The sequence below is a fragment of the Nelumbo lutea genome, chromosome 1 (genome assembly GCF_056320005.1).
Source record: "Nelumbo lutea isolate HS-2025 chromosome 1, American lotus-T2T, whole genome shotgun sequence".
NCBI lineage: Eukaryota > Viridiplantae > Streptophyta > Magnoliopsida > Proteales > Nelumbonaceae > Nelumbo > Nelumbo lutea.
Genome location: NC_142684.1, coordinates 215,147,265 through 215,291,443, shown reverse-complemented (window position 1 = coordinate 215,291,443; position 144,179 = coordinate 215,147,265). Strand labels below are relative to the sequence as shown.

General features: G+C 38.6%; 5 protein-coding genes and 1 pseudogene across 15 annotated transcripts; 1 reads left to right on the top strand and 5 right to left on the bottom strand.

The window, feature by feature from the left end:
- Positions 1-7,356: 7,356 nt before the first annotated feature.
- LOC148880930 (putative transcription factor KAN2) lies at positions 7,357-12,885 on the bottom strand. 4 transcript variants are annotated; one of them, XM_088963026.1, is made up of 6 exons: positions 11,414-12,885; positions 11,223-11,299; positions 9,955-9,997; positions 9,679-9,832; positions 8,398-8,458; positions 7,357-7,774 (listed from the first exon to the last, which is right to left on the bottom strand). In XM_088963026.1, the coding sequence occupies exons 1-6, from the start codon at positions 12,018-12,020 to the stop codon at positions 7,646-7,648; spliced, it is 1,071 nt and encodes a 356-aa protein (XP_088819152.1). In that variant the 5' UTR covers positions 12,021-12,885; the 3' UTR covers positions 7,357-7,645. The 4 variants fall into 4 exon arrangements, with proteins under 4 accessions (XP_088819152.1, XP_088819153.1, XP_088819154.1 ...); XM_088963027.1 differs by having other exon boundaries at positions 8,398-8,455; positions 11,414-12,364; XM_088963028.1 differs by having other exon boundaries at positions 7,357-7,771; positions 11,414-12,363.
- A 23,118-nt stretch (positions 12,886-36,003) lies between these two features.
- On the bottom strand, positions 36,004-47,071 carry LOC148880929 (Transcription factor jumonji (jmj) family protein / zinc finger (C5HC2 type) family protein). Of its 4 annotated transcripts, none has more exons than XM_088963022.1 (11): positions 46,663-47,067; positions 44,789-45,152; positions 43,318-43,474; positions 43,016-43,235; positions 42,564-42,617; positions 42,394-42,473; positions 41,999-42,276; positions 41,482-41,880; positions 40,945-41,345; positions 40,589-40,798; positions 36,004-36,858 (listed from the first exon to the last, which is right to left on the bottom strand). In XM_088963022.1, exons 1-11 carry the CDS (start codon positions 46,663-46,665, stop codon positions 36,451-36,453), a joined length of 2,574 nt encoding a protein of 857 aa, XP_088819148.1. In that variant the 5' UTR covers positions 46,666-47,067; the 3' UTR covers positions 36,004-36,450. The 4 variants fall into 4 exon arrangements, with proteins under 4 accessions (XP_088819148.1, XP_088819150.1, XP_088819149.1 ...); XM_088963024.1 differs by lacking the exon at positions 46,663-47,067 and adding an exon at positions 43,828-44,055 and having other exon boundaries at positions 44,789-44,929; XM_088963023.1 differs by lacking the exon at positions 46,663-47,067 and adding an exon at positions 43,828-44,019 and having other exon boundaries at positions 44,789-44,928.
- A 17,707-nt stretch (positions 47,072-64,778) lies between these two features.
- LOC148880928 (COMPLEX 1 LYR-like protein) lies at positions 64,779-71,255 on the bottom strand. 3 transcript variants are annotated; one of them, XM_088963020.1, is made up of 2 exons: positions 70,813-71,255; positions 64,779-64,844 (listed from the first exon to the last, which is right to left on the bottom strand). In XM_088963020.1, exon 1 carries the CDS (start codon positions 71,093-71,095, stop codon positions 70,823-70,825), a length of 273 nt encoding a protein of 90 aa, XP_088819146.1. In that variant the 5' UTR covers positions 71,096-71,255; the 3' UTR covers positions 64,779-64,844; positions 70,813-70,822. The 3 variants fall into 3 exon arrangements, with proteins under 3 accessions (XP_088819146.1, XP_088819147.1, XP_088819145.1); XM_088963021.1 differs by lacking the exon at positions 64,779-64,844 and adding an exon at positions 65,063-65,173; XM_088963019.1 differs by lacking the exon at positions 64,779-64,844 and adding an exon at positions 65,223-65,465.
- Positions 71,201-72,378, bottom strand: LOC148880927 (putative inorganic phosphate transporter 1-7 pseudogene; annotated as a pseudogene).
- An 8,492-nt stretch (positions 72,379-80,870) lies between these two features.
- On the bottom strand, positions 80,871-86,952 carry LOC148880926 (homeobox-leucine zipper protein ROC3-like). Of its 3 annotated transcripts, XM_088963017.1 has the most exons (13): positions 86,831-86,903; positions 86,672-86,743; positions 86,070-86,311; positions 85,790-85,956; positions 85,487-85,604; positions 84,825-85,013; positions 84,136-84,612; positions 83,764-83,865; positions 83,458-83,670; positions 83,193-83,361; positions 82,740-83,008; positions 82,527-82,622; positions 80,871-82,101 (listed from the first exon to the last, which is right to left on the bottom strand). In XM_088963017.1, exons 3-13 carry the CDS (start codon positions 86,214-86,216, stop codon positions 81,637-81,639), a joined length of 2,412 nt encoding a protein of 803 aa, XP_088819143.1. In that variant the 5' UTR covers positions 86,217-86,311; positions 86,672-86,743; positions 86,831-86,903; the 3' UTR covers positions 80,871-81,636. The 3 variants fall into 3 exon arrangements, with proteins under 3 accessions (XP_088819143.1, XP_088819141.1, XP_088819144.1); XM_088963015.1 differs by lacking the exon at positions 86,672-86,743 and having other exon boundaries at positions 86,831-86,952; XM_088963018.1 differs by lacking the exons at positions 86,070-86,311; positions 86,672-86,743 and having other exon boundaries at positions 86,831-86,945.
- Positions 86,953-88,338: 1,386 nt separating this feature from the next.
- LOC148880925 (uncharacterized protein At4g02000-like) lies at positions 88,339-130,629 on the top strand. The gene is made up of 3 exons (XM_088977578.1): positions 88,339-88,419; positions 88,618-89,020; positions 130,460-130,629. The coding sequence occupies exons 1-3, from the start codon at positions 88,339-88,341 to the stop codon at positions 130,627-130,629; spliced, it is 654 nt and encodes a 217-aa protein (XP_088833704.1).
- The last annotated feature ends 13,550 nt before the right edge of the window (positions 130,630-144,179 follow it).

The following is a 144,179-nucleotide window of genomic DNA, read 5'->3' as shown; positions in this document are numbered from 1 at the left end:
ACTATTTAAAATCTAGTTATGTTAAATATTTTGTTATTTAACTAAATATTTAAAATCTTAATCTACTTATTATAATTGAAATTTAACAAGTAACTATTTAAAATATACTATTAATTGATTCAAAATATTAATTTTAATATTTCATTTTTAATGTTAGATTTTTATTATTTAAATCAAGGTTCAGAATATCAATACGCCCGATACACCGATAAAGGTGTATCGAGTAGTATCGGTAGTTTTTTAATTTTTTAATTTTTTTTCAAATCTAGTTTAGAGGGGCCAGTTTAAGGTCCATCTGCCCCCTAAACTAGTTGAAACCTCGATACACCCTTTGTAGGGGCATATTGGGAATTTCCCGATACCATATGTATTGGTCGATATGGCCCGATACGTGTTAATACTTTGAACCTTGATTTGAATAACATTTAGATTGAATAATCCAAAAAATCATAATTTCTATTGTTTGTACATAATTTCGTTATGAATTTTGTAAATGTATATAATTATTAATAATATGAATATTATTAAATCGGTTATAATTATTTTTTGTATTTTTAATAAATATTTTAAAGTAATTATATACTTTTGTTGGAATATTTAAATAATTCTTAAATTTTTAAATTCAAACTTTCTTTAAATAGATGTAGATAAAAAGTGGGAGAGAAGATAAATAAGAATTATAGATAATTTAAGAGAGAAACTCTCTACTAAATTAGAGATAACTTAGGAGAAAGTTGGGGAGGTCGTTTAGGAGAAATTTTAGGATATTAGATTATTTAGGTTATTGGAACGTGCGTTTGTGTATGTGTGTGTGTGTGTGTGTGTGTGTGTGTGTGTGTGTGTGTGTGTGTGTGGGAGAGAGAGAGAGAGAGAGAGAGAGAGAGAGAGAGAGATTTTAGGAAGATTTTATGGGGAAAAGTAGAGTTTCTAATTGGTAGTTTCAAAAATGATATGGACTAAAAAATTCAAAAATTCATAAAAGGAGAAAATTTTATACTTTTTAATTTTTTAAGAGAGTTAAAAAAGGAAAAAATGGCATAGATTAAGCAATCTGATCGAACTTGACCCAGGTTGGTCAGTTTTTTAGTATTTCTATTGGCTTTGGTTTAGCAACTTTCCAACTTGACTAAGCTAGGTGAATTTCGATTTGTCCATTTGTAGATCGACCAAAACTGAACCAACCCAACCATAGATATATATTAATATTTTATATTTTAAATATATTTTTTAATATGAAAAAGTGAGAAATTTTCCACTAATTTATTAAATTTAAATTTAAAATTTTAAGTTTAAATCTTCTAAAAAAATAAACCAAACCAAAAATATATCCAACTAATACAACTTGAGTTGGTGGGTTTTCACTAATGGTCAATCGTTTCAGGTCACAAACTCTTGATCTAACCAGGTAAATTTGGTTGGCGAAAGAGACTACAATTGAACCAAACCAATCGTTGAACACTCCCAATTTAAGCTAAATTAATAGTCTAATCTCTAATAAATAACAATAGCTTAATCTACAATAATTATAAAAAATTTATAGCAAAATACACAATTATTGAAAATAAATTTATAATGAAAATACAATAGATATCTAATCAAAATATAATAATTACAAAAATATAATAAATACTAAAAATATATTAAATTAGTTAATAAATAGTGTAATCTCAAATAATAGTTTAGCCTCTAATAAATTATAAAAAATACATAATTACTAAAAATAAATTTATAATAAAAATACAATAAATATGATAAATTAAATTTCAAAAGTTAAATACTTGTTGTTTAATCTCCAATAATTATTGACAGTTTACTATTAAATAACAAAACAGAAATAGATTTGTAAATAATTATTGAAAACATATTAAACAAAAAATACAATAACTAATTACTGAAAATAAAATAAATATTAATTTTAGTATATATATAAATATATAATGAATAATGTAAAATTATTACTAATAAATAATTTTTTGAAAGTTATTTTCTACAATTATTAATTGATATAAGTGAATTTAGTTATTAACAATAATTTTTTAGTTATTTAAATAATATTTTTATTTAGATTTTGTAAAATATTAAATTATTATTATTATGAATATTATGAAACTATTATAAATATTTTCTACCTTTAATAATTTTTTAAAATTTATTACATGATTTCATTATTTTAGCTATGTAAAATTTAGTCATGTTAAATATTTTATTATTTAAATATTTAAATAATATGTAAGATATTTAAAATGTTTCATTATTTGAATTTTATTTATTTTAATGTTATTAAATAATATTAAATATTTTGTTATATAATTATTTAGCTATTTTAGTGTATTGATATTTAAGATATTTAGTTATTGAAATATTTAAATAATGTTTTTTTAATTTTTAATTTTTATTATTTGAATAACATTTAAATTTAACAAGTCATAAAATTATAATTTATATTGTTACTACATAATTTCATGATGACTTTTGTAAACATATAGAATTATTAATAATATGACTATTATTAAATCTATTACAATTAATTTTTGTGTTTTGAATGAATATTTTAAAGTTATCATATAATTTTGTTACAATATTTAAATAATTCTGAAAATTTTTATTTGAATTTTTCTTCAGATGGATGTAGATAAAAAATGGGGGAGAGGATAAATAGGAATTAGAGATAGTTTAGGAGGGAATCTCTCCACTAAATTGGAGATAATTTAAGAGATAAATAGGAGTTAGGGATAATTTAAGAGATAAATAGGAATTAGAGACAATTTAGGAGAAAGTGGTGGAAAACGGTGTCACTTGGCTAAACATTAGAAAAGCAAATCCCTCTTTCTTTATGATTGTTAGAAATAGTTAAGCCTATATTATTTTCTTATTGGTTTAATGGGTAATTATATGGAATTAAAAAAATAAAAAATTCAAAAAAAAAGAAAAATTAAGAAGAGGGTTTGGAGCAAGGAGAGACATGGTAACGTGAACTGTCTTGTTATATATATAGATAGATAGATAGATAGATTACAGTTTTATAATAAATAAAAAACAATTAAATGTTGTTGTTTCCTACTTATGAGAAGCTTTTCCTCTTACCCCTAAGAATATAAATTTAATATATTATTTAATTTTGTAAACTTGAGATGAGAAATTATTTGGGTGGATTAAGGAAAGAATTAAGATTGTCTGACTGGGGCATGGGGCAGGGCATAGCTGGAGCTCTCATTCTTAATTAGAAAAAATTTAGGGTTGACAAGAATAGGTGATAAAGTATTATTGTAGGAGCTGAATTGGTCAGTGTACCTTCTGCCCTTACATCCCCTCCGCCCTCCCTATTAAATTAATTATTCTCCATCGCCATAGGGATTTGATTTTGAATTTCTCAGCAAACGAGAAAACAAAACGATAAAATAGGCCACTGGAGATTTTACTCTATTACTGTCGAAAATAAAAGAAAGGAAAAGGAAGGTTATCACGTGAGAATCACGTGTTGTAAATCGAGCATGAGCCGACTTAGAAGAACCAACTCGATCGGCTGAAATTGAATTAGGGGTGGATTCTCTGTCTCTCTCTCTCTCTCTCGCTGTGTATAGATTTATAATAATAATAGCAAAAGTTGATAGGTAGTAATCATGACAGCAATTATTGCTAAAAGGCGAGCAATGCAGACCAAGTTTTCACACCAGGCGTGGCACAAGAAGGCTCAAACTAGGGCCTATTTCCTATTACACACTACACCCCAAAAAGACAAAAATAAACCTCCCCATCACCCCCTACACCATTTCTGCTTCTCTGAAATGCTTTACAGCTCCTTTAGTGTTCATATATCCAGCCTCCTCCTATTCTATGGGGGGGTTTGAATTAGGCCATTAATTAGCAGGAGTAAAAGCTCCAAATGGGTTTTGAACTAGGCCAATAAAGTAGCTGGTAATTAAAGAGGAAAGGCAATAGTCAGAAGGAAAAGTACATGTGCAGAAAAAGGGCTCTGATGAAAGCAATTAAATGGCAATAACAAAGAAGAACATTGGTTGAATGTCCTTGGAGAATCTGATCTCCATTTTGGTTTTTGGAAGTTAAAACTTAAAACCCACAAGTTCAACCACAATCTTCAGGGGTAACACTGAAGTGGATCAAGATTACTGGTTTACTACTATTTAAAGATTAGGTTTAGGCTAATCTAGGCTAGGTATCCGATTGATGAGTATTAAGGTTGGAGAACAAGAGATTACTGTTGTGCATTTAATGCGCTTTTGGAGCTTCTGTTATGGGGAGCATAAACAGATTCAGCTATAGCCAGAACAAGAAATTTGCACAATGTCTTTATGTGGTGTCACATTGTCTTATTTCTCTATAGTTGTTGTGAGGTTTCCTGGTTTTCCTGTGCAACAAAACTCTCTCTCTCTCAACTCTCATGCTGCCCATAGCTGGCAGCTGTGGCACCCTTGTGGTGAAAGGGATAGTTCACTTCGGGTGCTTGCTCATGACAAACAATGTGCCGAGGTCCCCAGTGCTTTGGCCCATTGGATCATCAAAACTAATAACAATCACATTCATGGATAAAAGTCAATGAAGACATATTCTTAGAAATCAATAGAATGCTTCATGGCAAAAAAAAAAGGGATCTACAACTATAATAATAATAATAATAATAATAATAATAATAATAATAATAATATATCACTTTCTTTTAACATCTTTGCAACTCGATCATCTTTCTGCAATTACCTTGCTATAGAGAAAAAGAAATGGTTATCTTTAGTCACAGTCTGGCAGTTTTGATCAGTCAATCCGATCCCAGAATCCAATAATCCTATATAGGAAGTTAGTGCCCTTCACTCCCCACCATCAGGGAAATTTATGAGGGAGGATTAAGGCACAGTTTTAGTCTTACTCCATTTAAATATAACTTAGGGTCCATTTTGGTTCGCAATCAGAATCAGAATCAGAATCAGAATCTTTTGGTATCAGAATCAGAATGGTCTACTCCCATAGTTTGTTTGGTTCATACAAGAATGAGAATGAAAATTAGAATAAGTAGGAATGAGATTTCATTCTCAAGAGAGAAATAGGAAATGGCCATTCCCTCAAATGGGGGAATGTCATTCTAGAAAGAATGGGAATGGGATTCCGATTCTGCCGAACCAAACAGTTAGAATCAAAATAGCCTATTCCAGACCCCTATTCCTGCGAACCAAAAGGGGCCTTAATTGTACCCAACCTGAAAGTGCAGGGTTTTGGTTCATGAACCAGCGATTGAACCGTAGCTTTATCTGCTGATGGGTACCTGGAAACAAATAAGTAGCTGAATTTGGTGCTTCATTGAGGATTTGTAGATTGGCTGGGCCTCAGTACTTGACACGTGTATAGGTCCCAATAAAGATAATGTGAACCAAAAGAAATTTTCAGCCTCTAACAGAACTGTATTTTCTTTCATCCAAATGAATAAATAAAGCAGAAAGAACATCATGGGATCATCTATTCAGATTGGTTTTTGATCTACTTTATCCCTTTGTGCCCATTCAATGGTGTATGCTCATCCTTTTATCATTTGAGAATGCATTCTAAGTTCAATGTAAAAGTGTGTGAAATAATGCAACTAATATTCTTTAATTGTCACTCCTGAACACGAATTCTCAAACATTATTTCCTTCTTTCTGTTGTTTATCATACTTTTCAACACCTCTTCATAATATATTAGTGCCTACAATACATATTGGTAGTCCAATATTATAGTATAGGCACATATTATTCTGATTTGTCATTGTCTATTATAAACATTCACATTCCTATCAATTACTTGTGCCTAAATTTTAGGTCCCATCTAGGTTGCTTTTTTATACAAAACATCCTGGTTGGATAATTTAATAAAGGTATGTTTGAATGATTAACATCAAATGAAAAGCCAATTAAACTGAAATAATTCCTTTCATCTTATCCGACCATAAATTATATATATATATATGTTATAATATATTGGGTTGAGGGGTACGTACCTCAAAAAATTATTCAATTTTTATAAGTATAAAAGGATTCTTCTCTTGTATGGGTAGGCATCAAGTACCAGAAAAGGGACCAAATATTGCAGCTGATATGTGTTGAGAACAAAATGTAACTTCCCAAGTATGAATCAGACCTGTACAAATTAGGACCAGGATAGAAGAAGAGAAAAAAGAAGCAGCATATATAGTAGGGCCAGTGTGGTACTAGGAGCTGGGCAATCCATGTGGTTGAGAATCCTAGTTTCAAGTTTTGATTGATTTTTCAAGTGTGTAGGAAAGGGCCAAAAATCCATCCACAACTCCAAGGTTGTGAGACACACCAGTACTATTTGGGGTACAGATGGTTGACAGGATACCCATACAAGGACCCTTTTTTCTTTGTCCTGTTTGATCTGTTTTTCTAGAAAAAAGAATGGTTGATTTATCCAGTTAGGATAATTAAGGTTCACATGCATTGTATAGGAATCTACAGGAGAGAATATAGAATATAAATGAGCACTAAGCTTAGAATATGATGACAATACTTGCTTACAAGGATGCATACCTTCTCTAGAAGAAGCATAAAAGGATATTAGAAGCTTCATTTTGTCCAGTAGCAATTAATCCCAATTCAGTTTTCATGGTTTAAACTTTAAACACCTTGTCTTAGTGGTTGAGTTTTTGGATCAATTCATTGAGAGGTAGAATAAAGAATAACGATACTATCATATATGGCGATCGATTATTTTGATTCTGCACCAGAAACTGGTCACCAAAAGAGCTTAGACGTAGAAAAAGGCTAATGGGGACAGACAAACAGATACAGCCATTAAAAACATCAGGGTACAGACATTAAATCATGAAGCTTCATGGACTTGATCATTTAATTTGCCCAGAAGCACAATTCATAATCTTCACAGATTCCCCCCCAACAAAAAACACCCATTTTATAACAGCTATTCTGATTCGTGAGGTGTGAGTGTGACTACAAATTAGAGCGAGGTCCCCCCAACCAAATCTAACCCGACTAACACAGACCCATTTAAGAAACCGGACGTGTTTGCAGTCGGTTTGGCGGGTCGGATCCGAGATTGTCGCCCTAATATGGTATTATATACATTTTTTTTTTCAAAATTTTCCTTACTTTTTTTTTTAATGTTTTGCCTTTGTTGGAGTGTAAAGTGGGAGCACGTGCGAACCCCAAAGAATGAAGAAAGACCCTCCACCCAACTCCTTTGGGCTTTGTAGAAACCAAAATTTTCTATGCAAAAGGAAAGGGCCCCATTGCAATTACCAAGGGATCACATTCTACTTTAAGATAGTTAAGCTGTTAAAGACACTCCTCTCTCTCTCTCTCTAAAGTATAAAGTGTGAGAAGGAAGTGCAAACATATAAAAATCATCAATTAGATTTCATATTTACGTAGGAATATAATATGCTTCTGCTTTGGGTCTTACAGCTTGATAGGAAGGACATGCTTCTTTTTCACCCTTCTCCTTTTTTCTGCTTTCTGTCTCTTTTGTCTCCTTGTCTTTCTTTCTTTCTTTTATCTCTCTCTCTTTTTCTTTCTTCTTTCTTTTCTCTGATTTCCAAATGGGTACCTGATTCTCATTACCATCCATCCCTTCAGAGATATAATGATTTCAAAATGAGTACTCCACCAGATGATGAGATCAAAATCAAACTGCCCTGCCCAGGGTGAACTCTAGATTGGGCTTCTTGGGGCTCGTCCCTGTCCCTGCTGTGAGGCTTGATGAGTTCAAATCCGATATTCTTTCATAGTTTAAGCTTTTTGGGCCCATCTCCTTCTGAAACAAAACAAAAAAAGCATTAAGTCTTAAAAAAAAAAGAATGTGTAGGATAGGAAAGTGTAATCATACTCCTATTCTCACTTTTAGGGTAAGATATAAAGAAACTGAAAATGAAGTCTTCTTGACTAAGAATATATATGGAAGAGCAATGACTCTTGTCCTTGTCAAATAGCCTATCATACTCCTATTATTTCATTCATGCATGGGCCCACTAACTCATCTATCTCTCGATCATCCATCAGTAGGTTAGATCATACTCTAACTATTCTAATTTAATCTTCTTTTCTTTTTTTTTTTTTTTTGGGGGGGGGGGATTTGCAAAAGAAAAAGTAAGTTGTCTGTATCCCATGAAACCACTTCTCTCCTTGGACTTCGAAAATGACATAAGTGCCCCTTGACTTTGAAATGACCAAATTACCCTTTGAAAGGTTCTTGTCTTTTTTTTTTTTTTCCTGTTCTCATCCCCTTTTCTCTCTTGCCTCTTGCTTAAGGAAAAAGAGAGGAGAAATAGATATTATTCCTTTTCTCATTCCCATATAGAACATGCATTTTCAATTTCCTGTCAAATTCAGAAGCTCAAGGTTATTCCGAACGAGACATCATGAGTTATAAGTGGGTACCTCAAAAGGTGGTGTGTGTCCAACGGAATCCCTTGGTTTGCCATGCAACCAAGCTTCCCTGCTGCAAATCAGCACAAGCACAAAGAGAGAATATTTCCTATCAGTGGAAGCCATGCATCAAAACATAAAAAAAAAAAAGCAAACTGATAAAAGAAAGCAATATTTTACTATTAACTTGTTTACAACTATCCTTAGCTTTATCATTATTTGTGGTGATTGAAATAAAGTAGAACCCCTCCCCCCATGTGATAGCCCATTATCCATAACAAGAAATAGCAAGGAAGCTTCATGGGGCATAAGCTTTGGCACCAAGGTTTCTACCCCCTTGGTGGGTCCCATTTGGTTGCCTTTAAGTGACCCCACAAAATCCCAAGGAAAGAGATATCTCCATTTCAGGTGGATTTGTCATGGGTGCATGTCTTGGAATGTTAGGAAGAGCTGATGATTCCTTCACTTTCTTTTTCAACTACTGAAAGGGATTATTACCTCATCATGGTTTTTTAGTGTTCAACTATTCTAGACAGACAGAACAAAGCATATATCACCACTTGTGCTTCTTTTTTTGATTAATCGGCCTTTCTGCTTCTGGTTTTTGTGTTTGCACACGCACGCACGCACGCACATACACGCACAAAGAGAGAGAGAGAGAGTCCACGCACATACAGCATTATTCATCCATAAAATGGTTAGGACACTGAGAGAGTATCTGTACCTGAGAACTTGATCAGGTAGCTGTTCTATTAATAGAACTGAACTCATATTTATTCTTCAATGCTGTTAATAGAAACAGCAAGCAGACATGGATACTCATTTAGAATCCATATCTACCTTACCCTTAGTCTTCAGGTTTGTAAAAAGGAAAGATGGAAAGAAAATAAATATAACCAAACAAAAGAAAAGTACTTCACATGTCCCTTTTACATGCTTCTTGGGGCCAAAAAAAGAACTAAAGTCTCCATCCCAAACAATTTCTGCCAATACTCTACAAGTGCAGCATTTTCAGAATGATACTCCATTATATGTGTCAGTGAATTAACATAAATGCACTTATTGTCTAAATTAAATCCAAAAATGCAAGTCAGAAATTACACCATTTTGCTTCTTGAGAATTCACATGGCTATTTAAGTACTCAAACAACTGGCTGGTTCCAAACAAAGCTCAAGATTCAAAACACAGATCGATCCATTTATCTCTCATGAAAACATCAATGAAGCACATTATCATCATCTCATGGGTGATGGTCAAACTCAAAACTCAAGCAGATAGAAAAACAGTCTCACCTGGAGGAATTATTGCTCCAGAGGCCACAGTAATCCTGATCTTGATGCATACTTTGCCTACCCTGTTGCACTGTTAGCTCAGAACCTCGTGATTCATGCATGATATCATCAGAAACCTCTCCTGCTGACCCATTGTCGAATCCATCCGGTTGGCCTGCCATAAGCAACAATAAGTGCCCATCATACAAAATACGACTGTCTCCAGACTCAAGAACCTCACCTAGAACTGAGGGAAAAAAGATCACAAGGTAGACATGTAAGGAACACGGTAATTACCAGATGCTGCAGGTCTATCTGTAGTCTTTACGGTTCGATACATCTGCAACCAAATGCAAATCAAGGATGTAGATGACCACTATTACAATGCTAATTCCTCTAAAGCACATACACATGAAATCAATGTACACAAGTAAATATGGCACGCAGAGATAAGCTTAAACACTACTTCTACCCACAAAAAAAAAAAAAAAAAAAAGCTTAAACACAGGTCTTAGTACGGTGCAAATTAATACATATATGTGAGTGAGACATCAGCATTCATGTATGGGTACATGTATGTATGCATGTCTGATTCTATATATGCACGGAACGGACTTTAAGGGGTTAACCTATGAAAAGGGAAGAAGGAAAAGCTCCTCCCGACGGTAGATAACAAGGCCACGTTGCCCATGTTTGAGAGAATCTTAAACTTACATGAAAACATGAGTTACGAGGCCGTGCTTTTCTACCAGCAGCCGAAGGTCCTAATTCTTACGCTCTTCCTTGGAAGGAAGGACTGAACTCTAAATTCCCCTTAAATAAACACGTTAACCATGATTCTGGGTTGGTTTAGGGTAACCCGGGGAAGAAGAAATCATTGAGAAATGATGGCGTTTCGTACTTGGATTTTGCTGTTTTCTCTGTAAAAGGAAAAACAATTATCTTTTTCCTAATGGGCGTTCTTAATCTATTATATTGTACAATGCAGACCGGAATTACAGGATGTAGATAGTTCTTTAATCTGCAAAACTTAGTTAGGAAATCGGCTCGGCTCGGCTAGGACTGGTTTTGAATTCCTTGGGCTTTGTCTTATTACTCGTCTTCTCAGATGAATATTACTATTTACTATTTTTAAATGTTTCTCTACCTCTGTTTGTTTTTACGAATGGTTTCTTCTTCCAAGCATAAAGCAACCTGTTAACTTGCAGAACCCAGATATTTCGAAGAAAAGAGAGAGAGAGAGAGAGAGAGAGAGAGAGAGAGAGAAGGGTTGAGGGTTTGAGCGACCCTTTGCAGAGAAATCTCGGAGTTTGCAATGTCTGTGATAAACTTTCCAGTAATGTAGGCCGGAAAACGCAACTTTAAGCTTTCAAACACGACGACAACTGTATCAAAGACTACAACTTAAAGGAGTAAAACAAATAAGAAGGAAACAACGGAGGAAAAGGTGGAAACTAAAGAAGATACTCGAAGATTTTCTTCAATTTATAAAAAAAACCATTTGATTTTCAGGCAAAGATCGAAAAACCCAGTTGAGATTTTTAAAGATTATGAGATTATTTTACCTGTAAATGAGATTTTACATGAGCCAGGGTGAGATCCTTCACATCCATCAGCTCAAGAACGGATTTGGGTGTAGCCCCTGAAATCCCATCAAACAAATCAGTACAACATCAATAGACACTATTTCTAGCTCTTGGAGCCCATAAACGAAGGAGATAAATTGCAAAAAGGAAAAAGGAAAAGCAAAGCCTACTTTCGTGGCCACCCAATAACTCAACTGCGTGAACGAAGCGGGCATGGAGGGTGGTAGTCCAGCGCATTCGAGGAGCTCGCATGCTTCGCTTGGCTGGAAACCTCGATAAGAATCTCGATCTCATGAGACTTTGATGAGCAGGGAAGGAAGTTGAAGTGGTAGTGGTAGTAGTAGATGCAGAAGAATCTAGCGTGTGTTGGGGAACGAAAGGGAAGGAAGGAAGGTTATGATAGACGGGAATTCCTCTTATGGGTTTTAAGAATCCAAGCTCTTGCTGAAGTGCTTGTTGTTGATGTAGATATTGATTTTGCTGGTTCTGATGGTGGTGATGATGGTGTTGATTGGCATGGATTAGGTTGCTGTGGCCATGGTGGAGAAGATGGTGAAGATGATTAGAGTTAGTTTCTGAGGTCCTGGGATTCGACAAGGAGAGCTCGAAACCAGTATCGCTTTTTGCCATTGAAGTGATTGTGTTATTGGAGTCTAGGGCTCTCCTCCAGAAACCCAAGTCTAACTCTTCATCTGTTCTTCTCCATCCTGATGTCGGTTTGCTGTTCGGGGGACTAATTTGAAGTGATAAATCGGGTTGGGCCGGAAAAAGCTCCATCACAGGCGAGCAACAACACCTGTAAATCTCTACAGCTATTTTTCCCCCTTTTCTTTCTTCTCCGACTTGTTCTATCAGTGTTCTCTTTGGACGAGGAAAGAAGAGCTTTGGGCAGTTCCGACGGTGTGGATGATGAATTTTAGGATTATAGATTTCAGGGTTTTATTCTGATGGGGTTGATGAATTGGTGGAGTAGTTGCAGAGGTTGGGGAGTTGGGAGAGAGGAGGTGAATAAGAGAGTGTGGGAGAGAGAAAGACAGATGGAGAGAGACACGGACACAGAGAGAAGGGCGAGCGGAGGACAAGGTGTGAAGTGAAATGGTTGTTTCTTGCTTGTTTGTGTGAAGTATATGTGAGAAAATGACACTTAAGGAGGCTAGAGAGAGAGAGAGACTGCTTAACACTTGATTCCCTTTTTACTCCTTTTCCCTTCTTTTTCTTTGAGAGAAAAAAGGAAATTTTAGTGAAAGCTTTAACGTGTGCATTTGTCTCTCAACCACTAAAGCCTACCTCCCCTCTGTTCTCCTCCCTCTCTTGGTGAAAGTTTGGTTGGTGCTTCTTTCCATAAACCCACAATTTCACAATTTTGGAGATTTGACTTGATCAAACCCTAATTCCACATCCTTGGATTTGTTTATTTTCCCTTAATCACCCGCTTCATAATCTTGAACCCCTCTTTCTTACCACCTAAAGTATTTTGCTTTTTAACTTCAAATCCACATAACCAGTTTTTATCTCTCCAAACAAATTGAGGATTTGTTTGGATGGACTAGAACCAAGAAAGGAGCTAGCTATTCATTGGTAGCCTTGCAGGTATGCTAGTCCTATAAAATGGTACATTTTCCCATTTTCTGGTGTACCCCCCCCCCCCCTCCCTCCCTCCCTTCAGCCCCTACTCTACAATTTGCAGATAAGAATAAAAAACCGCCCTTTCTAACAGATACTTTGTTTCCCCTTATTTGGACTAAGAACACACCCATCACATGAGAAAACCTGCATCCAAACATGTCCTTAATGTTCATGCATTTTGGAGGAAAGATGTACAGGAGTTGTGCCGACCCCAACTAGATATATATTGAATGTCAAAACAATAAGCAACATGTATATAGGACATATTGAAAAAGCATGCCAATTGAATGGTCCAACCATTCGATCAACTGTCAACTTTCAGATGGTGGACAATATTATTGTAAGGGCCTGTAATATGTCCTATATATGTTCATATACAGTTAAGATCAATCTATCTAACTTATTCATTGTTCAGTCCTAATCTGATGGCTATCATACCATTATTGATCAATGAGAGTGAAGTGTACATAGGATTTAATTTTGTATATTAATTCTATTTTTCTTTTCTTTTTTGGTGGTGGGGTGGGGTAGAAAGTTGTTTCTAGGTTGTATTCTAACTTCAAATATATATGGGCTTTCTTCCCTTTATCTTATCTTCTCTTAGGTGGGTCAAGAGATGGTAGGGCCAAAGAAATCATACATCTAGGAGCCATTGATTGGGTACATTCACAGTCTTGTGTCCATATCAGTTCTAGGGTCTACCCTCTATACTGTATGTATAGTACTTTTGCCATTTAAGACTTTGCTGCACCTTCTTCTTCTTCTTCTTTACAAAACAAGTGAAACAAAATGAATCACTTGTGCCACGTGGCAAAGTTTTTTATACTGAAACTGCAAGAGCTAAGTGCTGAGATGGGAAACATGTTTACAGTCTTTTGGACCACCTCCATAGCTGCTACATGTAAGATTTCCAGCTTGGTGGGCCAGCACTCAGAAAACCTATTAACATTATTATTTAAGGTACTGTTACAATACGAGTATTGAATACTAGCTAGTACATTTATTTGTACTTAGGGTCTGTTACAATCAAAGGGCAGTGGTGTAACACTGTGGATGGCTTTGTTAGTCAATGAAGACGCACCATATTAAGTGCAGTAAGCACAATGTGGTGACTGCATTTCAGATGCAAATTCCATCCCCACCCCAAATTTCTGAATCAATCCTAGGTCAGCCAGAGTCCCGAAAAGTGGTAGGGTTTCGTCAACCCAAATTCATCACTTAATCCTCTAGCTTAATTAGGTTTCGAGCTTTTTCTTTAAGGAATTTTCATTAAACACCAAACAAAACTGAGATATTGTAGTACTCACTACTTCAAGCCAAATGAACAATTCTAATTACAAACATATTTCTACTAGAAATTACGTGAGACATTTTTTTTCAATGTCTGAATCCAAAATTTTCATAAACTTGCATGGCTTAGTCATCATGATTCATGGTTCCATTGGGTACCTTAAAATTTTTATCATTCAACATCTAGAATGAATGAACTTTTGAACAAAAGATAACTTATTATTAGTGGTTTAGAACTTAAAATCTATTTATTAGATTGAATTTTCTACTTAGGTTATTTTCCACTAAAATGTTTGATTAAATTAATGACAACTTAAATGTTATGTATCGCTTTTAACTTACTAATTCATTCTGTTGGTTTTCATTGCTGATTGAGAAATTTTATTAAAGATTACTAAAACAATTTTTGTGCATCCAACTTTGAAACTTTTAATCTAGATGATCAATTTGATATAGGTCAATCAAGTTTGAGTTGAATTTGTTCCAAACTACATTTTCTCCTTTTATTATTAGGTGGATAAAGGATTAAATCTTGGTTTCAGAAAAAGTTTTAGAACAACTTTTGTTCTAAAATGTTTTAGTAATGGAAAATTTCAAAATAATAATTAATTTGTTAGTAATGAAGCACTTCTTCACTTAAAGTAAATTTAAGGAGAGGGACAGTCAAAGTATATAATAAGAAGCCAACCATTTGAAACAATGGAATATTTGTTAACCCATTGATCTTAGGGTATTTGGTTCGTAGTTGGAATTGGAATTGAAATGGGTCTATTCCTCCCACCTGTTTGGTTCATATGGGAATTGGAATTAGCTGGAATGAATTCTCATTCCCCCAAGGGAGGCGGAGGGAATGTTCATTCCCTCAAATGGGGTTATGCCATTCCACTAGGAAATGGAATGAGATTCCAATTCTGCCTAACCAAACAGTTGGAAACATAATGAACCATTCTAATTCTAATTCCATACCCTTATTCCCACAAACCAAACAGACCCTTATTCTATTTTAGATAACCATATATATTTGGTCAAGTTCTGTTTAGGAGTACACAATATACTCATAGGTGAAAAACTTGAAAGAATAGAATAAAAAAACCTAGGGATAGCTCCAATAGGTGATTAAATGAGAAAATGCTAAGATGATTTCATCATGTGCATAGAAGACAACATAGCACCCATAAAAAGTTATTTGTTGCAAGTTGAAGAGCTAAAAGGCTTAGAAGTACACTAATAAGGACTTGGGTCAAAGTAGTAAGAAATGATTTAAGTGCTTATAACCAAGGATTAAAATATTGATACGATACACTCAATGTGAGGCATATGGTATCAGCATTGGTGGACATGGGTACAAATTATACTATGACTAAGAGTGTATCCTCTTAATCGTGCATAATGGTATGATAAGCCTTGATATTGGGCCATATTGCACCATATAGATGGATACTTCAATACATAGTGATACAGAGGTGTACTAGCCCCTAGTTTTACAACTGATATATAATTTTGAGTCTTTTGATCCCTTTTAGACTTGCCATGTGCGCATGTGGCCATCTCAAAAGCGTATATAATGATAATAGAGTTATTATTCGAAGAAATAATAATGTATTTATGATTTGAAGAAATAGAATTATTATTTATATAAAAGCTTTAAATAAAAAATTTTCCCCCAAAAAAATAATAAAATTGAATAAATAATCTGATATTTAATTTTTTTAGTAATGTTATTGCATGATATGTACACGTTTTAAATTGAATGGTTAAACATGATGATGAGTCTATGGGAGGCACTCTAATTTAGTGTTTTTTCTTTTTTACACTTAAGGCTGCATTTGGAAACAATGCAAATATGTAGAGTGTAAAATGATTCATATAAATTACAAAGTTGGGTTAGTTTTGCATTGACAATTTTACCTTCTTACCAAACAAACTTTTAGCTGTAATGGATACAAACATGAATTTCAATAAAGCATATGCTTTTTTTTTTTTATCAAAAGTCCACTTGAATGCAAATTTACTTCTTTTTTATTAGTGTACTTTTACAACTTATTATCAATATAAATATGCATTGATATGTCATTTGTCAATGCATAAATGTAATGTTGTCAAATACAGACAAAAGTGAACTAAAGTGCAGATTTATTCTGAACCAAAATTTACACTCCATTTGCATCGTTTCCAAATACAGCCTAAGGGAACTGTGCCAAAGAGTAAAGTTAGAAGGGAAGGTCAAGGCTAAATTGTTACTCCAACTTTCACGGGAGATTGTTTCTTATTCATTTTGTTAATTATGAGACGATGGGAAAATTTATAGGTTTATGAGGAAATACACATATAGGTTAATGAGGCAAATTGAACTGATATGTAATTAGTCTTCTTTTTTTTTTTCCTGTATTCCACCAACAAGAAAAAGAAAGTTTAGCCACATATCATGTGATTTGAGGTATAGACTCTCTTTTTGGTTGGGTGTAGACTCCTTAGGGTGGTCTTAAATCACAGAATTTGATTTTAATTCGAAGAAAAAAAAAAAACAAAAAACATTAGTCTGTCCATTTGAGTGGGTCACTGATTTGTGGACGAGATGAGATGAAAGTAGGAACCCCGGTCCCTATTTGAAGTCTAAACTGACCAACTCATTGGTGCAAGTTGCTAGGGAAGAGTGAGTGTATAGGATAGGTTCCTATAGAGCTTTATAACTAGTAAGTAGTAAATTCCAATTTGAATAGGGACCAAAGCAACAGAGAGCTCTACATGATACCACAGTAAATAGATTTATGGTATGCATATAATGAATGTATTTTCTTTCTTTTTTTTTTTTTACCAAAACCATGTTGAATGGTGTACTTTACAAAAATATGAAAATTTTTCTTTAATAAACATGTAATTCATTAAAATTACTGGTTTGTAAAAATTATGAAGTAAAGTAGTGTGGAATATTTTATATTAATACAAATATATTTATAAATATTTATATATTAATAAAAAATAATGGGGCCATTGCTTGGAACGATTGTAAAATCTCATCAGCTGAGAAGGGAGAGAAGGAAGGTTCGAATCTAAGAGTGGCCACTTCATGCAAAAAACTGTCAGAATTTAGGTTTGTTTCCAGTGGAACTCTCCCAACACCCTACATATATACAGTTGGAACCAGCATTTGGTAATGCCTTTTAATGTACTAATTTCTAAAACCATTTTTTATTCCTAAAACTATTTCATAGATGTACCTTTCAATTATAGGGTTTTATCATCGCATTAAGAGTAGTGAAATCTCACATGGGGTTCAACATCTCTAGATGTAGCCTGTAGGTATAAAATTGCTGAACTATGTGGAATCTTGTGTGTTCTATATCTTTATTCTTTCTTTTCCTGATTTTCCTAGTTACTTTTTTTACAGTATAAGTTATTAGAATTAAGCCACTCAAATTTGCAAAGAATACCAACAGAAGGCAAGAATATAGTGATAGTTAAACACAAGTAGTCATCCAATATCATAAGCTAGAATAGCTTATTTTGTCGTGGGGCCCATACAATATTGAACGGTGATGACCTCCTAAAGCTACACAATATGTTACACGTGGGGATTTATGGGCTCCACCTTATTTACAAGCTCTAAAACCACAGGACCCATATGTTCAATCTCAGCCTCTGAGGCCCATACCTGCCCATGTTTCTATTGAAAGGACCAGGCCTGCTGCTGGATGGGTCCCATCTAAACGGGTGCCTACATCAGAAATCAGAACCCCGGTATGATTGAATGAATGAACTTTCACCATCCGATTTACACGTCATCTTCAAAGCTTTGCTCATCTTGGATCAATTTAATGATGGGCCCCAATCCCTGTGCTTTGTCAGATGTAAATTTCTTAGGTGGGTCCACTCAATGACCTAAAACACATAGACACTTGACAGGTGGCAAGATTTTGCACACTATGACCTCCCATTCCATCCCATACCCAACAATATGTCGTCCCATGACATTCACTAGTAAATTCTAATTAACATCTCGAACTGCAGCAAGGAACTTCAATTTCAATACTTCATAAACCATACCAAACTCGACGATCTTTATCTCTGTCCACAGTCCACACTGCAACCTTGGACATTAAGATGGGCTTATCCTAATTTGATAGCTCGCGAGATACAAAATACCTTTCTACATAAAGAAAGATACTTTTGGCTCTTGGAAAGAAGACACATAGCTTTTAATGCCTTTAACATGTCTATAAGCATTGGTAAGCGTTACTTTGCTTTTAGTGCCCCTTTCAGATCATCACCCATATCTATGTATCCACACAAATTGGCAATCCCAGCATTTCATGGGGTCCCTTCCCTCTCCTTTCCTCCTTAACCAACAGTCAACACTCTTTCACATTCACTCTTTCTACCCCAAACCCACTACACTTGCCCTCTTTTTTTTTCTTTTCTTTTCTTTAATTGATAATTAATTTTTTAGGGTTTCAACTTGAAGAGCAGAAGAGTATTCCTTTCCAAGTTCCAACCCATTAATTGTATATTATTTAAGGCATCTCGATTTTCTTTTTCTTTTTTTGTGATAATTAAGAAAACCCATTTGATCCAAGTTTGAGATCCATGCGACTGATATGGGGATCTCCAATAGAAAACGACATTAGAGCTTACCAGAAGAATCCTCATAATCACTTTAATTGGGTCTTCCAAGGGTCTCTGACAGCATTGGAAGGCCTAATAGTAATTTGTGTCTGTTTGTTTATTTAATTAATAATATTACAATGTTAATGACACTAGACAGGGATCAGATATCAAAGACTGACAATTGTTTTTTCTATTGCTAATAGTTTATGAGGATGGATTTTATATCACCAGGGCCAGGGGGGATTGTCAACTCTTCATGGGAAATGAGAATTAGGGTTTTAAATAATCATGTTTAAGAAACTTGTGAGGAATAAAAAAATGGGGCAAGAGCATCTAAGATGTTGGAGAGGAATTCGATGTCATTAATCATGTCTATGCTTCCCTAGGCCATGACTGCTATGTGATTGGGTAGGCATCTTACATTAATACTCAAAGAAATTAATCTAGAATATCATAGTTTTGGTTTATTTTGACTTGAGAACAGCTTGGAGCCTTAGACCATGTGATTTCTTTAATTATTCAAAGAAAGGAATGTGGTGACTGATAAGGATACCTCATAACACTAGCTAGAGTATTTCTATCTTTTTTAGATGTGTCTGATTGGGTTGAATAGGAACCTAGATGAGGACATCCACACTAGAAAACACCACTAACAAAGTGAGACATCAGCCTATATTGTTAGACTTCTTCATTTGTCAATAATCTATTCTTGTTCTTTCTAAGCTCTTCATTCTAGTAGAGTACACCACTCAACCTTAGAATTGAACCACAAGAATTTAATTAAGTTTAGGGAAGCTTTTTTTTTTTTTTCATTTCAAGGATATCTATTACTAGGGTTGTCAATTGCTAACAACCAAACAATTCATCTGAAACATCTCCTCTCCCACTCAAAATTCTATTATTATTATTATTTTTTGCTCTTAACCAATCTCTCCTCAGGTCTTTGTTAGTCAAATCTAACCCATCCAGATGTCCTATCCGTGAACCATGGCAAAAAGGTCTCCTTGGAAAGACACCCCATTTGATAAATCTGGTCTGAAATCGTTTTTGAAGCAAGTTTTATACCCTCGATATAAACATAAACATATTAACAACTTGTGAGGATACCATGTTCATTATCTTGGCTACATATTGACCTATAAGGGGATGAATGAAAAAGGTTAGACTAGATGCATTATTTTCACTTACCCTTATTTTACCAAATAATTGAATCAGCACTTTGAAGTTTGAACAACATCCCATGAATATTGACGATTAGATTCAATGAGGGTATGAACTCTTCTGAGTTTTATCTTCTCAGGTATTGAATTGGGGGTTTGTGATTTTTTTCTCTCTAAAATGAGCAACTTGTGCTTGAGAAGTGGTAAAATCTGTTCTGTTTATTAGAAAATTAATAAAGAGAAATTGCAGGTTTCCCATATAAATCTTGCTTGCCACATGTTGCTTTAGACCCTAAAAGTATAAAAATTCCATCCACTGATATCTGACCCCTAATTGAACTTTGAACTTGAGATCGAGTGTTCTATTTATGTTAAATTGCAAGGAAACCAGCGGGATGCACGCAAATGCACATGCATGAAAAAAAAATTAATGTGTAGATTTGATAGTGAAGCTTGAGCAGCAAAATAAGGTGCTGAAACACTCTGATTGGCTTAGGAAACTTCTTCTCCAGAGCATTTTGGTAATCAAAATCTGAAGATTGGTTGACCCAAAATGGCCCCAGAGATACTCCCTAAACCAATCAGGGTGTCTCAGCACCTTGTTTGCTGCTGAAGCTTCTTCAATAGGGCATGATATTGCCACTCCCTTTTTTGTTCGGGCAGCTCCCCTCCACACTTTTTAAGATTCCATTGGATTAAAATACCCCCCCCCCGTCCTCATTACCCAGGCAAAAACAGCTCATGTTCTCTTAAATGTTTTGGGAAACTTACTAAAACCACTTTGTTTTATTCTTATTCTTATATTCCTTTGCATTTGTATTGCCAGCATCTAACTGAAACTCCAAATCCTAAAAGTAGCTTAAACAGTGGAGGATAAAAAACCGTCGATTAAGTTTATACAAATTTCCTTTTTTAATGCTCAATTTCCTTATTGCTTGTAATGTTGACAAAACTTTAATTTGTTATTGGATTTTACGGAATAGTTTCATGCTAAAACCATGGTTCAAAGCATCGATACGTATATATCACACAGTATCATACGATACATAGCCTGATTGTGAAAACCATGTGTCCAATGGGTGTTCACTAAAACATTATAAATGTGTGAATATCGATTTTTGAAATCACTCGAAACCCTAAAAACAATATCGAAAATATCAATACTTTGAACTCGGCTTCAGTCAGTGCAACACCCATTCGAACAGCCTCTCTGCAGCCTTGCATTGAAATTATCTCCCTACTTCTCTGCTTTATTTTATGGGAAGATATTCCTAATGCAGAGTTGCAAAAGGATGTTCGAACGGTGTAAGCACAGGCTTGCACTGACCGAAGCTGAACTCTACTGCTTTGAACCATGGTAAGACTGAGCTTGTTTCTAGGAAGGTATTGGCGATGTGTTGTTCCTTGCTATGGATTTCAGGCTGGGCTTTGGTTGGAGCCTTGGAGATTTATCCCAGAGGCTGGGCGCCCTAGACATGGTGGTACATTCATTCATGTAAGAATAAGACATGATTTAGATTATAGAGGAGACCAGTTACTCAGATGGCGTCAAGGTGGAGATGTTAGCCATTGTGGAGTTAGGTCGTCCAGCCAAAGATTAGAGTGCTTTTCTACTCTTTAGACAAATGGGTTCTCCCTCACTAAAGCCTTCCTAAAAGGTCCCATTCACTTTTCGATAAGTTATTTACTCGGGTAAATGCAATTACCTGGGTAAGTTTTTTCTGGGAAACATTTACTTGAGTAAGTGCATTTACCCATGTTCTTTTATTTCCCAGGCAAATAAGGTAATGACCATTTTAATTATAAAAATCTATTATTAAAAGGGGCATTTTTGTCCCATTTAAGTGTTAGCAACTTTCTTCAAAGGTGGGAAAGTTATTTATCCACGTAGGAGATGGGTATCACTTACTCAGATAAGTGATACCCAGGAAAATAAACTTTCTCTAATCCCCACAAAAATATGAAAAATGAACATGAGATTCTTGGTCAAAGGGAACCAAAATCTCATTGACCAACTTGTTTCCTCTCAAAATCCAGAAAAAGAATACCCCCAAAGAGGAAAGCTATATTGTATATACCATTTGAGGATTGAAGAGACTGATCCTTCCTCATTTGCCCTCTCGTTTGAGAGCCTTTTACGCAACGGCTTTTGGCTTTGCAAGGTTGGCCTCATAGGAAAAGCTTAAAATTTATTTATTTTTTTGTGAAAAAACTCGAAAATCCAAAATATATATACAAACTCAGCTAATTATTAGACCTTCTAGTTAAACTAATTTTAATAGCTTCAATGTAGCTCAATCAAAACTGAAGCACTCCCAAATGGACTCTCAATGTACATCTACTGGCTTTTATCAACTTAAGTCTTCAATTAGTTAATGCTATTATTAGACCTTCTAGTTAAACTAATTTTAATAGCTTCAATGTAGCTCAATCAAAACTGAAGCACTCCCAAATGGACTCTCAATGTACATCTACTGGCTTTTATCAACTTAAGTCTTCAATTAGTTAATGCATCTCGATGACTTTCTCTAATACCCCACCTAATATCATGTCTGAAGACATTGTCTTTAGAACGTTATTTGTCCTCATTCAGTTCCATTGAGTTTATTGTTGGGTTACAGACAAATCTGTTCCCAGTATACAATAGAGCCTTGAACGAGAATCTACAACCACCAAAGTTGAAGAGTTTAAGAGAAATAAAGTGATTGTTTAACTTTGAATAGTGCCTCTTGATCATACTTGATCGAATCGGGGCCGTTGGAAATATCAACGGTCAGTCTTTCACCAAAAGTCAAAGCCACCCTTCGTAAGCAAAGTGTGCCTCTAAAGCGCCTCATTGCACCACACACGCATGTCCGCACATTGCGTGGTAGCAAACCTCCATACTCTCCTCTTTATTTCTAAAGAGTGTAAATAAACTACTATTCAAAACTCAAAATAAGTCTTGTAATTTTTCAATATGGGACAAGTTAAAAAACTAGTTTTAGTAAGAAAAAAAAAGAACTATTTTTCAAAACATGTAGTTAAATGTATTTTTCATGTAATTGATCAATCAAACTCCGAATTTAATCTCTAATCAAATTAAAATCCAACGGCCAATAAGCAGTTTTTCAAAGCAAAAGTGCAAAGGCATCCACATAAAAAAAAAAAAAAAAAGGAAAACAAGGACAGCCATATAAATTTTTAGAAGGCACGTAATTTGGGTGGGCCTAGGTTGAGCATTTGTTAAATTTTCAAAGGCCCATATGTCCTACACTTTTTTCCTCTACTTTTAATTACATTCAGTTTATGACAAGTGGTCTCCTTGCACACGTGTAATCGATCAAAGTGTAGAAAAAAAGTATAGGAGATCCAGAATCTGATAGAAAAAGATACCTTCCCATCATATAAACAAAATATACTCTGCTTGGTTGGGCCTGTTTCCATGTGATGGGCTTTTTCTTTTTCCTGTATTTTTTTTAGAATTAAAATTTATGAGAATTTATCTACCATACTTTTTCTATAAAAATAAGATAGGTTAGTTGAATGTTATGGGTCAGTACTGTAACACATTTAGGGTGCATAACCACTGAGACAGGATTAAACCCAATTGACATGACTGGTGCTTATCAAACAGAAGTGAGAATTATTATGAACCATTAAGGTCTCTTCTGTTGAGACTTTTCACAACAACAATAATAGGAATAATAATAAAAATAATAATAATAATAATAATAAGATAGGTTTATTATTATTATTATTATTATTATTATTGTTTTATTATTATTATTATTATTATTATTATTATTATTATAAGAAATATAGTATATATCTTTATAAATTCTCTCTCATTAATTTATCATTGACATGTTCATGGGTGCTTCCCTAATTTAGGATTTAATGTGCCAAATCAACCTTACTTTTGTTTATAACCATGCTTTTATCTTATTTCAGTTATCTAATCAATGACTTAGACCAAAACTTGATTCTTTTGTAAGGAATATAATATTATTGATGGACAGGTTATTGTTCATTGATTGGAAAAAAAAAAACAGTAAGGGACATTTATCTTGCTGTCATAGCTTGCAAGGATTAGGTGACTGTTGAGTGTTCACATACTCTGTACAGAGGGCATGAATCAATGAAGAAGCTGGGCTGACGTTACTTGTCTATAGATCTAACACATGTGTGCCCTTTTCACAGTTGAGTGTAACTAGTACTGAATTACTTCAAAGAATCCACTAGGTTTTTTTTTTTTTAATTGCAAAGTAATGGATAATATATGGGTGGGCCCTTCACCAGATGAAGCCAAATTTGCTTTAGGAAATCAGAATGGTTATCAGAAGATATCACAGAAATATAAAATTCCAACATTCTCTCTTGAAAAGTACAAAAATTAAAGAGGAAAAAAAAAAAGAAGAATATAAGAATAACAATGAGGATATAGCATAGGTTATATGGGGAGACAGGTCAGTCTTGGATTGTCTTTTTCTTTCTCGTAGAAGCCAAACCCTAAATATGTTCACCTTTTATTCTTTGAATCTCAAAGTCCCATCGAATAATGGAGGGGTATCTCTCAGGGGACATTTCTCAAAGAGAAAGTGACAACTTTAGAATTTGAATTACCCAAAAGAGAAACAATGGCAAGGAGCTTGTTCCATATATGTACTGATTATATGCTCTCAGTATATATGCTTGATAAACTCTTGATCACTCCACCATCTGGAATTTTTCAATCTAATCTTATCAAGCAAGACTAAAGTAGGAAATGGGCTTTTCTAATTCAGTTCCATCTGTATAGAGGGGGAGAGAGAGAGAGAGAGAGAGAGAGGCAATCTTGGTCGTCTCCACCAAATCTAAGTGAAAAAGATGAAATAGATGATTAATAGCAGATTTGACATATAAAGAGAAATTGGAGAGAAACCAGTGATAGGCCTATATTTTGTTTTGTTTTGTTCTCATTCATTCCTATCTCCGTGCCAGTTTGGTTGGAGCGCAACGAGGAATGATTCCAAAAGTTGATGACTCTACTTCCCAACCCACTTGTTCCAGCCATTTAATGGTATATCAATGATGTCGTACACTGTCTCAAAGTGATGGAAATGGTAATTAATATTTCTATTCGTGTCTTTTTTGTTTTTTTTTGAAAAAAAAATATAAAAAAAATTGTATCTGATAAACATTTTATTAAACCTCTCCTTTACTTTGATCTCTGCTGAAATCTCCCTTCACGTCCGGGGTTATCATAACATAAAACACTGATGTAATATTTAAAATAAAAATTAAAATTCCATTTTTACCCCCAAAAGGGTAATTCAGGCTGGTTTAATATTTCTTAGACCGTCCCGTCTGTTGTGCAAAATGGTTATTTGTCGGGTTTCAAGACTTTTTTTTTTTTGTCTAAGTTTTCTTGTTGATTTAAATTTTGCTTTAAAAAAAAATGCTATCAATCACCTTTTGGGGGGTAATTTAGTAAATGTTCACTTAAAAGATGTTTGTTATAGGCAAAAACTAAATTTTAAAACTTTTTATAAGTATCAAGTCAGCACTTTCCGTTAGCCCAACTTATAAAGGGAAATAGAAAGAAATTTGAAGAACAAGAAAAATCTTATAATGCAATTATACTTTAACATTTAACATTTTTTTAAAATGCTAAAGATTTTTCTGTTTTTTCATTAGAGATGCACCAGGCCCGTGCAATAGTGCAACGCGTGAGGGCCCAGCAGCAAGCTACAATGGTGGGCCTTTCTTCGAGAAAAATTAAATTAATTTCATGTGGGCCGATGGACCTAAAGGATAGGTCCATATCCAATCCACACCTCCCAACCTCCCAAGACCCAAGACAACTGGGACCAATGTTAGGTAACGGCCGTAAGAAGTAGACAACTTTAATTGGAGCTACAAAATAAGAGTGTTGGAATTGTTTATTGAGGCTTTCAAAAAATTAAAAAAAAAAATTGTTTATTGAGGAGATTTACTATAGTACTTGCTTCCACATGGTAATTGTTACCCACAAATTATTCAGTACAGTAAGAACTTTCAGCATGGGGCTCAAATTAGCCACTCGGGATCTGTTATCCACAAATTGTTCTCACATCTCTACTCACAGATATACCACCGTTATATTAAGAACATCTCTCCATAAATGACAAGGAAGATTTTGTTAACACACAGCTGTAATGTCCCGTGGGTAGGGATGTGGGAACAACTCATAGGCAGCAGATCTGAGCACATATTTAATCTTTATTTTGAATTTTTAATCATTTTTATTAAATAATAGCTTTGCCACGTGTATAAAAAGACAAGGTCTTCCATCAAAGGGCATTGTTTTAGTATATACCCTGTCAAAAGGTACCCATGTTGTATAGAAGAGTGATTACATTCAGTTTTATAATAAAAAAAAATTGGTTGTGGATGAGTTTAAATAACCCCATGTTTGATTTTTTTTTAATTTAAAAAAAAACTATAAAATTGTAAACTGTTGGGAAATGGACAACTACATTTTAGAAACATATGCATTAGATGCAAATTTCTGGATCTAACCTGAACCCTAATACATGTGTCATGTGTGTGTGTTTTTATGAAAATACTAGAAAATGAAAATACCATGAAACAAACAAACAGGGAAATATCTTCATTGGTTGTCTCATGAAAAAAAAAATGAATTGACATTCTCTATCCAAGTAGAAGAAAATTAGAACTTTGGCATGACTTAGTAAATCATAGCAAAATTAGGAATGGTAAATCAATGATCTCAGATGGTAGAATTCCCATATGAAAGAATCTATCTTATTTTTATAAATCAAAGCCATTTCCTTTTCAGATTTGGTTAATTGTAAATCATTTCTTTAACTGTGTGTGTGCTTTAATCTACCAGAAATGCAATCTACAATGAATTTATGCTCAGTGCAACTCTATTTACTAATGATGAGACTGATGATACTCCATTAATCTTTCTTAAGTGTCCTTCATATCTGGACCCAAATTTGATATCTTAATTATCTTTCTTTTTCCCTTAAGATTTGGCCAAAATATTTCAATAAAAAGCTCATTCAGCTGTCGTTTAAAAGCTTTACAAACCTGTACTATCACTTTTAGTCTTGAAAACTTGGTCTTCAGACTTTATATGCAAAGCCCCTTAAATATAGTTGAATCCTACAAATTAAGCTGTGTTTTCGTTTTTCTTTTTTAATTCTTTGAGTGAAAATGCAATTGAAACCCATTCATGTTTCATGGAATAAAAAATGATTCAATGGGGATTAAGCCTTCTCCCAAATCTCTTAAACCCCCCCCCCCCAACCATGGGTTTTCAAAACCGGACAGGACCAGAAAAACCAGGAACCGGTCAGGTGACCAGTTCCGTTTTACCCCAGAACCGTTATTTTCTCAAAAACCATTGATTTGGTCAGCAAACTGTTGACCCGGGTGGTCAAGCCGTTCAAACCGTTCAATGGTTTGGCCATTTTTTATTTTTTTTATTTTTTATCAGAATGGGCCATTTATTCAATTCGAACAGTCGGACCGTTTGACCCGGGAACCGGACCCTGACTGGTTCGTTGTCCAGTTCAATTTTAAAAACCTTGCCCCAACCCTGGTTAAGGCAAGAATGGTCCAAAGTCTTTGCTACAACCAGCAAAGTATTGTGCATTGAATATGGAAAGCTAGGAAGAAAATGGGCCCCGAAAGTCCTTTGGTTTCTCAATGGCCCAGACTTAATTTTTTTAAGCTCAACAATTCTTTGGGCCAGAGTTGGGTCTGAAGGCCCAAAGCATGTTACTCCTGTTTCAGGAGCAACAGAGTACCTGCTTCTAATCTTTTGGAAAGTATGACAAAAAATAATAAAATATAACATTGATAGTACAGCAGCAGAAGTAGCAGCAACAATAATCAAAATAATAGACCCTTATCGATTAATATTTGTCCTTAAGCACGGTATGTGGGTACCCACCTGTATTAAATTGATTGGGAAAATAGGAAATAGATTCCACCTAAACAAGAGTAAAAAAAAAAATTCATTTCAGTGTCCATAGGACCTGTAAATAAGAGGGTAAAAGACAAAGTTAAAAATCATCTAACCATGTTTCTGCTGCTCTCTTAGGGTCTTCAGGTCCAACAGGGGTGGGCCACTCTAGGAAGTGAAGCTGTGTTGCCTAAACCCAAGTGAGATCAGCCCATTATATGTCCATCAGAGTGGCTGGACCGTGGAGTGTTTTCTAGATTGGGCTGCCCAAGTCTCAGAATGGGTTGCATCAGAACTGAAACCAGCAGGAAACAATTAAAGATGAGATGCCATCCTAATAGAAGATGAACCCTAACTAGAGCATAATCAAATGAAATGATCCATGAATACTTTCTTTTGTTTGGGATATTTGAAGTTTGTTTCTTTTATATCATTCATCTGTATTAGTAGGGCATAATCAAATGACTTAGATCTTGTTGTTGTGACAATTTACAACCTCATGGATCACTTAGGTGGGAGAATATTGGACCCTGTCCTTTGCAAGCCACATTTTGACATTACATGAATGTAGTTTGTCCTTAGGAAGCCCACAAGCACTCAAGCTCCAAACTTTCCTAGCAGCAACAGCAATAGTATTATTGATAATAATAGATAGAGTCCAAGAACCTTGACCATGAATAATTGTACTTAAATCATCATTTGTGGATGTCCTGGTTCCAAGCAAATAGTGAGACTAAACATTTGTACACAGATTTTACTCGTTTTCTTATAAGCAATGCCATTGCCAAAAGCTGAGAAACCAGAGAAGAGGGGGGGACCCTTCATCAACCACCTCCATCCACCTGAGGCTTAGACCCACATATGCAAAAGCATGTCTGGCGGATTCCACAGAAGATGATAAGTTCATTAAACATTGATTCAATTATGTTGATCTTTTGGCCAAGGCATATCCCTTGGATGTGGCCCATTCAGTGTTATTGATAAGACTGGATTTTTCTCCCTTATGGAGCTTGATGTCTTACCTCATGGGCCATCCTTTTGATTGATGCTGTCTTTCTAAACCTAGTGGCAGCCGGAGCCCAGCCCATTAAATGTCAAACATTGCAGATGGGATGATTTCATAATATTTCACCAACTTGGTATCTCTTGCGAAATTGCTAGAAAGCCTAAAATGGGTGGTCTGACAGTCAAGAAATGGCCTCCATCCAGTGGAGGAACCACTTTGGAGATGCAATTTGGCTAACCCATTTCAAGAATTTGCACTACACCGGTTAGGGATGCAAATAGATCGGATCGGATTCAAATCAAGGTATACTTAAAACCAATTCAGCACTATTTACTTCAGATCCGATTCGATCATATTTGATAAGACTCCATTTGAATTTGAATTTGATCAGTAATTCAGATTTTCGGATCTGACTCGATCCGATTTATTTTCTTTAAAAAATAATAAATTATTAAAAAAAACTAAAATATATTAATTTAAATAAAATAAAAACCAAAAATATATGATCGCCCCTTCAAGTTTTGACAAATGCTCAACCCGAGCCCACGTAAGTTGCATCTCTAGTTTTTTTTTTCTTCGTTTTCTATTTCTTGGAAGGGGCCCAAGTCTTATGAGTTGTTTTCTGGATTACCAGTGACCATGTGCATAGTGGCCCACTGGTGGATGGTAACCCTTGTTATATGTTTTTAACTAAAGAGATATTGTATTTGGCAATAGAGAACCCCAAAAAAGAAATTACTAGAAATTATTTTCTGATGTTGGTCCATTGGTGCTCTTTTCATCCAAATTATCATTGAATTACAAATGATTTTTTCGAAAAAAAAAAAAAAAAAAAGACTGGTTCCTCTTTCATTAGAACATTTACAGCCCAAGAGAAGTTTAGGACCCACTTTGTCCATGGATGATTTCGATTGGCCATACGATTCTTCCACGTTGCAAAATTGAATGCAAAATTTTATGAAATTTCCTTATAAATGGCCCATTTCTAGGCAAAAGTTAAAATACACCTTAGATGAATTTAGGTTGTGTTTGGATAAGCTTCATGATTTATGCTTTTAAAACCCAAAAAGGTAAAACCCCAATATTAAGCTTTGCACTTTGAAGCTTCAAAATATTTTTGCTTCCGGTTATAGTGTTTTTAGAAGCAACTTGTTACCAAATACTGGAAACACTTTTTGATTCAATTTTATTTTTTTTCACAGCCCAAAGCTCAAAGCAAAAGCTTAACCAAACAGAGCCTTGGAGCTTAAAAGTGTTTTAGCTTCATATCATTATATTTTTAGAAACAACTCTTACCAAATACCCAAAGCACTTTTGCCTCAGTTTTATTTTCAAATTTCAACAGCCTAAAAGCTAAAGAGCAAAAGTTTATCCAAACAGCTTTGGTTCCATGGGTTGGGTTACGTTTCAGGTTCAGTTCCACAAACGTACCAACCTCTTCATATATTTTGGTCACCGAAATGCCAATTATAAAGGATTTTAATATTCATTTTAATATATGATTTGACAGGTGGCCTGTTAAATTGTAAAAAAAAAAAAATGTTGAACCAAATGTGGACTCAGGAGTTGTGTTCACCAGAACCGGACCCAGTTGAACCCTAATTTCCAGTCCAAACCTTTTCCCAGGTTTGCATGGATTTTGATGATGGATCCATTTCAACTGAATGAGAAATTCTTGGTCCCAGACACGGTTTAGGAAATCAAGTCTACTTTATTCTTGTTACCCACCAGCAAGGCTCTATGGCCGGATGGGCTGTTTATGGGATACAATGGGGGCCCATCGGTAGTGAAGGTGGTCCAAGATTCCTTCTTGACGAGGTATTTTGAATCCAAACATGAAGCCTTTCATAGTCTTCTTTTGTTGAAACTTGAAACCTACAGCTCTGACAACGCTTGCCAAATTCATTCCGTGAAGCAACGGACAACGCTTCTGTCATCTTTTTGGATCAACATGTCCATTTTAATGAATCCTCAGCCCTCACCATTCTGTATGTCCAAAGGTCCAACTAGCTGCTGGTTCTGAACATTATTTGGGCCTTTGCATATTGGACCAGGCCACCACATTGGATTCAGATAGGATCCAGCTACATCCACATCCAATCCAATTATCAAATCTTTGGATCAGATAGGTCGAATGGTCACCCAACGGTCTGTAGTTGTGTGTATGGGGAACTTTGGCTGGCTGTCCACGGCCGACGTGCTCTCCTCGTAAGATGCATTAGTTTATAGAAAGTCACAGGCCCCTTGCGTCAGTATCGGTGCTGGATACATTGCTAGGTGTTCAGATCTGCGTCTTACAAGGGGTGCCCCACAATGTCCCACAGCATATTTCTGCCATGTATTGGGAATATTTCCCGATAATGACATCATCATTTTTGATACATCATTGGAAGATGTTTCCAATATTCGGCAAAAATGTACTGTAAGACATTGTGGGGCGCCCCCTTGTGGGGTGCAGATGTGAACTCGCTAGGTGAATTAACGTGTCATGCAGGTTGCAGGGAGAGATCTGTTGGCAGCCAAGTTTTCTCCCTGTTGATAGGCCATCTGACCTGGTTGGGCTTCATGGGCCTGGCCTGAAGAAGTAAGGAATCCACTCCAGATCTCCTACCCATATCCCTACCCACAAAGTAATGTTGATAATATCTATAGTTGCCTGCATGGTTTTAGAAATGGACTGGACATAGAATCATTCTGGGACTGGTTCTTGGGTCAAATGGTCCAACTGTTTGGTTTGAATGGATGGCCTGTTCTGACTTAAAAAATAAAAAACAGCCCAGATTGACAGTTTGACCACCCGGGTCAGCGGGTCACTGACCAAATCAATGGTTTTTGGCCAAAAGGCGGCTTTAAGGTGAAATGGAACCCGAGTAAACCGGTCTGCCCATCTAATTCAGTACGATGCAGTTTTTAAAACCATATTTTCCTATTTAACCCATGTAGTATACTCTGAGTTAATCAACCTTGGTTTTGAATTTAAATAGGGGTATCAATCGGACCAGATTTAGTCCAATGTGAAGCTATTACAAATGGACTAGGTCCAATCCAACCCAATGAATACTTTGGACCATTTTGGACTAGTCCAGTTCAACGTTTAAACTGTCCAATATGTTTAAATTGGTTTTTGATGAGGGGTAAAATGATCCTCCAATTACAAACTGCCACGTGGTGGCCAAAACTGTCTTATGACATCTCGGCGTCACATGTGGCATGACCTTGTTGGTATGCTCTTTGACAGATCGGCTTATGCCACTCGGGATAACATTGACCTCGCTTAATAGCAGTTCAACATATCGGCATGCGGAATCCTCTAGGCAGTCCTAAGCAACTCCGACCTGTCTCTCCAACCCAACCCAGGTAAAAGACGACCCGATGAGTCAAACAAACCACGGGAGCTCCAACCTACATGGCATGTCTTCCCTTATCCGTTCGCATCACTTGACGCCTCCAAAATGCACTGCAACACGTCACCCACCTAGCAGCAGTACGCTCAATTCCTCCTGCTTCACGGGGAACTTGATAAGGGTCAATGCGACGCTGTGCGGGAGTACTCCACAAATAACGGACAGATAAAGCCTATCACCTCCAAACATGCTGGACATGCTTTGGTCGAACTTCACCACCTATATAAGGCTGATTCCTCGCCCTCTAACAATATGCTTACACTATCACTCTCACTCTCTAGCTTTCTACTCTGAATCCTTGCCTACCAGCTCTCATTCCATCAGTTCGGTACTAACTTTACCATTGGAGCATTCTCACCCAGGCCATCCCTCTCGGGATCTCTGACGTGTTTTCTCTTGTAGAACCAGTCTACCGACCTCATCACCTTTGTCCGAGCTGTCGAAGCCAATAGGAACTCAGTGTGGTTCGTGCATCATCAGTTTTAATTTAGATTGGTTCCAATCCAAACCTGGTCCATTGACATTTTTCTTTTTTTAATCTTCTATCAATGGACCAGATATTGGTAAATCTATTACGGATGGACCAGGTCCACTCCAATCCAATAAATACTTTAGACCTTTAAGTCTGGACTGGTCTAATTCAATACGCCTTATTGGTCCATCCACTCCATCCAAACTGATTTTGATTTGGACGGGACCCAACCCAAAACTGGTTCATTGACTCCTCTAAATTTAATGATATTAAGTCCCTGTTTGCTTTTCGGTAAGTTATTGGTATGTGTTTTTCAGGAAAGACTTACCCAGGTATGTGCATTTACCCATGTTCTTTTATTTCCCATGTAAATAAGGCAATGACTATTTTAATCATAAAAATCCATTATTACAAGGGGCATTTTTGTCCCATTCAAGACCCACCTAGGAGATGTATAGGAAAATAAACTTTCTATGGTTCCCACATAAATTTGAAAAAAATAACATGGGATTCTTGGTCAATGGGAATCAAAATCCCATTGACCAACTTCCCCCCTCTCAAAATCCAAAAAAAAAAGAACGCCCTCTAAGGCGTACAAGGGCTGTCTTTTATTTTTCTTTTTTGAATAGTCAAAAATACTATATTAAGCACTAAAATGAAAAAGGTCAGATGCATCAGGCAATCAGTCAAGCCATGATCAAACCAAAAGAAGTCTTCATGAGTACATTTGGGCTGTATTTGGCATTTCTTATTTTAAAGACTTATTTCCTTTTTGCAGTTAAAATGATTCCATGAACACTGAGTTTTTAATAGCAAGAAAGAGAGTGAATCTGACCAGCACATCACCCTCAACCAACCTTCCAAAAAATAAACAAATCCAAATGTACTGGGCTGGAGAGTTGGCCAGACCTTCATCACAGAATATAACATATTGAATATCAGATGGAATAGTAATACCAGAACCAGTATCACACTATCACTATAGACTGGAGACTGAGACACATTAAAGGAAGCAAAGGGCAATTGAAATGAGGAAGAACTCTTATTTAAAATCCAAAACACATCCATCAACTTATCATTAAAGACCAACTCATTTCTGAAAAACCAAATATAATAACTAGCAATTGCTATCCAATAGAGAACATCAAAAATAGTATTTTTACTTGACAAAGATGTAATGAGGTGATGAAGCCAATGTGAGACCGAAAAGTTCTGCATATCCTACAGTTGGAGAGACCAAGGAGACCCGAACGAAATAACGGAAGCCAATGGACAATGATAAAACAGATGATCCACTGGTTCCTGATACGCCTCTTCAAGGGGTGTTTCAGGGTCTAACCCAGTTCAAGGGACAGACGGGCCTTAAACCGACCCCTCTGAATGAGGTTGGAAAAAAAAAAACTTAAAAAAAGGGGGAGCAACAAATGGTACACTCCAATACCCTCCTATTGGCATATCGGACTGTATCGATATTTTGAACCTTATTGGGTAAAGACCTACAATAGCAGTCCATGCCTAGTAGGAGAACAACAGTCCAAGAAATAAACTTGTTTGGTAGGAAAACAAAAAGAAAAACAAAAGAAAACCATTACGACCCCTTGTCCATGCCTATTGGACCTCAGAGTCCTCCGTATAAATGGAAGTATTTCTTATACTCGCTATTATTCCTTCCGGGAACAGACTGTGAAGGGTAAGTTCCAAAGCCCATAGTCCCCAACAAAATTGGATATACTCCAAAAAAAGGCAGCTTTCCTTTTAATCCTAGAGGGGAATAGAGGCTTACAAGGGCTTAATCTCACAAATCTGAAAACATGATTCCAATTTCCAAAGGAGCATTGGCTTTGGCTTTTAAAAGCTACATGCTTAATGATACTTGGTGCAAGGTGTCCCAGCCGTTGTTGATATCAGATATCAATGACGTGGCAAAGGCAGTAAGGAACTATCTTTGGTCAACTGTCCTTCCAATATTGCTTGACATATGACATCTCTTCCTACAAGAGACAAACTATTAACTTGGGCTGGGCATTTTGGGTCAATACAGGTTCAACCCAAAGAATGGACATCAAAGCCCAAGGCCCGGCCCAATTTGAGGTAGCCAGATAGACCTAGATTTTCAGGCTGAGGCGGCCCAGGCCTCTATCCCTTAGCTGGATTTGGGTTGGTTGGGTTGGGCCTTTGAGGCTCGAATATTCCCAAAGATTGAAAATTAATAAATCTAATAAATCTTATTTGTTGTTTCAAATTTCAATATAAAGAAAAATGTTTCTTTTTATTATTTGTGTGTTACTACGAGAATGAATTTAACCTTTTTAGAATTGAATTGTCCAAAACCAAATCAGATTTTTTTTAATATTGCGTGATTCAAAGCAGTCAGGCTCCAAGATTTGAACCAGGGTCAACTCTAAAAAGGGTATTAACAATTGAACATGACCATTACTCCCAAGGCCGTGTTTGGAAAGAATACAAATACAAATATTTACAGTGCAAAAACATAGAAAATACAAGATTTTGTACCCTACATATTTGTATTTCTACTCTTTCCAAACTGAGCCTAAATTTCAATGTATGCACGCATACGTTGCGTTATTTTGAACCCTATTAGCAACCAGTCACTTGAGTCCATGGTACTTGTTTGGAGAGACCGGTGAATAATTAGCTCAGTAAGAAATGGTCCTGAATCTCCCATCTCTAGAAGAATTGTAAGGGATAAGTGCTTTGGACATATCCAAAAAGTTGACGACCTCTCAAAGTTCCTTTGGAGGTCGCACCATCATCTTGATCTAATCTAGAAGCTTACTTGAAAACATTCTACCAAATGGCCAAACTAGAATCTCAATCCATTTGTTTTTTTCTCTTGGCAGACTGAAAGCCTGCTTAAAGTCTGAATCGATATCCTTCCATGGTCTCAAAGACCCGTGACATTTCACAATTCACACCAGATCAAATTCATGGGTAGAACAGATGCACCGGGCTCATCCGGAGGCTGCTGCTTAGTTTCCAATCCTTCACACTTATTCATGTAAATAGACAGTTAAATCCAATGGCCCATCCTTTTGCTTACTTTGCTGGTAAGGGTAAAAAAAAGACCCGTGACATAAATCTGAACCCTGAAGCTTTGCAGTCACCACGGCCAAGTGAAAAAAGTACAGCCTGAGTTAAATTACCTCTTTTCTGTGACCATTGAACATGGAGATTTACAATTGGATAATAAAAGGGCATTCAGAAACTCAAATGCTGTAAGATACTGAGAGAGAGAGAGAGAGAGAGAGGTGATTTTCCACCTTTTATTCATGTAGTCTATGGTACAAAGGACCGAATTCTATCAAAGAATAAACAAGGGAAGCAGCAGACTGACGACTAACCTTTGAGAGTGGGAATAGCCCACTTCACTCACAAGAATTGACTGATCAACAAAAAATTTACATTAAAACAACCTAATTCCTCTGCTTGGTCTGTAGGAAAGGCCCCCTGCCAAAGACAAAAAAAAACACCCCGGCCGAGAACCCAAGAATCTGAGCGTGCCAGTGCCCCAATTGGAGGCCTGCACAAAGAATCTGATTTTCTTCATTCTAAACTCACCCTGTTAATGGTTATCGCTGTTCCCAGAGTCAATTTTGGCTTTACGTATTTGTTAGAACCCCCTCATTAGAGAAATGAATTAGCGAAGTCAGGCTCTAGAAGAACGCAGGCCCATTGGATTTATCATCACTCCGAAAACCAACTACTTGATCCAGTTGGTTCTCCCCCACTAGGATATGACGGGCCTCTTACTTTCAAGCGCTTTGGCCCAATCTCAATAGGTGGTGGTTCCCTCGTGGTCTGTCCAACATAGTCCTCAAAATTCTTTCTGATATGTTCTCTAGGGTTCACTCTCACAATATTATCATCATCCTTGTAAACCACCTTTAAGTCTGTCAACAACGGCCTGGACTTCATTGAAATGGAAGTAAAACTTCCCCCAGAAAACCTGTCTTTTGGACCAAAACCTGAAACTTCTTTAGAGTTCACACTGGGACTAGCATGTCGCTCTGCCTTATCGGTTATGCATCTTTCAGATGATGATGATAGACCAAATCTTCCTTCAGGATGGAGTCGCTTCAGCCTTTTAAGCCCCTGCAAAGAATAGAGAAGAAAAAAAGGGATTGTAAATTCACATGCTGAATGAGCATTCATCCCAACAAGGAAATTCTGAATACATGAGATTTCAAGCTACAAGAGACTCCAGATATTTAAATGGCAGGAATGGGATCATGAACTAAAATTGAAGAGAAAGAGGGATACAATAAACGATTTGATAGACCTAAAAGACTTATTTTATAAAAATAACCTAATTATGTATGGATTTCATCATAATATAGCAATTGTGTCTTAATCATAGATATAAAAACCACCAGAATCTCATGTCCACACAATGCAACTCATACTGAAACTCCAAAACTAAGCCCAGAATCAAGAATTCAAGAACTCAAGAATTCAAGAAAAGTCAGACTGGAAAATGATCTGAGTGGAGGGTTCCACCATCAAGATCTCTGAACATCCATCTAAATGGCATGATTTTGGCCAGTACTAATAATTATAGGCCTCCATTATTTGGACCTTTGATGGTCCACATAATCGAAGATATTTGAAGCATCTTTTAACAATGAATAACTTTTTCTCTTGCATATATCACCTGGATGCATAGATTCTCAAGCCCACTTAAAACTCCAAAGTACATACAGGAACCAATGCCACTCTTCAGATATATGCAGCATTCCACAAAATAGAAACTGTGGTGGTAATGCATGTTTATGTGTCCACATGCATAGACATTTATATCCATACAAATGGTCTCTGTGTGTGTGTGTGTGTGCAAAGATTAGTTATAAACATAAAACAGTAGAAAAACTTTTCTTCTTTGCAATAGGTAGCTTTATGATAGTATGATACACAGGCAAGGTTGCTCAGAACACGAGTACAGTACATTCTATCTGGGAAGACCACAATTGTGCAAAACAATATTTGATTTTTGTTTCATTCGTTAAACAAGGATTACAAAACTAGATGAAACAATTAGCAACAACAAGAATGGACAATTCGAGAAGCACAACACAATTTACCCAATAATTCCCAAAGGTCTTCACTATAATGAAAATATCTATCTTTACAATTACGAGGCCACCATGTACCACAGCGATAGAATGTATCAGGTTCAAATTCAAGGCATCTATATTAAAATGCTCACAAATTGTGGGTGAAAGTAAATTTGAGAGGTAGATGATGCCAAAACGTTCTAAGTTTGGCTACACTTCATATTTCCCATTTTCTGTTTAAATGTAAAGTCCATGGCCACATAAACCTGGACTTAATCAGTAGGAAACCAAAAAGAATAATTACCTAGAAATCTGCATAATAACCATAGAACAAGACTTTAGAACAATGGGGTCATAATGGAGTACTCTATATCTACTCCCCATTCCAGGACTTCAATTAGTAAGACAAAAGTCAATTGCAAATCAAAATAATCTGGAAAAATTTACCAAATATGGAAACCATAAAACTATGCAACAACCGAATAAACCTAATCACCCACTAAACCACCTAAATATATTTTACTTCAAACCGCTGACATTTACTACTCTAAAAAGAACAAAATCATCAAGTAAAACATCTTAATCTTACAGCTGACTAAACTTTCAACTACCAAATTGACAAACATAACAAAGAAATATTAATACAAATACAAAACATGCTGACTATAGAAACTCAAAAACCAATTAGTTACTAATTTAGTGTGTACATGTATGTATGTGTATATGTCAGCGTTGCATGGACACAGACAGGGAATCAGAATCCAATGCATGTCAGAATCTGACTTGAAAAGATGAGAAAAGTATACACTATTAAAATCGTTCAGATTTTTTTGAATTCTAACATTATATACCTACAAAAAATGTTGTCTTTGTTATTAAGTTGTGCTTGATACGAAAAAATGGATTCATCTTGTAGATTAGATGTCATTTATGTTGAATAAACCAGAATAAGCTAGGAGATTAAAAGGAATGTTAAGTAGAAGTGCCCTCATGAATCCATGGACTGTCAGACTTGATGCACGTCTGATACAACACACCATCCATCTACTAGAGTACATTCAACACTGGTATATGTACATGGCAACTTCTTGGAACTTCTATCCATTTTCCTCAGCTTCCCCAAGTGAATAAAATCAATAACCCTTGATTGCTCTACATAAAATTAAAAGAACACCAGAAACAAACAACAAAAATTAGCTAACCAAAATACAACTTGAGCTACTTTCCTTAGTACCCAACAAAGATAATCTATGAAGCTGGAAAGATATAATATCGTAAGATAATATATGAATGCTACCTGATTGGTTATCACTTTTATGGTACTGGTTGATTTCATTATAAGTTTTTCAGGCATCATAGTTGAGACTTGAGAGTTGACATAGGCGCCCCACAACACATCCCAACCATGTATGGAAACATCTCCACATCTCCCAATGACAAGTACAGGAGATGTTCCCAATGCATGCTGAGATGTGCATGTGGGGCACTTGGGGGGTGCTGATGTGATCTCCATAGTTGAACCCTTCAACAAAATGTTGAGCCTAAAAATGATAATATGTTGTTTTGCTAAAACTTTCATCTCCATCTTCCTAAGTAGAACATATAATCAACCCTCTCACATTTATTCTCCATACTATATTTCAAAGCTCTGATTATCCACACTCAATCAAGCAGAAGCTCCATCAACACCTCCAGTATCTTAATTTATTTAATGAAGCAATCTCAAGAACTTCAAAAGATCAATATACTCTACAATTTTGGATCATGTTAGCCAACATCTTAAATCTGTAACTTAAATAACACCCCTCAAAGAGGGATTACTTTGGATACATGACAAATATAGTTGGTTGAAACTTGCCCCATGAATATGGGAGAGTGAAAGGAAAACAAGGGGTCAAATTGAGCTCCAACCTAATCTTCAGTTGCCTCAAAAAAAGATGATACCATCTAGTTACTGTATTGGTGATGCAATGATCTCTATATCTCTAATTAAAGCTCTGTACCAATCAACTCAGAGGGGCAGATACTTTCCAAATTAAAAGATGGCATTAACAAATGGGATGGTATTCATGAGAAAATATTGTACCAGATAGCACAAGATGTAAAATAATCTTCTGGAAATTTTGAATTTCAAAATGTAAATCTTTTAGGCATATTGTGCAGCCAAGAGGTTAGAATATTAAACTGGACAAAAAAGTAAGAAAGTCATAATGTGAATGTAGCACTGTTTTAAAAGCAAAAAGGGCAATTTGTGCCTGAGGCGCAAGGCGAGGCACGTGCCTTTTTGAAGCAAGGCGCAAAAATACAAAAAATGCTAAAAAAAAAAAAAAAAAAGTCAGAAAATTCAAATGAAAATTTAAAAACAAAATTAAACATATAAAACATTTTCAAGTATGCAAAACCCGCCATCTTTTTTTTTCCTCAATTGCATTACTTCAAGTAGCTAAAGTGGTGTAAACCATATTGCATTCCTGATTCTATGAGCCGCCTTTGTAACACAATGGAAGATAGTTTCAGCATAGGAACAATTTCATAAAACTAGACAGATATTATGGTATGCCATATATTTTTCTCCATCTTATGTAAGAATATTACTATTGAACTATGGAGAATTATAAAAAAGAAGGAACAAACAGGGATAAGCAGAGGAATACAACACGCAGTTTAGAGAGAGAAAACGGTGTCATCCTTGAGATGTAAAAGAGTCTAAGAGAAGACACTACAAGCAGGCCCAGATATATGCCATAAAAAAAATGCACTGAATAATTTACCTGCTGCTCAGAAAACTTTGAGCTCAATACATTGTTAACATTTCTTTTCTCTATTTTCACAGATGATCTACGTTTAACCCTGAATATTTCCGAATCAGAATCCTCACTGCATTGATCCTGGAAAGGTGGGGAAGAATCATGTATGTTGCCTAAAACCACTTCTGAATCCTTAGTAGAAATAAAATTTGCACTACTGGAATTCACATGCTCCTGTACAATAGAACATCAAAAAGGATAACATTCTTCAGTCAAATACAGAATTAAAATAAAATCATGTCCTCCCCCAAGTGCATAGAAGAGAACTAAAGGAAAAAAAAAAAAAAAAGAAAATCCTAAAACCAAAATAATTTGCCTACATTAGTACATTTAAACCCCAGAGAGAAGATGCTTCCATTGTTCAAATAGGCAGAGGTTTTCTGCTCTGGCACATTGCTGTTGGTAAATTGTTTCTCCTGCTTCAACATAGGCAAGCCATAAGAACCACATTCTGGATCTTGTGATTGGTTCTGACTAGTGACCATGATTTCAGAATTCATTTCAAATTTAATCTCACAATATGGAACATATCCGTCCTCTCCCATGCATGGAAACAAATCAGGTTGGGGAAAGCCACCCCCACATTTAATTTGCTTTTGAACCTCCTCTAGTATTCCTTCTTCCTGCTCAAACACCTGAGCTACAGCTTCCATTTCTAAAAGATCCTCCCTTGTAGTAAGGACATGATTATTCCCACATGAGCAGTTGAGTGATGCAATGTCTGGACCGCACAATTAGTTAGATATTAAATAGAGCCAACCAAATGTTAGACAGCATAAGCAACTTTCACCAAATGGGTTATAGATCCAAGCAACAAAAGAGCAATGTTTGGGAAAACTCGTGTGAGAAGTTCATACCATGACGGAGGCAGACAGGATGCAAACAATAGGTGCAATCAATATATGCCACGTAGCAATCACGTTTGCACAGACTGCAGAGTATAGTTCCCTGGGAGTTTGTAGAAATGCTTGTACAAGCTCCTGATTTCATCAATGACCAGCGGACTTTGTGCTGGAATCGCATTAGGTACACAAATGATACCTTAATGCAACGATGAGAGACCTTATCTCCAGAGGAATTATCTGGCTCCTCAGGCATTGATGAACTGCTAGCAAGAAGCATAGCTTCTTTACACAGAAGTTCCTCTTGAGGAAGGAGAGGCACCCGTCCAAGAAGTGCATAGCGTTGGCTAGCAACCTCACCCAATGAGAACCAATCACCCATTGCAAAGTTTACAGCCTCACCACAGTTAAAACCTAAAGTTCACAAAGATCAAGACAAAAAAAGAGTTGGATGAACCTCAACTAGGGAAAATAACTATATGCCATGGAAAAGGAGGCAGACAGAGGGTAAAATAATGCTAGAACATCTTACCATGACTAAACCCTGCATGGTATGACCTAGGAAAGGTGATAACAAACTCCCCAGGCTTTTGGACAGCTTTGTAGACAGGGACATCATTTTCTAACAAAATATTTGGCGGAAACATGGTTGTTTTCCCCAAAAGAATATCAAATGCTCCATCCTCTCCATCAGTAGATAGAATATTATGAGTGTATACACGTTCTCTAACTGCCTTCTCAAATTTTAAAGCTGCATGTCCAGGAATGCCATACCAAGTTTTTGATGCTCCACAGTGTTGATAGTTAATGCTACCAGAAGAAAATTAAAGCAGACCAAAGAATACAAGTTCAGCAAAAAGAAAAAAAAAAAAAAAACATAACAATAAAATCAGGTATAGAATACGAAGCAAGACCTTTTATACATACCTATACAAGTAATGATCTTCGACATGCCATGCAAACATACTGAATAGCATTCCAATGTAAAGCATTGGATCAGTTACTCCCTGAAACGAATCAATGGACGTTACAAATGGACTAAAAGAACACTAAAACTACTGCCAAATCCAGCAAGTTCAAAAAATGTATCTCAATACCGGAATTGCAGTTCCCAGAAGACGCAATACAGACTTGGGCAGCCGAGAAAGAGTCTGACATTGTAGCCACAGATGATAGATGAATTAGATAACCAGGTATTACATGTCACTAAAAAAGCAAGCCAAGATCAAAACTATTATTCTAATAATTAATTTAGCTTGATGCTGTAAAGCATGTGTATGAATGACTTGAGACCATCAGAATGCTGTGAACATGTGACACCTTTTTAGACTACTAAAATGAGAAATTGTGGTACATAAATGTACAGATAAACAATAAGTAGTTACTTCCCAATAAAACAGGAAAACTACCAAGAGGGAGAAAGAGCGCTGTTTACAGGACATTTGATAAAAATGAGGGAAGAGGAAGTAGGAACAAAATGAGAAAAGACCTCTACCAGAAGAAGGAACAAAATGGGGAAAAGAATGGGGAAAAGTAAAGGAATCAACACCTTCAGGTTCCATTTGCTTTTTCCAAGCTCATCATTAGGAGAAGATGAAAAGGCACTACCATCAACATCGCATGCATACTCAACAGTTTCTGTCTTGCCACAAGTTATTTCATGCCAAAATTCCTTTTCCAAGTATGAAGCAGGAAGGCATCCAGCACTATAATATCTACGAGCAAACACCTTGTTTGCCATTTTCTCGAAATCACGGAATGTATAATTCCTGAAAGATCATGCTGATGCTCAAAAACTGTCTAAAAATAATGAAAGAAAAAAAAAATTCTTTGTTTTATTTATGAGGTTACCTTCCGCTCATGAAAAACGTGATCTTATCATCCTCATCCCATTCAGCAAGCCGAAGAGGTTGAACTCTAGTTGTAAACTTGAAACCAGCTTTCTCCTTCATCAATACAACACCCGCAGGAACAGAAGCATTCAAAGGGGAAACAATCTTGCAAATGCCTAATGACAACAGTAATTTAGATTTTTGGCAAAACAACATACTTAGAATTAAATAAACAGGTTGCTTCAAGACACCCCAACCACCAATATTTGATATTCTTCTCATGTCAGAGAAAGTGAAGCAAATTACAATACTGGAGGAGAAAAAAAATTTAACCAAGTATCATGAGATACTAAGACCAATTGAACAATGTGGAAGACAGCCAAATTTGCAAGTTAAATCAGTTTGGTATAGAGGTTTTTTGGCTCTTTTGATTGTACATCCTATCATGTACATTTCCCCTCCCCTTTTTGCCTTGCAATGAAAGTAAAAAAAGAAACTCATGCATTTCTAGTAAATTAGATTTGCATACATGTACTTTCCTCAAATTTAGGATTCATGCTGAAGAAACTTTTTAAGAGATTTGACTGTCCTAAATAGGAGTGGGTGGATGACTGAATATAGTATTGTTCGCTTTAGAAAACTGCCAATGGTGTTGGCACCACTTTATCTTTAATTTTCTCCACAAGTTGCAACGTTCTTGAAGCAGAGGTTGATGTTGACCCTACCATTAGAGCATCGAATCCATGTCATGCCCAATCTGAAAAGGGATTCATTCTAACTGCTAAGTGGTAACTAATCTTTTGATGAATCAGCAGAATTTTGCTATAATATCATTAACATTTATAAGACCCATAAACTAGAAGGTATTTATGGCTTTCTAAGGTATCCAATAAATTATTTCTTACAAGAAATTTATATCAATATAAAATAAGAAAAATTTAGAGAATATGTAAATTGGTGTACATAAATGTAATGGCAGTCTCCCTCACCCATAAACTGTAAATGTGCCACACACACACATATAATATATGTGCATACATGTATATGTGTGTGTGTGTGTGTGTGTATATATACACACACATATATATTATATTACAGAGATGTGACTGTTAATAAGCTATGTTACCCAGATAGGCAGTGTCACATATAGAAGTCACACTAAAATTTGAAGTATCCAACATGATACCACACCCTTGTGCCCAAATCCAGGTCTCAAAGTTGATGAGTGGTAAAACTAAAGAAAAGGATTAGAAATGAGTATATGCATAAGCATGACCGATGATGAAGATACAAAGTATGACAATGAATGAATTAGCCAATTTCTAACCCGATAGTTGGAAAATGAAGATTCAAGAAATGAAAGTCATATGACAAACATAGAAAATCCATGAGCAAATTAACAATGAATGTGATGATATCAAACCAATATCATGAAACATTGCTAGATTCAATGGCAATTTATTATCATAGATATCAGTTAAAGAAAATACCATATTTTGAAGCTTCTGGAGCAATCTTTTGCAGATAAGTTAAAGGATCCTCAAACTCCTCTTTTGTTGGACAGTATATGGGGCATTCTGGGATTTTATCAATCCATTCAAGATCGGTTGTGTCAAATTTGTCCACCTTACGCTTTGATGCACTACTAGGTCGAGGAAACCCATCTGGATAACCATGCAATCTCAATCCACATGATGTAGATGTTCTTAGAGAATCGCCTCCACTTCTAGTCATCATTTTAGAAACATTTGCAACTTCAGGAGCATTTCCTGAATTCATCCGTTGAAGCCTTTTAAGCCTCAGAATTTCTAGCCCATTTTTTGCCTCTTTGGATAAACAAACCCTTCCTTCCACCTGTTCAACAAGTAAATGAAGATTAGAAAAAATGAATATCATGTAACAGGATACCTCAGTTGGAGAAAGACTACAAGGAAAATTGTTAATTTTTAATTTACAAGAACAATGGTGCGTCTTGAATAAAAAACAACTTATTTGTATTTGGTAAAAAACAACTTATTCTCCCCTGTATTCCCAGTGTATCCCACTGAATAGAGCCTATTATTGCACATAAATGCATTGGAAGTTTGGAACTATATGGTAAAATACATTGCAACGTGCAAATATTGAGCACTTAAAAGCTTACTTTTTCCTATTATTCTTCTTGAAGAAGGAAGAAACCTAAAGAGAAAAATTACATCTTGGACTCCTTTCGTAGGCCAAAAACCATCTGATCTATTCAAATGCATATATGTATAGGTATCACATTAGAATTTTTCAAAAGGAGAAAAAAAAAAAGGAGAGAGAATTAGCCATATGGGAAAAAAATCAAGGGATACAAATTATTGATCTATCAATCCAAACAATCGTCATCTCATATCCGAAGGGCTGAGAAGACGAGAGAGAATCACGGTTTGACAACATTTCTTAAAATTAGATGTTATAACAAGAATTGATGTGGTTAAATTAAAAAATAAAACAGGACATGGAAAACACATGCATATAAATAAGAATTAAAATTTCTGCTTAACAATTACAAAAGTTTTGGTCCTATATTGCAAGCTGGAATGTTTAAGGGGCACTTGCACTGCTGCAATGAAAATGCAATCGCGTATGCAGAGACCCCATAACCTGCTCCTCTGAATAATACCATGAAACGCACTGGAAATGCATTGGTCCATCAGTAAGCACATAACTTGCACCCGTGTGTAACACTCATTTTCCAGGCTAATTGTTGAGAAGCAAGTTCTTAAATAAAACAGTGAGTATAATCCTTATAAATTCAATAATTATGAGCTGTGCAATAGTCCTATACCTCGGTGCAATTCAAGCCAAAAAGCGTTCAATTAAGGCAAAAAAATAATAATAATGCAATTGAAGCTAACACTGACATTATCACCAGGCACAACGCTTCTCTTTTTAAAGTTTAAAAGTTTTCAGTAAAAAATAGTTTGAGAAAAAGGCAGAAGAAAACGCATCCAGAGCAGAAAACCCAGAGACGAAAAACAATAAAAATGAAAAAACAAAAGAAAGGAAGCCATTACGAAACTTCATAATGGCATGGATCCCATAAAGATAATAAGAAACTATCCTTGAGAACTCAAGCTTCCTTCAGATCAAACATACGAAAAAAAAAAAAAAAAAGAGAAGAAAACACCTGCAACTACCGGAACCAGAAATTAACCACCAAAGCTAGACAATATCTTAGATCCAAACATCCAGAGAATAAGAGGAAAAAAAAGTCAAAAACCGAACCAAAATCTTCAAAAAAAAAAAAAAAAAAGAAGAAAAAAAGATGCACCCACAACACATAAACAGCAAAGACAAACCAACCCAAAAAAAACAGAACAAAATCCAAACAACCTACCATTTCATACTGGACGCGTTCTCTTGACCTCTCCGTTGTGTCTCACCTTGCCACCAAACCAAACCCCTGAAAGTAAAAACCACGAAACAAGCCCTAAAACACGATACCCACCATGAACGGCAAAGCTCACAACTTCTACAACAACCCAACAGGCCACATTCCTCAAAACCATAAAATAATCGCTTGAGAAACCGAGATCCAACGCCTTTATCTTCACCGACAATGAGTCTTCAGGAAAATTCAGTAGTTCCTTCAAGAGGAAGGAACGAAATGAGCAAGGACGAGAAATTTCCCGTCCTAAAAAGTGGTTTTCCGGCGAAGAAAAGGAGGTTTTCCGGTGGAAGGAAGGAGAAGAGAACAGTAGACCAGTCAGATACCGAAACTTAGAAAACCGGAAAAATGGAAAGAATGGATTACTTATAGTTTTAAAACCGAATTAACTCCTTTGATTAATCGATTCAGATATTAATTTGATTAATGAATCATTTAATTAATATAAACAAGTATGAAGAGAAAGTGGTGGTGGTTGGGCGGTTCAACCAAACACTCCCCCCGTCCGGCCAAAACGCGTTTGGCGTTGTCACGTTTCTCAAACTTTTCGTTCCCGAATTAAATTATTTGGTTAAAAAATTCTCATCACCAAACTACCCTCGATCAGCTACCGCATTTGTGAACTCCTCCTACGGCGGAAAGTGTGGGTAGTTTCGTCATTTGGTAAAGAAGCTTCTGGTTATGTGGACGGCGTTACCGAAGCGTTCAGATTCCTGTTACAGTCAGAACAGGAAAAGAGAAGGCTTAAAAAAAAAATAAATTATCTAGTGTATCACATTAGCATTAGAATACCCGTAGATATCTCAAATTATCCGTCTAATTGTCGCCAACGAGAACCAGAGAAAGGAGATTTGCCAGGAAAAGAAGATCAGATTGACAGATTCTTTTTGGACGGGTAGATTTGGATTTCGGATTGGGATCAGAATGGGTTGAAAAACATAAGATCAGAACGATGGCACGGATGGAATTGGACACCTGGCTCAATAAAAGGAAGGAGTACAGAGCACGTGGCAGTACGACAATGCTTTTACTGTGTGCGGTTCGCGGGAAGTGGGAAAACTGCCAGAACGGAATTAGCTGGCGATTACAGCAGGTTTCACGCCATATGACCGGCCAGCTTTCCGCTTTCACGAGCCCTAAATTACTTCCATTTCCAATTTTCCACCAAAAAAGAAAAAAAAAAAAAAAAATTAAACCAGCCGGGTTTCCGGTTTACGGTTTTGTCCGAGCGGTTATCGTTGTGGGCGGTTTTACGACCCATGTAGCGATTTGTTTCGCGCTCTTTTTTCTTGTATTTGTTTGGTTGCTTTTGTTACGCGGAGGTTGGTCTAATCATTAGGTTTTTCTCTCTCCAGTCAGCGAAAGCGAGGCTTCGAAGGGATTTCGGTCCTTGTCGGCTCGGTGGCTTTAGTTTCTTCAAGTCGGCTCGCTTCGTTGGGGGTTTCCTCCTTTAATACATTTTCATGTTTCCGAGTCGGATAAAGAAGGGGTTTTGCTATTTCCTATGTTATAAAGTGACAAATTTTCACTTTTTTATATTTCGCGCGTAACTGCCGATAAATTAAATTAATGCACCTGTAAATTTAACGATCTACGCACCTAACTACCTGAATCAACGCAAAATCACAAATTTACGCTTTAAAGTAATGAATGTTACAATGCTACAATTACACAAAATGGGCTCCATTATTTTCAAAAAGTGACACGTCAGATGGCACTTTTCTGATGTCAGATGGAAATCTACGCATCGGTTTGTTTGAGTTTGGATTGAACCGGACTCGATCCGCTAGTTGGATAAAGAATTACTGAAACTGACCCAACCCGTCCCATGTACATTGTCACTAAATTTATTTTTTTTGGCGGAACATACCGCTATTGTATACTGTTTTTTTCTCTGCAAGAAGGTTGGTCTTGATGTGGGGCAATCCAAGTCAAACCCGATTAAGATTGGCCCGAACCCGAACATTCGACCAGTTTCATTATCACACCGACCACGAAGCGGTTGTCTAGATTTCCTAGTACTATTCACCAAACATAACAAAACTAGGGTTTGACAAACTAAATTAACTAACTAATTGGTGAAAAAAAGGAAAAAAAAAAAAAAGAAAGATGAGGAAGAGTATTTGTTGTTAGATGGTTATAGATTCTTATGCCCACAAAGGCTGGAACACCAATGGAACAAGTGGATATGACTTTCGGATTTGAGGCCCAGTTGGTCAGTAGGAATTAAGAAATGGGGCCCGGATTAAAATAATTAAAAAATAATTTCACATAGAATTAATTAATTAATCATGAATAAAATAATTAAAATGATTTCAGTGCCGCTCAAGGGAAAATATACAACATGCAGACGGTTGGAATTTCGATGAGAGAAATAGCCACGTGGCAAGTTGGGGTGAAGCTATTTGGGGAATAAATGATTGCCCGTTTTCAAATCCACCAGGAAGAGAGAGTGAAGTCAGTAAACAAAAGAACCTCCAGCCTCCACGGGCCAAGGGCCCACGGCTACAACAATTATTTGATGCCCATGCCCTAAGGTTTGTTCCGTAGGTTTGGCTTGGGATTTGGGAATCTCCCGCTTGCCGTGATTGGCTATGGAATCTTATCCTTTGACATCTCCACGTGTTCGAATCCTTTTTCAAGGGTTCAAGTAAGAAGTACCTAATCAATGGGGGCGGGCCTACATTAATGGAACTGACGCAGTGTGTCGTGATTACGGGTAGAAACCGTAGAATTTTAGAGGATTAGAACTCAACTCCCTCTCCAAACACAAGGTTGACCGTACCGTCCGTGAGGAACAACCGGACACACGTACTGGGAGTTCGGATCTGCTTACCACAATTCACTACGGCCGTATACTGAGAACATCTCGTTCTCCCTGAATGCCACCATTCATGTACAAGGGATGTTCCCTATGTGCGGCTGTGGGGTCTTGTGACCAGCATTTTATGGTCGTCTAGAAACCGATGTCAATGTATCTACAAAGTCTGGGTAGGTATATTTTTTTGCCCGAAAATCAATGATATTTAGATAAATTTTTCAAAAGTACTTTTGATTTGTCATTTGATCCCAACATTTTTTATTTTTAATTTCATACTTTTATAAAGTATGAGAAAACATGAAAAATACAAAAATAGGCTTTTGATACTTTGTCCTTTTGACCCAAAATATTGATCCAACCCTATCAAATCAATTTTGACATAGCTTGGGTTATATTAATAAGGGAAATTTCCACTTTAGTATCCAACTTTGGGGTAGCGTCAAGTTAGTATCCAAATTTTTAAATATTTCACTGCAGTAATTGAATTTTGAAAACTATCCTTCAAAAGAAGTCACGATTTATTGTTTTTTTATTCTTCTACCTTGAGACTGAACCATAGAAAAGAACATATGACGTGTAAATTAATTAAAATGAAAAAATAAAGAGAGAACCGAAAGCAACTCGTCTATATCATCGAGTGTCCAGTATTCCTATCTAAAAGCAAGAACACAGAGACACCAACACCATAATATTTCTTTAATTTCTTTTTTTGTATTAACAAACAATGAAATTAAAGAAACATAGTGATTATTAGATCAAAAGTTGAAGCTTAAACTGTGCAAAGAGAAGATTTAACACATATTTTCTATCTTCAATCTACTAGAATTCATTCATCGATTCTCTTCGATCAGCGTCGCATACTCACATGTGCAGACATTAGTCCGTTGGGAACAAGTGATGAATTGAAAGCTGAACAATTGATCCAGTCCTTTAGAAGATCCTCCTGCACCCATATATCTGGTATCCAAATATGACCAACCACCTTAGTCCGATGGTGGTGGTTGTCAGTGATGGGCCTTGCAATTCTTAAACCCAGTCCTCCTCTTGCTCTTGAGGTTTACTAGGTTCTAAAGAAAGTGGAACCTCCGGTGATGCACAAGCATCAACAATTTCTTTTTCAACATCAATGGTGGTGGTAGTGGTCGGCGATGGGACCTGCAATTCTTCAACTGGGTTGTCCTCCTGCTCTTGGGGTTTATTGGGTTCTAAAGAAGGTGAAGGAATCCAGTGGCTAGAGTTACTCCAATTCTGGCAACTCATTGTGTTGGGTATATAATTTTCTAATGAAAGGAGAATAGTTTTGTGTTCCTTGTCATCTTTGTTTTCTAGTGCAACAGTATCAAAGGAGAAGCTTTGGAGATGATATCTATATATATATAGAGAGAGAGAGAGCGAGCGAGCGAGAGAGAGAGAGAGAGAGAGAGAGAGAGAGAGAGCTTCATGTGTGGGGGCAAGGCTCTATGGGAAGAAACGGGTGAGGTATCAGTTTACACGTCATATGTTCTTTTTTGTGGTTCAATCTCAAGATAGAAGACAATGAACAGTATCTTCTTTTGAATGGTAGTTTTGACATTTTCAATAGATAATTGACGATCAACTAATAACAGGAACTAACTTGACAATTTTTGAAAGTTTAGGTACTGCAGTGACACATCTGAAAGTTCGGGTATTAACATGACACTTTCCCCAAAGTTTAGGGCATTAAAGTGGAAATTTTCCTATAAATAAAAGTTCAGTTTGCATGAGGGTCAAGTCTAGTTTTATTCTATTTGGTCATTATGCCCCCAAAGGTCATATAACCAGTTATGCCATAAATTCCAACGTGTTTACTCCTGATTGATGATAAAGAGTTTTACATACAACATGACGTGCAACATTAATGAAAGCACTTGGGATCTGCTACCCACAACCCACATCTTTACCCACGGAACACCACCACCATGTATTGGGAAGATCTCTTCATGAATGACAAGGGAGATGTTCCCTAATGTCTCGTGGATAGCAGATCTCAATCCCCATAAAAGGTCATTAGTCAATGTTGGTCCAGGGGTAGGTCTTGAAAGGGGTGGTGGGTACGGTCCCAATCTTTGCTACCTTTCACACAAATTGGCCATCCTCGTTTTCAAATCCGCATTCTCACATTTGTCAACCATCACACTAGGTAATGGTCCCCTGTGGTTGGTTATCTTGAAGTTTTATTTCAAATTTTATGAAGTAAGAGGGTGGTTCTCTTCTTCTTCTTCTCCTTTCTTCCTCTCTTTTTGATTATCAAAGAAGACTTGAAACATTTCTTTTAATTCAAACTTAAAACAAGTTTAGTATAAAGCTTTCATGAATACATACACAAGTGACAAATATTTGCATTAATGAAATATTCATGAAACTTTATACTGATAACATGGATATTGTTCACAGGGTGGGTGGGTCAGTATCAATTGGGGCTCTAACAGGGGACCATTACAAGTTGGTATCAGATTGATATAAATCCGTACTCAAGTTCAGAATTCAGATCTCCCTTTTAAGTTTAAAGGTTATATATATATATATATATATATATATATATATATATATATTGGGGCCTTCACAATTTGTAATGGTCCCCTGTTAAGTCCAGTCCGTGATCCTCCCACTTTGGGACCATTGTCACAGCTCTCTTAGCTAAAATTAAATGGGCAAATGGCCAAAGCAAAAGCTAAGTTACACAAGCAAACATTTTAGATAACCAAGAAGCATCCAAAGCTAAGTGATCTCTCTCTCTCAACTATTCAAGAATTAGTCTTTATATCATAACCATCTCACCTACTAACCCATCTACTATATACTACTATATTGCTCTCTCTCTATCTATATAAAATAAACAATACAACCAACATCAACAACTCTTAGGCAAACTAGGAAATCATAAATAAAAAGCATATAGATGGAAGCCAGTTGACATTAGAAAGCTCGTTGGACAAAACCAACATTGATGAATTCCATGGCTTTAACTAATCCAAATGCCAAGGCATCTCTATAATTAACCTCTTTAGGAGTTAGGACCACCTAACCTAATTTAATATGCAAACCTAAGCTCTAGGAAGACTCATTCATCCAAAACCCACTTCATAAGTCTGATGTCTCGTAGGTTCGGACAAGTTGGTCACAACCATGAGGTGTCACATATTATGACAGTATTATAAGATCCAACCCATGATTTCAAGATTGTAAGATCTACATTTTCTTTTTTAATATTTGATTGATGATTATAAAAATCAATTTCGGTGTCACAAAAACCCTTACATGATGGGATATACCCACAGAAATTTGAGAAGTTTGCATCGATTCAGGGTATATATCTCAGTTTATGGCAGAAATATCCTTAGAGGCACATGGCTGATATATCTCCATGTGTTTGGTTTGTGATGCAACCAACATATTATATCAAAAACAAAGATGAGTCATTACAAAAGGTTTATAAAACAATTCCTAGATATTAATGCTTCAATTGCATATGAGAGTTGAGAGTGAGTGAGTTGTATTACTCAATCCCAAGTAATGGAGCGCGATCCGGCCGGTCTTAGCTGTCCGCGGCCTTACTTCTGAACGGGGTAGCAGGGAACCTGAAACGGAGGAGATGAGGAAGCTCCGGGAGGAACCCGGTGTAGAGGCTCTGAAGCTCAAGTCAGAATCCTTCAAAAGCAAGATAATACCAAATAGCGCAAAGTTTGCATACCTTGTTTGTCAGGGGGCAGGGGGCTCTTATAATCACTTCGTGCACTCGCCTCGAGGCTCTTGTCAGGTCGGGTATGATTACCCTTGTGCTTGTCAATTCGGCCGTCGTCCTTTCTGCTGAGACAGAACCGTCACTGCCTAATCGTCTTTCTAACTGGAGACGGCGGTGTCAGTGGCGGTGGCAGGTGGCCGTTTAGAGTGCTGCCGCCAAACGTCAGGTCCCAAGTCAGTCAGGCGCGGCGCCCTCGGGCACGAACTTCCTTAGTGTCAGGCATGGTACGACTTGTTTGGTTTTGGTGTCCAGAAGGTGATGCGAAGTGCTGAGCGAGGCAGTCTTGAGCTCGGAGGTATCTATAGGGCAGGTCAGTTCGGCGAGGTGTATCCCGAGCTGTTACAAAGTGGGTCAGTTCGGCGAAGTGTATCCCGAGCTGTTACAAAGTTGGCCAGTTTGGCGAGGTGTATCCCGAGCTGTTACAAAGGGTGAGTTCGGGCCCCCCGTAGGGAGTTCAATCCGCTGGTGTCCCCTTCCCGCCTAGGCTTGGCCCCTTTTGCCGAGCTGTTGTTTCTGCCACATGTCACGTAATAGAGAGGTTGGGCCAAATCTTCCTTCATCACCAGGTCTCCGTTATAACTAGCTAGAGATTTTACCAGTAGGCTAACTGGCACCTTCTTGGCTACCATCAGTTGATCCAGAGAAAAATCACCCCTAATCCACACCCATTAACAATTGTTAACACACAACCCAACCTAATCCATCTATTTTGACCCATTAAATATTTAAACTTATGAAAATGTTTGAAAATTAATTCTTTGAATTTATTATAGTGTTGCATGTCACCATTAGGTTGGTTAAACCAAACAAAGAAAATTGGATTTAAATGAAAATTTTTGGAGCATAAAAAGATAAGTAGATAAGAGAGAGAGAGAGAAATGGTGTCATATATCATATTTGGTAAATCTAAACTCTAATGTAAAAATAAATGATTTCTAAAAATAATTTTGAGGTCTGAATTGTAAAACTTTTTTGCTTCTTTTATATTCTAAGCTATTGAACTTTTGAAAAATGTCCATCTTACAATTTGACTACTGCTTGAAAACATAACACAAATTCTATTATAATTAAATTCAATACAATTATAAGCATATATTGAATACTATTTTAAAATTGATATTATGTCATTATAAATTATAGTTTATTAAATACTATATATATATATATATATATATATATATATAATATTATATGAGTTAATGATTATGTGGGAGTGGGACTTCCATACTCAATGGAAAAATTACTAAAGGACAATATTGTCCATATATATAATAGTTTAGAGCTCAACTCAATGCTATAAAGAGAGGAATTAGCATCAAAACTATTAAATGCAGTTTCTAAAGTTGCCCATTGTACAAAAAGACTCACACCAACAAAGGAGAGATTTTAACACAAACCAAATGAGAAATTTGGTGGCTTGTCTTTAATTATTTTGGTATTACATATTACACATTATGAGGGGATTAAAGGGATGAAGCAGAGTGCAGGTGAAGTTTACCAACTTTTTGGGGGAGCTTTAAAAAATAATTTTCCCAAGGTCAGTATGCACAAAAATTGAAGTCATTTTTTTGCTATTCTCAATATATATAAAAGAGTATGAAAGAAGAACAGCTGAGGTGACATCTATGTCACAAAAAACCTACAATTAGGCAGATTTGAACCCATGCCTCATTTTGAGATGGATGTCAAATGACCATCACAACTACTGGTTCATTAATTACTTGGAGTGGGACTTAAAAAATCTATGTAGTCCAAGAAATCTAGATGCCGATGACTATGACCCATTCCTTGACCTCAAAGACTTTCTGACAATTTGACGTTTCTCTCTTATTTTCTATCAAACAGAACATACCCATATTCTCCTAAACTCTTGATTTGTTTTTTGTTTTTTTATTTCTAACAAAAACAGTCATATTGGAGTGGCTCAAGGGTCTTTACCCTAAAAATTATATTGCCCAACTTACAACTTACAACGTTATTCAGCCCAAACTTTAAGGAATATTTGAAGGATGCTTGACTCGGTTGGACCTGGACCGACCCGGTTGATTTAAAAGGATTCCAAGAATGCTTGTGGAATTCGTCATGAAGTGAAGCTGAGTCAGGTATCATGGTGATGGTACACAATTTGGGAGTTTGTAAACCTAAATAATCCATGAAAGAAGGTGAGATAAAGTGAATAAAGCCAACAGATTTCATAACCCAATTGGCAAGCAAGAAGACAAATTCCACGTGGTCCAGAAGAAAATCCCAAGTAAAAAGCACTTAATTTGGAGTGTGGAGAGGGGTCGGAATGAATGCTAGTCCATGGTTGACAAATGACAGAGAGGAGAGAGCCCATCGCCCCTTATCTCTGCAGCTCTGTCTCCAGTCTCCACGAAGAATCATCAGTCAATCTCCACACATTTAAATTAAATAAATATATTTCGGGAGGAAAGTCTTGGTCTTAACCTCTAAGGTGATGAAGAAGCCATGAACAGAGAGGCTTAGAGCCATGAGCCAGAGCCAGAGCCAGAGCCAGGCCAACAAAAGCCAAACTGTACAAAACCCAACATGACCACGGCTCTTCCAACTTCCAACTTCCAACTTCAATGGTTGGCGCCCAACTTTCTAGTTTTAACGGTCAAACTTCTACCTTGTTTGGTTAGCCTAAAAAGCCTCTCTCCCCAAATAATCCAAAACTCTAACAAATTCCCAATAGAAAATTCATGGCTAAGGAAGCTTCCACGTCATCTTCCCGAAAGGACAAAAAAGTGAGACCCAACTTTTCCCACTTTATAGTTTTTTCCCTTCCCACATACACATTCATAGAGCCTGAGTGAGAGCCCCCATTTATCCATTCCTTTTCTCTTTTCCCACCACCTGCTGCTGCTGGGATGCTCTCCTCAGAATACTATTTCCATGCATGGACGCATTTGATGGGGATGGATTTGCTGGTCGGCTTGTGTAGCAAACGAATCTACTTTTTTTTAAACGTTCGAGAATACTATTTCCCCCAATATAAAGAATGATGATGTCATCATCATCAATAGATGTCTTTAATACATGGCGGGGATGTCGGGATTGATTTGAACTCGTGGTGGTGCATTGGTAGGTTTTCTCTCTGGCGCTCTAAATATATCCCCCTGTCAAGCATATGTCCGGATTCAATCTGCTTCTTGAATAGCATGGCGTTTCCATTATACCCCGGATCTCCTATCCACGAGAATTATGTTCACGCATACCCATAATACACTACTCCTGTGAATTGAGAGCATTTCTTCGTATATAATATTATATAAAAGATGAGATATTTTTCATGTATGGTTAAGATAAATGTGGGTAGAGTTCTCGGGTGGGAGATTCGAACTCTTTCCATTAATCGATCAATTAACTCTAGATGGGATTTATGATGATCTCAAGTGGGGTATAGAGTGTTAAGTAGATTTCCATATGAGAATAGAAGAAAGGTTCTCCTCTCATCTCTCCACTGTAATCAGCTGTTGGTCTCAGAAGTTTTGAACCAATAGCTCTTCTCTACTTTGTGAACAAAGAACATTCTTTTTGTTTTTTTTTTTTTCTCAATTAAAAATCCTGGGGCCGTTTGATAATGATTTGTTTTTCGTCTTTTAACGGATAAAACGATTAAATAATAAAATATCTAAGGGTATGATATTCTATTGTAACTTCAACCTCATCCATTAAGGAATTCTTGTTTGGCTTTTTGTTTTAGAAATTAAAATCATTCACATTAGAAAACATCCTCTTACCTATGGATTGATAGGATTCATAGAAATCAATATTGGATCAATCTAATCTGGATAATTATTGATCCGGGTGACCTCGTCTGATTGAATCACTGGTTGAGATGGTTTTGATCATTTTTGGGTGAATTACTCGGTTGAACGGTTCAACCCAGTACCCAGTAGACAGCTTTCCGGGTCAATATGTGGGCTGGTTTGTAAAACATTGATAGAAACAATGAGCCATTGCAATTAGGGATTGTATGCCCAATATTTATATGCCCAAGAACAAACACCATTATATTCTTTTCTTAGAGAACCTTGTACATTCTATCAGCCCCAAGGATAAAGTCACCCTCCAAAGAGATCCATGAGAAGCAACCCCAAATCTCCATTATCATAATACATGGAAGGGAAGTGCTTTTGAACTTGTCGTTAACTTAAAGGACAAAAGATTGCTTGTTTAGTGGATGGTTGGGATTGGTCATATCAAGCATCTTTTGGCTTAGCTGAAAATGTCTTGATGTCTCCATGGCCATGACAAGTTAACTTCAATATGGGACTGATTTGCTTATTGTATGAAAGTTAATTTCTTAACTAAAGGCGTAGACAGGTTTTTTTTTTCCCACTGACGCCTTTAGGTTAGGGTTGCAATTGAATTGAGCTCTAGCTAATTGAATAGTTGGGGTTTGAATTTGATTAGGCTCACTTTGAATTCGATTCTCGATTCAAGTTCAAACTCCAGTCAAGTTTAATTAATTATTTGAATTAATTCAAACTTGATTAATAAAAAAATTTGGCTCGAATACTCGCGCACACACACATACATTTATATATATATGTATATACCTTAAGGGCTAAAGTGTCGAGCTGATAAAAGATCTCGACACCACATGAGACCCAGTCGCTTCTTTGGCATGGACAAAACCAAGGATAAGGAGAGAGAACTATAAGTCACTCCCTGAGCCTAAGGGCTATGGTGTCGATCTGACCAAAAGACCTCGACACAATATAAGATGCAGTCACCTCTTTGGCATGGGCAAATAAGTCCTAGTCGCCTCTTCGGCATGGGCAAAATCAATGATAAGGAGAGTGGACCACGAGTCACTCCCAAAGCCTAAGGGCTAAGGTGCCGAGCTGATAAAAGACCTCAGCACCACATAAGACCCAGTCACCTTTTTTGCATGGGCAAAATAAAAGGCAATTCGCATTCAGCACGAGAAAGAGAACAAAGGAAAGACTAATCCGCTTTCAACACCATGACAGACGCAAACTTAGTTGATCTCTTCATAGTAGACCTCCACCTCGGTTTCAAGCTCCACATCTAACTCGCTGGCTACTCTTTTGAGAACCAGCTCAAAGGACGTTGCGTCGAAATCTACCTAGGTGGAGCGACCTGATAAAGCAATCACACAGAACCCCCTCTTAAGGATGGCATGATAAACTTTTCTCTTGAGGTAATGGTCGGATTGCAGAACCCCTTGATGGTTCCATCCCTAATAAGGTAGATGTCTTCAAGGTACCAGCTCCACCTCTCCTTGAGCGGATGAATTCGCTCTCATGCCCTAATAATCAAGATGGCGAGGTCCTACGTAAGGCTACAAACACTTGGACTCTTCCGACTTGAGAAGCAAATTGGACCAATGCTTACAATTACAAGCTTATTGAATTAGTCATTTCGGGCCAAAAGGAGCGATCTACTCCCTTCGCCGAGCTACTTTCAGCTCGAGAGTGGGGGGCAATTAATGAGGGCGGATTTGGCCATCCAATGACATTGTGACACATGGTATATCAAAATAGTTGGACGACACCTAGACGCCACCTAAGCGATGATTTGGAGTCCCAGATCGTAGTTTGTTTTCGCCTCGACCTAGTGACCTGCCTTTACTGCCAACCTAGCAACTTCGACCACAACTTAGGTTAGCTAAGAGCACCTCGTCTATGGCCGACCTGCAGCACCTCGTCATTAGCCGATGTAACCTCAACACGAGGAATGACCTCCCTCGAGGGCTTGCCAACCTAACTGAGGTTCATGAGGCAACTTGCGAGTTGTGCTCGATACTCCCATGTTTCTCAGATGTTGGCCCATGTACCGAGTGTTCTAGAGGATGGCCAACGTGCGTGGCGGTTACCTCTGGGGATCTCAGACCGGTTAGGCGACCTCCCGAAAATCTCAGATGCGGTGTGTGAAGCCCACCCCAATCATAGCCTATATAAAGGCACTAACCCCAATGATACAAAAGGTACGCGCAGTTTAGTGCATTCTAGCTCTCCTTGTTCTCAAATTCTCAGCTCGCATATACTATTACTGACTTAAGCATCGGAGTGACCTCGCCGGATTAGCCACCCCAGGTTCTCTAATACCTCTCTTTCTTTGCAGTTCGAATGACCTACTTGGCAACAGGCATCCGAGCTTCCCTACAGCTAGGAGCATCTCGATCGCGCACTATAAAAAACCATTTGGTTTGAAAATAGATTATTTTTCAAAACAAAAACACAAAAATGTTTTTTATTTTCAAAACTAAAACAAAAAAACGTTTTTTAAATACATGTTTTCATGTGATTATTTAATATCATGTTTATAAATTATCATATTTTTCATTTTTTTTTTCATTTTACTGATATAACCATCTAAAAACAAATGAAATAAAAAACAAAGAAGAATGCCCCTATAAGCCTAATCAGCCTCATGTTTTGTTCAATTCAATAAAGGTCATTTTTGTATTTTCCATACTGGGTGCCGGGTGCTCTAATCAACTGTCAATGTTAAAAGGAAGAAGGTTGCCCAATCGGGATGTAAATATACATGAATTCATCTTCGTTTTCATGTTCAACTTGCTATATCCATCCAACCAAGAATGTTGAAAAGGTCAAATCCTTTTAGTTCTTTTAGTTTACTTTGACTAAAATTTGACACTGATGGTCGTGGCTGTAGAGTGTAGACCAAATCTCCGACCACGTTTTAGTTGAATCAAAATCACCACCTTACTATAATAGCTAATATGATCTGGAATCTGGTCCTGGATGATTCACCCATTAGAACCTTTGACTCCGGTCTCCCTTCTTGCACTCTGACTGATTCCTTTTCCAGTTTTCCTTGGTTTTTTCTTCTTTTCCAATCTTTTCACTTGGGAAGGATTACAGAATGAATATCAAAGGTGCAAAATACTAAGATGATCCTCTTTACTTCTAACCCTCCGATTCAATCACGAGAGTGAAGGCAGGAGGATCTTGCTCATTCAAAAATAATGTGGGGTAGGGGGAGACCACTGTATATTAGATATAGAGTAGGTCTAGATGTATATAAGTTGTTTTCTTTTGTGGGGCCCTGGCTTTCATTCTCTCTGGTCCACCTCACCTGGGCTCCACACCACCTAGAGATGACCATCTTTTGACCACCCATTATACCTTTTAACTATTTTCTCAAGATAAGCAAAACCCATGAGATGAGATGAGACAAACGTCAATGGGTTGAAGCCCAATATATTAGGGTTGTCTTCCTTTTCAATTAAAAAGGGAAAAATATAAAAATGTAAAAATGAGTCCATGAACGGTCCCCCATGGAGCTTACTCTTTACTGAACGTCCAAAGCTCACTTTGCATAGGCAGAAGTGCCTTCTGACACCAATCAATGGTTGGCCTCTCTCTAATTCTCTCTACCAAGTATGAACTGAACCACCCACAGATGACTTGACAGACCCTCTCTCTCTCTCTCTCTCATGTGAAGGAGGTCACTCAAGGAAAGAGAAAGGCATTTCGGGGTTGGTTGGTTGCACGCTATACACAATGAGTGAGAGTGAGAGTGCAATAAATATTGACAAGACTGATAAGACTTGGTCAGGCATGCCCCAGCCAGCCAGCAGCTGCAGCCCTGCAGCGAGCATCACCAAAGGGCGGATAGGATCTTTAAAGGGCTTTTCATGGGGATTTCAGATTTCTAATCAGGGTGACCCCCCCCCCCTTCCCCCATCTCTCATCAATCCTTTCTCTCTGTGTAGATGAGCCTAGCTTTTAATGCACCCAACTTCGAGCCATCTTCCTTATCAGTGTTTCCCTGGACGTGCCACGTCATGTGTGGGGTCTCATTCATCTGACCCTCGTTGGGTTGTAGAAAGTAGAAACTATAAACCAGAAAGATCCGATCCTGCACTTAAATTTAATTTAATGGCTTAACTGAACTACTCGGATTAAGTCGTGCCAGAAGCATCATGTTCAATGGTAACTAGGTGGGTCGTGGGTGTGGTTGGGAATATCTATTGCAGGCCCAATTGATGATTGGGTTGGACAAGGCAACCCAAAAAAGTAAAGCCCATCCATGTTGGGGATGGAATTGAGAAAGTGAGTCGGATCATGGTGTCTTTGTATGGTCGGTGAGGGCGTTTTAGTAATTATGAAGCCCTTAATTTACACGTGTCAAGCAAAGCAAAGCAAAGGGACTGGTTTCTCTGAGTCTGAAGGGTAGGCCTAAAATTCCCAAGGATGGAGGTCGGAGAAATGGAGAGAAGAGATTCAAAGAGATGGCATGTGAGTTGAAATGAAATCCCCTGGCCTTGGGGACGAGACGAGACACAAAAGCACAAAAGCACAAAAGCAGTTGTTGATAGCAACTCTCATGTGCTGCAGGCTGCAGCAGCACATCACATGACGCAACTACTTGTGGGTTTGCTCCAAATGCAGGTTAAAGGGACCATGGCCCATGGGCCCCTGGGAGGTTGCTTTCTTATTCTTTGATGATAATGAAGTTAAAATATAACCAGAGAACGTGAACTGAGTTCTCTCTGGCATTCAAGTTTTCAAAACTCAAACGCTATGGTCGGTCGTCGTCGGTCCTCCACTGCTTCCGAACCCTCGTCCCTTGATACCTACCAATCCCATAATTTAAGTGGTGTTAAAACAAGTCCTCGGAGAAGAGAATTGACATTTGTCTTTTCTGGAGGGCTCAGCCTCAGCCATTCGTGGGCATTATTAGGGTTGCAAAGTAGCGGTATGGATTGTCCGAACCAATCAATTTCAATTAAAATATACATGCTTAAAACTTATTATAAATAATGTTGATTTATTTTCAATAAATTGTCATAGGTTCAAGTTTCATATAAATAAATTTTAATTCTTTTTATTCATTAAATATAATATGAAAATTAAAAATCATTTTATTAATGATAATTAATATTTTGATCATTTTCAGTATAATTTAATATCTGATTATAATCTGAATTTGCTAGATATCCAGTAGATGCCATCTGATTCAAAATTTCAAATATAAACAATCAAATTTGGATCTACCTATATCTCATTCGATTGCATCCATTTACTACTAACATAGGATAAATGGTTTGCTCTCAGATAACCAATTCTCATGAATGTTGTGGTTCCAGCAGAAAGCTGACTTCATTTTCTTTCCCAGAAACGTTTTTTTTTTTTTGATTCATGGGGACAAGACCCAAGATGTTGCTTCTTCATTTATTTTAGTCCCATTTTTTGCAGAACACACCCCAGTTTTGCGTGACCAAACATCGAAATCAGCTCTGGAAATATGCACAGGTGCCAACTGGCTGGTTGGCAAAGGCTCCTGCCGATTGAAGCGAAGAATTGAGATTGAATCCCGCCTGCACCAGGTTGGGAGATGGCTGGGTTTACCCTGTTGTTTGTTGAGATCTATAGCTCAATGGTACTAATGGACCGAAAACAAAGTTAACCTAGACAATTAAAGCTATCACAGGTCTTTCCAGCTGAGTGAGCAAATGGTTGCCCAAGACCTAAACTTTGGTTTAATGGGATTTTGTTAGATCTCAGATACAGATACTAGCATCTCGAAATCGGATGGCACCAGATTCAAGAATTTTACAAGGTAGTATTGTTTTTAAAACATGTTTGTTACCAATTTTGGACAAAAGCATATTTCCAGGTTTTTTTTTTTTTTTCCTCCATGGGATTTCACAATAGGATTGCATTCACCTCCCATCAACTTTCTAACATAACTGCAAATAAATCCCCTTTGTTAGAATCCTCTAAAAAGAGGGGGAAAGTGACTGCGATTACCAAACTTCAAGGGATTCAGCAATGGACAGAAATTGATAACAAACACGTTTTAAAAACATTCGATTGTAATCTTTAGAAATCAGAGGCTACCTCATAAAATTCTAGAAGTTGGTAACATACAATTCCGAGATGACTTGGATTTGCTAATATCTGTACGAGCTCTAACAAAATCCCAATAAACCAAATTTAAGGTTTTCAGGTAACCATTTGCCCACTCAAGCTAAGAAGACCTGTGATCAAGGTTCAAAGTATTGATATGATACAATTTTCGGCCATATCGTATCAGCATTTAGAAACAGCTGAAACTTTATTTTTTTGTTTTTTTTTTTCAAATTTTGATTTTTTAGGAAACCTTTAACATGCTTTTTATTATTAAAAGAAATTGGAGGTCCAAAACACCTAGAAACAGGCATTTTGGACCATGTCGTTTTCAAAAGATACGATGCAATACGCCCGATATGAGGCGTATTGTATCAATACAAGATACCTATCCCATGGCCACAAGGTCTTCATGTTGGAATGCCACTTCCAAACATTGTATAACAGTCATGATCTAAATTATACTACACTATTATAGAGTGGATATTTGCCTTGATCTTGGTGCAGGTAATAAAAGTTAAAATTGATTATATAATGCTCCACTCGTCCTCTAAAACTATGCCACCAAGACATCTGCGGTAAACAATACCTGCTTGACATACTCATTGTCTAACCTCGCTACTCTGGACCTCTCTAACATGCCTGCAGTTGATATCTTCATCTACTTCGGATATCTAACTAGATAATACAGCAAAGTTAATCAAGGTATGCGGTAAACAATCCTAATATGGCAAAATAGACCTAGGTCTTATTGCTTCCTCTTTCAATTTGGCAAAAATATGTCATACCTCTCTCATGTCAAGCACTAGGCAATGCCGCAAAGGCTGTGTTTGGTTGCAATGCAAATGCATATTTACCCATTTTTTGGTTCATGAATGCAAACATGGTTTGCATTTTAAACTGTTTTTGCATTCATTTTGTTTGTTTGAAATCGGTGCAAAAGTGTAAGCCTATCACTAAATGCTCCAACTATCTTATGCTCCAATGCATTAATTTTGGTCAAAAAGTTAATTATCAAAAGAACACAAAATTATATCCAAAAAATAAGTATAATAATGCTCTCTTCTCAGAATATAAAAGTGTCAGAAAATACAATTTTGCTCTGATAATCATTACATTTTTATGTTTCAAACAAACGCTCGCAAACGCGAACCAGAGTATATAAATACCCCAGTTCGGTGTTTGTATCGCAAACAAATGGAGCCAAAAGGAACTGCTTGAATTGGATATGCCTGGATCCAAATTTGATATGTTGACATTGGGCTTCTAATCAAACTTGCATCTAAATACTATTAACCAATTAAACTAAAAAAAAAAGATCATGAATCTTATATACTAATAAAATGAACCAAAAACAACTTTGATATTGCATATTTCAATGACACTTTCTATTACTCCTGGTAAACATCAACCTTCAAGCCAACTTTACTAATCACTCCACTTGAATTCAGATTGCCTAACATGAAATGGATTTGAATTTGAATTCAGGAAAATGGATGCAAATTGTAATCCTAATGCAAGGAACCACGTTTGCCCATGTGGCCAAGCATCTCTGTGCAGTTGTGCTAGAACTCCCCACCCAAAGAAAAAAAAAAATGCTTGGAGACATGTTGAATTGTACATGTAAGTCGCCTCAACTGCCAAATGCAAGAATTTTATTAAAAGAAAAAGTATCCTTTTCACGCATTGTCTGCACAACAGCACAACAAGCCCATAAATAAAAAACCTTATGTATTGAAAGTTTCAAATTAATCCCATTATCTATACTCAGATTGAGATAGTTATATATGCATCTTCACATTGTAACCGGATATAGGGGATTTTGCATAATTTCTCAAGGTAAAATAGATCAATAGGTCACATTGAAACAGAGAAAAGAAATGAAGACAATGGCAGGGTAAAACTGAATTGGCAAACATCTGGTCGTTCACTCCTTTGTATTAAGCAAATATGGCATGTGATTATCATCTAAAGTTCTAGAGCAATGCTGGAGAAAGATAACAATCTGTACCCAGTTATCTGAAATTTAAACTATCAGAAACATAAGGATAACTGAAATAATTATAGGGAATCAAATACCAAATGAGCATAAAAATGACATTCAGCAAAAACAGTGATTAGCTGAGGTCCATTATTCACTTCAAAATTACAAAAGGTTGTAAGTAATTGCTTTTTCCTCCTTGAAACTTGATACACCAGACAAATAACTTGTGTAATGGGCATGTAACAGAAGCACAGAACATCCATTCAATTCATTTCAATGCAACATCCTTTCAACTGAATCAGTACCAAATTTACAGGAATACCACACCTGGCAAAAATAGTGATTAGACAATCATCCAACAGAATTCAGATGGGGCCAAAGTCATTTACTTTTCTTTGAAGTGTTTATTAGCTTCTCAATTTTCTATAAAATAAACTCCCTTCAGAACAATAAAATAGCATAGGAGAAAAGCCAACCCAATCCACTGATAGAAGCCATATTCATGTCCTCTAATGCTTCTGGACATAGTCACACAAGAAAGTCTCAAGTTCAAAATCTAATTTGCAGTTGGATCTTTCTAATAATGACAATTACATAACACAGTAAAACATGTCAGTGTTGGTTATTGCATTCTAGGCAGGGCATTATGCAGTACTAGGGGTCATAGATTGAACTTGTTTGAGTTTGGAATAAATTCTTTCAGGGATTCTGACCTGCACCACAAATCCTGATCAACTACATAATCTATATCCTCCCAAACTTAAGGGACATGTATTTGACTAGCTTCAAGGTTCAGGTCCCCACACATTCAGGTTAATTCAGATGCATGATCATGAAACATGGGAGAGGAAGAACAAGAGCCATGAAGTCACCCCCAGAAGAGATTAAAATGAAAACCTAATCACTACAGACAAAAGACCCCCCTCCTTCCGGGAAGCTGGAATAGAGATGCCAACCTCTTGGCAGCACAAGGTATTTGTTGCATCTATATCTGTGAATTGTATTAAAATTATTAATATGAAAGGTTACAGAACAAGGGAGCTAAACAGTCTTAGCTCCCGATAACAACCATTGAACACCAAAAAAACGATTACAATACAGCCCAAAATATAGAATTTATGTTCATCCCTTGTCTAGCTAGACCATCTTCCAATGAGTTCACACTTCTTTTTACCCATTTGTATTGAATTTCCATGTCCTTAGTCAGCCATTTAAATTTCCTCTTTTTTTATCAGTGAATTATCAGATTTATTAAATCAAAGCCAAAGATAGTACAAATTAGGGAGAGGCACAAGATGCTACCTCCCCTTTAAGGAGGGGAGATGGAAGAGACCATTAACTCTTTAGTTAAAGAATAAAACAAAGGTAAGAGAATTTTTTTCAGCCCTCATAGAGTCTCCTATTCCCACCGGTCTCGAAAAAAAAGGAAATGATGTTGCTGTTCTCATCTCTTAATACACCACCAATCCCACAGTCCTGGGTTACCCTGACTACTCCCGTCAAAGGTCAGCTTAACAAAACCCTCCATCGGCGGAGTCCAAGTTACTTGAACTCCAGGCTTCCTAGAGGAAGTGAGGGCAACTACGGACCAATTCCTCATTAAATCCTCAAAGGAATAATCTTCAAAGAGTTTTAAGGATTTCAGCCACAAAATAGTCCTTGTAATATTTTTTGGCCTCAAGAATGCTTCTTTCCTTCTCCTGAAAAATTCTGAAATTTCTCTCTTCCCAAATAGTCCCAAGGAGAGCTGCTCTTATACACTTCAACATGATTCTCCCTCTTCTTGTGGTCCACACAAAGGTAGAAGGGGAAAACAACAAATTTACCTTAGCTGGCTAGTTCCACCTACACTCAAACAAATCAAATACCCAATACCAAATGGCTGCAGCAAAAGGACAAGAAATCAATAAGTGGCAACAGCCCTCATTCTGCTCTTTTATTATGTAGGTTATTCATCGTATTGATTTTACCATAGTAAACTTCTCAACAAAAGACGACTATTTTTGGGGGAACAGGCCTAGACCATACTTCCTTAACTAGGGAAACCTGAGGAGAGGAACTGGAGCAAAGGGAATTAAAGAAAGAAGCACAAGTAAATGACCCTTTCGAAGTCAAAGTCCAAATCTTCCTATCAGAAATGAGTGGATCCAGGCAAACAGAACCAAGTAGCAATAAGAGCTAAAAAACTGATAGGGATTCCTCATCCCTCAACCCTCTACGGAAGTCAAGGTCCCAATTTGTCGACAAGGGGGTATATGGGGACAAAAGAAAGAAAGACACAGGTTATTTTTTATAAAGGGAAATAGAGAAGCGAGAAGGGAACAGATCCTTAAGGGGCAAATTTCCCACCCAAGTGTCTTCCCAGAAAATAACCCGAGTCCTAGAGCAAGCATCATACCTTACAAAGCGTAGGAACTGTGGGAGGATGCCATGAATTGCCTTCTAAGGTGTTGCAAGAGTTGCCCATCTAGATACCCCTGCATCCCAACCATTTCCAAAACAGCCATGGATACTTGTCACCACTTCATGCCATAACCACAAGTAAATTTCCTCTTTTCATTGTTGTAATTCCAAAGTCTACAGTTATCCTCTTTTAGCTAGTTTACCATCACTTCAGAATCTCCTTCTATGATCAGCTTGTTAATTTGCATATCCTTGATCCTTTGTACCCCTTCAAGAGCTGCAAGTATCTCAGCCCTCAAGGAATCTCCCACCCCGATTGGTCCAAAAAACATAACTAACAAATTCCCCTGTTCATCTCTTATTACTCCCTCTATTCCGGATGGCCCTAAATTACCCATGCTGCTGCCATCAAAGTTCGGTTTAGTAAAGCCATGAGGTGGAGGGAGCCAACAAGAGTTTGAGGCCTTCTTTATTGGAGCAAGTTCTGCTATTTCTTTTAGCTAGTTGCATCTATATCCATAATCAAGCAGCCATACTTGCAACTTATCTTCTAGAAGTTCCAGCATTACATTATTGTCAGGTCTATCTTCAATGTTTTAAATAAGTTTCGAATAGGATATGAAAGTGTTCATCAATAAGCCAATGACCATTTGATGAGAATGTTACAGTTTTCACCAGCAGAGACCATTGTGATGTATGGTATAGACATATAGTGTTTTGAAGAGCACCTAATTAGACTAGGCAACAAATGGAGCCTTTATATAAATTTCCATTAGCTGCCACGATGCACTTTCACATACAGAATATTAACCTAAAAGATGAAGCTAGATGGTGTCAAATAGTGCTCTATAGTTTTAATCTCTATGGAGTAAACAATGATAAAAAAACTTATAAGGAGCAAGAGGAAAACCACAGTTCTTATTTAGTAATGAAGTGACCTCCATCTTGTGTTTAGTCAAATAAAATTGTAGAAAGAATATTGTCCTAGATGAGTCAAAAGTGAACAAATGTGTGGAGAAAACACGTGCAGGAAAACTTATATAATTACCAAGTATATGCAAGGTACATATTTGCTTTCAAAGCAACAAGTTTGCTTTGAATTTTTTTCCCTTCTCACCCAGCTAAGCATTCTTAATGTTGTATATGTTAGTATACTATAGGTTAGGGGCAGCCATTCTTGGTGCAATGGTAAGATCTTGGGCTTACAAGTGTGAGAATGTAGGTCCAAGTTTAAGAACAGACACTTCCTGCAGGAATGCCAAAGGTTAGGTATATCTCTAGTCCGCCCCTCCCAAGACCCCAGATAGACAGGACCAACAATGATATGGGCTCTTTCTAGATTCTGATAAGCAGAATTATATCATTATTCGTATGGAACTGTGAATATATACAGAATAACAGACAAATTTGGAGCTATCCCATTTAACTACAGGTTCTGGTAACACCTTGACATCATTTTTCTAAAAACAAGCAAGAAGAGTAAAAGTGCAGATCACTGCCGTTCATGCATCAGTCTTCCTTGAGACAATAGATGTATTGATAACAGATACATGGGGTTCCAGGCCAATGGGGATGCAATTTGATGGGCCCAGGTTGAGTAATTGTTAGAATTTGATGGGTTCCAGCTGGAGAGGCCCCAGGCCTGATGCAGTGTAAATTCTTCAAATTGGGTACCTGACTTGCACCACTACTGACCAATATGAATATTGTCCATGAAAGCCCATTGAGGCAGTGTATATATAATGTACAAAAATTTCCTTTACTTGTAGTAGTGGTAATTACTTCACTGTTTTCAGAGCTTGTCTAATGCAGTCTTGATTTCTATTATTTGGGTTTCTGCATATTTTCTTCTTTCCTTTTATTGTCAGGATTGTACAATAACTACGTGGGTGTTCACCAACTTATCTTCAATGGGTAGATTTCAAAACTTGGCAGCACAACATCAGAAGCGAACAAGTTTTGGTCATTTGTGAGTGATATTGATATTTGAAAACAAGGAGAACAAATCACTCATGTTGCTGAATGCCCTCTACTGCTCTACAATATTTAGTCAGAAAGCATACAGTACTGATAGAATATTATATAGGAGCTATTTACTGCTTAATGAGAAATGAAACCCATTAATAAAAAGTAGGAACTTTTTTCTTTAAAATTCCTTTCCAACTTCTTCATTTATTGTTCTTTATGTTTTCTGCTTTTGGAGGGTGGTACTTTGGATAAATTAGTTTTGATAAACTGGAAATCCATAATTAACAGTCAAAAAGTATTTCTATTCTTTTTCATCAATGAAAATAAGAGTATCTTTTGATTTTAATAGGCATGTACCCGGTTCAAAAATGGAATGTGCCAAAATCAGCATCCTTCAGAGAGTTCTCTTGAAAATGTCCTCACTGTCATGTGATGTTAATGCTCAAAGACATTAAATGGTTCAATGGTGAAACTAGACCCCCGAGGCCTACAAGTCCTGGGTGATCTCTCCTGCTACCTAGTTAGTAGCTACCCAACATAAACAATCTTGTTTGTTTAGCTTATACATAGATATGTTGTACCTGGATGGAAACTTATATTTCATCCCATGACTAAGCACCTACATAGAAAATACCCAATATAGACAAGGTCTAAAGGGTTACTTTGGGTGGAAATATTGGTAAGTTAAAATAGAACAAAATGCTGAAAATGTGTGAATCAACTTATATGTCTAAAAATTGTAGAATTGTGGAATGTTGGGAAATATCACCAAATGTTAAGAGTAACAATTGATATTTTTGGAAATAATAAATGACATACATACAAAATCATTATTATATCACCAGAGATCAACATACAAAGCTAAGAACATGAGGCCCAACTAAGCCACTTTTTTCATCAGCAACTGTTAAAAAAATGGATGAACCATCAAACCAGACGAATGCCTGTACAATTTGCAGAATCAGAACTCACTACAGATGGTTTCGTAATTGTATAGCACAAAAACTGGGAGATACCCAAAAGTATATACGGCAAAATAAATAATAGATTTAAGTAAAAAAAAAAAAAAAGGAGCAAACAGCAAAAGGATCCAACCACAAGAAAAACAGACTGCAAAACAGCTAGAGGGGCCAATAAAAAAATATATATATGCAGAATCCAAACAGGAAAACATCAATCCAAATTCCTAACTTCTCTCCAAGTCTAAAACTTCACTACAAATCAAGCTAAAATCAGATTAAAAATCAACCAGAGATTAAAGAAGATACCAACAAGGGTTTTGGGAGAAATGAAGTAAACTCACTCTCTCACTGTCATTGTATATATTTGGGAATTTCGCCTTTTCTTAGAAGGGAAAGTGAGTACTCAGCAGCATCGGTAAGGTCGGTGATGTTGTGAAGAGATCGCTCCTCGGAACCCAGCATGAAGATAGTACGGACCTCCGCTTTCCTGGCCAGTCTAGCCGCTAAGCTTAGTGGAAGCTTTGGCGAATTGAGGCTCCGTAGTATTTGGCGGTACAATGAGAGAACTCTCCCTCTGTTACTTGCCATGTCCTCGGCCGTCGCCCATATCAGACCCCTCGCCATTTTCTCAGAAATCCCTCCAACTTTGGAGGTTTCTGAGAAGAAACAAGCACTCGCAGCTCACAGGTTGCACGTCACAAAAACCGCCATTGCCATCTCGCCTGTGCCTCAAATGTTCACATAATATCCATCATAACACCGTTCATCTGGAATACTGTGAGTGAAATCCTTTTTGACAGAACAGAGAGGACCCACCTTACGTTGCACGATACCCTAGATTATTAGCATCATATTTTGAGTTTAAATATCAATAAAAATATTTTTTTTAATATAATATTTAAAATAAGTTATCTTTTTTTTCTTTATTTCAAGACTTTTTTTTAAGTAATTCCCGAAAGCCCTAACCACAGTTTTGGTGTGCAAATAAGATTTCAATAGGTTAAACACTATATTGAAGAAGAAATCCATCAATCGAATTGCAAACCTTTTCATTCGATCGATGAAGGCCACCGTGAAACAGTATCTTAGAATAATATTGCACGGAGTGATGAGAGTCTATGTCGTTGCAATTCTAAAGACCTCTTCAATGACGTTCATCATCTTTGTGAGGGATCCACCCCCAATTGCGTTGAAGATGTCCTTCTTAGAACAAATTCTGGTTGTAAAACGCGATGTCTAGTAAGAAGCATGTGCTGGTGATTCCGAGTAGATGAAGGCCATGGTGAGGCTGACAAAGAAACTCCTTGGAAAATAGGCCAAAGGAGTTGCCGCTGTCCTCCGTAATGTGCTCGACCTTCTGTTTGGCTACAATCTCAACTTGCAAGACCTTGGACATGTCGGATGCATCCTACTTCGCATTCTTGGCGACAAGGGCTATGTACCAAGCAGTCTTGGGCATTTTCATAAGCCAGTAGTAAGTTAGAGTAGCAAGCAATATACCAAACATCAGAACAAGGTGCCATATGTAATCATTTTGTGAGACAGTTGAGGCACCGGCGTCAATTTCGTAAGCCAGAGAGGAGTATTTGGCCTTGATTGCAGCAGATGATGATTGGAACCACCCCACCAGCTAAGATACCAAATACTTGCATGGTGAAGATGGCAACAATGAAGGCGTTACGAGTCTTCTTGTTGGTATACTCGGAAATAATCGTGGCAAAAAGTGGGTAATCACCACTGATCTGAACTCGTGCCAGAAGCGGAAAAAAGAGAGGATCACCATTATGCCTATTGGAGCACATCAAAAGAAAGCACTGAAGCAAAATGCCAACGTGGTTCATTCTTATTGGCGGGTTCATAGGATGCAAACTCAGGAAAGAGAAAGATTGAAACCAGAGGTGGGGACATTTGTTCATGGTCTGAACGAGGAAGGAGATGAAGTGTTTCTACCCTTTTTTTGATATATATAATTTTTAAATTACCTTATTCTAGAAATTATGTTAAGAAGGTTATTTTTATTGATAATATGATATAATAGATGCCTTTATCAAACATAATCCCAACAAAAAAAAATGCAAAAAGGAAGTGGGGTTCAAGAAAACTCAAAAGAAGATGTTTGGTGGGGGTTTATCGTATAAACATTCATTTGATAAATACTACTTTAAACATTTATTGTTTGGTTGGGCCTGATTTGGGCGTTTCAAGAAACAAGAAACATTCTCATAAGGTTACTTTCCAATTCATGTTTGGCTGTTTGGTGGGCAACTTCAAGAAATAATCATATGGGTGATTCAGTGTGACATTTTTACTTGATATCTTGGTGTCATTAAGTCGAACCAATGGTTCAAATTACTCATGCTTACACATAATGGCCGATTTTGAGATCCAACGGTGGATCTTAGATGCAAACCACATCCAACGGTCAAAATAACTCGTATAGGTCCTCAAACCCCCATCATTCATCTGGATACAGAAATCAGCATACTCATTAACAAATGGACTAGAGTAAGGGTTGGGGTAATGAGAAAGAAATCTGTACTAAGGAATGGGATTTCCAAGGTGATAATACTTGTAAAGCAGATACAAATAGGGATCATCTCTTGTGGTTGTTTTTGCTTGTCAAATGATTCTTCCTCTCATGCTGGTGTGGGAAGTTTTCCTACATTATTTGTTAGGGAAATTTTCCAATTAGTGCCTTATACTTTGGGCCTAATGCCACTTTGGTCCCCAAATTTTAAAACACAATAATTCGGTGCCCGAACTTTCAAAATGTGCCAATCTAGTACTTACCGTTAATCAGTCATTAAGTGGCATTTGAAAAGACACAAATGCTCTTCGACTTCCATCTAATTCTCTTTATCAACCATCCAAATGTTAATAAAAAATGAATGGTCCCAAATCTTTGCCTCTTTTATTCAAGAAAGTTGAGATCTCGTCTTAGTGGTCATTTTATTGACCGTAACCTTCTTGAATAGATGGGGCAATGATTTGGGACTGTTCATTTTTTATCAACATATAGATGATTGACAAAGAAAATTAGATGACACTCAAAGGGCATTTGTGTCTTTTCAAATGCCACTTAACGACTAGTTAACGATAGGTACTAAATGGAATATTTTGAAAAGTTTGGATACTGAAATGTTGCGTTTTAAAGTCTGGGGACCAAAGTGGCACTAGGCCCAAAGTATAGGATACTATTGGGGAATTTTCCCTATTTGTTATGCTCTGATGAAGGGGGAGAAGGTTCCTAGCCACAAGAAATGCCAAAACAAGTTTCCTCAAGTAGAAGTATTAGGCCATGTTTTACCCACTCATGTCCATTTTAGGTCATGCTTGGTTCATTGTTTTTGGCCCCATTCTTTTAAGGGAAAATGACCAATCAGCCCAGATCAGAATTTTATAGCCCCATAGTACAGGGGGAATGATCCTGACCGTGAATTGATGCCAAATTCACGGGCAGGATGTGGTTTATAGGGGGGAGAGGGCTAGTAGGAGGGGGGCTGGAATTCAGAATTCTGCATCGGGTGTATTTGTACTTCTTCGTTCTTTTAATTCTTGCTCATTCTCAATAAAATGAGCAAGAATGAATAACATTAAAGTGTTTGGTTATAAAATTCTTACCATGGGCCTCATTCTTTTTAGAATGAAAAATCAACCCATAACACAAAAATCGAGGTAGCCTGTAGCATGAAAAATAATCATGTCCCATCTTGCTCATTTTCATTCTTTGAGGATGCTCTACCTACAAAATTGCTGCCATAGATGTTTAATAGCTAACTATTGTGGAAGTACTTTTACGAAAGTACTTTTATAAAAGTACTTTTACACAAAAGCAACTTATTTTCATTCTTTGAGGAAACTCTACCTACAAAACTGTTGCCATAGATGTTTATTAGCCGACTACTATGGAAGTGCTTCTATGAAAGCACTTTTATAAAAGTACTTTTATAAAAGCACATTTACATAGGACACTTGTCAATCTGAAAAGAATTCATTTTTAGGAAAAAAGCGTTTGGTTCATAGCAATATTTTCTCATTCTGCCTATTTTTACCCATTCTTGTCCATTTTAGAATTTCATCTTGGGTAAGAATGAGAAAATGAAAAATGAACCAAACATTGGCCTTAGGAATTTCATCTTGGCTACTCCTATTGTGGCCTTTTTTGGCCATTGTCTTAATGAATGGTGGGATGAATACCACCCGCTCCCAATATGTAGGTGGTTGATTGCCAATCTAAAATAATTGTTCATGAGGATGCATTGATGACACTCAAAGTAGGGGTGCAACCTTTGTGGGTTAGGGTTGGGATTTTGTCAAAATTTCAATGGGCCCAACCTGAAGCTTGAGCTCGAAATAGTGGAAACTGTTAACTTGGGCCAAGTCGACTTGTACCTCAACACTCAAGCTAGAAATGAAGTATAGGCATCATAAGCTAATCCATGATGATTAGGACTAACAAGCATTAGACATGTCACATAATGGAAGACAAAAAGTCAAAAATCTTAATATCATCCTAATGGTCATCCATGCCTTGTCCCAACTATATGGGGTTGGCTACATGAATCCTGCTCTTCCATTATATTATGTTCTGTGCCTTATCCATTGTTAAACTATGATCCCTCAAAATGATTTTCTACAGCTCAATCCATTTCTTTTAGGGAGAATGACCATTCAGCCCAGGGTCAGAATTCATAGGCCTAAAGTACAGTTGGGGTATGTGTCAGCTCTGAATTGATGTCATTTAACAAGCAGATATGGGTGCATAGGGTGTGGGTTTTTGAACATTTGAATGCTTATAAAGTTGTAGCAAAATTCAGAATTCTGCATTAGGCCTATCTGTACTTCTCCGTTTCTTTTATGGCGTGCCCCTTGCTCGATCTTCTAGTCCCATCAGCTTGTAACTAATCACTTCTTTATATTGGTGTTATTATTAGTTTTCTCTGCATCTGATCAAACCATCTTCAGTCTCCCTCATTTTAGCACCTATTGGAATTATTCCTAGGTTTCTTGGAATAAGTTCATCCCCGATCTTATCTTTCCTAGTTTTCCTATTTGTTAATCTCAAAATATTTACTTTTGAAAATATAATAGCAATAAATCCTCTAGAGATATATAAGCAAAATGGTTGAACACTTAAGGTAGCTTATTAGTTCTTCTTATTTGTTAAATTTTTACTTATTTTACTTATATTTTGGAACACAACTTTAGGGTGTAAAACAACCTAATCTATGGCTATTATAGAGAACTTGATATACCACAGTGATGATCCTTACAGTAAGAGTGGTATGCAAGCTCCTTTAAAAAATTGCCCAAAGCTTTAATAATATGAATTCCTATTTCCTCCGTGCTCTCGAACTAAAAGCATATTTAAAATATCATGAATTCTAAGGTACAGTATAGTGGTTTTCTATATTGGTACTGGGAGTCATTGTAGAGCTATGAATATTGCATGGAAGGCTTTAATGTTGTACCTTGTCTTTCGTGGAACTAGGTTTGTGAGGTCTGTGTGAGGCCTGCTTTGTGAGAAGTTGATCCAAACTCGATGGCTTCTAGGTTTGACGTCGGATATGCAGCTGCTTGGGTCAACGAGGGCTGTTGGATATTGGATTAAACATGTGGTAAGCTTGGTTCGTAGTTTGGGTCACTAGGGTGAGCAAACGGTTTGTTCGGTTTAAAACCAAATCGAATAAACCGAACTGTGAACTGTGGAAATCGAACCGAAACCAAATTTAGGTTAAACCGAACAAACCAAATCAAAATTATTTTCAGTTAATTCGGTTTTTTTTTATTAAACCAAAAATTGTAAAAATTAACAAAGTGACAAAATATCACATGAAGCTTGAGTGCTTGACTCCATTCATTCTGGTATTTTCCTTCCTTCCAAATTATCACTTGTTCGTAGGAACAAGATGCAAGGATGGAACAAAATAGCCTACTTTTTTGTTGTTACCAGAATAACAAACTAGCATCAAGTAAGTCCATTCATTCTTACTGATATTAGAATGCAAGGATGCAAGCGTTGCGATGCCGGTTTGCCAGTGAAGAGGAAGAGTCTTTGTACTCTGTACTCTGACAAGAAGAAGAAGGAGGAGGAGGAGGAGGAGGAGTTTAGGGTTGTTCATAAGAATACCCAACCCAATTAAACCGACCAACCCGGACCGACCCAACCCGAGTCGGTCGGGTTTTCATCCATACCGGTCGGTTTCGAGTTGAGCACATACATAAACCAAAATTTTGGGTCGGTTTCGATTTTCTTGCATGAAAACCGAAATCTACCCGACCCAAACCGAACTAGTATTCTACTAGTTTGGTAGTTCCTACTTCCTAGTTTGAGTAGTTTCCTAATTCCTAATAGTCTTCTACTTTTAGACTTCTACTAGAACTAGAACTCTAGAAGGCCCATTAGGCAATTACAATTAGAATTCAATTAGGTGTCATTTTTTAGTTTTTTACCTAGATTAGAATTTAGAAGGTTTCTAAATTTTTATTTTATTGATTTACCTACCTAGATTTACCTAGTTTTTTACTCTAGAAGGCCATTATTGACACTTGTTTTTACATGAAAAATTTATTGATTTTATTCTTGAATTAAATTTAGATTTATCTTGGACTCTTGAATATCAAATTATCAACTACTTCAAATTTTATTTGGCTTTGTATAGGAGCAAAACCGAAAACGACCCAAACCGACTAGGTCGGTTTGGCCTGTCAGTGGGTCGGTTTCAGTTCCCACCTTAGCTAACCTGTCCAGGTCGGGTCGGTTGGGAAAATCCCAAGAAACCGACCCAACCCGACCCGTGAACACCCCTATCGGAGTTACTTGGCACCGTCATGCTGGTGAGCCGGTGAAGAGGAAGAGTCTTTGTACTCTGTAACTATAAGCGCCAAAGTCCAAACTATGGACTACCGATTGTGGATGACTAGGCGACGAACTTTGTGTGGACCGAGACGGCAAGATGACTGTGGACGACTGGGCGTCAAGATTCAAGAGAGACCAAGAGACTGGAGAGTGGAGAGTAGGAGATTGAGAGTGAGAGACTCAGGAGTTAGGATAGGACGTGGAGATGGTGGAGTGTGGAAGAAGACGAAGAGTCAATCTCTTTCCTGTTTTGTTTAGAATTATTTTCGTGAGTAATAAGGAAATATGAATGTTTATGTTATTGCTTAATAAGGAAATTTGTCTTATAGCCAAATTCATCTCGTATCTTCGACGATATATATTGTATATTTATTATTTATTAATTTATTAAATATTAATATAAAATAATAAATTATAATATTAATGATATATAATTACAAAACTAATTCGATTAATTTAGTTAACCAATTTATAAAACATGGTAGTCGAAAACCAAAAACCGAAAAGTATAAAAACCAAATAAAACACCAAACCCGATTGAACAACCGAATAAACCGAACCGATTCAACTAAAACCAAAATATCGGTTCAGTTTTTCAGTTTTAACCGAATTGTGCTCATCCCTACGGATCACCCAACTGTGGTTGCTTCTGGGGCTAGCCCCAGGCCCAATCAGTTTCGGGACCCTATCCTTTGAGTCGGTGCAGGCCCAACACCACATCCACGATGGTCCCTTTACAGTTTGAATTCTGAGATCGCCTTAAACTTGCATTGGGCCCATGAAGACTAAAAGCCCAACAGGTCTTCCTAACAAATAACAACCAAATAACTATTTCAGGCCCGAAGAGCAAAGAACGATGTTTCCTTTCTAATTCTTTATTCTAATTTTTCAAAAATTTGTTTTACTTTTTTTTGGGTAAAATATAAAAAACTTCCTCAGTTTTTTGACAATCATAAAAATCTCCCCTGTAGTATTGAAAATACCTACAGTTACCCACCTTTTGTTATTGTCCCGCATGAAAACGATGGCTTAATGCTTTAATTTTTCAAAAATATCCATTTTACCCTTATATATCTATCAATTCAGATGAAAATTTATTAAAATACACCCAAAAGAACTTTTCACTTCAGGGGAGGTTTTTGTATTTTACCTTTTCTTTTAAAAAAAATTGAGAGATACACATCCCATGTAAAAGTATAAATCCACTTACAATCGTTTCTTTTAATCTCCTATTATATATCCCTCATGAATTTATCTCCATTAAATTTCCATGTTACGATAGGTTTAATCCATATTTTGTTTCCTGTTCATTCTATATGATAATAAAATTCTAGAACAGACAAAGAGCATAATATGAAAATATTACTATAAGCTGAACCCTTTTTCCAAAAAAAAAAAAAAGAAATGAAATTTTGATTTGGTTGCATAGAAAAAATATAAAATAAAATGTAAAGAAAGCAACTAGCACCTATTTAAAACTAATTAAAAGGAAACTAATTTGTTGATTTGAAAAAAAGAGCTTTGAACATAAAAAAAGAAATGAAATTTAAAATTGTAAAATTAAAAATAAGATTAATAACATGATAAAGTGCAAAATGTTTAACGATATACATCTCCAAAATCAGATTCCTCTCCTACGTGGTCAAGCATCCTGTCTATTCAACTGATCCTTGGCTTCTCTACCAGTCAAGTTTGCATGTTCGATTAAAAGCGTGTTTACTTGGTCAACCGGCTCCAGAATTCTTGCCGAACCCTCTTATTCTCTTTCAGTCAAAGATAATTGGGTAAATTAGAAAGACCCCTTGTAATATGGGATCAGTGACAAATAACCCCTAAACTTTCAATTTGCAGTGAAATATCCCTATTTGTTAAGTTAGATGATGAAAAGCACTAACTTACTGAAATGCCCAATTAAACTTTCCTTATTTTTTTTATCGCCCTTTTCTCTTAAATCATAATTCACCCAAAATATCTCAAATTTCTCCTCCAAGTGAAACGTGTTAAAATAATAAGAATCATTTTATTATCAATAGAAAAAAAGTTTTTTTTTTTTTAATTTTGATTCATTTTTTCTCACACGAGTGTGTCTCGTTATCTTAAAATATAAAAATTATCCACTCCTTTCTTCAATAAATGAAAAAAAAATCATATATCTCAAGTCTCTAGCTCAAATCGAACTCAAGCCTTATGGATGGGTCTATGTGCCATGACACAACCTGAGTTGGTATGTACAGCTCTATGGTTCCGTTTGCTAGTCATCTTTTGACCTGAGTTTTGGGTGTAATGGATGCAGCTTGGGCCATAGACCTTGGCACGACCCAAGTCGTGCTGGGGAGTGCCAGCCCACGGGCTTCCAGGCCCACTTTACAGCTTTATGATTCCATTAATTTTTAATAGGTTTTTCTTTGGAATTTTAGTTGATGGGGCAATTTTTGGGTCATAATATTTAGGGCTGTTCATGGGTCAGGTTGGGTCGGTTTATTGAGGTTTTTCCAACTGATCCAATCTGGTCGGGTTACCTAAAATTGAAACCGAAACCAACCCTGTGTTAAGCAAAACCAACCTGGTCGATTTGAATCGGGTTGGGTCGGTTTCGACTCTAAATTCAACCATGCTTGAGAGTCAAATTGTATTAGAGATTGTGCTTGAGTTGAGGGGCTAAGGGGGGCGCACCAAGTTAGAATAGAAGTTATCAAGAAAATAGAAAGTCAAACTGTATTAGAGAAAGAATACTGAAATTTGTATATTTCAAGAAACCTTATAATCCAAGTAAAAAATGACACCTAATTATAATTGTAATTGGTTGCCTATTTGGTGTAAAAGACTAAAAACTAGGATCCTCTGATTATTTTCTTTAAACTTTTCCAAAAAAATTCCTTGTCTGATTGTCTTACAATACTTGCCATTAATGTCATTCCTAACTAGAAGACTAGAAATTAAGTTAGGTCGTAACTAGGATAGAGACAACTTAATTAAGTAGGAACTAAGTAGGTTGTAACTACTAACTAGGAACTAACTACTAACTACTAACTACTAAGTCGGTTCGGTTCGGGTCAGGTCGGTTTCAATTTTCACACATGAAAACCAGAACCTACATGAACCATCGGTTTACTTGAAACCGACCAGTATTGAAGAAAACCTGGCCGACTTGGGTTGGGTCGGTCCGGGTTGATTGATTTGGTCGGGTTGGGTCTTCTTATGAACAGCCCTACTAATATCAATAAAAATAATATTTTTAATATAGTTTTTAGAATGGATTAGTTTTTTTAGATATAAAAAAGGGGCAGAAATACCGTTCAGCTCTTTCTTCCTCCAAACCACCGAACAATCTAGCAATAGGGTCATCGGTCAGCCACCAATCTAGCAATTCCAGTTCACAGTGATTCCCCAAATCCACTATTTTTTCGGAGTGCATTCAAACTCAGGGAATCCCTCGAGAAAAAAAAAAGCCTATATTGGCGTCGCCGGACTGGCTCTGTCCGTCTGTTTTAGTTAAAACAGAGAAATCAGAAACTGGAAATGGCAATAGAAAGACAACAGTAAGAAGCAAGAAGAACAACAACTATAATAAGAATAAACACAATTAGTCGGGCCGGAAAGAGAAGAAGAAGAAAAACAAATTAAAGGAGGGGACCCAACACACAAGGAGAAGTCAATTCCCGAACCAACATCCTTGCATACTGGTGAAGCCAGTGAATTCCACATTAATGCGCGGATTAGCCTTACCAGGAAGCGAGGATCTAATCTGGTGCGTTCTTGACTTCCTCTAACCATTTCACTTCGCTTTACACAACACACTTCCCTACTACAATCTTGAATCTAATTCCTTTCTTTTTTTCCCCCTTAATATTATTTAATTTCTACCATATTTTCTTTCCCAATTTCCATTTACTACTGCTTTTCCGCCTGCAAATTCCCGGAAGCCTCCCATCGATCTCTTTCCATTAAAGAGAAAACCCAGAGGAGATTCAAAACAGAAGATGACCCTTATAACATTGAGATAGCATTACCCATGAAGCAAGGCCCTTTTTTTGTCCTTTTGGGTCCCTATTCTTTTCTCTTCTTGGCAAGACCAGCAGCATGCAAATGACAATAATGCCCCCCTTTTTCTTCATTGGAGGGTATTATGGTCATTTGATCACATTTACCTCTCACCGATCTCCTTGCTTCTTGGGTACACGACGTCTTGAGTGGCAATACCTTTTTTTTTTTTTTTTTTTTTTTTTTTTTCTGTTAACGGGGTGGTGGGGTTCTTTTGATGGCGAGGGAGGGAGGCTTCGGGTAACTTCGGTGGTGATTTTGACAATCAACTAGATGCTGCAGCTGGCTCAGTGGAGCCTCCGCCACCGGCGCCCGCACCGCCACCATCAGTGCTGCTGCTGTTGCTCAGAGCTGCATTGATTTGCTGCACAGTATTGCATATATGGTTATTGATTGCTGTGACGCTCGAGAGGTTGAGCTTCGCGGATGGCACTGTGCTTGCCAACACCTGGAGCCCTACGGTAAGTAAGCAGCCTGGAGATGGTCCGTTTGCGCCCTCCGATGGTATGCCGCTCCCGTTGCAGCTAATGCTTCCACCGACGCCGGCCGACCCTACTGGAATTACGACAAACCCTATGGGAAGAAGGGGAATGTACGATGGATCCTCGCCGCTCATTGCCAGCTGAACGGCATCAACATCCATGGTAGTATAGACAATGAGGCTCCCAGATGGATCGGTGCAACTCTCCTGCAGCATGAGCTCTACGTTCTGTGATGAGTTGCTCGATGCCTGCATGCATGCAAAATTAACCAAAATGTTCATATCTCTAGACTAGAAATAATGGAAATAGAAATAAAAAATGGATGGCGTGTCTGATCTCATCCTACTTTACTCCACAAAGGCAAAAACGTGTACGGTTAGAAGATTTTGCCATTTTCAGGCAAGTCGTATTTCAATTTGCTGGGAATCTCCTTCAGAAAAACAGTCGTTGATTCTAAAGAAAGGTTGCATGGATTCATGGGTTCTAATCGTTTAACCATCATTATTTCAACTAACAACTGCTACTACTGATGAGTTATAGATTTCATGTTAGGACAGTAGCATACGAAGCATTTAGATTTTCAGAAAAAAAAAAGCTACCGAAGAATCATTGAAAACCGGGTGCATCTGATTAAGGATCCCAAAAATTCAAAAAGCGTTGGAAAGAATCTTACGTTTATACGAAGAAGTGAAATGCAATTCCCAGGATGAGAGCCATTGGCAATGTGAGCAACTTCATGTAATGAATTTCCACCGGAGAGAACATCCAACTGCGGGACAACATCATTAATTAGTTATCTGAGGCTCCTCGAGCCGGGCCCTACTATATTCTTTTCTATTCCATGAAATTGAGAAGACGGAAAGAATTAACAACATCGTTAAAATACCTGAGATCTGCGGCGTTCATCCCTCAAAAGGTCGAACACTTGGTGATGGGGAAATGGTAGCCATGTTGTGGAGACGGCACAAAGAATCATTCCATTCGGTTGTCCGGCTTCTGTGTTCTTTCTAGTTGTTATCCGAACAGTGTCATCCACTGAATCAGAGAGGGCTGTCCATGAATGGCTTCCAGAAGTGCTAACATTGATGCAGAAAGTTCTTATCATTCTATGCGCCAGCTTCATCATATTCTTTCTTGCTTCGGGAGAAGGTATCACTGCAAGTAAACCAAAGCCTACCAAAGATAAGTAACGACGTACTACGTAGAAGAAGACAAATTAAGAAGGTTAGCTGCTTCGTTATCCCAAGTCAATACATGCATACATACATACACATATACATATACTTATGTTTGTTATTCATGTAGACATAATTCATGCATATTGGAAGAAAAGTAGCACCTCCGAGATCAGATATATTTCTAGCCATGAGGCTTGCAAATCTCTCACATTGCCGCTGTAGCACTGCCAACCAGCGCTGAGCACCAAATGCCAACCCACTGTTCATGAAGTCGTTAAATATTTTGTGTACTGGTTTATCCTCTATCTCTGCATGTTCTATCCATGTCACCTGCATGCATACAAATGGCTTACATTGAAAGAATCAACAGAAATTCAGTGTTTTTTTTTGTTTTAAAAAAACAATATGTTAAGGTTGGATCGTCACCCTTGAGTATCCATTTGGCATATCTTGAATAATGCAGCCAGAAGGTCGTCTTCTGTATCTGGGGAAGCAAGTTTGAAGATTGTCATGGAAATTATCAACAGGGAAATCAACAATTGCCCAAGTCCCCTCTTCCACATTTTGTTGGCAGTAACGAAGAAAATGAGCTTCTCGCGTTGGCACCAAGGGTGACTGAACCTGCAACTCTGCATACATCTACCCGAAGAAAAAAAAAAGGTTAAGACTTCAAAAATCATATTTTAAAAAGAACGAATTTACGCTAAAGAGTAAAATTAGGATCACGATTACCAGGTGAAGGGAACCGCTTGCATGGCCAGAAACCCCAGAAGTTATAATCTGAACAGTTCTTGCTTTAGATACAATAGACGGAAACAGTTCCATCCATTTGTTCTGGAAAATAAAGAAAGAAGAAGTTTTGAATTAGAGTGCGAAAAGACAGAGTACAAATAGTTAAGCTCAAAATCTAATTTGGATTTTCCTTTTTCTTTTTTATTAGAGAACATATGACAACAATTCAATAAATATTAATATTTGATTAACATAGCTAGAAATGGGATTAAAAAGAATCTTTGCGGCCTGCCTCAAGTATTTTACTTCACAAGGAAGTGATTAAACCTTCAAACAGCGTCTAAGTTCGTAGTTATTTAAATCGGGACTTACAGCATCTAAGAATGCATCCACCAGAGTGATGCTGTTCATTATAACGAGAGCGCTATCTCTAGTGGCTTCCGTCCTGAACTCACTACTTTGCTGCTTGACGTTCAGTGGCCATGGAAACATTCTCGCATGCTCTTCTAGGTTGAGAACTTCCTTGTTACCATTGCTGCTTCGAACCCAGAGAGGATCAGTCGCATGACACATCTTTAATAGTTCATCCATGGCTGTCATGGCAAGTTCCAGAGCTAGAGGCTTCTCCTGTTCAATGATCATACAGCCTCCAGCTGCAATGAATTGGTTCTCCGGCATTGGGGGTACTGGAATTATGTCAGTGCAGTTGTTTATAGGTTCATGGAAATGCCTCGAGTAGATGCCCATATCAAGGTCCAATGAGGGCAGCATAAGATGAGGTCCTGCCGGTGGTAGTGATTGTAATGACCGGCTACTGTATCGTGAAGCGACGCAAGTGATACGTTCGAGCTGCAAAAGTAGAAAGCCCAGCCAGTTTTTAATTTTGATTTATTTTCGAATCAACAGAAGCTACTGTAAATGACTTGAATAGCGAGAACCCATCCATATACATACGAAGCTGATGATCAATTCCACTGTTTGTCTACGAGGCAAACAACGATTTTTCGAAATGATTAATTGTTTACATAATTACGTTCAGATAGTCTGCAGCAGGGCAATACCTCCTCTTTGAGTCTGGCATTTTCAAGGCGAAGGTGCTGTTCGTCGAAGGACATCTCTCCGAGAATGGCTGAACCTCCACAGTTTGGGCAGATAACATTTCTCAGGGCTGTTTGCAGGCGGAAGTTCTCGTTCTTTAAGTTCTCATTTTCTGCTCTAAGTAACACGTTATCTGCTCGGTCCTGTTGAGCCTGTTATTTATACCAGAGAGGTAGAAACAACAGATTAATGAAGGAAGAAGAAAGATAAAAAAAGAAAACAAATAGTATAGTCTATATTATTAATATGGGATTTTAAGTCTTATCCTACGCATACTAGTGTATTTTATTCTTCAACCTTGAGAGAACTCTTTAAAAGTTTGGGCTGGACTCCACAGCTAAGAACCTTACAGCTTACAGTACTGGTTCTGCAACTGAGGAAAGACATGAACAGGTAGGGTTTATTGCGCTCCCCAGTGTGTATTTAAGGAGTTTTCCAACCAGAATAAATGCGCTTTTTCTCTACAGTGCGCATATGTTGATAGTTAACGCGTAGCTCTACCTCTACGTAAGCACTTAAATCCGTCCTCGAAAATCAAAGTTGCGTGTGTCAACAGTACAGCAACATCACAAGGCGAATTAGGGTTAGGGTAAAAACCAGAGAAGTAGGGTGCTAACGTGCGCACCTTTATCTGTGTCCTCCGGTTCTGGAACCAGAACTTGACTTGGCGAGGTTTGAGACCGAGCTCTTGGCTTAGTTTCATCCTTTGCTTGTCGTCAGGGTGCGGACATTCCTTGAACAGACTAAATCCACAACATTAACGTAAAAAATATGTACTAGAAACAAACGAAATAAACAATTATATAATTCAGAAGAATAAGAGATCCTGAGACAAAGACATATATAGCCAGTGAGTCAAGCAGAATTTTAGGTTCTAAAGTGAGTAAGATAGCAAATGAGGGTTTAGACTTAGAGTGAGAAATCGTACGCTTCCATTTCTTGAATCTGGCGAGCAGTGTGTCTGTGATAACGTTTCTTCTTAGGCTGCTGCTCGTTCTCTTGCTCATCGCCAGAGACGCCTTCTACATGCCCACTACCAGACCCGCTTCTCTCCATCTCCTCCTCCTTCCCTCTAACCACCCCGACTTCTTCTTTCTGCAACAAAGCAAAATGTACCCAGTTAGCCTTCTGGCCGGAACATTTTAGCATGGAATGAAATCGTAGAAAGGGACTTGACTGATTTTGCTCAGGCAAGTAAGGAAAGTTACCGGAATGATGGCAGAGAAAGGATGGAAAGGGAGGTTTGACATGAAATTGAGATTAGAGTTTCGGATCGGCGACGAGAAGAGTGGGTCTGAAGAGACTACGTTTCCTCCTATTGATGACAGAACCTGACAATCTCCTCCGCCATACATTCTTGCTCCCAGCCAGAACTTAACCCAGAAAAGATACTATCAGATGTTGTTATGTTCTTTTTTGCATCACTCGATCGGAGCAGACCTGCGGTTCTCTTTTTGTCCAGAAACGAAACATGAACGGTTACATACTGAAGAAGGTTACTGCTTTTAGAACCCAAAAAACAGCCTCCAAAATTAGCCAAAACAAATAGGAAATATTCTGGAATCGCTCCGAAAGATCGAGCAGATCTTTAAACAATAGCAATCCACCTAGACTGAGTAAACTGAAAAGAAGAAGAAGAAAAAGGATTTATAGAAGAGTGGGACGATCCCAAGAATAAGCCCGAAAAATCCTCTAGCTAGCTAGAATCACCAAATCCAAAGCATGCAGTAAATAAAACCAACCCACAAAAGAAAGATGACCAAAACCCAGATCGAGAATATGAACCAGAATCGCATAAAAGCACTGATACCTCAACGACTGATTTCTCCTGAAAGGTTGAAGAAACTTAGAAGATTTTTGAGTTCCAAAACCGCCATCGAAGCTCGAAAAGATGAAAAAGAAGAGGCAAAGATGTAGAAGAAGAAAATAATTCGATTAAAGAGAAAGCAGAGTGAGAGAAAATAAATACCGGTGTCGGTGTTTTTCGGAAATGGAGAAGTCGGAGAAGTTGAAGCAAGATTATAGGTTGTCTGGTTGCTGAATTTCTGAGACCGACTCACGGTCTCCACTCTTCTTTCCTTCTCTCCTCCCTATTTCTCTCTCTCTCTTTGTAATTTCACTCTCCCCACCCCACCATAACTCTCGGTAATAATTAGTTACCGTACGGGGTAAATGCGACCTTAACTACGGTTGACAGAAACCGATAACGCAGTTAATCCGTCAATGCTGCCCGCGAACACGTGGAGCTGTTTCAGTGGAAGAGGAAGCGTTTTTCTGAAGGGTGAAAAGTCAACCTTTTGAGTCCTTTTCTAACCTTTCCATCTTCGGTTCTTTATATTTATTCTTTTCTTTTCTGTTTCTTTTTATATGTGAATGTTGTTCCACCATCGCTAGATAGGAATCTACTTGTACTAGTTGGGTTAGACTCACCGGATTGGAATCTTTTTGTTGGAATTAGAATGATGGATTAGGGCCATACAGATAGTGTGATGGCCCACTTTGATGAGATAAAAAAAAAGAAGAATTCTAATAATAGATAGGGTTTTGATGCATTGATATTGTTCAGTGGCTGCAATTAATAACTTGTATCACAACATGTTCTATCAATCCTCGGCTCCTCCGTGCCCATGTGTAAAAGATCAAAAGAGTGTAATCCTCTTAACAACATGGATTCCAAATCCTTTCTCCATCTCCCATCATCCCCTTCCATTCCCTAAGCCTAGAGCCAATACCATCCACTGATCCAATACAAATAAAGCGTTTATTTGGCATCGTTGCCGTTTTCTGGAGCAACGATACTACATCAGCATTACATTGAAAAAAATGGTGCTCTAGGAAAAATGCATTTGTTTAGAATTGTTTTTTTTTTTATAAAAAACAGTACTCTAAGCCATGTCTTGGAAATCAATAAGTCATAATTTGGAGTAATACCAAATTTGACGTTTCCTAGAGCTGCAGCTCATTATTGCCAATAGGGCTGTGATGTGGCATTGGACAATGGGTGTTAGTGCTGAAAACGTTTACTAGAGTATTGGTACCAAACAGAAAAAGTTGTTGTTGCTCAAGGAAACATCCTTCTTGAGGACAATAATTCCAAACAAAAATAAAAGCAAAATGGTATTTCCAACCACACATCAGCAGCACCGTTTTCTCTGCATCTGCAGCATCAATGCCAAATATATACAAAAACAACAATTTTTTACCAACAGGAGATAATTTTATTAATCTTGTAATTAGGGATGAGAATGATGGATAAGGACCATACAAACAAGGTTTAGCCCTATTTAATGTTATAAAAGAAACATTGTAATGGCATTGATTCTGTTGAGTGGCTATTATTGAGATACAATAGATAGAATTATTAACAGCTCACTCTAGAAAATCCAGTCGGGGAAGTTTGGGTCCGCAACATACTCACCAAGAGTTGTCTCTCGCTCTTACTAGTTTCACCTATCTCTGAGTTACTGTGACTAAGAGATGGCGGCCCTACAGAAGAAATCTATGGACAATGTGTTGAAAGAAGACGAAGGAAAGATCTTCGAGGCAAAAGCTGAGGATGTCATTGGTTTTTAGAGTGCTATCAAATAAACAGGTTCGTGTTGCAGGGCTAAAAGATTATCTGGTGAAAGCTTGGAAGCTTAAAGACAACAAAGAAATTACATAGTTTGTGGTGGATTCTTATCTTGTAAGATGCAAATCTAGAGAGGCCAGGGAATTATTCCTTAGAATTTCAATGACGATGCTATCTTTATTGAGAGATGTCTTGCGGATAAGCCCCCGGAGAAATACAGATTGGGTTCTATTGACTATTGGATTCAAATCTATGGTCTCGCCATTGATTACCTCACCTTCAATGTCGGCATCAAGCTTACAGCTGAAGTGGAGAAACCTTGTGAGTCAAAACTGGAGGAGGCTGAGCTTTGGAGTAAATATATTCGAATCAGAGTCAAGATGGATATTAACAAGGAGCTGGTTAAACAAAGGAAATACAAACTCCTAAATGGTGAGATAATCGATGTCTCTTACAGATATAAGAGGCTGCTCAGATTCTGTTTTTTCTGTGGCAGAATTGGTCATTTGATCGAGGCTTGCTCTTTCAAGGCTGATATGGACGAGCGTATTGACAATGAAACTGATAGGAGAAGCAAGTTCTGCCAAGGTACAATATGGCCCGCTGATCCGAAGCAAGCCAATCACACAATCAGAAAAAAGAAAAGTTGAAGGAAAATTGACGATCCAAAGTCACCAAGGAGAGAGGAGTTTCAGCAGTCAAGAAGGAGCTCGCGCCGGGAAACCCAGCATTCTGTTTCCAGCGTGTGTCCCGGCAATAGTAGCAGTGGGACTGAGAAAGGAAGTGTTTGGGAGGAAGGGAGAACGTCGGCCGAAGGCGAAAAGTCGGCGACCCGAATCAAGAGGGGGTTAGACGATAGGGTTAGCCCATCGTCTGGAATCATGGGGGATTTTAATTGGTCCAAGCCTTTCTGGTATCATGCAGCATAGTTTTTTTCATGGTTTTTAAAATCGACTCGGTGGTTAGGGGTCTGGTTATCGGTTGGAGCGGTCTGACCGTCTGAATCGAACGATTGGTTTGTTCTGACAAAAAAAATTGTAAAACGGTTAAAACCGTTCGAATGATTAATTAATCGATTCAGCGATTTGTTAATCAAAACCAACCATTTGAAGGAAAAAATCAACTTTAGGGAAAAACGAAACCAATCAAATGACCATTCTCGATTTTTCCAGTCCGATTTTGAAAACCATGGAGAACAAGTCTTCCCTATAACTAACCAAAGCAACTACAAAGCCACCATCAATTCGTTCAACTGACACCAATTGGCTGGTCATAAATGAGGTGAAAAAGGATACACCCCCTACGAAAGATTTTTTTCTTTTATGCAAAAATATGTTGACCTTAAATAAGGTTATTTAAGACCGTGCCATATATAGCTGTTTATATCTTGCACTTTGTGAATAAGAATGTGAATCACATAGGATCACCATGATGTGATGACTTCAACCATCAATTTTGCTTTTCTATTTGATTTGTTCATCAAGTTTAATATGATTAATTAACTTATAATATATAAAGAAATTCTAAGACATCTAATAAAATCCACTTTGGATATAAAACAATAAATAGATCTAAATATTAGAATAAGCCAAGCTGCAGTAAATAATAAAATTAATAGAGGTAATTTTTATTTATCCTTGAAGATTTTGGATATATGGGCATTAAGGGGGGAGCTTTCAATTTTAGGGTTTTAGGAAGAATAAGAGAAGAGATAAATGAACAAGCCAACTACACCTTGAATTCCAATCCCTCCCTGCATATAAGATGAAATCCATTAAAATAAAGACATGTCCCACCATCTATAGGGCGCTGAATTCAAAAAGAAAAGGTGTTAATGGAGTTTGTTGCTAGCATAGTAGCATTCCTGATACAAATTATTGATGGATATATTAAATTTGTTTTTGGTCTGTTGTTTTGTGGAGTCAAGTGCTAAAGAGTCGTCAGTCGTCATTTGACTTGGAAGAATAAAAATAGTTGGTAGCATTCAGTATTTAACAGTCAAAGAGTCAATTAAGGAATCAATGAACCACGCAAATAGTGGAACCCATTTAATGTTCATGGCTTTTGTACTGTTATACATTGGCAGTATTCAAGACTCATCATCAAGATAGAGCACTGCTAGCTGGATCCCCTGTGCCTGTGGTGGGGATCCTATATTTAATCAAAGTCATTATTCAAATTAGCTGTTTGATTATTTAATTTCTTTCTTTCTTTCCTTTTTAATGAAAAAAATCAACCCTAACTATTAAACAAGATAATTTAATAAACAATCAAAATTCAAAGATCATCCAACCATACTACTTTCTGCATAAAAAATCACTTAGATGTGTCCATCCAACCAACTACACATGAACCGAGTGGTTAGGTTTTGCACCGAAGAACCAATTTTCAATGATCACTCATAATGTCAACAAATGGAGGATAAAATCTAATTTTGGGGCACTCAGATCTTCTTTATATGTGTGCAGTAATAGATTGTCAATTGTCTGTTTCCAGCTGACAAACCCAAACATATTCAACACTATAACAAAGGTTTTTCAGCTATATTTTGGGTCCCCAAATATATCTATGTTTAGCAATTTCCTATTATAATCATTTTGTAAATGAGATATAAGGCTCCGTTTGATTTGTAGGAATAAGGGTCTGGATTCAGAATTAGAATGGGTTATTCCGATTCCAACTGTTTAGTTGAGTGGAATTGAAATCCCATTTTTATTCCTGTTGGAATGGGATTCCCCCTTTTGAGGGAGTGGCCATTTCCTGCCCTGTCCCTCTTTTGGGAATGAAATCCCATTTTTGGTGATTTTAATTTTCATTTTCATTCTTGTCTGAATCAAACAGACTATAGGAATAGATCATTTCGATTCTGATTCCGACTATAAACCAAACGGACCCTAAGATATTTTGACAAGAGAGAGAGAGAGTGCAAAGGCTTTTCAGTTATAATTGGGTTTTATATATATTGTCCGATTGTCCCTATAAGGACACACTGTTTTTAATCAATTTGGGATCAGGCTCTACTCTGACCCAGCCCAGAACCCCACCAACTGACAGGCCTAGCTATAGAGAAGACTTAAGACAAGCCACACATGCACAGACACATACACTCAGAACTGAATTATATTAGCGCATCAGCCAGTTGAGTTTCTTCTTCTTCTTCTTCTCATTTATTTTTATTTGTTAGTTTGTGGGGAAGAACTGATAATGCAGTTGAAGACTTGAGTTGATCAACAGGGCTGTTGTACAGGTGCTTTGTAGCCTTCTATAGTCTATAGTTTATACTAGGAGTGTTAATGGACCAGTTTTGGATTGGATGCCGTCTATAATGAATTTATATTGGATTGGGTTGGATTGAGCCAATATCTGGTCAAATGATAGAAGATAAGAACATAGGTGTCAATGAACCAGATTTGGATTAGAATTTCTCTAAATTAAAACAAATTTGAATGATTCTGACATTGAATTGGGCCGGTCTAAAATATTCATTGGATAAATTCACATTGGACTGGATCAGATTGGACCAAATCAAATCCAATTAAAATAGACGGTATAGATTAAAGTTGACTTCAATTTCAGCCATGTGCTCTAATTGAAGTAGACTTATTTGGTTAAATGAAAGGATTCATTAGTTTTGCGGGTGTTAAGGCGTAAGTGACTTCTAAATTTATAGAAACAATTAGAGCACATGTAGGCTCTTGATAAGGATTTTTTTTTTTTTTTTTTTCAATTGTAAAGCCTATAGTTTGATGTCCCACCTAGCAGATTTGTTGGGACAAAACAAGTCTACAAGTAAAAGGAAAATAACATCTTATTCATCAAGGTGTTTGACAATCAAAGTGCAACCCAAAAAACAAAAGCTATATTTATGAGACATCACTTGTAATCTTTCAGGATGGAGACATGTAGATTATTGAGCAAAGGTGGAACTTGGTAAATTTAATTTATATAAGTTGAATTTTTTCCCTTTACCTTAATTATGACTATACAAATTAACTTTTTCCCCTTTTTCCTTAATTATTTCTTTTCTTTATTTTATTTGAGAATAGCGAGGAAGAAAGAAGGGAAGATAGGAGTGTGATTGTGTGAATGGGAATTGAGCCCCGTTATGACGTGTAGGACAAAAAGGAGACTTAATGGCTGAGCTAAGTTATAGCATCCCCCCCGATATCTAACAACAACCTCCCTTCTTTTATTCATTTCATACTTGACTATTTTCTCCTAACGACAAAGAGACACACTTTCATTAAACGGAAAAGTTAGCATCCAACATACCCAACAACCTCCTACCCTTTTTTTTTTGGGTAAATTGCTGAGTCTTCAAACTTGGTAATTGCCATCACGTCCCCTTAAAAACTTTTTAATACAGTGCAAGTCCTTTTACAAAAAGTTAATATTGAAGTCAGTTTCTATAAAACAAAAAATAAAGTAAAATTGTTTAAAATTTACTATAACTTTTCAGCCTATTTGTTTTTTAGTAAGTTATTTATTTGGATAAATACACTTATTCGGGTAAGTTTTTATTTCTTAGGAAACACTTACTCGGATAAGTGCATTTACTCATGTTATTTTATTTTTCATGTAAATAAGGCAATGGCCATTTTAATCATAAAAATCCATTATTAAAAGAGACATTTTTGTTTCATTCAAGTTTTGACAATTTTCCCCTTAGGTGGGAAAGTTATTTACTTGCCTAGGAGATGGTTATCACATACTTGGGTAGGTGGTACCTAGGAAAATAAACTTTCTCCGGTCCTTACATAAATTTAAAAAAGAAACATAGGATTTTTGAAACTAAAATCCCATTGACCAACTTTCCCTCCTCTCAAAATTTAAAAAAACGCCCCTTAAACTCATTATAACTTTTCAAAACGTCCAAAAAACCTCATATTGATAAATTTTTATTTTCCAAAACTCACCCTTCATTAGAGAACTGTTAGTTTACATTGATAAAACTTGTCCAAACAGGCATAAATAATTTTTTTATGACCAAACTATCCCTTGCCGAGTCAATGTCAGCCTTATTTTTTTTAGTTACCAAATATACAGTACATCAGAGTTGCAGGTGCGCAAGAACTCGCGGGGAAGATGACAAAGGCAGTGGTCTATCCCATTTTGGCCACCGCCTTCGTCGTCTTCCTCATCATCTCTGTTACTGGTTGCGCATTTGGAGAAATAGAGCGAAGAAAAGGGATTAAGTGACTGCGATTCCCATCTAGCGAGTTTGGGGGTATGGAGGGATGATTAAATGATGAGGGAAAGCTAAAAATAACAGACACGTTGCTTGTTCATTGGAATGTTCAACAAAAAACCTGGAGGTACGCGATACGAACTGGGATGGTGTAATATTTCTCTCAAGGAATGTCTCTATCGGGAAAAGTTTTGATAGAGAAAAATAACATGAATACGTGACGGAGAATTTATTTTCCCGCACAGTTTTGAATTTGATGAAAATAGGGGCGTTTTTTTTGAATATTGAATAATGGGTTGAATGTAATAAAGGGTAAAATGGTAATTTATTAATACACATTAGTCCTCTTTGAAAAGTTATGGTGAGTTTAAGAGAAATGTTGGAAAGTCATGATGAGATTTAGACAATTTCTCAAAAATAAATAAAATACAAATTTTATGAAGTTGGAGTTTTACCTCATGAGAAATTGATATGAAGGATAAATTTGGAAAAAAATTAATTTCGAAAAAGATATTGGAAGGATTTGGGGTAGCAAGTGATATGAAGAGAAAATTTGAAATATAAACATTTTGGTCGAAGTAATTGTATGGGTGTTTTGAACATTTTCGTGCATCTTGTTATGCACCAATCGAGGATTGGCTCGTTAGTCTGTTAGTTGGTTTGTTCCAGTATTGACATGGAGTTAAGTCCCACAACCAGCACTTTGGGGAAAAAAGGTTCAGGGGGAAGTTGTTAATGGAGCATAGCACCAAATACCGAAAATATTAAAAAAAAATCATATGGGATATACTTGCAATATATCAAAAAATTTAGGGGAGATGATTGTAATTACTGAACTTCTAGGGAGGTTTCAAGAATTTTTTTGATTGAGAAATCACAAGGTGTTATATTAATAATAAGGAAGGAACAGGTTATACATGGAAAAAAATTGAATTCAGGGCATGCTATCATTGCTATACAAAAATTGCCTTTTAACACTAGATTTAGTTCCTAAAAAGGGGGGGGGGGGGGGGGCGGTTTGCTGGATTGTTAAATAAGGAAGTTAAAGTAGGATTGATTGAGCTTTCAATTATATTTGCTTTTATGATACTTGGATTTGGGGGAAACAAGTATATACATGAAATTTGAGATCTGTTATGTGAACTTAGAATATGTTAGCCACCTTATTTTACTTTAGAAAAGATTTGGTTTCTGATTCACCCTTCAACTGCTCTAAAGAAAAATGCATAAAAGACAAATATAGTTTGAAGTGTTGATGGAATCATTGAAAGTCTAATAATCAAACCAACCAAATCGTTTGCATGGAGAGAGAGAGAGGACTGCATGCAATTGTATTAATCAAGGAATATCATTGTCTTGAAAAAGCAATAGTTCCTTATCAGAATTAGATTATTGTTTGAGCTTAATAGCTTTTGGTCCAATTCATTGTATTCTACCATATGCCATAGTCCTAATAAAAGACAAGTGAATAATCATAATCACATTATTCTTTAAAATTTATTTTCCTAAAATTTTGGTTAACCTATTTAGTAGCTATCTTGGCAATTTAAGGTTAAGATTGAATATGAAGGGGTGGGAGATTCATCATATGGATGGCCGAACCCTACAGAAAGGTTGGGCGAAATTTCAAAAATTTCTTTACTCTCATCCGGGAATCCTATTCCCAATTTAGAAAGCTGCATTTTCAAGGTTCGTTCTTGTAACCAAATCGAACTAAATCTAAAACCAATATAAGGGAGGGACATACCTGATACGGAATCCACGAAAGAATACTCCTTCCAACGTAGGTGTTCATGCCCAAAGAGAGTACGAAATCCTCCCTCCACTAAAGATGACATAGCTTAGGGTGAGGCATGATCAACAAGTAGTTCTTCACCAAGAACTAGTGATTCTTCAGCAAGAATCGAATGGAACAATGGGCACAACTTCCAAATTATTTTTTCCGACAAGAAACAATATCAAGATCAAATCTTGATCCAATCCAAGAACTGGAGATCGAACAAGGTGAGGCGGCAAGAGCAAGAAGAAAAAGAGAAGAAGGCAAAAGCAGTCTAACTGTATTGTCTTCTCTTTGTATTCAGCGAATGTGTCTTTGGAAGTTCGCCCTGCTCTCTTATTTATAGTCTTAAAGAGAAAATTTCCTAATCCCATTAAGAGTTTCCTAATTCAAATCTTTTATTTGGATCTAGACTCTTTAAGTGATAAGGATAATCCCTTATCTTATTTGCAGATAAAGATCAGCCTTACTAATCAAATTAGGAGTTCCTTTGATCCAAATCTTTATTTGGATCTAAACTCTTTAAGTGGATAAGGATAATCCCTTATCTTATCTACTGATTCAAATCCCAGATCCGCCCTTATTTAATTATTCTAATTAACCCAATTCCAAATGGGCTTTTAGGCCTATTAAGCTTTCAAGCTCACTTCCTCTTTAATGTTGACTAGCTTGACTCTCTTTGTATGGCATGGGACCCTATTATTGATCTACACATCTGCCATATGTGTTCAGCCTAGCCTCTATTACAAGGCCTGGCTGAATTCACTACTGAATGCAGTGAACCCCTGAGTCCATCACTATGGGCTCTTAATAGGCCCAACATTTACACTAAATGGTCCTTGAGTCCAGCCATCTTATGAAGACCCAAGAACTGTGGGCAGATGTAAGATTATCCCATCAGGTATAATCCTCAATGGTCTTACACTTAACCTCTCAGCCCATAATGATCAAACACTGCCCGACAAGACAGGACCTCTCCCTCGGCTGCAAGGTGCAGTGCTGCACTCTCTACTCATATGGATCCTGGGAATTAAAAACTTTTGCAAACATTTTGAAACCATAATATATATATATATATATATATATTTTGCAAAACAAATTTCAATGGTTAAAATCAATCACCGACAGTTTAGGTTTCCATCAGAGAGAGTGCATCCCCGATCATTCACTTTGTCTGACAAATGGGCTGATCCTGTCACTATGATCACCCACTCAAATGAATTCTTGGACTGTCCCAACATACCCAGGTTTTGACCCCCTCTAAGGATCTCACTGATTGGCATATCAAAGACAATCCAATTCGACATCTAGTGCAGTATCATAATCGAGTCTAGGGGTCTGGTGTAACATTCCAGTTTTGCCCATCTATCTCCAAGGTCCAAGGAAATACTAGAATTTTGGTCTGGTTCAGGGTTTTAAGAAAACCCACACTGCATGTACCTTAGGTCTCATCCTAGTAGTTGAGATAAGCCACCCCAACCAACTTGGTGGTACATCAGCTTCAGCCTTGGCAGGATAAATCTCCCCAGATCTATCCAGCGGCTATGAAGATTCTAAACTAACATGAGTTTCATAAGTGTCTAGTTTAAGGGTATTACACAGAAACACATCATAATAACATGAATCAAATATGTACTTTTTTCATTTACAATAAATGTCATAATGTACATCATGCTGATTGGTGCTAAGGGCATACACTGTCTAACAACTCCCACTTGCACTTAGGTTCAATCGGGTATAAGCAGGAATCCCATACTTTTCATGTGTTTCTCAAACACTTTCTGTGTTAGTGGCTTAGTCAATGGTCTGCTACATTTTTCACTGATGCTACCTTCTGAATCAGGACTTCCCCTCTTCCAACTATCTCCTGTAGTACATGGTACTTTCTCTCGATGTGCTTTGATTTCGAGTGGGCTCATGGCTCCTTAGCCTGAGGAATGGCTCTAGTGTTGTCACACAACAATGGAATGGATGATGTGCTGGATGGAACTACTCCTAACTCCTGAATGAACTTCTTCATCCATACGGCTTCCTTGGCAGCTTCACTTGCGGCAATGTACTCGGTTTCGGTTGTGGAATCTGTAGTGGACCCTTGTTTGCTGCTTTTCCAGGTAATTGCACAAGACCCCACCGTAAAGATGTATTTAGATGTAGACTTTCTATCATCTAGGCCTAACTGAAAATCAACATCGGTATACCCAAGGATCTATAGTGAATTACCATCGAATACCAGACAAAACTCTTTTGTCATTCGAAGGTATTTTAGTATGTTTTTCACAATGGTCCAATGTTCTTGTCTTGGGTCAAATTGGTATCTACTTTCCACACTCACGGCCTGAGCAATGTCTTGCCGAGTGCACAACATGACATACATGATGCTCCCTATGGCAGAGGCATAGGGAACTTCCTTCATGCCCTCAATCTCATCAGGTGCCTTGGGAGACATACCCATGGAGAGAATGACTCCATGCCTGAAAGGAACATTTCCTTTCTTGAAGTTCTCCATACTGTATCTTTTGACTACCTTGTTAATGTAAGTAGATTAGGATAATCCTATATTCCTCTTCGATCTATCTTTATAGAATCGAAGTCCCAAGTTATAAGAGGCATCTTCAAGATCTTTCATGGAGAATTGTTGCGAAAGCCATACTTTCACCGTAGTCAGCATTCCTACATCATTCCCAATGAATAGAATGTCATCTACATACAAAACCAAGAACGTAACCTTATCCCCACTGGTCTTCCTGTAAACACAGGGCTCATCCAGATTCTGTTCAAAGTCAAAATGTTTGACAATAGAGTCAAACCAGATGTTCTAGCTCCTAGAAGTTTGCTTAAGTCCATAAATGGATCAATTAAGTTTACATACCATGTGTTCCTGACCTGCAACTATGAAACCTTGCGGTTGCTGCATATAGATATCTTCAATAAGATTTTCATTTAGGAACGCGGTTCTGACATCCATTTGCCAAATCTCGTAGTCATGGTATGCTGATGTAGCTAACAGGATCCTATTGGATTTAAGCATGGCCACGGGCAAAAAGGTTTCCTCATAATCGATTCCTTCTTTATGAGTGTACCCTTTCGCCACAAGACGAGCCTTATAAGTCTCAACCTTACCATCGGGGCCATTCTTCCTCTTATAGATCCATTTGCAACCAATTGCTTTTAACCCAGGGGGCGGATCAATCAGAGTCCAGACTCCATTGGTCTCCATTGAGTCCATCTTAGCTCTCATGATATCTACCCACATCAAGGAATTTATGTCCAACATAGCTTACGTATAAGTTACGGGATCCTCCTCATTGGTCGTGGCTTCCACCAAGTAACTTTTTTTGTCATAGTCGTAACGAACTAGAGGCCTGAATTACCGGATAGATCTCCTAGGTTGGTTATTAACTGGAGCTTGTGGGATATCTCCCACTACTCTTGAGCTCTCCTCATCAAGAACAACTTATTGATGATGATTGTTCAGGATGTAATCTTCCTCCAAGAAATGGACATTTCGACTATAAAACACATTTTGTTCTCCTGGGTGATAGAATAAATACCCTACAGAGCCTTTTGGGTAACCTACAAATAGACAACGACTGGTCTTAGATTCTAATTTGCCAACACTTGTTCTTTTAACATATACCGGGCAACCCCAAATCTTCAAGTGTCTTACTAAAGCTCATAGGGAGTCTTTGGAATGGATTTGGTTGAAACATAGTTTAATACGTATATCGTAGTCTCTAATGCGTAACCCCAAAAGGATGTGGGTAATTTCAAGTGTACGAGAAGTGGTCGGACCATATCCAATAAAGTCTAGTTCATCCTTCCTGATACACCGTTTAATTGTGGTGTAGCAGGAGGAGCTAGTTGTGATACTTTCCCATTTTCCTTTAAGTAGTCCCTGAATTCGTCAGAGAGATATTCGCCTCCTCGATCTGATCAAAGGGCCTTAATGTGTCTCTCCAACTGTTTTTCGACAACTTGCTTGAACTTTTTGAACTTTTCAAATGATTCAGACTTGTGTCTCTGTAGGTACACGTAACCATACCGAGAGTGATCATCGGTGAATGTTATAAAATAAATGTGTTGGTTACATGTCTTAACATTCAGGGGACCACATACATCAATATATATAAGGTCAAGTGTGCCTGTTGATCTTTCAGGCTTACCGTTAAATGGTCGTTTCGTCATCTTACCCTGAAGGCAAGGTTCACAGGTTGGAAGATCTTCTACAGTTAGAAAATACAAATGATCATCCTTTACGAATCTTATGATACGATCTATATTAATGTGGCCAAGTCGGTAATGCCACAGGTACATGGGATTAACTGTATCATGGGTTCTTTTCTTGGGGTTATTATCCAACATAGTTTCGATTATATTTGTTTCCAAAGAAGGATGAAGAACATAGAGACCATTCTCAAGTTCTCCATATGCGAGGAATTTGTTATTTCTTTTGATAGTAATCATATTATTAAAGAGAACAGAATATCGATTCGCACATAGTTTTGAAACAGAAATCAAATTTTTTCTCAAATTGGGTACATAAAGACAATCTTTTAATGTAATTGTTCATTCTCTGAAATACAATTCTATAGTTCCTATGGCTGTAGCTACAACGCTTGTAGAAGTCCCCAAGTAAAGAATCACTTCACCATTACTCAGTCTTCCGCTTGTCCTGAATGCCTGCAATGTGTTACATGCATGAGTAGAAGCCCCGAAGTCAATACACCAGGAAGAAGAAGTCACCAACATATTGGTTTATATGACAAAGGATTCGAAATTACATTGTTTCTTGGTATCCAGGTACTGAGGATAGTTCCTCTTCTAGTGGTCGGCCTATTTGCAGAAGTGACAAGCATTTGATGCCTTGTCCTTCATCTACCTTTTAGGTTTGCCAATTTTCTTCTGAGGTTTCTTCTTTGTTTTCCTCTTCTTCTTGCCTAATTTGCCACCTTCAACAAGCATGACAATGGGCTCATCCTTTTTTATCAATTCCTCGGCCCTCTACAACATATTGCTGAGTTCCTAGAGGCTAAAATTTAGTTTGTTCATATTGTAATTCATTATGAACTAATTGAAGGAAGGAGGTAAAGAATTCAGGATGACATCAACTTTGGTGACATGATCTCGCCTAGATCCAAGAGCCTCCAGTTCATTGATGTACCCCATCATCTTAAGACAATGGTCATGAATTAGTTGGTTCTTGGACATTTGTGCGGTTATAAACTGTTTTAGGACCTTCTGATGAGTAGAACGATTCTACTCCTCTTACATTGTCATTAGACTATCCAAGATATCTTTGGACACTTCGATCTGATTGAATTGTCGTTGTGTCTGGTTGTCTAAGGAGGCTATGATATAACACCGGACAAGAGAGTTTTTCTCCTCCCATTCTTGATATTCCCTCCTGTAGGCCTCAGAAGCCTTATCACCCGGACGATCCGAAGCAGGGTTCTTATCAACCTTGTCAAATTTCTCGGACGTCAGGACCAGCATAAGGTTACGATACCAGTCAACGTAATTTGGGCCTTTAAGCTTATTGTCATCCAACAGTTTGGCGAATTGTCCGTTTGCCATTTCTAATAAAGGCAAAGCAAATATTAGTCCACAACCTGATTTGATTCATGTTATCTACATAGATGTGGATTTTAATCTTTGTTCAATTTCCATTTTGTTTATCTCTGAGATGTTCCTCCTATCTCAGTGATGGAGACTGCAAACTATGTCTCTAGAAATGTGGGAAATCACATAGGGTGAGCGGAACCAACTATTTCAGCTACATAACCCCACCACCTTCTATGAAGGATCACTTCCACTCATCTCATGAGCTTTCCCTTTGGCCTTTGTTAGACAAGGTTCATTGCCATTTTAGGTTAAACATTTCTATCCAGTGAGTGCTTACCCATCATATTCGTGAACACCAAAGTACCGTGAGAGAATATTCCATTATAGGATAGGCCACTCCTACATTGGTCTATGGCGCCCCTATCATCTTATGAAACAATCCAACAAATCCAATAGCAAATGGATAGCCCAATTTTATGGTGCATTTCCTCATTACTGAAGGACCCATCTTCATGTTAATGATGGAAGGCCTTTAGAGAGTTCATCATATGAATCTCCCTATCACATGCACTCATATTTTAGTGAAGGGAATGGAATATTACACCCTAGTTTTATTTAGGTCAAACCAAAGTAGCTCCCACTGACTTTCTCAAAGCCAAATTTAAATAGATCCTAAACAGCTAGGGTTCTGCATGGTTCCTCTTGGGGAGGAAGCTGATGTGGGGCCCATAAAATAGGGAGATCATCCAATGATCTTATGGACACCATGGCAATGATGTGCATTCAACCATGGTGTGCATAAGAGCCACTATTGAAATAATCATGGGCCAAGTACCTATGGTCCATGTACGTAGCATATCACACATCCATACATCACATGCATGAAATAAATTGATCCAATCAATTAAAATATCTGTAAAAACTTTAATTAATTAGATTAAATTAGTATTATCCCAACAGAGCCCATAATGTTATCATATAACATTATCTAGGTACATGCGTTGTACTACAAAAAGCAATTCGGCCCATGTAGCTAATTTAGGGCTGATTCAGTCATTACAATATTAAAATTAGGTTTTGCAGAGGTGGGCTGAATTAAAGATTGAAGTGGGCCATCGACTCTTTAGCCTGAATCGAATTAGGGTTAGAAAAAGAAACACCATCGAACTAACAGTTCGGTCCAACTAATTTGGACCAAATCTGGTGTAAATCGACCCAAGTTTTGGTGTTCAGTTCAAGATTTAATTCAAGAATAATGATCTGAAAAAAAAATAATTCAAGATAATCAAATTATCAAGATACTAATATTAGAGGGTTGCATTGTGATTTTCTTGGATATCCTGCAAACCTGCAAAGAACAGTTAATCATAGATTGTATAATCGATATCTGCAAAATCGCAGATCGCAAAACTTGTTTCTGCGAAAATTTCTTCTCCTCTGTTGCACTCTCCAACGATCTCCAGATGGAAATAAAATAGAAAAACCTAATTTTTCTATTATTACATCACATCAAAATCCTCTACAATTTGTCTAAAAGAAATTATTTATAGACCAGAATTGAATAGAATAGAAATCGCAGTGTGCCAATCTTGGCACCACAAAGATTCGATCTCCATCACTTGTGCAACCCAAAAATTCAAGAAAAATTCACAGAACAATTCTATAAATTTCAGGGAATAATAAAGATTTATTTTCCATATCATCTGCCCATAATCTAGGAACCAATTTTTAGAAAAAATGCTAATTGCGCAAATCAGGTAGAACGCTTTCTGCCCATTTGCGTATATTCAGATCTGTCCTAATTTGGTTCAAGACTTGAACCTGGCTCTGATACCACTGAAGGAATGGGAGATCCATCATATGGATGGTTGAACCCTGTAGGAAGGTTGGGCGAATTTTCAAAATTTTTTTTACTCCCATCCGGGAATCCTATTCCCAATTTAAAAAACTGCATTTTCAAGGTTCGCTCTTATAACCAAACCGGACCAAATCTGAAACCAAAATAAGGGAGGGATATACCTGATACGGAATCCACACAAGAATGTAGGTGTTCACGCCCAAAGAGAGTACCAAATCCTCCATCCACTGAAGATGACACAATTTAGATAATTAATTTTGTTTGATTGCAGTGTAAATGAAGTAAATTAAGACATAATGCAGAATAAAGTAAAAACCAAAACAAAATTAAGCAAGAATTTATATATATTTTTTACATTTGTACTAATGCAAATAAATTTGCACTGCAGCCAAACACAGCCTAAAGTTTCATTAGTGTTTGATTTTTTAGCTTGGAAAAGAAACTTCAGTAGTTGAGAAATACCCGGTTGTTGCAACACTTGAATTGAGAATATTCACCCTCTGTTTGAAAATTGACATGGAAAATTAGAAGGAATGTCATTTTCTTACAACAATTACTTTGCTTTTGGTAATTAAATTGTTGCTTCTATGTTGTATCAGCTTTCCTACTCATAAGGCGGTATATGTAAAGTTGGTGCATATTAGTTTTGGTCAATATATAGTTAGATATGATGTTAATTTGGCATTGATGTCTGCTTATGAGCAAATATCACCCTTGAGGCCTTGACTACTGCCTGAATCAATCATGATTTTTGCATTCATGCACCAACGGTATCCATATATTGAGATTAATAAGAAGCTAGTTAGCTAGTCCAACTCGTGTAGGTATCCTAGGAAATGAAATTAATTAATTACACATCACCCCCTCTGCCCTCCCCTTCTGTGGGTCGGGGTATTTTTTGTTGCAATCGAGGTTTAAAGTATTTATATATGTCGGATTGTATCGGTTGATATGTATTATTTCATGGCCTTTTCGATATACCTTTACAGTGGATGTATCGGGGTTCTGATTGGTTCAGGGGGTGGGAAAACTCTAAACTGACCAACTAAACTGATTTTGAAAAAAAAACTAAAAGAAAAAACAGTATCGATATCACCCGATATGTCTCTACCAACGTATCGGACATATTGATATTTTGAACCTTGGTTGCAACTGCCAATTTTACCTTGGAATTCCTCCGGAAATTATGCAAAGATAAGGTCAAGATTGGAATTGGGCAATCGCCAACCCAAACATGTAGACTTCTCCCCCAGTATTGTTTGGATGTATGAATTATTAATTGCATGGTACATTGTAGCTTTGGACGGCTAATCTGTTAGACCATGCATCCATCCTCTTTGGTCCCTAATTAGACCACCACTGGCACTGGCCACAACTTGACACATTTGCTCCGTGGGTCATGGACATAAAGCTACGTAAGTCACGCTTGACAACAGCTCATCACCATTTTTTCTTATTGGGTTTTAATATGGAAGATTGGCGCATCTCTTGACTCTTGACCCAGATCGACGTGGCAGAACATTGAACACATGATGAACAGAGAATGGAAGTATCCATTCTGGGTTTCTCTCTCATCTCATGTGGCCAGTACGTACTAGTAGGGCTTCAGCTATTCACCATGCACAGCAACCTCTTTTGATGTAACACATTTAAACTCAACTAGAAATTTTTTTTAACTCAGCTGCCTCCACAAATCTCATCATCACTCGTTTATTTGGGCATGTACTCGAGATAGTAATTAACATTAGGCCATAAGATGAAATTGTTCTTGAATGGTAAGGACTACAATTGTCTCTTGAGAAAGGTGTATTTATTTTAAAGGATAGAGGCATAAAGTCAATCTGATTTTTGTGTCAATTGAATCTTATACAGCTGGGGTTTAATTTGTATTTGGACAGCTCGAATCTTCCACCAGTGGTCTGAAAAAGCTAGATAGTACAACATTTATAGTGATAGCGAAATGTTTCTCTCCTAATGAATTTTTACGGCTAGCATTACTTGAGAAGCGGCTACCTAGCTATAGTATATTTCGCTGATTAGAACTAAGAACTAACACCAGATGAGGATGTCAAGTTTAGACAATCCAAGCTGTCCCTATCCACTGGACTACTCCGATTGGTGGTCCATACTCCATAGATGAGACCAAACTGATCTGTTTAGAAAGCTTGCTCCTGTGTTCAGATGTTCAGATGCAACAATTAACATTTTTTCCCATTGGGAGAAGACTACTATATAGATAGACATGGGGGAGAGAGAGATGTGTAATATGGTCCATCTATGTCTTTTGCCACTAGTGAGTAGTTCTATTGACCAATGCATCAAGTACTGTCGTGGTGGTGTTGTAGTCTTTTAATTACAGGAAGCATCTCTATTACTCTATCTAATGTACAGCATTTTGTATTTGAGTGAAACAATCTAGTGTCGTGACTCATTTCGGAGTCTTCGGACTCTAGCTAGTCCAATCTCAACCTTTGCACATGTTCGATTTGATATGTTAGGCCTGTGGGATAATGGTAGGGCCTGACCCAAATTGGGCTTGAGTTGAAGCTTCAGGTAGCCCAAACAAATCCTAGTTCAGGTCAGACAGTAGACAGGACCCAAGTCTAGGACAATAAGCTCTTAGATGTTAGAAATATAGCATATAATGTGTATAAACTTGTAATTACAGATTGTATTTATATAAAGTGCTATCTAAGTGTCATTATGTCATACTCCTCTCTCTCTCTAGCTGGACATCTTGGGTTGCCCTTGGATCGCTCTAAGCCTGTGGCAGAGTTTCTAATTATCCGTACCATATGAAGCTAGGGGGCATAACTTCTTACGGAATGGTAACGTTTAGGCCCACAAGCACCGGGTTTAACTCAGGCCTATAGATTTAGGACCCCTACGAATTGGGCCTAACTCCGAACCTAGCCCATGGAAATTCAACAGTATATAAATATACAGGTAAATGATCTTGAAAATATTGTAAAGTTGGAATAAATTCAATCTTTTTCCATTTGTTTAAAGTTTAAGGCTGCATTTGACATCTATTTTTGAAGTATAATTGGAATTGGGCATGGTATTGGTCCTAAATTGCAAGTATTTGAATTCTAATTACTTTTATTCCAACAATTTCATGGGGAAAGGGATGTTCTAACTTTGAATTTCATGCCAGCTTCCTAAAGGACCGCTAACCAATGTTGATTCCGGTTGTCTGGATCTTGGGAAGGGCGGATTGAATAAAAATCTGATTTGTGCAAAATTTTTTAAGACATAACAGTTGATAGGGTCTCTGGCTGGGTTATGGGTTATCGGAATAAACTACCCCTCGTGGAGAAATCTGAACACATTGGAAATATCTTTCATATTTCTATTTGTATGTTGTGATTTATGGGAAGATAATATCAATGGAAAGCTGCAACATGCTGTGAAGTTGGTTTTAACTGCATTCTGTGAAGAGCAAGGAGCAAATCCCAGTTCTTCCTAGTGCAGTTGTGTAGCTTTATGAAATGAAGTCAATGTTTTAAAAACTGATCCGGAGATCAAACCGCTTTTGCCTTCGGGTTGCGGGTCATTGGTTCGACAGACTGGTCCAAACAATTCAGATCGTGCCATGTCAGTTTTTAATATGTTTTAGATATGTTATATGCATTATCTTATATTACATTTTGTACTTAGTGTATGTTTTAGATATGTTATATGTATTATTTTATATTTAATATATGTTTGTAATTCAGTTTTTAGTTTTTTTATTTATAAAAAAATATTAAAAGTTTCAATTTGAGGCAAAAAAAGGGGTTTTTGTTTCACGAAAATAGTGGGGCAAGGCGCCTACGACCCTTGGGGTGCATAGGTCTCAAAAAATTACCCCAGTCGAACATTGTAGTGCAAAGTTATGGCCTCCAAAAATTTGCATATATTGAATGTACAACCTGCGACCTGGTCATTGGGTCGAATGGGCCAACGGTCAAACCAGATGAGTCAAACGGTTCTTGACCAAGTCAACAGTTGTTGACCATCTAATGGGTCTTGACTGAACCATACTCAAAATCCTGGCTAGGTGATGGTCCAAACGGTTTGACCGGCTGAGCCAATAATGGGTTAAAAACATTGAATGAAACCATAAAAATAGAACAAATAAGAAATGGAAAAATTGCACTTTAGTACCCTAAACTTTGGGGATAATGTCAAGTTAGTACTTGAACTTTCAAATGTGTCACTGTAGTACCCAAACTTTCAAAAAGTGTCAAGTTGGTCCCTACCACTAACCGACTGTCAGTTATTTGACCACATGATGACATGCGCAACTTAAAATTTTTGAAAATGTCAAAACTACCCTTAAAAAAGACACTTTGCCTTGTCTTCTACCTTGATACTAAACCGATTGAGGTGTAAAACAACTGCTATTTTCTAATTTTTTTAATTAATAATAAAAAGTAAATGTCACTATCCTTGAAAAAATAACAGATGGCAATAGTCCAAAGTTAATAGAAAGAAAAATCAGAGAAAATGCACAATTAGTTTTGATGATGCGCGATCTGGCAGCTCCCCTCCTGGCTGATGAGTCAGAAGCTGATTTGGATGGTTCCCTTGTTTGGGCCGAGCTAGAGATGGCCGAGCTATATAACAGAGAGCTGTATAATTTTCTGAGAGACCTGTAGGGAAACAATATTAGTTGAGTTGGAGATGGCTGAGCTATTTTGTTCTACAAGAGAGACAGAGTTAGAGTGCCCATGTGTCTTTACTTGGAGAGGGCACTCCGATGCTTAAGTCAGAGACTATTTTGAAAGTATTTTAGAAAGTGAGAGAGCTTGAGAGATTGTAATCGCACATACCTTCTCTTAGGAAAATGGTGCCTTTATATAAGTGTGAGGGATTACAGACCTCCTGTAACATGTCTCATCTTCTCATAGAGTCGTTTCTGTATAGTTAGCTGAGTTATTATGTTGGTTGCTTGATCTGCGCGGGCATTACAACTCGCCGTAATAACTCTGGCGTGGGTAGGTCAGCCTAATGGTCGAGTGTAATTACTTTGAAGAACTTGATCTTGATAACATATCTATGTAATAGGTTGTCGAGCATGCCTTGTAGGTCATCACTTATACCCTACTTATCTTGGCCAATCTCCAAAGGAGGTCACACCTTAAGCAGAGGTTCTTTAGGTCGGCCAGGCTGAGGTACTTTAGGTCGGCCATAGGCGAGGTGCTACTAGCCGATCTGTTGGGGTGATCTGCTTACTCAATGTCAAGGTGTTACTTGGATGCCATGTGTCTCTGGAGGTAGGTCTCCAGGTATCCAATAGGTCTATGAAGGTATGCCACTAGGTCGGCAAAGGTAGGTCTCTAGTAGATCTTTGGAGGTAGGTCGCCATGTCTCCAATAGGTCTCTGGACATAAGTCTCCAAGTTTCTAGTAAATCTCTAGAGGTAGGTCTCCAGGTCTCTAGTAGGTCTCTGGAGGTAGGTCTCTAGGTTTCCAATAGGTATCTAGAGGTAGGTCTCCATCATTTTGGCTAAGGCAAGTCAGTGCCTATGTGGTGCCAAGGTGTCACCCAATTGTTTTGAGATGCCACATATCATGATGTCAATGGAGGGCCAAATCTGCCCTCATCAATTGCCCCCCGTCCCGAGCTGAGGTCAGCTTGGTGAAGGGTGTAGCTTATTGTAGGTCCTTTGGCTTGGAGTTACTAGTTTGATAGGCTCATAAGTATCGGCCCAGGTCGACAAAACAGTTATAATTTCGACTGTCAAAATGATGCCGAGCTGGATAGATGGGGGCCGAGTTGCATAGGTCGGCCTACTTGTTACAAAGACATTTTGAGGTCAACTTAGGAGGTTTTGATGTTGAAAGTTTGGCTTCCCCTTGTGATACATGTGTCGCTTTGGCATTTGAATAGAAAGTCAGTGCCATAGTTGTACTACGTTAGTCCCCGAAGGTGTTGGTCGTCTACTCCTATGATAAGCCATAGGGAGCTCAATCTACGGAGGCAACTCTACTAATTGCGGGTTGCCAATTCGCATGGGAACCATAAAAGGCTTGACCCATAAGGGCGACTATAGTCCATTGGTTGTTGACTCCTGCGGGAGCCGCAAAGGGCTCAACTTGGAGGAGAGACCTCGCGAACAAGGCAAATGAGGCTCGTCCGGGATTGATCGTTCAGGTCGCCAAAGTGAGTCTTCGTCAGGTCATCGAAATTTTAACAATCTAGTATTCTCTTAGCACCTCAGACTACAGACACGTCGTTAGCTTGGTAGGGTTGACCTACGAGGGCGGCTCCACAACCTACTGGCCATCAACTCCCACACAGACTATGGAGGGCTCTACCTACGAAGTGGTCTCACAATTTGTTGGCGATCAACTCCCCTAGGAACCACAGAGGGCTCAACTTGTAGAGGTGGCCTCACATTCTTTTGGCCATCAACTCTTGCAAAGAGCATGTAGGGTTCGACCTATGGGGGCGGTCTCACAGTTAGGGAGATTCTGTTTGGGCAAAACTGCGAGAACTTGTATGGGCTAATCATTTTGATTCTGCCCCCCTAGGGGATTCCTTTGATCCAGGCATTGTTATTTTTTGCTTGAGGCTCAAAGAACGGGTGAGAACTTAGCTTTTGTGTTGGTTTCCCACAAACGACACCAATTGATGATGCACAATTTGGAAGCTCCCCTGCTGGCTGATGACTCAGAAGTTGATTTGGATGGTTCCCTTGTCTGGGCCGAGCTGGAGATGACCGAGATATATAACAGAGAGCTGTGTAATTTTCTGAGAGACCTATAGGAAAACAATATTAGTCGAACTGTATTGGGCCGAGCTGGAGATGGCCAAGCTGTTTTTGTTCTACAAGAGAGATAGAGTTAGAGTGCCCATGTGTCTTTACCTGGGGAGGGCACTCCAATGCTTAAGTCAGAGAGTGTTTTGAAAGTATTTTAGAAAGTGAGAAAGCTTGAGAGCTTGTAATCGCACATAACTTCTCTCAGGAAAATGGTGCTTTTATATAGGTGTGAGGGATTAGAGACCTCCTGTAATGGGTCCCATCTTCTCGTGGAGTCATTTCCGTAAAGTTGAGTTATTACGTTGGTTACGTGATCTACGCGGGCGTTACTGCTCACGTGAATAACACTGGCGTGGGTAGGTCGGCCTAACGGTCGAGTGTTATTACTCTAGAGAACTTGATCTTGATAACAAATCTGTGTAATAGGTTGCCAAGCACGCCTTGTAGGTTGTCACTTATACCCTACTTAGCTCGGTCATTCTCCAAAGGAGGTCGCTCCTTAAGCGGAGGTCCTTTAGGTCGGCCAGGCCAAGGTACTTTAGGTTGGCCATAGGCAAGGTGCTAATAGCTGACTTGCTGGGGGGATTTGCTTACTCAATATCGAGGTGTTACATGGATGCCATGTGTCTCTGGAGGTAGGTCTCCATAGGTAGGCCGCTAGGTCAATGAAGGTTGGTCTCCAATAGGTCTCTGGAGGTAGGTCTCCAGGTATCCAGTAGGTCTCTAGATGTAGGTCTCCATCATTTTGGATAGGGTAAGTCATCGCCTATGTGGTGCCATGGTGTCATCCATCTATTTTGAGATGCCACATGTCATGATGTTAGTGGAGGGCCAAATCTACCCTCATCAAGTTTAAATGACAATATAATTGGCAACAATATACCTGAAGTAGCCTCTAAGGTGAATTAGGTCAATCAATAGGACCAGCTTATCCGTGAATAATCTTTAGTCTCAAATGCCATCTTGAACCTCATTCCTAGACACTATTGGATCCACATTGTTGCCTTTACAACTAAGGCCTTCACACAGAACTTTGGAGTGCTTGCTCTTGGGTAGTAAATGACCTCAAAGGGTTACCAATGATAGATTCAGCCCTCACTCCTCCCCAATATTCTCAAACCCAAACCAGAACGAGTTCTCACCGTTGACATTTCACACAGAACTTAGCTTTTGTGTTGGTTTCCCACAAACGACACCAATTGAGGATGTGTGATTTGGTAGCTCCTCTCCTGGCTGATGAATCAAAAGCTGATTTGGATGGTTCCCTTGTTTGGGCCGAGCTAGAGATTGCCGAGCTATATAACAGAGAGTTGTATAATTTTCTGAGAGACCTGTCGGGAAACAATATTAGTTGAGCTGGAGATGGCTGAGCTATTTTGTTCTACAAGAGAGACAGAGTTAGAGTGCCCATGTGTCTTTACTCGGAGAGGGCAATCCGATGCTTAAGTCAGAGACTGTTTTGAAAGTATTTTAGAAAGTGAGAGAGCTTGAGAGATTGAAATCGCACATACCTTCTCTTAGGAAAACGGTGCCTTTATATAAGTGTAAGGGATTAGAGACCTCCTATAACATGTCCCATCTTCTCATAGAGTCATTTCTGTATAGTTAGCTGAGTTATTATGTTGGTTACGTGATCTGCGCGGGCATTACGACTCACCGTATTAACTCCGGAGTGGGTAGGTCAGCCTAACAGTTGAGCGTTATTACTTTGAAGAACTTGATCTTGATAACATATCTATGTAATAGGTTGTCGAGCAAGCCTTGTAGGTCATCACTTATACCCTACTTATCTTGGCCAATCTCCAAAGGAGGTCACTCCTGAAGCAGAGGTTCTTTAGGTCGGCCAGGCTGAGGTACTTTAGGTTGGTCATAGGTGAGGTGCTACTAGCCGATCTGTTGGGGTGATCTGCTTACTCAATGTCGAGGTGTTACTTGGACGCCATGTGTCTCTGGAGGTAGGTCTCCAGGCATCCAATAGGTCTATGAAGGTAGGCCACCAGGTTGGCGAAGGTAGGTCTCTAGTAGCCAGGCTGAGGTACTTTAGGTTGGTCATAGGCGAGGTGCTACTAGCCGATCTGTTGGGGTGATCTGCTTACTCAATGTCGAGGTGTTACTTGGATGCCATGTGTCTTTGGAGGTAGGTCTCCAGGCATCCAATAGGTCTATGAAGGTAGGCCACCAGGTCGGCAATGGTAGGTCTCTAGTAGATATCTGGAGGTAGGTCGCCAGGTCTCCAATAGGTCTCTAGACGTAAGTCTCCAAGTTTCTAGTAAATCTCTAGAGGTAGGTCTCCGGGTCTCTAGTAGGTCTCTGGAGGTAGGTCTCTAGGTCTCCAATAGGTATCTAGAGGTAGGTCTCCATCATTTTGGCTAAGGCAAGTCAGTGCCTATGTGGTGACAAGGTGTCATCCAACTGTTTTGAGATGCCACGTGTCATGATGTCAGTGGAGGGCCAAATCTGCCCTCATCAATTGCCCCCCGTCCCGAGCTGAGGTCAGCTTGGTGAAGGGTGTAGCTTATTGTAGGTCCTTTGGCTTGGAGTTACTTGTTTGATAAGCTCATAAGTATCGGCCTAGGTTGACAAAGCAGTTATAATTTCGACTGTCAAAATGATGTTGAGCTGGATAGATGGGGCCGAGCTGCATAGGTCGGCCTACCTATTACAAAGACATTTGAGGTCAACTTAGGAGGTTTTGATGTTGAAAGTTTGGCTTCCCCTTGTGATACATGTGTCGCTTTGGCATTTGAATAGAAAGTCAGTGCCACAGTTGTACTACGTCAATCCCTGGAGGTGTTGGTCGTCTACTCCTATGATAAGCCATAGGGAGCTCAATCTGCGGAGGCAACTCTACTAATTGCGGGTTGCCAATTCGCATGGGAACCATGAGAGGCTTGACCCATAAGAGTGACTGTAGTCCATTGGCTGTTGATTCCGGCAGGAGCCGCAAAGGGCTCGACTTGGAGGAGAGACCTCGCGAACAAGGCAGATGAGGCTCGCCCGGGATTGCTCGTTCAGGTCGCCAAAGTGAGTCTTCATCAAGTCATCAAAATTTTAACAATCAAGTATTCTCTTAGCACCTCAGACTACAAACACGTCGTTAGCTTGGTAGGGTTGACCTACGAGGGCGGCTCCACAACCTACTGGCCATCAACTCCCACACAGATTATGGAGGGCTCGACCTACGGAGTGGCCTCACAGTTTGTTGGCTATCAACTCACCTAGGAACCACAGAGGGCTCAACCTGTAGAGGTGGCCTCACATTCTTTTGGCCATCAACTCTCGCAAAGAGCATGTAGGGCTCGACCTATGGGGGTGGTCTCACAGTTAGGGAGATTCTGTTTGGGCAAAACTGTGAGAACTTGTGTGGGCTAATCATTTTGATTCTGCCCCTGGGGGATTCCTTTGATTCAGGCGTTGTTGTTTTTTGCTTGAGGATGCCATTACTTGAGGCTCAAAGAACGGGTGAGAACTTAGCTTTTGTGTTGGTTTCCCACAAATGACACCAATTGATGATGCACAATTTGGAAGCTCCCCTGTTGGCTGATGACTCAGAAGTTGATTTGGATGGTTCCCTTGTCTGGGCCGAGCTGGAGATGACCGAGATATATAACAGAGAGCTGTGTAATTTTCTGAGAGACCTATAGGAAAACAATATTAGTCGAACTGTATTGGGCCGAGCTGGAGATGGCCAAGTTGTTTTTGTTCTACAAGAGAGATAGAGTTAGAGTGCCCATGTGTCTTTACCTGGGGAGGGCACTCCAATGCTTAAGTCAGAGAGTGTTTTGAAAGTATTTTAGAAAGTGAGAAAGCTTGAGAGCTTGTAATCGCACATAACTTCTCTCAGGAAAATGGTGCTTTTATATAGGTGTGAGGGATTAGAGACCTCCTGTAATGGGTCCCATCTTCTCGCAGAGTCATTTCCGTAAAGTTGAGTTGTTACGTTGGTTACGTGATCTACGCGGGCGTTACTGCTCAACTGAATAACGCTGGCGCGGGTAGGTCGGCCTAACGGTCGAGCGTTATTACTCTGGAGAACTTGATCTTGATGACAAATATGTGTAATAGGTCGGCAAGCACACCTTGTAGGTTGTCACTTATACCCTACTTAGCTCGGCCATTCTCCAAAGGAGGTCGCTCCTTAAGCGGAGGTCCTTTAGGTCGGCCAGGCCAAGGTACTTTAGGTCGGCCACAGGCGAGGTGCTACTAGCTAACTTGCTGGGGGGATTTGCTTACTCAATATCGAGGTGTTACATGGATGCCATGTGTCTCTGGAGGTAGGTCTCCAGGTCTCCAGTAGGTCTCTAGATGTAGGTCTCCATCATTTTGGATAAGGTAAGTCATCACCTACGTGGTGCCATGGTGTCATCCATCTGTTTTGAGATGCCACGTGTCATGATGTTAGTGGAGGGCCAAATCTACCCTCATCAAGTTTAAATGACAATATAATTGGTAACAGTATACCTAAAGTAGCCTCTAAGGTGAATTAGGTCAATCAATAGGATCAACAACCTGAACAGAAGATACAGTCCCCATGGACCAGCTTATCCATGAATAATCTTTAGTCTCAAATGCCATCTTGAACCTCATTCCTAGACACTATTGGATCCACATTGTTGCCTTTACAACTAAGGTCTTCACACAGAACTTTGGAGTGCTTGCTCTTGGGTAGTAAATGACCTCAAAGGGTTACCAATGATAGATTCAGCCCTCACTCCTCCCCAATATTCTCAAACCCAAACCAGAACTTGAGTTCCCACTGTTGACATTTCTCGTTAGTTTGTTTTCATCTTCCCTTGAGAAGACAAAAAACCCCCTCACATGGCGAGACACAGTTTATAGTAGCTGGATTCCATTCAAATGGGGATTTTGGTCCGCTGCCAATACCTCTTTTTTCCCTTTGGATTCCAACACGGAGCTCACCATTCTTTGCTCTTAGGAACACGATTGAATCCCTTGCCATGAGCTTCTTTTGGTTCACAAAGGTACTTCATCCTGTTGTCAGGAGGTGGCGACGTGGTGTTCCCCTATAAATATGTCTGAATTTCGAAACCTCACTATGAACCTCCTTGGCAAGAACAATTTGCACAGGAGGATCTGTAGAATAGTTGAGGCGGGGGAAGATTGTCTCAACATAGTACTGATGGGAAAAGAAATCACTACAACTGTTGGCATCAGATTGTGTTAGGGTCTTTGAAAAAAAGGCAGCGTCGTGTCGCCTCCATGACCACCTTATCTCATCGGTCACGTCAGTGTCGTGTCACCTCCATGGCCTATCATATCTCATCAATCATGTCAGCACCACATCATGTGGATAAGCGTGACCAAGACAGGATCGTCATACACATGGGGACAACTCTGTTGGAGATTAGGACTTATCCTGAAGACCTCGGCGGACAACCTCATCCCAACAACTCTAGAATCCTCATCCGACCAGGATACGAATCTTCGACTATAAAAAGGTACCTCCCACTCAAGGTAAGGGATCCAAACTTGGACTTCCATATTATTACTCTTCTTGGACCAGCACTGTTCTCTAACTGCTCGGCCCAACCGACCATTATTCTCGACTGAATTGAGCGTCAAAGTACCTATCCGAGGATAACTCCTCGGGCCTCTAACTATTTTCTTGATTTTAGATCTTTGAGAGTGGCTTCATCCTTCCACCTCAGCTCTGCCCCAGTTGGCAGGATTATTTGACTGCAACCTCGGATCAAGAACTACCTTGAATCGAGCAGCATCAGATTGGCGCCATCTATGGGAAACACACAAATAGTCCTTCCAAAGTTCTCTTCTTACCGTGCAATAAAGAATGATACCAAGAAACACATCTGAATGCTCAACAGGCCGATCCCCATCTCGGGGATCCCGCTCTCACCATAGTCCTCCACCGCATGAGTCTCAGTAGCAACCTCAGCCTCAAGTTGCAATCAATCATGCCCAATTTCAGGTGATGCAATAGAAGGTCAACCAGATCTTGGTCATGATGCAGACACTAGGCTCCGCGACACAACCTACACAGACCTTCCCTCATTTTGCCCCTACACTTACTATGGCTAATCCTCCCCCTAAGGACCCCAAAAGGTGCTGGTCGGACTAGGGTAAGGTGCGGTTCGAGGAAGAAAGACAGGCATCAAGAAGATCGGGCTCCTCAGCCTGGTCCCGTGAACGTGATGATCATAGCAAGACATACCAATCTACTTGGGTTTTGGCAAAAGAAAGATTCGGTGGTCGGATGCAACATCAATCGGTCTCTGTTGTTGAGTCCAATTCAGTCAAAGATCGCCTAGAACCGCCCAAGAAAGAAAGGGAAATGCCTGTTGTGCCCCCAAACAACAAGGATGTAGAAATCAGAGGACTCCTACAATGCCTGACAGAGTTAGAGCACAACTAAGCTCAAAGGAGAGCAGCCCCACCCATGATCCAACCCATAGAGCTGAACAAACAGCCCGCCCAGGAGATACCCTTCACATAGGACATTGTGGACGATCTCCCCCAGCTGGATGGCGAGCACCGTAGCTTGAGAGGTACAATGGATCCATGGACCCTAGTGACCACATCAAAGCCTTCAAAGCCCAGATGATGCTACATGGCTCGTCCGAAGACTTGATGTGCAAAGCATTCGTTGAGACTCTTAAAGGAGTAGCTCTGACTTGGTACTCCTCCCATTGCACTCCATCTCCTCCTGGCAAAAACTGGAGAGCCAGCTTAATGGGTTTATTAATCAGGCACAGGTTGAAGGGATAATATATCCTTCGTATGGGCGCCCGAATCTTGCAAAATAGAATGGGCGAATTTTAAAAAATTTCTCTCCATCCTACTAGGAATCGTATTCCCTATTTTAGAAAAATCATATTTTTCAATGATCAATCTTGAACCATGAACCGAATCAGATCTGAACAAAAGCAGAGGGAGAGGGATATACCTGATACGGAGAAAAAATAGCCCCCAATGAAGGTGTTCACTTACAAGGAAGGATCCAAAAACTGCTCCCACTGAAGATGGTGCAGTGCAGGATGGAGCAGAATCAGTAGTGTTCTTTCCAAGAACCTAATCCATCGCAAGAATTAGCAGGATGGCACGTGAGGACAACTTTCTATCAGTCCCTTCACAAGGAACTGATATCAAGATCAAATCTTGATTTCTCCTACTAAAATAGAGATCGAACTGGCAGGTGTGGGGGCGGTAGGAAGGAGGCGACAAGAGAGAATTTTCGTAGATGTGCTGAATTCTCTCTTCTGTGATTTCAGCTCTGAGGACATATGATGATTTTGTTGTGTGTCTAAAGGCTGCCACCCCCTCCTCCTTTTATAACATTAAAGGGATCAACTCCTAATCCCATTAGGAGTTGCTGATCCAAATCATATTTGGATCAGACTTCCCTTTAAGTGATAAGGGTATACCCTTATCTTATCTGTAGATTAGATCAACCTACTCCTAATCTCATTAGGAGGTTTTTAGAACTGAATCACATTAAGATCTAGACTCTCTGAGTGGATAGGGTTAAGACTCAATTTTCTCTGCTAATCTAATCTCAAAATTCGCCCCTTATTTAACTGATCAAATCAACCCAGTTCGAAATGGGCTTTAGACTCATTAAGGTTATGTGCTTACTTAGCCTTCCAAACTGCTGCCCAATTGGGCTTCCTTATAAGGCGTGGGGCCCAAACATTGATCTAGACATCAGCCACATGGGTTCAGCCCAGCCTTTGTTACAAGGCCTGGCCGAATACACTGTTATGGACAGTTCACCCCCTGAAACCCATCACATGGGCTCTATGGGCCCAACACTTACCCTAAGTGGTCCCTGGGCCAAGTGACCTTGTAACACCCAGGGACTATGGGCAGATCCAAGATTAGCTTATCAGGTGTTACCCTCAATGGTCTTACACTTAACCTCTCAACCCATAATGATCAAACACTGCCCGACAAGAAATGACCTCTCCCTCAGTTTCAAGGAACTGTGTTGCACTCTCTACTCACATGGATCCCGGGAATTAAAACCTTTTGCAAATGTTTGGAAACCATAATATATATACTTTTATATCTCATATAAAATATATTTTGCAAAACAAATCTCAACGGTTGAAATCGGCTACTGGCAGTTTTGATTTCCATCAGAGAGAGTGCATCCCCGATCATTACCTTTGTCCGACAAAGGGGTTGATCCTGTCACTATGATCACCCACTCAGATGAATTCTCAGACTGTCCCAACACACCCAGGTTTTGACCCCTGCTAAGGATCTCACTGATTGGCATATCAAAGACAGCCTGATCTGACACCTAGTGCAATATCATAATCAAGTTTAGGGGTCAGGTGTAACTTTCTAGTTTTGCCCATCGATCTCCAAGGTCCATGGCAATACTGGAAATCTGGTCCGGTTCAGAAACTCAATCAATCCTACACTGCATGTGCCTTGGGTCTCACCCTGGTGGCTGAGACATGCCACCCCAACATTTGGTAGCACACTAGTGTCAGCCTTGGCCAGATAAATCTCCCCAGACTTATCCAATGGCTGTGAACATTCTAAACTAACACAAGTCTCATAAGTGTCCAGTTTAAGGGTATTACACAGAAACACACCACAGGAACATGAATCAAATATGTACTTTATTCATTTACAATAAATTCATAATGTACATCATTCTGATTGGAGCTAAGGGCATACAACTGTCTAACAGCTCCCACTTGCATTTAGGTCCAATCTGGTACAAGCCAGAGTCCCAGACTTACCACATGTTTCTCAAACACTTTTTGTGTCAGTGGCTTAGTCAATGGGTCTGCCACATTCTCTGCTAATGCTACCCTTCAACATCGATCCAATGTTGTCATACAACAAAGGAATGGGTGATGTGCTGAATTCCAAATTCAGGAATGAACACCTTCGTTCAAAAGGCAGCCTCACTTACGGCAATGTGTTCGGCTTGGGTTGAGGACTGTTAATTTGCTACTTAGGACCCCTGTTTGCTGACATTCAGGAAACAACACACGATCCTATCGTGAAAACATACCCAGATGTAGACTTTTTATCATCTGGACCCGATTGAAAATCAACATCAGTATACCCCTAGATCTGTAGTGAACTACCACCGAATACCACACAAAACTCTTTTGTTCTTCGAATGTATTTATGTTTATCACAACAGTGTATGCTCCTACCTTGGGTTGGCCTGAAATCTGCTTACCACATTCACTGCTTGAGCTATGTCAGGACAAGTGCACAGCATGGCATACATGACGCTCCCTACAACTGAGGCATAGGGAACGTCCTTCATGCCCTCAATCTCCTCAGAGATCTTGGGAGACATCTTCTTGGAGAGAATGACTCTGTGCCTGAAAGGAACATTTCCCTTCTTGGAGTTCTCCATATTGTATCTCTTGACAATTTTATCAATGTAAGCAGATTGGGATAATCCCATTATTTGCTTCGATCTATCTCTATAGAGTCGAAGACCCAGTATAAAGGAGGCTTCTCCAAGATCTTTCATGGAGAATTGCTGTGAAATCCACACTTTCACTGTAGTCAACATTCCTACATCATTCCCAATGAGTAGAATGTTGTCTACATACAAAACCAAGAACGTAACCTTGTCCCCACTGGTCTTCCTGTAAACACAGGGCTCATCTGGATTCTGCTCAAAGTCAAACATTTTGACAGTAGAGTCAAATCGGATGTTCCAACTCCCAGAAGTTTGCTTAAGTCCATATGTGGATCTATTTAGTTTACACACCATGTGTTCCTGACCTGCAACTATGAAGCCTTGTGGCTGCTGCATTATAGATATCTTCAGTAAGACCTCCATTCAGGAATGTAGTTTTGACATCCATTTGCCAAATCTCATAGTCATGGTATGATGTTATAGCTAGCAGGATCCTAATGGATTTAAGCATGGCCACAGGCAAAAAGGTTTCCTCATAATCGATGCCCTCTCTCTGATGTACCCTTTCGCCATCAGTCGAGCTTTGTAGGTCTCAACCTTGCCATCGGGGTCCTTCTTTCTCTTGTAAATCCATTTGCAACTAATTGCTTTTACCCTGGGGGGCGGATCTACTAGAGTCCAGACTCAATTGGTCTCCATTGAGTCCATCTCAGCTTTCATGGCATCTACCCACTTAAGGGAGTCTATGTCCAACATAGCTTCCGCGTAAGTCATGGGATCCTCCTCACTAGTCAAGGCTTCCACCAGGTAACTATCCTGGTCATAACCAAAATGGACTGGTGGCCTAGATAACCGAGTAGATCTTCTAGGTTGGTCACTACCTGGAACTTGTGGGACACCTCCCACTTCATCCGAGTTCTCCTCATCAAGATAGATTTCATGATGATGATTGTCCAGGATGTAATCACTTTCCAAGAGTTGTGCATTTCGACTGTAGAACACCTTTTGCTCATTTGGATCATAGAATAGGTAACCTACAGAGCCTTTTGGGTAGCCTACAATAGGCAACGACTGGTCTTGGATTCCAATTTGTCCGAACTCATTCTTTTAGCGTATGTCAGACAACCCCAAACCTTCAAATGTCTTACACTTGGTTTCTTTCCTATCCAAAGCTCATAGGGAGTCTTCGAAACTGATTTGGTTGGAACCCGGTTCAGCACGTATATCATAGTCTCTAATGCGTTTCCCCAAAAGGATGTGGATAACTCTGAATGGCCAAGAAGTGACTGAACCATATCCAATAAGGTCCTATTCCTCCTCTCTGAAACACAGTTAAGTTGTGGTGTAGCAGGAGGAGCCAACTATGATACTATCCCATTGATCTTCAAGTAGTCCCTGAATTCGTTAGAGAGATACTCGCCACCTCGATCCAATCAAAGGGCCTTAATTTCTCTCCCTAACTGTTTCTCGACCTCTTGTCTAAACTCTTTGAACTTTTCAAATGATTCAGACTTATGTCTCATCAGGTACACGTTACCATACCGAGAATAATCATTGGTAAATGTTATAAAATACATGTGCTGGTTACGAGTCCTAACACTCGGGGGACCACATACATCAGTATGTATAAGGTCAAACGTGCATGTACATCTTTCAGGCTCACCGTTAAATGGCTTGTTTGTCATCTTACCCTGAAGGCAAGGCTCACAAGTGGGAAGATATTATTCAGTTAGAAAATCCAAAGGACCATCCTTTACCAGTCTTGTGATTCGGTCAATACCGATATGGCCAAATCGGTAACGCCATAGGCACGTGGGATTAACTGTATCACACACTCTTTTCTTAGGGATATCAGCCAACGTAGTTTCAGTTATGTTAGTTTCTAGAGAATGATGTAGAACATAGAGACATTTCACCAGTTCCCTGTATGCGATGAATCTGTTGTTTCTTTTAATAGTAATCGTATTACTGAAAAAGACAAAATATCTATCCGCACACAGTTTTGAGACAGAAATCAAATTTCTTCTTAAATTTTGCACAAAAAGACAATCTTTAAGTACAATGGATCATTCTCTAAAAAATAACTCTATGGTTTCTATCACCGTAGCTGCAACACTTGCAGAAGTCCCTAAGTAGAGCGTCACTTCGCCTTCATTTAGCCTTCTGCTTACCTTGAAGCTCCGTAGTGAGTTATACGCATGAGTTGAAGCCCTAGAGTTTGTAGAAGTGAGGACAGTTCCTCTTCCAGTGGCCAGTCTATTTGCAGAAGTTACACGCATCCGATGCCCTGTCTTTCTTCTACTTCTTGGGTTTGGTAGCTTTTTTCTGAGGCTTCTTTGCCTTCCTCTTTTTCTTGCCCGATTTGCTAGTTTCAGCAAGCATAGCAACAGGCTCATCCTTCCTAATTAAATCCTCGGCCCTCTACAGCATGCTGCTGAGTTCCTAGACGTTGACATTCAGCTTGTTCATAGTGTAATTCATTATGAACGGGTTGAAGGAAGGAGGCAAAGAGTTAAGGATGGCATTCACTTGCGTGCCAAGATCTAGCCCGGATCCAAGGGCTTCAATTTCGTTGATATATCCCATCATCCGAAGACAATGGTCGTGAACTATTTCAAGACCTTCCGTCGAGTAGAATGATTCTACTCTTCGTACATTGTCTTCAAACTGTCCAATATGTCCTTGGCTAGTTTGATCTGATCAAACTACCTCTGTATTGGATTGTCTAGAGAGGTAATGACATAGCAGCGGGCTAGGGAGTTTTTATCCTCCCAATCTTGGAATTCCCTCCTTCGGGCCTCAAATCCCTGTCGCTCGGACGCTCCGGGGCAAGATTTTTAACTACCTTATCCAAATTTTCAGACGTTAGGACCAGCATGAGGTTATGGTACCAATCGACATAGTTTAGGCCCTTAAGCTTGTTGTCATCAAGAAGCTTTGCAAATTGTCCGTTTGCCATTTTCTGGTAAAACAACAAATATTAGTCCATGACCAAATTTGATTCATGTTCATTACATAGATATGATTTTTAATCTATGTTCCATTTCCATTTGTTCATCTCTGAGATTTCCCTCCTATCTTAGTGATGGAGACAGCGACTTGTCTCTGGAAATGTGGGAAACCACATAGGGTGCATGGAGCCAATTGTTTCAGCTGCAAAACCCCACCACCTTTCTTTGAAGGATCATATCCACTCATCATATGAGTTTTCCCTTTTGGCCTCTGTCAGACAAGGTTCATAGCCATTTTCAGGTAAACCTTTGTGTCTAGTGAGTGCTCACCCATCATATTCGTGAATGCCAATGTACTGTGAGAGAGTTCCCATTTTCTGGTGAAGCCCCTCCAACGTCGGTCTATGACACCCCTATCATCTTATGAAACACTCGAACAAGCCCAATAGCAAATGGATAGCTCATTTTCTGGTGCATTTCCTCATTACTGAAGGACCCATCCTTATGCTAATGATGGAAGGCATTTAGAGAGTTCATCATATGAATATCCCTATTTCATGCACTCATATTTGTTGGAGGGAACGAATGATTACGCCCTAGTTTGATTTACGTCAAACCAAAGTGGCTCCCGCTGACTTTCAGAAAGCGTGATTTCGATGGGCCCAAATTGGCTAGGGTTCCGCACGTATCCTCTTCAGGAGGTGTGGGGCCCACCACTGAGGGAGGTCATCCAATGACCAGTAGGGACACCATGGCAATGATGTTCATTCAGCCATGGTGTGCGCAAGAGCCACTATCAAATCAACATGGGCCAAGCACTTATGGCCCATGAACGTAGCACATCACACATCCATACATCACATGCAGGAAAGAATTGATCCAATCAATTAATATCTGTAAAGCCCATTTTAAAGCCCATAATATTAACCATTAATATTATCTAGGTATATGGGCCGAAATTAGGGTTGATCAATTTGGTCCATATACTTTTATCTACGAAGTGGGCTTTTAGCAGTTTTAACAAATTAAAACTGGGCCTTTATAGGTTGGGCCGAATTAAATATTCAATTAATTTTCAATCCTTAGGCCCATTAGTGGTAGAATTAGGGCTGACATTCAGCCTTGATCGAACCCTAGATTTGGTCCAACCAGTTTGGACCAATTTGTTTCGAATGGGTCTAGGGTTTGATCTTTAATTAAAGATTTAATTCAAGTGGGCTTTTAGCAGTTTTAACAAATTAAAACCGGGCCTTTATAGGTTGGGCCGAATTAAATATTCAATTAATTTTCAATCCTTAGGCCCATTAGTGGTAGAATTAGGGCTGACATTCAGCCTTGATTGAACCCTAGATTTGGTCCAACCAGTTTGGACCAATTTGTTTCGAATGGGTCTAGGGTTTGATCTTTAATTAAAGATTTAATTCAAGAAATTAATCTAAAATTAAATACTGATAAAAGAAATTCAAGAATCAGCCAAATAGGGCTGTTCGCACAATCCATCTTGCAAAACAGAGGTTAGATCACAGTTTGTAGTTTCATAAATTGCAAATCGCAGATAGCAATTCTCCCATCTACGAAATCTCCTTCCTTGCGCCGCCATCTTCGATCCAAAATTAAAATAAATAAAAAACTTAATTTCTATTATAATTACATTAGATCGAATGCCTATACATTCAATCTAAAAAATTAAAAAAAAAATATTTTACAGACCAAATGTAATAAAATAACCAAGAAACTGCAAAATCGCAGGTTCCCTGCACCAATCAAGATTTCGATCTCCATGTGTATGAACAACCCAAAAATCAAGAAAATTATAAAGAACAATTCTAAATAATAATCAGATTTATAAAATTTAATTTCAAATTAATCACCCATTAACTGGAAACAAAATTTCCAAAAAAACTTTATATCTGCGCAAATCGGGTAGAATATCTTCTGCCCATTTGCGTAGGTTCAGATTTGATCCAATTCGGTTTAAGACTTGAACCTGGCTCTAAGACCACTGAAGGGATGAGATATCCATCGTATGGATGCCCGAATCTTGTGGAATAGAATGGGCGAATTTCAAAAAATTTCTCTCCATCCTATTAGGAATTGAACTATGAAGCGAATAAGATCTGAACAAAAGCAAAGGGAAAGAGATATACCTGATACGGAGAAATAATATCTCCCAACGAAGGTGTTCACGCCCAAGGATCCAAAGACTGCTCCCACAAAAGATGGCACAGTGTAGGATGGAGCAAAATCAGCAATGTTCTTTCCAAGAACCTAATCCTTCGCAAGAATTAGCAGGATGGCACGTGATCACAACTTCCTATCAGTCCCTTCACAAGGAACTGATATCAAGATCGAATCTTGGTTTCTCCCACTGAACTGGAGATCGAATTGCCAGGTGTGGCGGCGGCTAGAAGGAGGCAGCAAGAGAGAATTTTCGCAGATGTGCTGAATTCTCTCTTCTGTGATTTCAGCTTTGAAGACAGATGGTGATCTTGTTTTGTGTCTAAAGGCTGCCGACCCCTCCTCCTTTTATAACCTTAAAGGGATCAACTCCTAATCCCATTAGGAGTTGCTGATCCAAATCATATTTGGATCATACTTCCCTTTAAGTGATAATGGTAAACCCTTATCTTATCTGTAGATTAGATCAGCCTACTCCTAATCTCATTAGGAGGTTTCCAAATCTGAATCACATTCAGATCTAGACTCTCTGAGTGGATAGGTTTAAGACCCAATCCTATCTGCAAATCTAATCTTAGAATTCGGCCCCTATTTAACTAATCAAATCAGCCCAGTTTGAAATGAGCTTTAGGCCCATTAAGGTTATGTGCTCACTTAGCCTTCCAAACTACTGCCCAATTGGACTTCCTTGTATGGCATGGGACCCAAACATTTATCTACACATCAGCCACATGGGTTCAGCCCAACCTTTGTTACAAGGCCTGGTCGAATACACCATTATGGATAGTGCACCCCTTGAAACCCATCACATGGGCTCTATGGGCCCAAAACTTACCCTAAGTGGTCCCTGGGCCAAGCCACCTTGTAACACCCAGGGACTGTGGGCAGATCCAAGATTAGCCCATCAGGTATTACCCTCAATGGTCTTACACTTAACATCTTAGCCCATAATGATCAAACACTACCCGACAAGAGAGGACCTCTACCTCGGCTGCAAGGAACAGTGCTGCACTCTCTACTCACATGGATCTCGGGATTTAAAACCTTTTGAAAACGTTTGGAAACCATAATATATATACTTTTATATCTCATATAAAATATATTTTGCAAAACAAATCTCAACGGTTGAAATCGGCTACTGTCAGTCTTGGTTTCCATCAGAGAGAGTGCATCCCCGATCATTACCTTTGTCCGACAAAGGGGTTGATCCTGTCACTATGATCACCCACTCAGATGAATTCTCAGACTGTCCCAACACACCCAGGTTTTGACCCCTGCTAAGGATCTCACTGATTGGCATATCAAAGACAGCCCGATCCGATACCTAATGTAATATCATAATCGAGTCTAGGGGTCAGTGTAGCTTTCCTGTTTTGCCCATCAATCTCCAAGGTCCAGGGCAATACTGGAAATCTGGTTCGGTTCAAAGATTCAATCAATCCTACACTACATGTGCCTTGGGTCTCACCCTTGTGGCTGAGACAGGCCACCCCAACATTTTGTAGGACACTAGTGTCAGCCTTGGCAAGATAAATCTCCCCAGACTTATGCAATGGCTATGAACATTCTAAACTAACACGAGTCTCATAAGTGTCCGGTTAAAGGGTATTACACAAAAACACACCATAGGAACATGAATCAAATATGTACTTTATTCATTTACAATAAATTCATAATGTACATCATTCAGATTGGAGCTAAGGGCATACAACTTTTTAACACAGTTACCTTAATGGGTTCATTGACAACAAGGACGATAAGGCAAAGGAAGAACTGCGCCAGACAACTAGGCCTCCTGCCCAAGCTCCTCCAGCAGGGGTCATCGCAATAATCTCACGAGGGATGGCCATTGGAGAGGAAAGAAGCTTGGGTCACAAGGTGTATGTAAGGTTGTTCAAGATCGATGATGGGGAGCAAAAAGGGCGGGAGGACCCAATCACCTCCACAAAGGATGACCTTCGAGGTGTCTAGACCTCGTGCTAGGTGTAAGTAGTGAGTGGTTAGGCTAGGAGAGTGGTCTCCTTGAAAGATAGAGGAAGACCAAGAACGGAGAATCAACCAAGAGTTAGGGTGAAGGAAGTGGGGAGGCGGTTGAATAGGGAGTCAGATGATAGGGTTGATTGAGAGTTGAATGAATCCCTTTCATTATGAGGGGGATCCCTATTTAAAGGGAGGATCCCAAGATCCTGAAAGGAAGGAGACAAAAGCATTTGTTTTCTACTAGGAAGGAGAATATTAGATTCGTTGTCAACAATTAAGGAGCATTGCTAGGGTTTCACCACGTGTTCATATGGGATTTCTCAAAAGTTGACTTTCCTTTCACCCAAAGATCCTCATAACCCACGTGTACTACCGCCTATTTCATCTCACTTAACTGACGTGGCATTAGTGGTGTCATCGATTAATGGGTATCCTTTTATTAAACCTACGTGGCGCTTGGTCACATGTGTAACTTAAAGTTTCACAGGCAACTAATATTTGGACCTGATTTTGGTGAACCATAGCTCCGTAATGATCCAGGGTTCAACTTGGGGCCAGGTCCGTGTGAACCTCTTCGCGGGTTCCACCTGAATTTGCTTTGAGATTGCGCTAGGAATGGGTTTCAACACAGACCTGCGATGCATCATAGGTTCATTGTAGACTTGTGATATGTTGTAGGTTCATCGTAGGGAAAGATTGGCTATGGGCTATTTGTAGGCGTCCATGAGGTATCAATCCAGTGTTTTTTGTGCTCTGAGGGACTGAGCGAGCACTATGTACCTACACCAAGAGAAGGAAAGCTTGAACAGAACTGGAACCTATAGACTAGAACACCTCGACAAAAGACCTGTACCAAGGAGTAGGAAAATCAGGTTTCTGAGAATGTACTGTTAGTGAATCTACATCAATAAAGAGAGCCTTTTCTACAATCAGTTGTTCAACACACATTGCACGACACACATGGCACAACACATACCACAAAGTACACCCCAGACGATGAGCACCGCCCATCTGACCCCTAACAACTAGACCATCTACGCACTGACTCGGCCAACCCACAACGTCCAGAGCCTACAACGGATAGCCACGCGCTATCCCAACAGCGCATAGCCGACCAAGCAAGCCAACTTGACCGGTCACTATACTCCCGCCTCCAAAGGCCAGTGGGCAGTCACTATACTCTGCACACTTTGCAAACGAACCGTTAGATTAGAGCTAGATGATGAATGGCCATCCCACGAAGAGCATAAAGCTCCCCGAGACCCAATGCAAACTGAGCATCCCCAAATGACGAGAGCTCGGAAGCGTCTCGACAAGCGAAAGCCAAGGACTGAAGACCTCGACTACCCTAGACCTTGGCAAGGAGAAGGCCGAGGCTCACAACTAAGTTCGACAAGATAAAAGAGGAGTGGGATACAACAAGCTAAGAACAAAAAGAAAAAGGAACGACAACAACAAAGCAGGAACAAAACATCAGAAGTAGCAGTGACAGACAAACACTTCAATCCTTGGCAAGGCAGTCCTCAGCCTCTTCAGCCACCTCGGGTACGTCAACTATGGTTGTGTTATCCTCGATGAGAGGGGTGTTGGGATTGTAAGGGCCCAAGCCCTACACGACCTCGATAGTATCGGGAATCGGAAAATAACCCTCTACCAACAAAGAGAGAATCCTGTCTCCCAGGAGAGTGCAACGAAGTCATCCATCTCATTCTAGTACTCCACCGAAGCCTTGAACTCGGCAATGGCTTCCTCCCTTACCCAGGATACCCTCTCGCCTTCATCTTTCTATAGCTTCTCTCACACCTCCTTTAGCTCGGAGACGTGCCCCTTTAGCTTGGGGATGGTTTCAGACCGCTCCTTGATTCCGTGCTTTAGCTAGGTATTCTCAGCCTCCAGTGTGGCAATCCGCACACCTGAGCCCTCAAGTTTTCAACCTTGGCTTAACTATAATCGTAGATGCGCCACATGGATTGAAGAGATCAACCACCACGATCGCTGAGAAAGCATTCGCAAAGAGGAAACCAAGTACCAGTACAACAACATTAGTAAACCAAAGTAGAATAACCAGCACAAGCAAGACATAGCTTGGAGCACAAGCACGCTCTCTCGGACGCACCTCACCCACGCCCTTTGTTCCTAATCTATCCTCGGTTTGGACATTCCACTATGGTATGCGAATGGCCGAACTGCCACCCTTTGGCACGTTGTTTTGTGGGGAAGGGGGTGAACGACTTGGCTTCCCTTCTCTGGGTCAACCACCATGACCTCTTCCTCAACCTACCTTACCCTATTCTGATGCCAAGGAGTCCGCTCGGCAGACCTCGGTTGCACCCCCTCGAACTGGGGCTAGGACCCCTAAACACCTTGGTTGCACCTATCTTGCCCAACCCTCATGCGACATATGATGTCCTCATGACTCACAATCATAACACCTGCATGTGACAAGGAGCTAGTTAGTACAGTTTGGTTTCAGATCTGGTCCGATTTGGTTCAAGATTGATCATTGAAAATGCAATTTTCTAAAATAGGGAATGTGATTCCCAGATGGGAGAGAGAAATTTTTGAAATTTTGCCCAATCTTCTTGTAGGGTTCAGCCATCCTTATGATGGATCTCTCATCCCTTCAGTGGTATCAGAGCCAGGTTCAAATCTTGAACCGAATTAAACCAGATCTAGATCTGCACAAATGGGCAGAAGGCATTCTACCCGATTTGTGCAGTTAACGCTTTTCTGAGAAATCGGTTCCTAGTTTTTGGGTGAATGATCTGAAATTAAATCTTTATTAATCTGATTTATATTTAGAACTGTTCTATATATTTTTCTTGGATTTGGGGTTGTTCGTATGGTGGAGATCGAATTCTTTTATTGGTGCAAGAAATCTGTGATTTTTTCTATCATTCTTGGTCTGTAATTAATTTTATTTTTTTATTTTTAATTTTAGACATAATGTATAGGAAATCGAATCTGATGTAATATTAATAGAAAAATTAGGTTTTCTAATTTTATTTCATTCAAAGACGAAGCTGAAAATGCAAAGGAGAGAATTTTGCAAATTCGGGTTTAGCAATCTACGATTTACAGTTTTTTAAACTGCATACTGCGAACTGATCTTTGTTTTGCCGGGTTCTAGCCTTGTGAATAGCACCTTTTTGTTTGATTACTGATTCTTGAATATCATCTATCAGTTGTTTAATTTCAGATCATCTTCTTGAATTGAATCTTGAATTAAACATCAAACCGTAGATCCATTCGAACCAGATTGGACCAAACTAATTGGTCCGAATCTGTGGTTCGACGGGGGCTGTTTCAACCCTAAAATTTCCTTCATGGGCCAAGTGATTGATGGTTAATTACGAGATGCAATTTGGCCCATATCTATAAATCCAGTTTTAACCCGTTAAAACTGCTTTAGCCCAATTCAGCATTGCTCTTTGCAGTTCAGCCCATATACCTAGATAATATTAATTGGTAATATTATAGAACTAAATGGGCTTTATTTATGGTTTTTATAGTTATTTAATTGATTGGATCAATAATGGATTTCATGCATGTGATGTATGTATGTGTGATGTGCTATGTTCATGGGCCATAAGCACTTGGCCCATGCTGATTCGATAGTGGCTCTTTCTCACACCATGGCTGAATGCACATCAGTGTCATAGTGTCCTTAAGATCATTGGATGATCTCCCTGCATGGTGGGCCCCATATCATCTTCCTCCCCAAGAGGAACCATGCGGAACCCTAGCTGTTTAGTGCCCATCTAAGTCTGGCTTTATGAAAGCTAGTGGGAGCCACTTTGGTTTGACATAAATCAGATATAGGGGGTTTTTCGTTCCCTTCGTTAAATATTAGTGCATGTGATAGGGAATTTCATATGAGGAATTCTCTAAAGGCCTTCTATCATTAGTATGAAGGTTGGCTATATTGGTGGGTGGGGATGCACCATAAAATTGGACTAACCATCTGCTAATGTAGTTGACTGGATTGCTTCATGAGATGATAGAGGCATCATAGACCAATGTGGGAGGAGCCTATCCTAAAATGGAAGATTCTTACGGTACCTTGGCGTACACGAACATGATGGGTGAGCACTTACTGGACAGAAAGTTTTAATCTAAAATGGCTATAAATCTTGTCTGACAGAGGCCAAAGGGAATGCTCATAAGATGAGTGGATGAGATCCTTCACAGAAGGTGGTGAGGTTTTGTAGCTGAAACTGTTGGTTCCATGCACCCCATGTGGTTTTCCACATTTCCAAAGATACAACTGTCTTCATCACTGAGATTAGAGGAAATCTCAGAGATGCCCAAAATGGAAATGGAACATAGATTAAAAGCCCTTTCTATGTGATGACATGAATCAATTTGGTTGTGGACTTATAAATCTGCCTTGCCTTTACCAGAAATGGCTGACGGAAACTTCACCAAATTGTTGGATGATAACAAACTCAAGGGCCCTAATTATGATGATTGGTTTCGAAACCTAATGTTGGTTTTGACGTTCAAGAATTTGGACAAAATTGCTAAGAACCCTGCTCTGAATCATCCGATTGACAAGGCTTCTGAGGCCTGAAGAAGAGAGTATCAAGAATGGGAATAGAAAAACTCTCTTACCCAGTGTTATATTATAGCCTCTTAAAACAATCTGATATAGCGACAATTCGATAAGATCGAAGTGTCCAAGGATATATTGGATAGTCTGAAGACTATGTATGAAGAGCAGAACTGTTCTACTCGACAAAAGTTCTTAAAATTGTTTATGACCGCAGAGATGACCGAGAACCAACATGTTCATGACCATTGTCTAATGTTGATGGGTTATATTAATGAACTTGAGGCTCTTGGGTCAGGGCTAGATCATGACACCAAAATTGATGTTATCCTCAATTCCTTATCCCTGTCCTTCAATTAGTTTATCATAAATTACAACATGAATAAGCTAAACATTAGCCTTCAGGAACTTAGCAATTTGTTGCATAGGGCTGAAGAACTGATTAAGAAGGATAAGTTGATAGCCATGCTTGTTGAAGGTGGCAAATTGGGCAAGAAAAAGTGGAAGGCTAAAAGGAAGGCTCAAAAGAAGGGTAGCAAAAATAAAAAGTAGAAGAAAGATAAGGCATCGGATGCCTGTCACTTCTGTAAATATACCAACCATTGGAAGAGGAATTGTCCTCAATATCTGGAGACTAAGAAACAAGGTAATTTCGAATATTTTATCATAGAGAGCAATTGGTTGGTCACTTCTGCTTCATGGTGTATTGACTCTGGGGCTTCAACTAATGCGTGTAACTCACTGCAGGGATTCAAGATAAATAGAAGACTGAGTGACGGAGAAGTGACGCTCTACTTGGGAACTTCTGCAACAGTTGCAACTACAACCATAGGAATTGTAGAACTAGTTTTCAGAGAAGGGATAATTATACTTAAAGATTGTCTTTTCATTCCTAATTTAAGAAGAAATTTGATTTCTGTTTCAAAATTGTGCATGATTGGTTATTCTATCTTATTCAATAATTTGATTACTATTAAATGGAATAACAAATTCCTCATACAGAGAACTTGAGAATGGTCTCTATGTTCTTCATCCTTCTCTGGAAACAAATATTACCGAAACTATGTCGAAAATAATCCCCAAGAAGCCATTTACGGGAACCTTGTGAACCTTGCCTTTAGGGAAAGATGACGAAGAGACCATTTACGAGAAAGCCTGAAACATCTACAAGCACACTTAACCTTATTCATACTGATGTATATGGTCCCCTAAATGTTAGGATACATAAGCAACACGTTTATTTTATAACATTTACTGATGATTACTCACGGTATGGTTAAGTGTACCTAATGAGGCATAACTCTGAATCATTTGAAAAGTTCAAAGAGTTTAGACAAAAAGTCGAGAAACAGTTAGAGAGAAAAATAAAGACCCTTCGATCAGATCGAAGCGGCAAGTATCTCTCTGACGAATTCAGTGACTACTTAAAGGACAATGGGATAGTATCACAACTAGCTGCTCCTGCTACACCACAATTAAACGATGTGACTGAAAGGAGAAATCAAACTATATTAGATATGGTCCAATCACTTTTCGTCCACTCAGAGTTACCCACATCCTTTTGGGGTTTCACATAAGAGACTGCAATTTACGTGCTGAACCGGGTTTCAACCAAATCCATTCCAAAAAATCCATATGAGTTATGGACCGGTAAGAAACCAAGTGTGAGACACTTGAAAATTTGGGGTTGTCTAGTTCATGTTAAAAGAGCTAGTATTGACAAATTGCAATCCAAGACCCGGTTGCATATTTATAAGATACCCCAAAGGCTCTGTAGGTTACTTGTTCTGATGAGAGTAGAATTTATCACATTTTTATCCCCAAATGTTCTGTCTTTCATACTTAATTAGACTCATATTTCTTGTATTTCGGTTCAGGGCATGAAAGAAGGCATCAGGAGCAAAGAAAGGCAAATCGGATGAGTTTTCACAGTTTTAGCACCATTCGTATACGAACTCCGATTGGGCTTATTCAAGATCCACTGGAAAGATAAGAGAAAAAAACACAACTTTCGTGTAGGGGTTTCACAGATTCGGCCTAAATCGAAGTCAAATCCGGGCCCGAGGTCGGGGAAAATTCGTAGGAAGGCCCAATCTACAGCTTAAGCCCAACTTGTAGAAAAGCCTGGTAGCAGCCCAATTCGCAAAAGAGGTCTAATACGAATCCAAGAACAAGAAACTAAGAAGAGTCTTATTAGATCTAAATTCATGATGTAATACCATAAAGATAAAGAGACTGAGTTCATTAGATAAAGAGATAAGAGTAGGATTAGACTAGGACTTTCTATTTTTGAGAGATTAACTTCAAGAAAGAGTAGGAGACCACCCCCCTCCCCTTAAGCTATATAAAGGGGTAGGGGGCGGACTAGAGAGGCATCAAGAAGCAAAGGAGCAATCCAGCTATCAAGCAAGAAGTCTACAAGAAGGAGGTGGCGACAAGAAGAAGAGGAGATCTCAACTCCAAATGGCGAAACCATGAGTTCTTTCTTTCCTCTTGTTTGCTTTATTTCTGCTAGTATGAACTAATTTATCTGTAGTTAGGGTTGTGGAAAGCCTAATCATATCAATGAATATATTTTTATTCTGATTTATTCAAGATCGTGATTTCCATATAGTCTATGAATTATCTTGCTTAGTGCTATTAGGAGTTACCATCTCTTAATTGATCAGGCGTATGTGAATGAATCGAGAGAGGAATTCACATAGCTGACCACATAATTCATGGTGTGAATTGAATGGTATATAGGGGTATATACACATGATTCATCTGAATATAATAGTTTTTCCTTGGACTTAACGTGCTTCTATCTTGAGAACTCTAGTCGAGAGATCGAGGGGTTACCTGATAGAAGTAGTTTTAGTATATCTCGAGAGAGAATATTAAATAAAATTGGAAACACTTCAGCTTATGGGAATCATAAATTATCTTGGATAATCTCATCCATTAATATTCATTGGAATGGTTAGGTGGACCGAAAGCCCCAGTGAATTCAACCAATCATTACATACTTCAGCATTGTTACTTCTGCTCTTGTTTTCCTGTTTCTGTTTGTTCATTAGATCTTATTCTCAAATCTGAAAATCGATTGTGCAAATAATTAGGGAAGGCTGTAGTTCTAATACTTATTTTGTTAAATCCTCGTGGGAACGATATTTTTATACTACTTGATAACTAGTGCACTTGCTAGGGTTATAATTATAGCTATCATGTTCTATGATCCAAAAGAGCAAAACATGTTTTGCAATCGAAATGCCCACTTCATAGAAGAAGATTACATCTCGGATAATAATCATCAGGAAGTTGTTCTTGATGGAGAGTGTTAGACAATTTTGTATGCCCTTAGCTTCAATCAATAGGATGTACTTTATGAGTTTATTGTAAATGAATAAAAGTGCATATTTGATTCGTATTCCCTTGATATGTTTCTGTGTAATACCCTTAAATTGGACACTTAATGAGACTCGTGTTAGTTTAGAATGTTCACAGCCAGTGGGTCGGTTTAGGGAGACCTATCCTGACAAGGTTGACACTATGATGCCACCAAGTCGGTTGGGGTAGCGGTCTCAGCTGCCAGGGTGAGACCCTAGGCACATACAATGTTGGATTAATTGAATCTTTGAACTGGACCAGATTTCTAGTATTGCCTATGACCTTGGAGATTGATGGGCAAAACTGGAAAGTTACACCCGACCCCTAGGTCTTCGACTCTATAGAGATAGATTGAAGCGGATAATAGGATTATCTCAATCTGCTTACATTGACAAAATAGTCAAAAGATACAGCATGGAGACCTCCAAGAAAGGAAATGTTCCTTTCAAGCACGGAGTCACTCTCTCCAAAAAGATGTCTCCCAAGACTTCTAAAGAGATTGATGGCATGAAAGACGTTCCCTATGTCGTTGTCGTAGGAAGCATCATGTATGCCATGCTGTGCACTCGTCCTGACATTGCTCAGGAAGTGAGTGTAGTAAGCAGATTTCAGGCCAACCCAGGGCAGGATCACTGGATTGCTGTGAAAAACATACTTAAGTACCTTCGAAGGACAAAAGAGTTTTGTCTAATATTCGACGATAACTCACTTCAGATCCAAGGGTATACAGATGTCGATTTCCAGTCGGATCCAGATAATAGAAAATCTACATCTGGATATGTTCTCGCGATAAGATCATGTGTTGTTTTCTGAATGTCAGCAAATAGGGGTCCTAAGCAGCAAATTAATAGTCCACTACCAAAGCCAAACACATTGCCGTAAGTGAGGCTGCCTTATGAATGAAGGTGTTCATTCCTGAATTTGGAATTCAGTACATCACCAATTCCAATGTTGTATGACAACGCTGGACCTACGGGAGGATGATATTGAGAGGTAGCATTAGCGGAGAATGTGGTAGACTCATTGACTAAGCCACTAACACAAAAAGTGTTTATGAAACACATGGAAAGTCTGGTATTTGATGGTAGTTCACTACAGATCCAAGGGTATACTGATGCCGACTTCCAGTCAGATCCAGATGGTAGAAAGTCTACATCTGATTATATCTTCACGATAGGTTTGTGTGCTGTTAGCAGGAAAAACAACAGACAGGGGTCCATTTTAGATTCCACAATCGAGGCCAAGTACATTGCCGCGAGTGAAGCTGCCAAAGAAGCCGTTTGGATTAAGAAGTTCATTCAGGACTTAGGAGTAGTTCCATCCATCACATCACACATTCCATTGTTGTGTGACAACACTGGACCATTGCTCAGGATAAGAAGCCACAAGCCCACTCAAAGTTGAAGAACATGGAGAGGAGGTACCATGTACTGCGGGAGATAGTTGGAAGAGGGTACATCCTAATTCAGAAGGTAGCATCAGCGGAAAATGTAGTAGACCCATTAACTAAGCCACTGACACAGAAAGTGTTTGAGAAACACGTAGAAAGTATGGGACTTCAGCTTGTACCTGATTGGACGTAAGTGCAAGTGGGAGTTGTTAGACAGTTATACTATTAGCGCCAATCAGATTGATGTACCTTTTGACATTTATTGTAAATGAATAAAGTACGTAATTGATTCATGTGTTTGTGATGTGTTTCTTTGTAATACCCTTAAACTAGACACTTATGGGACTCGTGTTAGTTTAGAATCTTCACAGTCGTTGGATAGATTGGGGAGATTTATCCTGACAAGACTGACACTAATGTACCACCAAGTTGGTTGGGGTGGCTTATCTCAGCTGCCAAGGTGAGACATGAGGTACATGCAGTGTGGGTTTTCTTGATACCCTAAACCGGACCAAAACTCCAGTATTTCCCTGGACCTTGGAGATAGATGGGCAAAACTGGAATGTTACACCTGACCCTAGACTCGATTATGGTATTACACTAGGTGTCGGATTGGGCTGTCTTTGATATGCCAATCAGTAAGATCCTTAGAGGGGTCAAAACCTGGGTATGTTGGGACAGTTTGAGAATTCACCTGAGTGGGTGATCATAGTAAAATGATCAGCCCATTTGTCAGACAAAGTGAATGATCTGTGAATGTGCTCTCTCTGATGGAAACCTAAACTGTCTGCAGTTGATTTCAACTGTTGAAATTTGTTTTTGCAAAATACATTTATATAGAGATATACACATATATTATGGTTTCAAAATGTTTTGCAAAAGCTTTTAATTCCCGAGATCCATGTGAGTAGAGGGTGCAACACAGTTCCTTGTAGCCGAGGGAGAGGTCCTCTCTTGTCAGGTAGTGTTTAATCATTATGGGCTGAGAGGTTAAGTGTAAGACCATTGAAAGTAATACCAAATGGGCTAATCATGCACCTGCCCACAGTCCTTGGGTTTTCATTAGGTGGCTGGACCCAAGGACCATTTAGTGTAAATGTTGGGCCCATTAAGAGTACATAGTGATGGACTCAGGGATTCACTATCTTTTACAGTGAATTCGGCCAAGCCTTGTAACAAAGGCTGGGCTGAACCCATGTGGCTGATGTGTAGATCAATGTTTGGGTCCATGTCATACAAAGAGAGCCACTAGGCAACAGGTTAAGAGGTTAAGTTAGCACATAAACTTAATGGGCCTAAAGCCCAATTCGAACTGGGCTTAAGTTAGTTAATTAAAAGGAGGCAAGATAGGATTTATAATTTGATTAGGATTAGCTGAAGGATAAGATAAGTCTTATGCATTCAAGAGTCCACATCCAAATACCATATTTGGATTAAGGAACTCTCTCCTAATTGGATTAGGAGGATGATCTTGAGAAGGTTAGAAAAAGGGGGCGAATTTCTCAGTTACAGACACACAGCAAATTGCAAAGTTCTTCCCTATCCTTGTTGCCCCTACGCAGTTTGATCTCCACTTGTGGGAGTGATCAGGAATTGTTCTTGATATTGCTTTTTGGTAGAAGAAGCAATCTGAAGTCATGTTCACCAGTCCTCTTCTCCATTCTTGTTGAAGAATTCGGTTCTTGCTGAAGAGCCATCCTACTGATCCTGCTTCACCTCACACTGTGTCATCTTCAGTGGAAGCAGATTTTGGTTTTTTCCATGGGCGTGAACACCTTCATTGGGGGTTACTACTACTTCATATCAGGTATATCCCTCTCCTTCCTTTTGGTTTCAGATATGGTTCGGTTTGGTTCAAGATTAATCATTAAAAATACAGTTTTCTAAAATAGGGAATGCGATTTCCATATGGGAGAGAGAAATTTTTGAAATTTTGCCCAACCTTCGTGCAAGATTCAGCCTCACAAACATTAAGTGCGGTAGCCTTGGTGAGAGACCCCAGTTCAGACTCAAAATAATGAGAGTAAGCGGAAGAAGAGGAAGTGGATGAAGTGGAGGGAGAAGAAGAGGAAGAAGAATGGGAAGACAAGAAGACATCTTACCTAGTTTGAAGGCTAAGACCATAGAACTGAAGCAAACAGTGAGCACCAAAGATTACTTATGACAAAGGGGAAATGCTCTTCTCCCCTTTTTATAGGACTCCCACCAGTCTAGATCAAGGCAAGATCAACGACATAGATCAAATGCCACCCTCTGATGGCTCGGGAAGGTGAATCAACACCACCACCTTTCGTACGCGTGAAGCCTCAGGGAACGAAACAACGTGTTTGACAACCCATTTTGGAGACATAATCTGCATTGAATCGGATGATATGCCCAAGAAAAACTGGTCTAACACTGAACCACTCGATCTAGATAGCATGCTCAACCAAACTTCAACTTCAAGTTCCTCAGTCGAGAATCGAATAACTCCTCCACGCCACACCACGGCCGAGTACTACACTCTTCAACTTTGAAGCTAGGGGAGTGGTGTTCAGGTTATGGTTGAGCTGGCCCCGGATGCCACATGTCACCTCTATGACCACCTTATCTCCTTCGCCATGTTAGTGCTGCATCACCTCCGTGGCCTATCTTACTTCATTAGCCACGTTAACACCACGTCACGTGGATAAGCATGACCAAGATAGGAGATCATCGTACGGATGGGGACAACTCTACTGGGGATTAGGACTTATCTCAAAGACATCAGCGGACAACCTCATCCCGACAACCCCGGAAGCCTCATCCAACCACGATATGGATCTTTGGCTAAAAATCCAAAAAGGTACCTCCCGCTCAACGTAAGGGATCCAACCTTGGACTTCCATATTGTTACTCTACTCGGACCAGCACTATTCTCTAACTACTCGCCCAACCACCCACTATTCTTGACTGACTTGAGCGTCGGAGTACCTACCCGGGGATAACTCCTCGGGCCTCTGACTATTTTCTTAGTTTCAAATCTTGGAGCATGGCTTTGTCCTTTCATCTCGACTCCACCCAATTGTCCGGATTATCTAACTATGACCTCAGTTCAAGAACTACCTCGGATCGAGCAACATCAAAATCCATTACTTCCAAGAATTCCACCATCATCATGGTTGGGTTCATTGTAGAGGTGTAATTATCTCAGCAACAGTCAATCCTAAGATTAGATAGCCAAGTAATTCAGCGCATGGAAGCTAACTTGCAAAGGGAGAATGATTCAATTCTTAGTCAGTCGGTTGTCGACCCCAAAAATGAATCCCTAGGTCTTCCCCAATACCAAGATCTTACATCCTCTAATGTCTCATACTTAGAAAATGCTGAAGAAATCTCAACTCTTCAAAGGGAAGGAAAGTTTGAAGACCTGTGTGAGTCCCAGAGTCCTTCTGCATACCCTGAACAGAATAGGAATTGTTGTATTATAGATGTAAAGAGAAACCCCAAAGAAACCAATCTGGTCACAGCAGATGACCAGACGAAAGAAGCTAATGCCTCAATAAAGTCTCCTCACTCTACCAGAACTAAAGAGTGAACCACTTGTGCCTTCTCTTGAATCTCCCCCGCAACTGGAACTAAAGCCCTTTATCAGACTCCCTTAAATATGTGTTTTTAGGACCCGACCAAACACTACCGGTGATCATAGTCGCGGACTTAACCCCTAAATAGGAAGAGAAACTGATCGAGGTATTAAAGGAGTATAGGAGTGCCATTGGTGCCATTGGTTGGTCTGGAGTTGATCTGAAGGGGATTAGTTTGTCCATTTGTATGCACCATATTTACATAGATGAGGGTGCAAAACCAAGTAGGGAGATACAAAGAAGGTTGAACCCAAATATGAGAGAGGTGGTCAAGCAAGAAGTAATTAAGTGGTTAGATGTGGGTTTTATCTACCTGATTTCATATAGTAATTAGGTAAGTCCTACGCAAGTGGTGCCTAAGAAAGTTGGACTCATTGTGGTCAGTAATGATCAAGGTGAAATAATCATTATCCAACTTACGATAGGATGGCGAGTGTGCATCGATTTTAGGAAACTTAACGTAGTACGAAAAAAGACCACTTTCCTTTGCCCTTCATTGACCAAATTCTGGAAAAACTTGCCGGGCAAAAATATTTCTGCTTCTTAGATGGTTATTCTGGGTATATCCAAGTAGTCATTTACCCTGAAAACCAAGAGAAAACTACATTTACCTGCCCTTATGGAACATTCGCCTTCCGACGAATGCCGTTTGGATTATGTAATGCACCAACAACCTTTCAGAGGTGTATGACGGCGATTTTTTTAGAAATGGTGGGTGATTTCTTAGAAATATTTATGGATGATTTCTCTATCTTTGGGGATTCCTTTGAAACATGTCTCAAACATTTATGAAAAGTTCTTTAACGATGTATCGAGAGAAACTTGGTCCTCAGTTGGGAGAAGAGCCATTTCATGGTCAAAGAATGCATTGTTTTAGGTCACATAGTTTCCAAACAGGGTATTGAGGTGGATAAAGCAAAAATTGACCTAATTTCTAAACTTCCATCCCCCACTTCTATCAAGCAAATCCGTTCTTTTCTTGGACATGCCAGTTTCTACCAACGATTTGTTAAGGACTTCTCCCAAATCTCCAGGCCATTGTACAACCTTCTAGCAAAAGATGTTCCATTCAGTTTTAATGAAGCATGTCTTAAAGCTTTTGAGTACTTGAAAGAGGCGCTGGCCAAGGCTCCAATTCTGCAACCTCCTGACTGGTCTTTGCCCTTTGAAATCATGTGTGCTGCCTTCGACTATGCCATCGGAGTTGTTTTGGGACAAAGGGTGAATTAGCATCCTATGGTAATCTATTATGCAAGTTGTACCCTCTCAGACGACCAATTGAATTATACCACCACAGAGAAACAACTGTTAGCTTTTGTATTTACTCTGGAAAAATTTCGCCCTTACCTATTAGGCACTAAGGTTGTTGCATATTCTGATCACTTGGCCCTAAGACATTTGTTGTCAAAGAAAGAGGTGAAACCCAGGCTCATTAGTTGGATTTTTCTATTGCAAGAATTTGACGTTGAGATTCGGGACAAAAAGGGGTCCAAAAATGTGGTAGCTAATCATCTGTCCCGAATTCAAATTGAAAAAAGCAAGCATGTCCATAACTATTCCTTTCCAAATGAGCACCTCTTAGATCTCTCATAATGCTCCCCCATGGTACACTCATATTGTCAATTAGTAGTACGTAAAATTCCCGAGGGGTGGTCTAAGAATGAGAAAGACATATTATTTTCACAACTCAAATACTACTTCTGTGAAGATCCCGAGGTACTTATGTCATGAAAAACTTTTGAACCGAATCAAAAGGTCTGGCTTTTTAATTCTAGGTTGTGTTTGTTCCTTGGTAAATTAAGGTCTAAGTGGGACGGGCCATTTATTGTGAAAAAAGTGTTTCCATATGGTGCAATTAAAATTGTTGATCCAAAGAATGGAAGCTCGTTCAAAGTAAATGGTCAAAGACTTAAGCCATATGTGGAAGGAGTCTCAGAGAGCGGAAAGATTGAGAAAATAGGCTTAAGTGATCCAGAGAAAATGGCATCTGGCTGATGGCGTTAAACTTAGCACTGGTTGGGAGACAACCCAACGTAGTTTTCAGTTGTTTTTGTTTCTTTTCTTGATTCGAGACTACTTAGAAGACCTTGAACCCCTTGGAAAACCCTCTTGATTGATCCCTTTGGCCCAAGTCCCTTTGCAACATTCTAGTCATGCCATTAGGGATAATGGCACTTAAGTTGGGGGGTGAGGAAAAAGAAAATAATAATAATAATAATAATAATAGCTAAGCCTTTAGAAATGTAGAACTAAAAAATTTATTGAGAAATTTTTAAGTTTTTCCATTAAAAGAGATTTCCAAATAAAAAAAAAAGTTGAGGAAACCGATAGAAGAATATTGAATTTTGTAGAAATTGGTAGCAAGTGATAAGAGTCAAAATTGGTCTTGTTTGAATATTGTTAAAACCATTTAGAAATTGGAAAATACTCCCAAGTTTGCCCCTAGAAGGATAAAAGGAGAAAGATTGAGAAATTAGACAAAAGTTCTTCAAGTCATTAGAAACAGTAGACTATCCTGAATAGTGTTTCCAAAAAAAAAAAAAAGAAAAAGGTCAATGGACACCCTGGACTTAGTAACTGGGTCTCTTCACCTAAGTTAAGTGTTGATATTCGCATCAAACAAGAAAAGGAATGCCAAAAACAATCACCTAACACTTAGTAACCATGTCTCTTCACGTAAGGCAAGTGTTGAGATTCACGTCAAATGGTGGAAGGTAGCAATAAAAATAAGTATGCATCTCAAAGTTCAAGGGTAGAAATCCATTGTCAGAAATGGTAAGAAGAATACCTATCCGATTTTGAAATCAATCTCAGATTTTCTTAACAAACTGCAAATGGAAGAGTATACAAGATTTTTAAGCTAAGTTTCTAAATATTCAAAGCAAGACAGTTTTACCCCTTAAGCCCAATACTGATATATACAAAGTTTGAGAATTCTGGAATCAGGATACTTAGTTGATTTCGTCAAGGATGATCTTGCTAAGGGAATGACTTCTTTTTATACTCAGTAGGACTTTAAGGTTGCATTGCTAAGGACTAGTAATGATCAAGTCAGGGGTGTGATAATTTTGTATTTTAATGCCTTAAGGGGCATCATTTCAGTGGTATTTTAGGCCTTAGAATAGTCAAAATGTGTCATTTTCCCAATTAAATTCAATATTGTGACCTCTGAGGGTCTCTATGCAAATCTTGGGAAAACAGGGGAAGTTTCAGGGCTAAAATGCAATTTTTGGGAAGCTGGTGTGAATTCCAACTAAGAGAGGGGGTGTTTCTGTGAAAAACTGAGCACATGAGGGCACCTCTAACAAACCCTATCCACGCTAGGCTATCAAATCTCTACCCTCCACTCTCTCCTAACCTCTAATCTCAACCATTCAAGCCTTAGCAGCACCTCATACCCTTAGCTCTCTCCCTATACAACATCGTAGCCTTACACCTCACTCCTTAAACCTCAATCAATCACCTTAGGGTGCCACATCACACAGACCAATCACCTTTCTCCAGCTATAGGCACCCAAATCTACACCCTCTATTTTGGGCGCCCAAATCTTAGCCCTACATAATACTGAGCATCCTCTCCTCCTCTTTTTAGCCTTAGGATCTCCTTAGAACAATCCTAACCCTCCATTCTCAAACCCTAGGGCACCCATATTTTTGCATAAACCCAAAAGCTACCCAAGGGGCCCTTGAGAAGGTGTTGGTCAATTCACCCAATTCACAAGGCTAAGGTTTCTTGAGGAGTTCAAGGGTTGTAAAAGGGAAGGACGCCCAGATCTTGTCAAGAGGGGTTCCTACAAGCAGTCCAGCCAATCTGCAACTACTGCCACTGGATTTGATCAACCATCCCTTTTGTTTTCTTTAGACATAACCCAAAAAATAATACCTGAATTGAACTTAGATGAACACCACTTACATGGTGTTTGGAAGTGTGGGCGCTTTTTGGGACCGATTTTCAAAAAAAAAACGTCCATGCTTCCAAGACCCGTTTTTCAAAAAAAAAAACACTTCTACCACGTAGGCAGTGAGCAACAACACTATGTTGTTTGGTAAGATAATTTTCATCACCATTTTTCATGTATGTGCTAACAGGTAAGCACCACAGGATACACATCTGGGAGAAACGATTCACCGATATACATCGGTGGGGTCTCGATTTTTGAGGCATACCCGATTTTTTAATAATCGACTAAACCAAACAATGAAATACATGGACATTTATTGAAACACTTATATAGATCCGATGTGGCACTGTTTTTTTTTAAATGGCCTCAATTTCAAACATCTCATTAATTAGAAATATCATAGAATTCCATCTTCAATTTTGCTTATAAATAAAGCGATGCATTCGCAAAGGGTCCCGACTAAACATGTTCATGGGTCGAGCTGGGTCGGGCTCGGGCCGGGCTTTTTCTCTTTATTAACATAAACTTTTCAGGACCGAGCCCGAGCCCAGCTCGACCAATGGGCCTAAAACTTGGGGCCAAGCCTGGCCCTCAAAAAAGCCCAAAGTCCGGGCCCGAGCCCGAAGCCCGACTTGGGAGTCTGAGCGTCGGTGCCGTCTGAGAGAATGGTGCCTGTTGAGTTCGCCGATTCCTATGAGTCTGAGAGTGAGAATAGAAACCCAGAAAGTGAGAAAATAGAAGATGACAACAATGCCAGCTACAGAGAGAGAGAGAGAGAGAGAGAAAGAGAGCTCACCGCTCGAGAGAGAGAGAGAGAGAGAGAGAGAGAGAGAGAGACGATCTAGATCTGGTGGTGCCACCTGCTGGTGTGGCGGTGCTTGAGTTCGCAGAATGAAAACAGTGCGCCTGGGTTCTGGTGGCACCGGCTGGAGAGAGAACTGAGAAGATAGAAGACCTAGACTAAGAAGAGAGAGAACTGAGAATGAGAAGAAAGAAGATGAAAACGGTGCCAGCTAGAGAGAGAGAGAGGGAGAGAGAGAGAGAGAGAGATCACCGCCAAAGAGAGAGATGACTAGCTCTGGTGGAGTCGGCCGTCGGTGACTGAGTTCACAGGTGCAGTTGGGTTCATCGGTTCTAAGAATTGAGAGGGAGAAATGAGAGCCGCTTCTGAGAGTGAGAAAGGAGAATGAAAAGAAAAATTTTAAGTATTTAGGGTTAGGGTTAGGTAGCTTAGGAAAAGTCGGGCTGAGCCAGGCTCGAGCCGGGCTTTTTTAACAAATCCTGAGCCCAGCCCGTAAAATAGTCAGG

Excerpts from the sequence above, each read along its gene's own strand:
- LOC148880930 (XM_088963026.1), bottom strand. The coding sequence starts at position 12,020 with ATGGAGCTTTTTCCGGCCCAACCCGATTTATCACTTCAAATTAGTCCC. Across the intron at positions 9,998-11,222 it reads ATGTAAAATCTCATTTACAG|ATGTATCGAACCGTAAAGAC; the intron begins GTAAAATAATCT and ends ATTTGGTTGCAG. Across the intron at positions 7,775-8,397 it reads GACACACACCACCTTTTGAG|AAGGAGATGGGCCCAAAAAG; the intron begins GTACCCACTTAT and ends GTTTTGTTTCAG.
- LOC148880929 (XM_088963022.1), bottom strand. Across the intron at positions 42,618-43,015 it reads AAAGCAAATGGAACCTGAAG|ACTCTTTCTCGGCTGCCCAA; the intron begins GTGTTGATTCCT and ends CTACAATGTCAG. Across the intron at positions 40,799-40,944 it reads TGGGGTTTAAATGTACTAAT|GAGCATGTGAATTCCAGTAG; the intron begins GTAGGCAAATTA and ends TCTATTGTACAG.
- LOC148880928 (XM_088963020.1), bottom strand. The coding sequence starts at position 71,095 with ATGGCGAGGGGTCTGATATGGGCGACGGCCGAGGACATGGCAAGTAAC.
- LOC148880926 (XM_088963015.1), bottom strand. The coding sequence starts at position 86,216 with ATGTATGGCGGAGGAGATTGTCAGGTTCTGTCATCAATAGGAGGAAAC. Across the intron at positions 85,957-86,069 it reads CTTTCTCTGCCATCATTCCG|AAAGAAGAAGTCGGGGTGGT; the intron begins GTAACTTTCCTT and ends GCTTTGTTGCAG. Across the intron at positions 83,866-84,135 it reads TGGATGCATTCTTAGATGCT|AACAAATGGATGGAACTGTT; the intron begins GTAAGTCCCGAT and ends TTTATTTTCCAG.
- LOC148880925 (XM_088977578.1), top strand. The coding sequence starts at position 88,339 with ATGGCGGCCCTACAGAAGAAATCTATGGACAATGTGTTGAAAGAAGAC. Across the intron at positions 88,420-88,617 it reads TCGAGGCAAAAGCTGAGGAT|AGATGTCTTGCGGATAAGCC; the intron begins GTCATTGGTTTT and ends ATCTTTATTGAG. Across the intron at positions 89,021-130,459 it reads GAGAAGCAAGTTCTGCCAAG|AAATGGCTGACGGAAACTTC; the intron begins GTACAATATGGC and ends TGCCTTTACCAG.